This window comes from Buteo buteo, chromosome 28 (genome assembly GCF_964188355.1).
Source record: "Buteo buteo chromosome 28, bButBut1.hap1.1, whole genome shotgun sequence".
Taxonomy (NCBI): Eukaryota; Metazoa; Chordata; class Aves; order Accipitriformes; family Accipitridae; genus Buteo; species Buteo buteo.
This window is the reverse complement of record NC_134198.1, coordinates 2,807,196-2,911,946: the sequence shown is the minus strand read 5'-3', so window position 1 is coordinate 2,911,946 and position 104,751 is coordinate 2,807,196. Positions and strand designations below refer to the sequence as shown.

The 104,751-nt window shown below is 42.9% G+C and overlaps 1 protein-coding gene and 1 long non-coding RNA gene across 3 annotated transcripts; one reads left to right on the top strand and one right to left on the bottom strand.

Moving 5' to 3' along the window:
* Positions 1-20,542: 20,542 nt before the first annotated feature.
* Positions 20,543-37,242, bottom strand: SLC38A2 (solute carrier family 38 member 2). Of its 2 annotated transcripts, XM_075059145.1 has the most exons (16): positions 36,933-37,237; positions 36,142-36,344; positions 35,797-35,878; positions 35,565-35,680; positions 32,375-32,448; positions 32,185-32,277; positions 31,905-31,986; positions 28,720-28,802; positions 27,648-27,706; positions 27,369-27,518; positions 26,505-26,584; positions 26,302-26,402; positions 25,804-25,928; positions 24,907-25,051; positions 24,692-24,789; positions 20,543-23,949 (listed from the first exon to the last, which is right to left on the bottom strand). In XM_075059145.1, the coding sequence occupies exons 2-16, from the start codon at positions 36,258-36,260 to the stop codon at positions 23,851-23,853; spliced, it is 1,506 nt and encodes a 501-aa protein (XP_074915246.1). In that variant the 5' UTR covers positions 36,261-36,344; positions 36,933-37,237; the 3' UTR covers positions 20,543-23,850. The 2 variants fall into 2 exon arrangements, with proteins under 2 accessions (XP_074915246.1, XP_074915245.1); XM_075059144.1 differs by having other exon boundaries at positions 24,692-25,051; positions 36,933-37,242.
* A 1,283-nt stretch (positions 37,243-38,525) lies between these two features.
* On the top strand, positions 38,526-71,233 carry LOC142045502 (uncharacterized). Its single transcript, XR_012654621.1, has 8 exons — positions 38,526-38,638; positions 39,018-40,745; positions 56,792-56,935; positions 57,070-57,238; positions 58,854-58,959; positions 60,261-60,460; positions 61,355-61,385; positions 69,151-71,233. It is a non-coding gene; the product is annotated as an uncharacterized LOC142045502 (long non-coding RNA).
* The last annotated feature ends 33,518 nt before the right edge of the window (positions 71,234-104,751 follow it).

Below are 104,751 nucleotides of genomic sequence, written 5' to 3'. Positions count from 1 at the left end.
TTCTCAGAAATGAAAACTATTTCACTTTGCACTTTTAGTATTTCAAATTTCTCCACTCTCCCTCTCAATATCTTTCTGATTTTTTAGCACTGTTGGTTCTGTTTGCCTTGATCTGCTGTGAAACCCTGATGCTTGTGACGAGCTTCTTCTAGTTCTAGCTTTTATGATTTCTTGTAAGCTTTTTTTCAATAGCTTTTCATGGCATTCACTCCTTATTGACCTTATTCACTCCTCCTGGGCCTTTCTCTTTATCCTTTTAGCTCATATTCTCATTCCTATATCTGGTTTCAGATATACCAAAGATTCAGGAATTTGCTTTTATATTTCAGGCCCATTATTTTTCTTCCTCTTGTCCGTCTAGGACTGGCAGTTCTCTTCTTGGATGCTTTTCAGTGCACTTTTATCTAGTCAAAATGGATCCTCCTCTCTTTCCTCTGAAATAGCCCTGAGCCTTTCTCTGTCTGCGATAACACCATTCCCATCTTTCTTTTGTTCAGACCTGCAACTTCCAAATCTTCTTTAGATTATATTTTGGCTGCCTAAAATGCATCAACAGCCATGTTCATTTTCAGAACTACACTCTGAAGTGCAATGTTCTTCCAGAGTCTGGAAAATTTCCTTCTGAACCGTCCTTCAAAGATTTCTGCTTATTGACTAACTTAAACTGTCTAATGGAAACTGCAGGTATGCAACAAAAAATATGCCTATATAATGAAAGTGAACTTAAATCAAAAGATACCAGGTACTGCTTTGGTTGACTACGTTATCACACGTGTGAGCATTTGGCAAGCTTCTCCACACACGGTTTCTGAATGCTGTTTGATTTGGGGTGTATTTTACTGAAAATGGGGCTTGGTTGGCTTCTTTGCTGCCTTTTGCTTCCAAATTGCAGTGAAGCCTACGAGAGATTCCAAGCACAGTTCTTGCACCTGGCGCAAAGCTGATGACAGAGGGTCATTAAATTTGGATGATTACCCGTTCAAACGTTTTACCCTTGGGCAAAAATATGGCTACAGCCCAGGGGAAAGCAGTTGCTGGAGTTGAGGGTAGCAGTGCCTGGGGCGGGGGGGTTCACGGCTGACGTGACAAGCCTGACAGGAGGAGCTGGAGGTGCTTACAGAGTTCTCTCTATTTTAGTACATCCGTCATTGGCACGTTCGGACTTACGTGTTAGTGCTTGTGTGAAAGAGAGGGGAATGAAAGAGTACAGATCAGAAGCAGAAAGCCAGCTGAAGGAGAAAAATCCTGTGTTTTGCAGAGAAGCCGCTTGCTGCCAGAGAGCGACCTTGAACATCTCTGAAGGCTCTGACTGGCCTTCAAGAAGGGCCAAGAGTGATGAGGAAGCACGGGATGTCGGCAATGGCCTTTTTTGCACCTCAGTGCTACATCTACATCTTGTGCTAGGTGAAATAAAAAGCACATAGACTTTTGGGGCTTTTTTTGTTTGGTTTTGTTTTTTTGGAATGAAAACTTTGTGTCCATTTGCTGCAGAGAGCCCACAACTTAGGTTTGATAAGGCAGCATCTGAGCTATGGGGCTGCTCACAGGAGGGGGCAGTACTGGTTCTCTTTTAGGAATTAGGCAGTGAGATCCTCTTCCCACCAAGGCTTCACAGAGACTGTGGCCTCAAAAAGTGTCGCAGATGTGCTGCAAGGAGCAACAAAGTGCTCGTACCCACTTGGGCTGAGGGTGGTTCAAGTCCAAACCTACTGTGAGCCCTACCGAGGTGGATGAACTCTTCCAGGGTTCATCAGAGAGCAATTGCACTGCCCAGTGCAACTTTCTCCTTGGAAATAAAGTAAAATTTTCAGCAAATATCTATGGTTTCTCTAGTCTGCGATGCCAGGATTTGCTATCAGACAAAAATAAAGGTTTCTTGGAAATCTACTGCTGTGTTAAAAGCCTGCTGGTGCTAGCAGGGTCCTGACGTTGATTCTGTGACATTAGCTGAGAAGGATATTTTGCCTAGCAGCTGAGCAAGTAAAAACATCATTGACTACGATGCATAATGTACGATCTGTACATGACTGGTCTTGCACGATACTCTAAAAAGAACTGCCCACACTTGTCACAGATTCCGTGAACACTGATAGCATCAACTGTGTCTAAACATGTGTTCAGCCGCCTCCAACTCTGCATGTTGAGACAATCGGGTTTTGAGGGCTGCAAAATCTTGCATGCATGTCTGTGACTCTGTGATCATGGGATGTTATCATTTGTTCATTTCCTGGCCAAAGTGTGGTATACAAGTAGGATGACTAATCCTGGTTTAATAGGATGACTTCTCCTCTGCTCGTCGTCTTCAGATTCAGGAATTCATGCAACGAACCTGGTAGCTGTGCTTTTTCTCCTTACCTTCTGATCATCTGCTCTAACTCTTTTCTTTGGTCAGAACAAGTGTTTTACTGGAATACAAAGGTTTCAAGCTTCTTGTACGAGGCTAAGGAAATAGCAGTGACTAAAACAAAGAGATTTGCAAGTGTGATAGATGCCTGTAGTGATAGTAAAAGCTTCATTTAAACACACTTTGAAAGTATGTGTAACAAAATGCTGTTTTGTTTAATCGCTTTTAAGGTGTTGGTTCTTACCGTCAATTTATAGCGCTCTAGACCAATTTATATGGTCTGAGTAGATGAGAAAACTTTGATCTTTCTGAAATGAGTAAATTCAGACATTGACGTAATCATGATGCCGAGTTGTATTACAACGCAAAGAGGAGATCCTCTCTCCTTTTCCCCAGAAAAGGATATTTTTTGCCATTCCATTTGTATAGAGTAATTTTAAAGGCTTGCTCAGAATTTGAGGGATAGTACCTGCTATATTGGGTTGCCAGAAATGGTCCTGGCAACTTGCAGCTCCTAGTCGCAGCATAAGGCATAGCTATGGAAGATGGGATGTGTCTAGAAACATGAAATAATTGATAACTGTTGTGAATTAAATTATACTAAAGACAATTTCTTTAATCTGGGACTGGCCTGCTAGTGCACAGCCCATTAATTGAATTCTCCTCTGTTAAAAAAAGATAGATTAAAAGATACATATATAAAAGAAAAGAATATGAAAGTTTAATTCAGAGTTTGGGTGCCAAATACTTTATATCTAAATCCTTATCATTAATTAGAAGCATTCAAAGTTGCTGAGCGTCTCTCACTGCTGCTTAAATCCATGGCAGTCAAGGGAACTCAGTATCTCCAGAAATCAGAGTGCTCATTTACCTGACTATATAAGAAATTAGATGCTAACCTGTAAGCATCCAGGTTGCACATACTGACCTTATTGTAATCCAACAATAATGTATCCTGGAGAAGTTATGGGATCGTGAAACACCATTAAATGAGTGAATTAAAAACAAAAAGGAGTGAATTCTTGTTTTTGACAACTCCCATCTAGTAAGATGACATAAGCTTTTCAGGAGGGTAGTAAAATGATGAGCTCTTTAAATCAGCACAGGAAACAACCCACCAGTAAAGATTAGCTTTACACAGAAGAAATTCATCCTCAAGAAGTAGAGGACTAGGTTAAAATCCTTTAAGAACACCTTGACGGCTATTATTTTTTAAAAGAATAAACCAAAACAAAGCTATTGACGTGCTCAAGGGCTGAAATACAGTGGGAATAGTAAGCTTACGTAAAAGCTGAGGTTGTTAACACATCTGTAAGACCGGGCAGGTGCCTCATGTGGTGGCTGGTACCCATCCCATTGTTCCCCTGGTATTTACATTAGCTTTTGCAATTCTTCAAAATGCAAACAAATTCCGTTATCATTAGAGCTAAATGAAATTGGTGAAAGCAAAATTTAATCCATAATTTACAAGGCTTTGGGTATTGTGTATTCCGTGAAAGTCCTTCCCTAGATGCCGTGATAGTGCTGTGGGGCAAAGCAGTGCTCTGTGCGTGCGTGTTTGGTGGTTGTTAAATGTGCGTGCATTTAATAATGTGTTTATGAAGGAGTCAAGTTCTGTAGGAAAAACATTAAACTGATAAAATTAAGCTAACTGGAACTTCATGTTATAAATATAGCAAAACTTCCTGATCTGCTCGAGACAGGGAAGTCTCCAGCACTGCTGGTGTGGCTGCTTGCCCTTGCAGCAAGGAGCTGGTCAATGCCAGTTGCACCTCCCTGACATGCTATCGAGCTCAAGCTGCAAATCAGGAAAAAAGGCAAATAGCAGACAAAAAATGTCAAAGTATACAGCTCTACTGGAAGTTGTGCTTAAAAAACTTCTGAGGTACCTGTGCAGTAACCTCTTCTCTCTCTGGTTTTGGACTTCATAGAGCAGCTGTCATTACAGTAATGAAGTGATTAGATCTGCTCTGTTGCCTAATTACAGGACTAGAAATGGCATGCATTCCTGCAATCTAGTTAAGTACTCCATATCTGAATCCTCTGATTTCAAGGATAGTCTTTGGGAAATTATCTTTAGAGCACATAATTTTTTTTTTTTTAAAGTGCACTTGATTGAAGTGAGGAGTCTATCATATTGTAGAATTATTGATTATGGTAAGTACTTTGAACTTACACAGTGTTTTTTCATCTCAGAATCTCCTAGTATTTTGCTACAAGGGACAAGTATTATTAGTCCCATTGCAGATTAAAATCTTGGAGGAAAAACCAGAGAACATGTTATTTATTTAGGATTCCTGTCAAATGGTGGAGCAAGACTAGCTAGTTCAAGACTAGGTACCCTTTCCTTTAATGTCCTTGAGGGGATCCTACAAGCAAAAGACCTTTTGTTGCATTTCTTTAGGATGGAGGAGTCTTCCATGCAGGTCCTGGTGCTACAGATTTTGGGTACAAAATGAGACTGGTCGCAGCCTCCGGTTGGATACAGCACCTGCAAGTTTTCTTTCCCAGAGCAGCTCCCCTCTCTTTGTACAATGACCAGGAAGTTCTGTGTGGCCGTATTAATGATAGGAGCATAGTATTACAAGAGAAGAGACATCTTAAAAGACTATGTGTCTGCCTTAATTATTGGTATATGCCTCTACAGAGGTAGGCCTGCCTTCATGCCAGCTCCTGACATTTTTGGAGATGGAAAGCTGAACCTGCTTCCTACCAGCACCTGTTTTATTGTCTTCCAGCAGCTGTATATTTGCCTACCTAAAATGCATTGCAGAGCTGTGAGCTTCCATCCCTCTCCTATCTGGGTTTACATCCCTCTAGTGTCCTATCTGGGACACTTGGTGTGACTAGAGGTTGAACATCCCAGTGAACACCACCTGCCTTGTCCTACGGCCTCTTCTGCTAAATGGCGGTTAGTAGAAGATGCTGTTCGCTTAGCAATGCATACAACTAATTGTGTACATTCTTACAGCAAACAAGATCATGATTATCAGTGGAACAAACACAACTCAAACATTGGTAGAGGCTCTTCACACTGGAAAAGGGATTCGGTAGTTTTGATTCCTACTGCTTTATCTCATCTACAAGTCCATCCCGTTTTTCCATCTGTTTCACATTGCTTAGTCAGAAGATGAAGAAGACAGGTAACATTTTAACAAGGCTGGGTCAGAGGAAAAGTGCAATAACATTTCTAAGACCCATGTAAAGGCCTAAAAGTTGGTTTAAGAGAAATTATCCTGAGATAAGGGATAGCAGAAAAAATTCTTATAAGATCAGAATGCAGCACATGCTTTACCAGTAGACCTGGTGTATAAAGCTCTGGGTAACCAGAAGGCAGAAGATATTTTACAATATGTAGTAAATATAAATTTACATATACTACTATTTTATAGCTAAAATTTACAGATATATATATTGTATATTATGTATTAGCAGATGTCTACTGTATCTCTTATAATAAATAAACGTAAAAAACCCCTGCAGATGGGTTCAGAACTTGTATTTGATGCATGAACTTGACTGTAGTTTGTTAGAGCATTATTAGTCCAAAATGGCCATTAGAAAATGCTGTCTTCCTAAAGCCTAGCCTTGGCAGCAATTCATAGCCTGATCCTGCAAATTTTGTGCACTCAGGTACTGAAGTTGCATTGGAAATGTTGTTATGGACTAGCATACACAAAGCTGCCTGACTCAATAGGTTTTTACTATTACCATCATGGCCTAATGCAGTCGTAAAAGGGAAGAGTAAGTGCATTTTGTAAATGTGTTCTGGAATATTCATGTTCATCACAAATGCTACCTGGTTCAGGTTGCGGATGCTTTTCTAAAAGATTGTCATCTAAAAATGCTTTTTTTCAGTCATGGTGCTGGTTTCGCAGAGTCCATCACCCTGCTTCACTCCCTGTGCATGGGGGGCTGGGGGAAGTCGTGTCTTCGGCAATCTCAGGCACCGTCAGGGCTGACTGGAAGATCGTTGAAGTCAATGAAGACAGACAGGTACATAAAACATAGCTCGTGCTGAAACACTTTCCCAAACTTGGTCCGTAATGGGGAGTCTGGGATGTAATGATGTAAATAATTGCTCAGAAGTTACAAGGGTCCAGGGGAAAGGAGCAGTCCGGGGAGGAGCACAGCCGTCTCTTTGGCTTTGTGCCAGGCTGGGACATACATGCAGGTGAAGAACAACACCCTCCCAAGCCTTGAGCTCAGATCAGTTCACAGAAGGACCAGAGCAGGGGCAGAAACAGGCAGGTGGTGCACAGGTGGCTTTGCTTCTCTGAAGCCTGAGCTAGCAATTTTAACCCATGTGAGTTGTACACAAGAACTTGTCTGGGACCTGACTTCCTACTGCTGGACAAGAAACTTTTTCTCCCCCCCTTTCATGTCCCCTTCCCAGACTGGGTGCTCAAGAGTCCCCACTGCGCTGCCGTCTCCCTTCACCAGAGCAGGTCCCTTACTGGGATCCAGGCAGCCTCAGTGGGGGCACGCCGATACGAGGTGGCAGGGACAGGACCGGGGTGATTGGGACCAGAGCAGGGTCACAGAATTGTCAGACCTGGCAAGGGCAGCCTGAAAATACGGGGGAAGGGGCTGGTGATGCAAACCTCCGGTAAGACTGAGAGAGGATGCTCCATATGTCCGCCCGGAGGGAGCGCCGGGGCTCGTTCCAGCTCCCCGCAGCAGGGAGCACAGCCTTACAGGAGATGCACAGCTCTCTGGGTTACAAAACTGCATTTATTCTTACATCCCAGGTAAATGGAACAGTTCTGCAATTTTCCTCGGGTTTTGCCCTTTTTTTGGCTTTTGCACTAAAGCCTGTGTTTTAGCGCAAAGGTGAGAGGTGTGAAAAACCTGGGCGTTGAGTGGCAGATCTGCTGGCGGCGACAGCCAAAAGTAGCCGAGCTCAGCCACAGACTCCCCTCCTGTCTTTTTGGCTGAGATGGGACAAATCCAGCCCCACAATTCCCCGCAAACCACCTAATGCTTGGAGAATGCCTGGCATGGGAAATGTCAAGATTTTGACTGTGGTTTTAAGAAACCCAACTCAGGACCTTAAATGAAAGAGCAATCAGACTTTGGGGCATGCCCAATGCCTGCAGTGAGAAAAACCCAACCCCAACCAGCAGCCTATGCTACAGGGAACTAGGAAACTGAAAATGTGGTATATCAGAGCTTCCTTCACTTGTATAATTCTGTTTGAAAATGTTCTGGGTTTAACCAGGGGAGTGACTGAGAGAGGCAGCGTCCCTAAACGATCAAGAAGCTCTCAAAGTTTACAGCACTATGCAATTATTACAATCTGAGCATTTTTTAAGCAGAGCAAATATTTGCTCTCAATTTCACGGCTAGCTGTTGCCGGTGACGTACGCAGCCTCTATGGGCAGAAGCATTCACTTGCTCCTTGTTTGCCTTTTGGTTTTCACACAGGAGGAGGGTTTGGTGCCAGCGTGTAGTATTACATGTATAAAGCTATTTGCTTTTCTCTGATGTTCAGCTAGTTTGAAATGGCTACTGATGCTTTTCATTTAATTTCTCATGTGGATTAAACAAACATGTGCCACTCACAACAAACACTGCTACTCATGACTCATTAAGTTGTGTTTCCTAACCAGGTAATCAATTGCCTGAAAATGCTGTGACAACAGAGTTGATGAGCTGTGTAATGCGAAGAGGACAGAAATGCAACCAGAGGCTGCCTTCTTCAGGCCTTTTGCATGCAACGGTGCTGCATTGGGACTTCTAAAAATGGAGGGATTTTTCCTCATCATTTTAATCTCATGTTTGGACAATTTCCGGATGAAAATTCATGTTTTTTCCCCTGCCTTTTTCCTTACATTTTTTCCCTTTATTAAGGCTAGGTTATACCATAGATAACATTATATCATGTTACACCATGGAAAGGGTGGAGCACCACTGTCAGTAGTTAAGGACAGACAAAACTTCCTCTTTCCACTACCTTCAGGGCATAACACTTTGCTAATTAAAATACTCCACGGCCAGTTCACCTGCGTGGCCCAGTGCACTGGGTCTGCAGAGCTGATCCAGACCTTACCCCGGTATGCGCGATGGGACGGAGGGACAGCAAATGCACACTGCACCCTTCCTCATCTTGGTGATGATACGCAAAACCTAGGTGGTCCATTTGGGGCTGTTTGAGTGCTCCCAAATATTTATTCGCGTGCTCTCTTAGAGCTTTGGAGTCCGTGCTGAATATTTGGAGAGTGAAATAAAACTTTTAAAAATAACTTTTCAATCTAGTGTTGAAGTGCTTGCTCTTGGAAAATATTCAGCTGCTAACAAAAATAACCAACTCCCCCCCTGCATTTGTCCAGTTTAAAAATACTGTGCCATACAGAATTCACTCATATTTCACTCACAAGCCTATCATTTTCCCTGAGAAATTATTTCTTACAGTGAAAGTGTTTATTTTCTCCTATGCCAGTGACACGAGGCTATTAACGTCATGAGGCTAATGCTCGAACTGTTCATATCGTTACGCTGCTGCAGTAACACTTGCCCTCTGGTTTCTTCTTCAGGTAAGATGTAGAAGCAAACGTCAAAGCTCGGCAGAAGTGGAGGGAAGCTGCTCTAAGCCAGGTTAGGGGTGTGTAAGTTAGGCCACCTGACAGAAAAGGTAGCTGGTACTTGCGCAGCAAAGTGGAGAGGTTTGGTAAATTTATCGCCTGAAGTGTGGGGAGGGGTGATGCAGCACTCGCCTGACGTGAGGGTGGGAAAGTTTCATAGCAAAACTTAGGTTTGCTGCTTCTATTTCAGGCTGCACAAGAGCTCCTGCAAGCTTTTCTTTGCAATTTTTTTTTTGTTTAAATTAGACCAGTTCATCTAATAAAAGATATAATCTCTACCTACAAAACTTGTCTTTGGTTTATGTCTTTATGTCTTTTTGGCTACAATAATACTATGTCTTTTGATACAAATATGCACTGAATAAAACTTACTTCGATATATATAATAGCATATTCTCATTTTTCATTTTACAGCATGTTCTTGCGACAAAGTTCATGGAAGGAAGTAACAAAATCAAATCATGATTTTTATGGGACACTCCAGGTTTTATAATGGACTTTCCTGAGAATATGAGTTCCTCTGCTACACTGCAGTTATTCTGCAGTCCTGTTTCAGATGTATAGGAAGATTTCAGTGTTAGTCCTTTGATGTCCAAATTGAAAATTCTTTAGTTTATTTCTGTTTTCCACATCAGTTTTGATATGCATTTGGTTTGGGATATATAGTTTTGTCTCTTTTCCTTTTTGATGTTCTGGGAGATAGGTGTACACCTTTCAGACGAGCAGGAAGTGCTTTATCTTTAATCGAAATATGTTATGACACATAATGGTCTTATTGATCTATCGTGGTGGTGTCCTCAGATACACTTTCCTTGCAGAGCTTTTTTCAGGGCCCAGAATTAAAGAAATGAGCAGCTGAAGTTCTGATAATCCCAAGCTAATTCTAAATCACACTCGTAAGTCTAAATATAAAGCTAATAGCAAGATGTGATCAGGGTTTGCATATGTCAGCTTCATTTGCAAAATCAAATTCTGACAGGAAATGGAAAACAAGAAAAGCATTCTCAAGAGGATCCTAATAACTCCAAAATTTGAATATTTTTATCTTTTTTCATTTGATCCTCTGTAAGGATTAATACAATGTGCCAGGACGATGCTCCCTACACAGGAAACCTAACAGACAGAAAATAATGTTAAAAGGTCGTATATCACAGCAGAATGAAAAAATGTTTGCCACAAGAGGAGAATGAAAAGTGAATTTAAAGGAAATGATTGCTTTTTCATAACTTGACTATTTAACAGCAGCAGGCAGGGATTGTCCTAATTTTCTCTGAGGTATCAGATTGGCCACTAATTAGTCATTGGGAAGGAAACACAGCAATATTGTTCTGCGCGCTGTCGTATGACCTCACCCAACGGATAACGGTGGCTTCGCCAGCCCGCACAGGGAAGGCCCGGCGCACGCAGCATGGCGGCTGCCCTCCGCCTTGGCGGCCATTTTGTGCACGGGCACCCCCACAGCGCGGCAGCGGTGGCAGGGTGGCACCGGCATTTAAATAAGTTGTTCACCCAGCAGCCACGTGGAGGTGGTCCTCTTCCAAATTCCCCTCTGAGAAGCCTCCTTCCAAAAGCGGCCGTGTCTTCCCTGAAATACCTTCAGGTCCGTTATCTGAGAAGTTCCTCGAAACGTTTACCGTGAAAGGGCGTCTGTGAGAAATTCCTTGACTGGTACAGCTGGAGCAACGTCTGGGAGTATTTGTAAGAGCCCATAAAACTGAAAAGACGGTTCGTTCAAAGGCCAAAGACCTGGTAAATGCATCCCAGAAGCACAGCTTGTTTTACCACCATTGGCCTGCCCGGCCGCGCCGATGCCGTGCCCTCTCGTCCGGGTGCTGTGCCCAATCCTGTGAAACACATGCAGGCGTTTCGGCCTTGAAATGGAAAATATCATGAGAACAGTTTTGGTAACGATCCAGGCACGATCTGTAATAGGATTAGGTATCAGCAGCAGGCCCGGGAGTTGGGGTAACTCTTCTCATGCCGCAGGGCCTTTCCCTGTCGTCTTTCTCAGCATGTGCCCGAGTTACTTGCTTGTTTCAGTGCAAAGTTTGGGCTCCGTTTTCTTTTTTTGGTTTCCAAATTAATTCTGTATAGGAGGACTTGAGTGCGAAAATAACTTATTTTAGGCTCGAGTCCAAAGTTACTTTAAAATAAGCGTTAAAGTTAGTGGGACCATTCAAACTGCTGAAAGCATATACTTCATTTGGACCCCCAGAGCCCCAGGCACAGTGCAGTGAATGCAAACTTTGCCTTTAAGTTCTGGTTCTCTCTCAAGTGCTGCTGGTCTCCTTGCTCCGTCATTGTGCGTGGAGTACAAATGCTGTAATTCCAGCAAAAAACCCAACCCTGGGACTGTAATAACGATGCTGTCAGATTTGGAGATGTTTTTAACAAGCCCCAGCCCCTCTTCTGCGTAGAAAAGTTTATTAGATGATGAGTGAGCACCTTCACTGGATTTTGGAGGGGATTTGCATCTCTGTTTCTGTTATTGCCTCTATTAATCTTTGTTAACTTTGTGGTAGGTTTAAAAAAGTGAGCTGGGGTAAAAGTGTGACAGCTAGTACCAACATTACATGAGATCGCCACTGTTAAGACTGAAATCTCTTCAGAGCAAAGAATTTATCCATTTTTGTGTCTTCTAGATAAGCGAACAGCTTGACAACAGCAACATAACCCAAATTAATTATTCAAAATCTAACCATCTTTCAATTTCTGTGTTGCTGTGCTCTTTAAAATAATTCACCACTGTCTCCTGCCTTTGGTGCAGCCAGCTATAAAGAAAAATGAAAACGCCCTCACATTCCATTAAAATACTTCTTCACCTTCTTGTTCTTCTCAATAGGCAAAGTTATCCTTCCTCGAAACACAGGCATAGTTCAGGCCATCTATTTTGTTCCACAAAGGCTGTTTTTAAATCCCGGAGAACAAAGATATTTCCTATGAGTCAAGGCAAATTCCTCCCTTCAGATGTGAATATCACCATCAATCTCTGGGCCAGAAGAAAATACTTACCCTCTTTTCCTTCCTGGCTGGTTCCTGGAAAATTGCGTCAAACCTACCTTTTTCTGTTGATTTATTTTCAGGAAGTGAAGTTACTAACTCAAGGTCAGAATCTTGTTTGTGACTTTGCAATTTTTGCGTGATCCTCGTGATTCAGAATGTTGTAATTGACCGCGAGTAGAAAAGTGTACAGCATCACTGGTATGGTTTGGTATATGGGGTCCCTCAAGGCTATGGCCCAGCCCAATCACGTCCCTAGGGAATAAGTAAGTTTTACGTCTTATATTTGTCACACCAAAACTCGTCACTGCAAAAGCTTTCCATAACAAGAGAGAACATTTTTCTGGAGATAGGAACACACACATATGCTTGTGTATTTGATCTGTGACTGTTTAGAAGAAGGAGGAATGACCTGCCAACTGTTTGCCTGTAAAGGCTGTTGCAGGGCTGCGCCGGCTGCTGCATGGCCCACGGCTGCCGCACCAGCCGTTGCTGCCCACCAGTTCTCGGCTTTCCTGGGATGCTTCGCCGTGCCAGAAGCCAGCGGTCCTTTGTTTTCCAGGATGAGTTTGCTCATTGTCAGCTTGAAAACAAGAACAGGGAAAGGGTTATGTACCTTTGGCTAAGAGTCAGAAACAAGTGGAGTCTGAAAAAAATTATTCGTTCCTTTTTGGTTTATTTCTAATGGTTATTCACTCTAAAAATCCGTGTTCAGATGGTGATCTGGACCTCCATACTACCCAGATGAGTTATCTCCTTGATTTCACCGAGCTTATAAATGCTAGTAATTGCTCACAGTCAGCAGGAAAGTGTTCTGGCTTACAGTGATTTATTTTATTCCTTATGTTAATGTGCCAGTGGGATAGCTTTGTGGGCACTAAGTAACAAGACTGAAGTAATGACTCAGGTTTCCCTTGGAGACTGTCAACACGTACGGTTTTCTCCAACCTTTTTTCACATGATTTCAAAATAATTTCAAATTATTATGAATATTTATTAATTGAGCTGCTTTATGGGCTGGGCTGGCTGGCGTTCAGTTCTTCACACATTCAGTTATATGTACCTTGTCCAGGATTATTTCCACAAATTCCTTCCTCCCCTCCTGTTCAGGGAAAAACAAGGAGGCAAACAAAAAATGATGAAATCACTTTGGGATTTCTGATGTTTTGCACAGACGTTCTTCTCATCTCCCTTCTCATTTATCAGTGGGTCTACCTTTTCCCTTCTTCACAAGCATGAAATCATTCTCTTTTTCTGTTCCTCTCCTGGCCTTTTTTTCCTTCTGTGTCTTTTCTGGCTTGCTTCCCCCCTCCATGGCTTGTGGCTTCAGCGAGCCCCATTGCCACGTGACGGCTCCTTTCCTTGTGCAGGATAACTGGCTGCTGGCAGCTCTCACTCCCACCCTTCAGGTACCACCAGGCAGGCACCTTTGTTCAAGCATCCCTTTCGTTAGCGCACACTCGAGTTTTTGTCTTGGACGCCCTTCTCTTTTGGGCAGCTCAGCCAGTTCAGTGACCTGCCCATTCCTTCACCTCTGCAGCATCTTTCCGCATTCACCATCTCCCTGCGAGGCTGCAGGGTGAGTGGGCTCACGGACATAACACCGGCTAAAGGAAAAAAGCACAAATCCCGAAGATTTGCAAGCCAGGTCAGTGTGCAGGGTAGCAGGTAAGCATGGCTGAGCTGCAGCGGGAAGATGCAGAGAAAACTTTGTGCAGTTACATTTTCAGCTACGCTCTCCAGTGTTGAAGGCAAACCATAGTTTAGTAACATTAACGCATCAGTTGGCTGTCATACTCACTGCCAAGATATCGTAATATTTCTCACTGTTTTTCTATTACTGAGTCTTTAAAAAATTCCCCCTCTCTTATAGTTTCATAAAATATGGTAGTCAATTTGCTAGACTGGGTGAAAAGGACCTGGGTACTTCTTTGGAATCAGTTCATCTTTACAGTCTATGAGAAGATCATATGGGAAATTCTACAAAGCAAATGAAAAGCAAAGACATTTCTTTGTGGGAAAAATTAAGTGCTAAGAAGTTTGCAAAACCCTGTGAGAATTTGAAAAGTGAATGTTTCTGGGTGCCTGTGGTGGGAGGGAGAAGGGAAAGCTACAATGCAATGTCTGAAGAAGAGCGAAAGAAGTGAAAGCAGAAAAGATTTTGCATAGGAACTTCTGTAGTTTCAGTTCTGTGTTATTGGACTATTTTCCCTGTGCGCAGACAGGGAAAGCACCATGTCTAGTCACTTCAGCAAGGCAAAAGTCTGAATCACGGGCAACTCGACTCAGATAACAGCAGCACTGACAGAAACAAAATAATCTGTGAAAGTACTTTAGGCTGCATGTGCTTAAATCTTCTCAGTATTTATAAAAATAAGAAGGCAATCAAAGTAGTTACTCCAAGTAGTTGCTGATGCCTTTTTCAGAAGGATTTCATGGTTCTCCAAAGTTTCTGGATGACAGCGATAGGATCTGATTCTTTCCCACACTTATCCATATGCAAGTAAGAACGGAAATACTTCAGAGGTTTAGTTTTGGTCAAGTTGCTGCTACAAAATGCAGAAGAGGGCTGCTGTGCCCTGCCAAACTAAAATTTGCAGGGGAGGACAGATGGATATTTTAGCAGTTAGCCATGCTCAGACATAATAACCGTCACAGGACTTCTCCACTGGGACTCAGAGATAAGCAGTGTGTTGATCCAAGATATGGATTGTCTAAATGGCTTGAGAAATTTAACCACAAGATGGAAACTGGCTCTGTTAAGTGCAGGAGCAGTGCAGTGCTGCGTTTGACCTACCACAATGGCTGGAAATCTGTGGCAGCAAAAAACCTGAACCATTTGTTTTATGTCAAACTATTGACTTGGTTTTGAAACACAGCTCATACGTTAGTGTGACCCGGTTGGTGACATGGCCTGTATTTTCTCTGGTAGTTTAGGGAAGCTCACTGCAGAGCTTGGGGCTTGGTCCTGGGAAAGGAAAGTCTGCTCCATTTTTGCCTTATAATCCATTTGGGGTTGAAGTTGACTGTTTAAGGTCTGAAGGAGCCATGTATGTGAAATATGGCATACCTGAAATGAATGCTCTTGCAGAAGAAACAGAGATTAAAGGCCAGCTTGCTGCAGCTACCAGAGTGAGTATAGGCTTCAAAAGTACAATATGCAAGAGGAATTTGGAAAATCCTGGACCTTTCTGGGATCAAGAAAGATAAAGTAGGTGTGGGAGCCAATATTGGTTCTTGTCTGCTTTACTGGAAGAAGGACTTGTGGGCTTCACTTCCCCATTTGACCTTTTATTGTCTTTCCAGGTAAGTCCAAGTAGATTGAAGAGCTCTTGTGCCCTCTGTATTGGGTTTGCGTGACAAGGTTTTGGTAGCGGGGGGGCTACAGGGGTGGCTTCTGTGAGAAGCTGCTGGAAGCTTCCCCATGTCTGACAGAGCCAATGCCAGCCGGCTCCAAGAAGGACCCGCTGCTGGCCAAGGCCAAGCCCATCTGCGATCGTGGTAGCGCCACTGGGAGAACAGATTTAAGGGGGGGAAAAAGTTGCAGCAGGCACAGAAACTGCAGCTAGAGAGAAGAGTGAGAACATGTAAGAGGAACAGCCCTGCAGACCCCCAGGTCAGTGCAGAAGGAGGGGGAGGAGATGCTCCAGGTGCCGGAGCAGAGATTCCCCTGCAGCCCGTGGGGAAGACCCTGGTGAGGCAGGCTGTCCCCCTGCAGCCCAGGGAGGTCCACGGGGGAGCAGATCTCCACCTGCAGCCCGGGGAGGACCCCACGCCGGAGCAGGTGGATTCCCGAAGGAGGCTGGGACCCCGTGGGAAGCCCACGCTGGAGCAGACTCCTGGCAGGACCTGCGGATCTGTGGAGAGAGGAGCCCACGCTGGAGCAGGTTTTCTGGCAGGACTTGTGACCTCGTGGGGGACCCACGCTGGAGCAGTCTGTGCCTGAAGGACTGCAGCCCAGGGAAGGGACCCACACTGGAGCAGTTCGTGATGAACTGCAGCCTGTGGGAAGGACCTACATTGGAGAAGTTCATGAAGGACTGTCTCCTGTGGGAGGGACCCCATGGTGGAGCAGGGGACAAGTGAGGAGTCCTCCCCCTGAGGAGGAAGGAGCAGCAGAGACAACGTGTGATGAGCTGACCCCAACCCCCATTCCCTGTCCCCCTGCGCTGCTGGGGGGGCTAGGTAGAGAATCTGGGAGTGAAGTTGTGCCTGGGAAAGAAGGGAGAGGTGGGGGGGAAGATGTTTTGAGATTTGGTTTTATTTCTCATTACCCTACTCTGGTTGATTGGCAATAAGTTAATTTTCCCCAGGTTGAGTCTGTTTTGCCTGTGACAGTAATTGGTTGAGTGATCTCTCCTGTCCTTATCTCGACCCACAAGCCTTTTGTTATATTTTCTCTCCCCTGTCCAGCTGTGGAGCGGGAGTGATCGAGCGGCTTTGGTGGGCACCTGGTGTCCAGCCAGGGTCAACCCACTGCACCCACAGTTCCCAGTGTGCGCACACAGACACAGACATACGCAGTCCCGTCCCCCCCCCCCCGAGTCATCCCAAACCGTGATCTGACACCAAGCATGACTCATTTACTTCAAAAGGCTTCCTGGGACACCTGTGATTTTAATAATCTGATTAGAAGAACTTAAGTCTTATTTGTGCTCAGAAATGTCATCTTTGCAGCTAGGCAAGAGACCCGCCTGATCTTTGGGAAGAGGGCAAGAGCCAAAATCCTGCACAAGCGGGAAGCCCCTCCGAGCTGGGCGACGGCAGGAGGCTACGGATGGTCTCCCACGGGCGGTCGATCGGCGTTGGTGCAGATTTCATCATTTCCTGCAGTCTCGATCTCTGCCGGTGGGCCGGCACAAGCAGCGGGCTCGCTGCTTCTGGTGCTGCTCCCCAGCAGGAAATACCTGCACCCGGTGCCGGTCTCTGGTGACTCTTCGGCAGCTTCTCGTGACAGCTCCGTTTCCGGCGGCTGAGTATTCTTAGGGACTTCCTCACTCCTCCCCCAGAAAAACTCATCGGAAACCCCTCATGTGCCATTTTCATTTGGAGTCCAGCAACCCTTGCGGAGCGACGGTTTCACAGCTGATGCTTCCCTGATGGTGGCAAAAGCACCATGCAAATATTTTAGCAGCGGCTATTTTCAGACCTGAAGGTCTCTCTTCTGGTGGCTGCCGTTTGCTGACAGACACGGCACGAAACTTTCTTCATGCTTCGTGGCCGCTCTCCGTGTTTCCGCAAAGTCGTGGCTCTGCCATGGCTTTTTTGACCTCGGTTCCGTTTTCCTCGGCCGTTACGCTGGGACGTGCTCCCCATGTCCTGCCCGCGGTGGAAGCGCCTGCCCGTCACCGGTTTTATCCATCACCCAAGTCCTCAGCAGGGATTCGAGCCGGGCCACCAGGTCACCCCACCGCAGGCAGGTTGAGGTGCCCCCAGCTCCCAGCCCACGTGAGACTTGTCTGTTTGTCCGTCCTGTGTAGCAACCTGGGCCCCAGCCCCGAGATAATGCTCTACCAGCACATTAAATCATTTTGCCGAGGCGGGCAGGAAGGAGCAATATCGGCTGTTTGCAAACTGGTATTTATTTTAACAAAATGTAGACGCGTGGTTGACCACGTCAGCCCCGGCCCAGTAACTCCTGAGCATTTGGGAATACTCGCAGCACCTCACTTGGCTCCATTTAATTTCGCTGCAATCTGAGCTGTTTGGAGATGATGCGAAGAAGATTTTTAAAGATCACCAAAAAGCTAGTTATGTAAGCTACACTTCCTTTCCAAGACCCATACTGAATTTCTACATTATTGTTAGTAACTGTCCAACACATATTACCTATCAATTTATGTTCTCCAATTGGAAAACCTTTTTTTTCCCCTTTTAATATATCTAAATAATAATGAAAATAAAAAATAGCACTTTTTTCAATTTAGATAACATTTTCAAACATGGTTGATGATGCCACCTGTTACTGGGATCACCTGACTGTTCTCTTACTGGCATACATTTCTGTTCTTTTAAACGTTACCGAGCTTCAGATGTTTCTCCTGACACTTTCCATTACGAGTAATTGCAGCAGGGTGGTCTTTTTGTGCATCCCTGTGGAAAAACAATCAGCAGCCTAAATGATTTGGCCCATTGGAGAGTAAAATCAGGGAAAAGAGGATGTTTTCCCGTAGTAAAATAATGAATCATTTTTCCTGGGAAAAGTTGCGCCTCCCGTTCTCTACAGCAGGGCTTCCCACTCGGCCAAAGGCTGGAAGGGCAAGAGGTGCCTGAGTGTGGAAGTGGGTTTCTCTGGGCTGCCGAAGGAGTCCACGTGGGACTGCTGGAATGCTGGGACGGGAAGGATGGCCAAAGAACAAGAAAATACGCCTTGTAGTTAGAGGGAAGGCTGTGAGGAGACCGGCTGGGCAGAGACTAGGGAAATCAAAGGAAGATATTTCTAGCTGTGCTGGGGTAAAGTGACTGCGGAAGGGTGGGAGCTGGACTCGGGCAGGCGTGGGGTTGCGAAGGTAGTAGATGAGGGGAGAAGGTGGCTCGCAAGAGGAGCTGGGAGAGGTGGTGTTGCTGGGGAGCTGGCAAACTGGGACCGGGGTCAGAGCAAGAGCGGCGGAGCTGACGAGGAGTCGCCTTATGACGGCTGAAAGTGAGAAGACAGAAGGAAATGCGCGCGAAGGCAGGTGGGGTTCAGACCGTCACGCTCACGAGACTGAAACCAGAAAGGTGGAGGAAGCGGGCGCTGGGCACATCTGTGCTGGAGATGGGGTGGCACGTCCACATTCCCAGAAGGACGGGACCCGGGGCTTCCTCGCAGCATCTCAGCTCCTGGCGCAGAAACTCGGGCATACGCCAAGCCGCCCCTCTGCTCTGTTTCTGCAAGAAAGGAAACCTGGGCACACAGACCAAATGGGAGCTGCGCTGTCCTGCAAACAGGTACACGAGCTAAGCCTTGGGGCATGGCCTGATGCGATCCAGCTGCTGCGTGAACACTTGGGGGTGAGGTGCCTAGGCACGACCGCGGGACAGAGCAGACTTGGCAAGGCCGGGAGGGAAGAAAGAGGTGAAAACTTCAGGGGAACCAGAAGAAAAAAAATAAAGAAGTCATCTCTCCCTTGCAGAGGCCTCACGAGATTCCTAAATCTCAGCATTGTGAATGAACCCTAAGTGACAGCTGATCCCTCTTCTGGAGAAAAGGCCTTGGGGTGGGTGAAGAGGTTCCAAGCACAGGATTTTAGACACTGTCACACAACGTGATTTCTGTTTCTTTTTTTTTTTTTTATCATTGCACCGTCTCATTCATCACAGCAGATGAGCCAGCTCTTGGGAGGAATCAGTAGTGTGTAGAAAAGACTACTTCACATATTATTTAGGTCGATGGCAATGCCTGATTGCAGAGAGGTGCGCTTAATTGTTCAACTAGTCAAGCAGTGTTCTAGGTCAAGGGCTTCTCTATTGCTATGAAATTCCTGTGTGATGGTAGGCAAATTGTAAGAATGAGCATTTCCAGACACGCTCACCCTTTCCAAGTGGCTACCTTGATGCCTAGGGTTCTTGTTTCAAGAATGATGATCACCCAAAACCTGTTTGCAGTTATGCTTCAGATGCATGTAAGCAAATGGTGAAATACAAAATAAGCAAGCGCAGGACATTAAATTGCAGACTCAAATGTATGGCTGCTTCACAGTGCTGCCTCTCCACACTTCAAGTCCCCAGAGGCACAGACAGATTAACACCTTCTTACAGGCCTGCAACATTGTGCAACTGAATAATCATTTGTGTTTCGCAAAGATGATGTTAAAATGAGAACCAGAGAGAAATGGGGACATTCATACCTCATCAGGATGGGCTTTGGACTTTGAGCAAATACATCAACACCGTGAACACACAGAAAATGTGATTAAAAAAAAAAAAAAACAGCTGCTCAGTGGGGGTTCCAATGAAAAATACTATGCAATCGTGTAATTAAAGCAACCTTAATTGAGGCATTTCCTAATTTCAGGGTACTTAACTATGCCTCTTTAATATTCCTTTCATATAGTGTTTTGTTGTATACATCACACACATAGTTACACCTCCACTGTCTCTCACACCCAATTCTTAGTATTTGGGAAAAGACACAGATTCATATGAATTGACACAGATTTCTGGAGCACAAAGAACAGATATGCTGCACTTGGTTTGTATCCAATTGCTAAAATACAGGTGAAACAGACACATTGGTTTTGAAAATTTTTAAGAAGCAGTTATTCTTCTCCTGGAGATTCAGTTGCAGGAAAATGGCACAGGATTTTGGCAAGACTCACTCATTTATTACACTTACACAAGATCTAACACATTGTGTCTTGTCTCCAGGTATGCCCGTACTGCAAAAAAATGACATAATACAGGTTCCTCGCAGAATTTAATCTCTCATTTTCTTTAGTGTCCAGACTTGTTCTGTTTACTCTTGTGGTGTCATAAATTGTGGACTTAGTCGTATGCCATTTTTCCTTTTTTTCCTCCCCTTCCTGAAAAGTGCTTATAAGTAAGTTAAACATGCATGAAATTAAAGATACACTTTTAATATCGTCTTTAAAGAAAACCCTTCAAATGCCTCCTCCCAAAAAAACACCACAACTTTTCTTAGGATTATCTATTTATTTATTTCAGTTAAAACATACAATGTTTCATTGAAACTGTGTTGCACTCCCTGCCAACAACTGGAGCTAGAGTGTTGGCCTCTAACCATACAGTGGATATTTACATATGTACACAGATGTACCGTAGGATGCCTGAATTTGGTGGCCTAACAAATATGTTAGACCGTAGAAGTTGTTAAGTTGCTGCATTCAGGAAATTGTAACATCCATGGTAAATTTGAGGAAAAGTATACATGAACCTGAACGATGCTTTTTATGGACCCAAGTGACTCCTGTGTTTACTGCAACATATACATTTGTAATAAATACAATCTTAGTGTTTTCTTACACATCTTAGGTGTGACACATTTCTTCCATTCTTGTAAGCATTATCTTTTGTTGTAAAAGAATCTTTCCTTTGACGGTTGTTAATACAGATGTACAACATGGACAACTCCTTGAAATGATGTAACAATCAGTAATGAGAGAGGAATATATACATAAGTCCCGGTTTCCAAACCTACATTATATACATTATACTTACAGTATATACACACATACAATTTATGTACATAGACTATCATAAATATTGAAAAATAGGTTTAGTTTTAATGGATTAATGTTTTATAAATAACATGTTACATTTATGACTGAAATATCATGGAAGACAGTAATGTCTAACTGAGGTGACAAAAGAGTGGTTTAATACTGAAGCTGCTCTTTTGGGTGGTTTGTCATGTAGGTAGCTTTAAGCAGACAGGTTTTTTTAAAAAAACCAACAACCCATAATTAAATAAATCGTATGTTGGAAATCAACCCAGCCAAGTGGAACTCAACTGTTGCAGGTGGAGAGCCAGTCACCAAATAATGTAACACATAATGTAAAATCTTGAAACTGCTACATTCAGAGAATTAAGTGACATGTATGATACATTATGAGGTGTCATCACAAAAACTTTCCTCCTCTCTGGCTGCTGAGAAGGACTGTGTAGTCACTTCTCATTTACACCTCCTTCCACTTCTCCGGTTACTGAGAGAAAGGAGGCTATTTCTCACTTTCTTTCTTTCTTTTTAAATGCTGGCAAGGGAAGCGCTTCATCCCTTATGTGCTACAAATGGCTCAAAGGTAGACAACATTTTAATCCTCTTCCACCTTTCTACGTTTGTGGAGAGGAAGAAGAAAAGCTGCCAAAGTACTGAGGAGGCACACGCTCAGCACTTCTGTGGAGATCAGGTAACATGGGGTAGTTAGCCATGGATGTACAGTACCTGAGGCAGAGAAGTACCTAAGGAGCGTTCGTCAGTGCTGACTCCAGGATCGTTAATTGCCAGTTGAGTACCACCAAACTAATAATACAAACAACAAAAGAGGAATCTAACTTCTCATTACAGTTTTACACTACAGACTTAGTGACCAGTACTTACAGTCATGCAGAAGTATCGATACAAAATACCTGCAATTTTTTTCATAGATTTTAAATGGCTGGGCAGAGACTGACATTATCTGCCAAACAGTGACTATCCTTTAGATTTGTTCCTGATTAATTCTACAAGAGCAAAAAAGTCTCAGGCACTGTTTAATCAACGGATTACAGGCCCTTACTCGTTCCCTCTGACACAACGACTGAGTGGAACTTTGTAAATCAGATTTTAAAAGCGCCATGTCAGATGAAGACAATTGACCACATTGCCATGATTATTTCATTAATAATCTCTGTCTAGGCTTTTGTACCCAATAATTGGGGTGTTTGAGAACCTCTTATAAGCCAAGTACGCTGTTATACAAGTGTTATTTCTCTTCAACCTGGGATAAGAATGAAAGAGTAAACATGCACTAGAAACAAAACAGCTAATCACAACCATACAGCACCTGTTTCATAGCTAGCTAGCTAGGGCTCATAAGAAACTTACCTATTTCTGAAGCAAACAAGTATGAGATGACTATCCAGCCTATGAGGTTATCTTTAATACTACTATACAGTATAAATTGGAAGAGGAATCCCAGTTGCGTATGCGAAGAGAGTTTGTACCAAGCATGAAATACTGGTGCAGTTATTTTGTGGATTTGACTCAGAAACAGAATAGTCAAGTAATTCAAAATCCAATAACGGATGAGTAATTTGAGAAATACTGTACAGTTTTTGAATATTATACAACTAGTAAACTACATTAGGACCTTTTTGTTTTCCTACAGCCTGTTTCAAGATAGATTGGACAGAAAAAAAAAACCCAACAAACATTGCTACAACTGACAATGGACCTTATTAATAAAGAGAACTCCAGGAGGGAGTTTTATATTAATGGCCTCATATGCTCCCATGCCATTCAGTTTATATCTACAACAGGAAAAAACACAAAAAGCAAAAACCCCCAAACCCTGTTTTACTCAATTGCACTATTGAGTACCTCAAGAAGGGAAATGTCAACGCCATCTTTACGATTTCTATATTAACTACATTTTTCTCAAACGTACCCGTTCTAAAGGGTGTGGTTTTTTTAAAGCTTGAAATTTTGAGTTTCCACACCATTTTTGGGAACTAAGGTAACTGTAGTTACTTAAATAAGCTGACAACTGATTTTCAGGATTATTTTCACTCTACTTCGAACTAAGTGAATTTCATGGGAAGAATTTGTAATTAGAGAATTTTGACTTGAATTGGTTCATTTTCTGTTTTGGTCATTAGAAGTATTTTTTAAAATAAAATTTCTTCTAATTATGCCTCTACTGAAAGGCAAACTAGATTTAATTTAGGACACCGATTAAATATTTTTTTGAGCTCTTCTACATTATTCTTTCATTCTTTTTAGAAAAACTTTTCTTAAAGTCAAAATAGTGCTTTTGAGGTCCATAAGAATTTTTGGTACAAAAAATAATAGTGTTTCTCTCTCTCTCTCTCTCTCTCTCTCTCATTGGTTATTTAAACACTTTGCTGTAAATTAAAGAGTTATTTCTCACATCAAATGGTTCCATTAGGCACATTCAAGTAAAATAACAAAATATCCAAGTAACAATGATGAAAGCCAAACATGGCTTGATAAAAGTCTACAGAGAGTTCTGTCCATTCTCTGGAATGGAATAAAGTTGTCACTTCCTTCAGCCAGACACTCAGGTGGTTTGATGTTAATATCCACTTCCATCATGCAGAATAGTTTCTTAAAGACAGAGTTCAGGTATTCTACAATCAGAAGAACCATCAGCAAAGAATCTGCATTTTAAAGGAAGCTGAATAGCTCATTTTCGTTCTCAGTAGGTATCTGAGTGAACACTGGCATTTGAAGTGGAGTATTAGAGATTAAACCAGGACAGTTAATGGCCATCAGATGCAACATTCTGGGTCCAGTCTAGAATAATCAGTGTCATACACCCAGTCATCACAAGTATACCGCTTAGAAAGAAGAACGCAGCCTGAAAAAGAGAAAACATAAAAGAAGTATTTCAGACTCTGCTATTACAGCCATAGTCATGCCCACTTATGGCACAAATGCTGTTGCTCATGGAGGACAAAGGAAAAGAGACAAGAGATCACAGTAAACAGTAAGGAGCTAGGCATCTTTCTCATACCTGGGATCCCTTTTCAAATAAAAAAGTACATTTATTTTCAGTATAGCAGACCTCACCCTCACCTGAGGGAAGTTAATGTAGCTGCTGATACCAGTCAGGCTCTGCCACTGTACTGACTTGATTCTGACTCAGTATGTCTCAGATTTGATTCAGGGTCAGTACATCTAAGATCAGTAAGAGCACCAACATCAGTCGGGATGTCCCAAATGATCGGTGGAGGTCAGCTTTTATGGGCTAAATTATGTAAGTAGGTCTTGAAAGAAAATTTAAAGGAGAACGACAAGACGTTTTTAGTATAGCTCTAAAGGGTAATCTGTTGAAATCTGGTTCTTATCAGCAACAGAATGACTCAGCTATTGTTGAGATTGGGGGCTGGGGGGGTGAGAGAAGTCACCGAAGTGAACTGAGCCTTGTGATGGTTATCTCCTCAGTTTTGAGTACCTGTGCAACTCCCACAACATTAAATGCCAGTTCACTGACTACCTTCCCCAGGCATTCGGAATTCCTAAATTCTGAAGAAGGAAACTAAAGTTCTTGCTCTGAATTAGTAAGCAAGCGTAACTATTACATATCTGTCTACACATACCCCAATCTTTTGCACTGACTTCATTGGCTCCTTTTTGACTAATTTGATATAGAAGGCAGAAGGAAGTATAAAGATCAGCATGGCAGCCGCAGATGCACCTGTATTGAAAAAGCACAGAAATAAATATTCATAAACAGGTAAACATAATTTAATCAGATCAGAACTGCATTTTCTGAGATTTGAAAGACTACTTGAACTGATGTGAAAATGCTTACCAATGAAGCCAAAGATGTCTCGAATAGTAGGGACAAAGATAACAAGCACATTGGTAAATGCCAGAAGAGCAACTGTAATGGAACAGTGACGCCACCATCTAAACTCCTTCCCTGCCCACAACAGCTGGGTAATGGAACTGCGGATCTTTTGAAGAGTAGGAGAAAAAAAAAAAAAACAAAACCAAAAAGACAGTTTAGCCTTCATTATGGAAGTCAGTGACTGTCACCTGAATCAGACCTTCCTTCTGAAAGTATTTTAACTTAATTTTCCCGAACACTTCAGATTTTAATAGAAGTTGAAGACAGGCATGAAAGTAGGTTTTTTGTTGTTTTTTTTTTTTAATATTTACTCCCTACACTTGAGAGGCAGCTCTGTGTTTCTGTTTTGTTTCTCTTTTCAGTGATTTAGATTCTCAAAGCACAGCCAGTAGTGGAGAAAAAACAAGGAAAAACATCTGTACTGAGGAAAAATAAATCCCAGGGGTTTCTGTAACATCTAAGGATGTTGCTGAACAACATACACCTAAATGGCCAGAATTCGTGTTCACAATGTACTTACAAAAACACACCGAGTTTTGTAAGCTTATAATACAATAGTGCAAGTACTTTTATAAAGGGGCAATCTGTTCCACCTCCCCAATCAAACCATACCAGCAAAACAATATAAATGAACGTATTTGTATCTACTGCTTTATAAATGTTGCCTATTTCTTTAATTTATTTTAATTCACAGTATAGAGATATTTCATCAAGCTTATTAGAACAAATATCCTTTTTTGGTTAAGAGAAAGATTATATAAACTAATAAAGGGGAGTTGCCAAATCAGTAAATGACTGCAGCAGGACAGGTGATGAAAATAAAAAATGGTAGTAAGGTTAAAAAAATTAATTACTTACTGGGAAAATAACGACAGGTACAGTAAGGGTTACAGCCATAAGTACAGCGAGACGCACAATAAGAAGAAGAACATCAGCACCCAGATAAGCAGAGTAGGTATGAAGCAGTTCTGGTTCAACCCTTCCTATAAAGAAAACAGTATTTTAATTAGATGTAGTTGACATACTTCTCAAACAGCCACTTCTGCTCTAAATCCTTAACGAATTTTACTGTTATAGCAATACGAATTGAAAGCCTCAACAGCTCCTGTAAGCACATCTACAGAGGGGTAACTTGAAGGCACTGAATCTGTTTTAATCCAGCTTTAATCCTGTGCCTTGGGCCTAATTCTACTACTGATCTCCTTTTGGGTGTGCACTTATAAAAGCATTAACAAAACCCCCAGCAAACAGTGTATATTTAGAACCCATAGTAAATGCTTGCTTGTTCTATCTTAAAAGTAATAACGTGAATTTTGCAGAATTCATTTAAAAGAAAGCAGAGAAGGCAATATTCACCATAAAATGTCAGGTATCCAAAGAGAGCAGCCAATAAATACATGAGGAACATGGCAAAAAAAGATACATAGGACACATTCATCATTCTTTTACGGCTTCGGCTGTAAGAAAGAGAAAAAGAAACATTTTTAGCAATGAGAACCTACTGTTTTATACTACTTCTGTTTCTTTAGTGAAATTACAGACGCACATCTAACATTTACCTCTTCAGTTCTTCATAGATAGGAAGAATTGCAGGATGGCAGACAAAAGAAAATGTTAAGATTGGGACAGCATAGACGGTCTGAAAAACAAAAGTATCTTTCTTAAGTATCTCAACAGACATTAGAAATTTAGTTTTAAAAAACTCATCAGTAGATTTTTGAGTTTTGACTTAGCTATCAGTTTAGTTTTTGATAAAGACTAGCTATTCTTTACAACTGAAACTTTGGCAAAAATTAAAACAAGTTCGTATTTTCTTAGACCCAGTCCCTGAGGTACCAGATACTGTCAAATCCCACTGAAGTCCTTGCTGAGCTGAATGTATTTCCATTCAGAATTATGTTCTGCATCTCATAGTCTTAAAGCCATTATAGCCTGATCTTGGTATTGGCTGTTACATACTTCTTCCCCACGAGCAGGCATTCACCACTGTAATTGGGAGCATTCATGAGAGTGAAGACTTTGTGATGGGGAACTTAATGTATGCTAGGGTTTGGCATAGACATTTCCCATTCGTGTGCTTTTACTATTTCCTTCATCTTCTTCTGCAATCTACTTTTTAAAATGCTTTACTAACTTACTTGAGAAAGCTTGAGAAATGCTGTGCTGAAGAATGAGAGATGCGTTTATTGCCATTCATCTCAGGCAGGCACCTCAAGCTCCTCTAATTTCTGTGTATTTGGAGTGTGGAAACACGCAGTCTACAGGAGGTAAATAGTGCCTAACTCTCCTGGAACAGAAAGTCTTAGCACATCCCAAGTTTACACCTGGGCAATTACTTGAAGGAAAAATGACCTAATTTATCTGCTACGTACTTAGTCTCTCTTAGTTATTTTCAACAGCAAGTCTGATTTTCAGTCAGTTACCTGTGAATTGAAGATGAAATATTTTGGCTTGCACACATCATCACTTGTTATGTTTTCTTTTACCAAAGATGCCAGTGTCACATTTATTAATGTTGCGTTCATGATGTCACTGTCCATAGGACAAGGAATCTGAAACATCTTCCAAATTACCTAGAAACAAAGCCGTGTATTTATTGTTACTTTGACTAGTGCAATATGCGAAACTTTTCAGAAACTGTGTTTAATTTCACTTTGAAATGCAGTTTTACAAGCACTGGAAATCTACAAGATTATACTTACAACAATCAGAAAGAAGACCATGCAAAGTAAGGAAAAGCCACTGGTATAGCCCAAATATCCTGTGTTCAAGAAAGACAAAAAAATCTAAGGTACAGTAAACAGAAACACCATTCAAGTCATAACATTATGACAAAATACATTCTGTCAGTGATCTCTTTAGATTGCCATTTTCTTAGTGTTACATAGAACAAGTTAATTATTCATTGACTCTCCGCTAATCTCAACCCAGATCTGAAAGTTCTCAAACACATATTAGGGTCTGTACAGTGAGTCTGTAACATTAAATTTTATAACTTACAAAAAAACCCCAACCCACAACAAAAAACACCCATCAACAACTATGTGAATTGCTTACTATATACTAAGAACGACTCTAGGATTAATTCTAATAGAATGCACTATGAGATAACAGCCTTTTCCTTCTGTTTTTATTGATTCACTTAATTTGTAGAAAGTAGTAACTTGAGAAAGTAATTCACATTGAGACTCTCAGTTAGTAAGGTTCCGCTACAGGATTCTCTGAACAAATAGTGTGCAAACTGAATTGTTGACGTATATCACTGAATTATAGCCATTTCAGATAAAGCATCTGGTATGAATATTCTGCTACTGCTTGGGATCTAAAATGAAAAAGGTGAATTCTATTTACATTGCAAAGACAATTTAACTGTCCAGGTCTAGCATCCCTATTCTTTTGAGACTGTTATACAATATTATACTACTTCACTACTGACCAAAGTAGGTCAAACTTTGTGATAAGAACACAAACAGAAAGTTACCATTGAGCCTTGTTCTAAAGCTACCCTATCTATTGTCCTTTCATTTCCCACAAACACATCTGTTACTTAAGATGCTTGGATGTCTGGATCTTTTTCTTGTCCTTTTAAAATTTTTTTTATTTTTATTTTTTAAGTAGACTGACAGCAATTACCTAAACAGTGATTAATCCCAAGAGACAAGTTTGGAGACAGTTGTTAATTCACATAGTACTTCAAGACTCAAACATTGTATCAACCTATTTCCCCACAATATTTTCAATGCATTTTTATTTTGATTGTACTCCATTGCTTACCTAAATTTTTCAGTAAGGACAGGGGAAGAATGAGGATGACAGACACCAGCAGCACTAAATAGTCGCCGTTAAGATACCATTCTCTGAAGAAAAAAGTTAATATTTGTAAGTAATCAAAGTATTTAAAAATTATGACATTTGCAGTTTAGCCTTCACTCTTATCTTCTCCTACAACATATGGCTTCTTCAAAAAGTGTAGTACCTGATGTCACAAAGGATTAGCAACTCACTATATGGACCTAAAGCCCTACAACACCTTCTTATCTCACCCCAAACCTGCATTGTGCCTTTCCTTTAGTGTCCTTTTCTAAAATTAATATGCATCTGGAAGTCAGAAGACAGGAAAGTAAATGACTGGTCGGAAAAGACGTCAACTGGGATCAATCATGGAAAAAATAGTAATTTGCTTAAATGCTGGTTCCCAACTCTCCAGATGTATTAGAATACTGCAGGGCCCCAGCAGGGTGGTGATCCACTTTTAATGGAAATAAAATTCTGTTGGGTGCCCTGCGGGAGTTAAAGAAAAACAGGTGAGGGCTGGAGTTAAGGCAGTAGCTCAAGCCCACTGGCTGAGAAAACTCCAACAAGCACTGGGAGTCTCTTGGAGGCACGTTTAGTCCCTTTCAGTAGGGAATCTATGACAAGAACCTTAGAATTTTTTTTCCTTCAGATCATTTTTTCCATTTCTTCCATAAGAAGCAGCAGCTATTTTTTGACAAAACATTTGGAGTGTTAGAAGATTAACATCTTCCTTTGAAACACAGAAAAACGAAGTTAGCTCTGTGTAAACAGAATATAATTTCACTGAACTAATAGAAAAACTGACCTTGAGTATTTAATCGTGGCAGGGTAACTGCTTTCTTCATCTGTCCTACAGGATCATCCTATATGCTTTAAGCAATTAAAGTAACACTGAGCATTTATTCACAAATATTAATACTTCATATCCCATTATGGTATCATCTAACAGTATTTATTTTAAAATGGACTGTATACTATTTAGGTAAACAAATTAAAACTAATGACCTAATTGGAAATTTGTACACTCACACTCAATTGCTGAATTGCAAGCCTAAATATGGTAGTGGAAATATGAAATAACTTTAACAGACTTGCTCTGGATTTATGTAGTAAATGCAAAAACAATTTGTTCATCTCTTTCCCCAGTTTTATCTGGGATAACTAAATGTAAAAAAACATATTTCAAAAAGTTCAGATGTGTACGACATTAACGTCATGTACCTTTTGTTGTCTTTTTTTTTTTTTTTTGAATGTAGTAGTCTTGTGGTATATTTAAAAGAAATCACAGCACAGGGATTCTTTGCATTTGATACAGTTATAAGAATGCATACCATTATTGTGTATGCCCCACGTGGAGGCCATCAGGACTTTCACACCAAGGACTTGAAAGTTTTTCTGTGCTGAAGAGTAAAGAATGGGATTGCACAGCTTTAAAATACAGCCGAGTATTTTAAAAATTGCTAAATGAATTTTAATAATGGAGCTAGTATTTGTAATATTGTCGCAGAATTTCAGAATATCTCCTACAGTAAGCATTATTTTGGGACATTTAAACAGGTAAGTGCTTACATTTTAGACACCAGGCTGCCAGAGTGGAATCCATGCCAATGGTAGCCACCCAGACTCCCCTAAGCAATGCATGGAGAGAGTCAGTTAAATGGGGTCCACAATTGCCGGAGCACTGAGAAAAGATTTACTTTAAATCAGTGTAGAGCTACCTAGTACCAGCCAACAAGAAAACATTTAAGATACAAATCTCAATTTCTTAATTTTGTCTGCTAGTTTTGCAGAGCAGCAGCTGAATCCAGTGAGATTCACAGCCTTTAACTTTCCCTCTTGAACTGCAGTCGATTTTGAATTCTTTTCTGAAGACGGGACAGTTAAAAATACTTGCCTCCAAGCCCCCTCGTAAGTCCCTGGAGCAGCCAGTACTTTCTTAAGAAGTAGAAAACAGGGACTTGAATTCAGCCAAAGGAGGGAAATGAACCTTCCCAGCAAAGGATTTGTAAACATTACACTAGTAAGTAAATGGGGTGGGTACATTCTTTGAGTACATTAAAAAAAAAAAAAAGAGAGAAGAAAAAAAAAAAAAAAGATGGCTAGCACTGTTGTCATGACAATATCTATCAGCAAGCTGTATGAACACCACCACATGGCTTGAACCCCTTGGGGAACACAGGCAGAAAAATGCCTACCTTCTGAACTCAGGCTTAGGTGCAAGTTGGAGTCTTGAGCTGCTCAGCCCTCTCAAGACTGGGACACTTCAGGACAAGGCACAGAAGTACAACTCTGAAGAGTGAGATTTATAGCACTTAACTCTATCCATCTGAAGTCAGGCATCTTGTTTAGATAGCTGTTTTTACACACCCTCTCAATACAGAGTGATATGATAAATTGTTCTTTGGAGATGCCCAAAACAGGTGTCTAAGCCAGGTGCACTGAACTGACCACTACAGGGGACCACCTTTCTCCACTGATTTATACAAAGACCAAAGTAATGATAAGCTCAAAATCTAACTTTCAGACGGTATGGTTAGATGAAATGAACCCTACCCAAGGCACCCACTTTCAAAGCCAAGCAGGAAAGCCACTATGGAGTCAAGATGTCTCCAGGGCTAAATGGCAATGTGCCCACCATTTTAGTCTTGGGCATATAAACTCTGTCTTATCTCAATGTTTAGTCCCCATGTCTTTTTGAGAACCGTTCCTTAAGACATTCATTACATAACTGCACCTTAGTCTTATATTTAATTACTTCCCACAATATTAACACTAAAAAACCAAAATATTTAGTCCAAACCAGTTGGAATGCAGTAAGAAAAAAAAGAAAAAACAAAAACCAAAACCAAACCAACCATAACCACATTTACCTTTCCTTATCAAGAGTATGTACTGACTGGTACATACATTAACACTTACCTGATGTTCTTTAGAGAACTGCTTTCTGTAATATGATGCGATACCTGTATTTTTCTACCCTTTTTCCAGGACAGGCTGGATCTAAATGAAGTGGAGCACTCAGGGGAAGGGCAAACTTACTGTATCTCTGTCTGAGTAAGAAGCTACCCTATGGTGTACCGAACGTGGTCTTCATATAAAAATATATACAGTCTCCGTATTTGTTTCTCCTAATAGTTTCTCTGATGAGGAGTTCTAACACCTACCCTGTGGTCTCTTCGATGTTCATAAATGTCTTGATGACCAATGGTAACTCATATTTCACTATGAAGAGGTAGCTTGACATAGCTGTAGGTGAATAACATCATAGATCATTACAAATATAGAATATGCCACAAGATGCAAGAATCACATAACATGTTTCATAACTTCACTTGAACACAAGCAGTTAATGAACACATGTTGTGTGAAAAAAAAAAAGTCTCCAAGAATAAGTAGGGAACAATTACTATTGACAGCGCAGACATTTTAAGATCTTGTCCTCACCTCCAATGTTCTGCATTGTAATTGATCCAGACGCAGCAAGTTTTCCAGCCATACCAAATGCCTTCATTCCTAACTGTTCATACAATAAAGATCCTAAAAAAACCCAAAAGAATCCATTGGAAGGGTGTGTTTCACAAAGATACCATATGAAACAAATACCATATATTTGTAAAATAGTAATTTGCCATACCTCCTTCATTGGCAGTCTTCAAAAGCAGATGCACTGAATACAAAGAAAATATTGAGACAAACAGCAGGAGTATCCTGGGGGGGGAAAACATGCAAATTTTTAATAGCCATAAATGACTTATTGTAACCTTATTAAACAAAGGCGGCTCAAACGTAAAAATTAATCATATTAAAATATTATCTGGGAAAAACCTGTAGATTCTAAGGCCAGCTAAAAGCATTCTGAAAACCCAATTAATGCCTAGTTTAGAAAGGATTTTATACTAAAATGCATTTCAGAGGCACAGAGAGACATTCTAGTGTAGGATTAAACAACACTTCTATTCACTGGAAAGTGGCGTAAGCACTGACAAGTGTCAGTCCATTATAACTGGCTACATTTGATATGAATAGCTCAACAAAGTATCAATAGGAATGGTTTTGTATCCTTGCAAGAAACTATTTCTCCTGCCTTCCTATCCTTGTTCAACAGTGTGTCATGCATCTATTGAACATCCAGTTGTGACTAACTGTAGCTAAAGTGAAGATTATCTCTTGGTCTTAAACAAATCAGCTTTTCAGCTTAAACCTGTGTCATGTCTTTTTTTATGTGAAGATGAAACTGCAAAAGCCTTAAAAAATTGACTGAATGAACAGACGTATCGAGAGCTGTGTCTTCAAACAGAAATATGTATTTATTGTCATTAAAAAAAAAAAAGATGACAACTTTCTTTGTTCAAAAGTTACTCTTCATGTGTGCTTACATGGGAATTACTAGTGGCTTGTTTATCTTCCCCACAGGTTTTACACGCAAGATATATGTTATTTCCAGAAGCACATTTGCAACATCTAAAATTCGGATCTCTCAACTGCAATTCTCTCCCACAGCAAATGCACTTCCTGGAGTGGCACGCTAGGGGGGACTTCCCAGACTGCTGAAGAACACAGTGGAAAATTACAGTACATTAAAAAAAAAAAAAGCCCTGTCCTTTCTTATACCCATACAAGCATTCTGCTTTACAGGAAAGCTAAGAATCAGCACATCTGCTCAAAAATGGCAAGCTCCATTTAGAGTTCCCAGAGCACTCTTTACAATTCCTTTTGTGCCATTTTTAATGTTGGCAAAATTGGAAAACACAGCACAAAGAACTGGAAACAAGAACATCTGAGAAAAGCTTCGCAGATCCATACAAGGAATGCAGGAAACGTGTTACGGTGCCAATTCGACACCAACACATGCACACAAGCAGACCTCTTATTTCTGACAGGTAGAGAGGAATTAACCAGGATTTAATTTAGCCATCAACTTAGAAACAGCACAGCGAGACGTGCAAGGGTTACATTTCATTAAGACAGCACAGATCCTGGACCCCTCAGTCCTAACCTTGAATGGCTGCTTACAGTGTTGACAAGATCAGTCAGCAAACTCATCTCGAAGCTCAGTTTCTGGCTTCCAGACCGTATCATTCATTTATTTAGTGCTGACACAAGTGACAAGTCACAGCACTGACACAAGTGACTCCACACAGTCTTCGAAGAATTTAGTGCCTTAATCGACTGCATCTGGAACCTAGTTATTAAAGCATGTCTGTAATGCCCTCAGTGTCATCATAAATCCTCAGTATCATCAGCAATTGACTGCTTTCCTGCCTTGGAACTATACAAACTACACTAAGTTTCGAAAGGTAGCAAGCTAGTTTATCTTTGGATCAGTATGAAGGCAAATAGATCTGAATGCAGTATCTGGAAATGAAAGGTGACTAAACGGTCTCAGCACCCAACTGTTAAATTGACAGTTTTGAACATTTTTTTCTTCAGAAAAAAAGGACCCCCATTATATGCAAATCTCTTCAAATATATAACCTTAAATTCTTTTTTTCCCCTCTCCTCAGAGACGTTCCAATGTGCATGACGCTGATTATCTTATGGGTGCTGCAGAACATCTTTAGAGCATGAGTGGTGTGTAGAGAGAGAGGAAGCATCTCTCTCTCTTCCGAATTCATGCTGCTAAGTTGTTCATTCAGTTTAGCATCATCTAAGTAAGTGGAAGTCTTAACAAATCACCATATATTTAAAATAAAATGCTTTAGATCAAATCTTTACACATTGGTAATTTCCTCAGGAAACGGACAGCACCTTGATATACTGTCAAGTGTCTGGAAGTAAATCTGACCTACAACCTTCTGGCAATCTGGCAACAGAGCAAGGCAAATTTCAAACTAAACGTTACTCTCCACTTGCTCTTGAACATTCAGCATGTTTATCCATTTCCAGGATAAAAATGCAAAGTTCCTTTAAACACATCCGTGGCTTCCCATTGGCACTCAGTCACTGATACTACATGTTGTGTGAGCTGAACTGCCTCCAATATATGAAAAATGTACTTTCCCAAGACACTTAGGAGCACCGTACACAATTGTTTCCTCATGCCATTTCCAATTACATTACTGGAGTCTTGTCTTATACCTGAAAGATTTTGCCAATATGGACATACCAATGAAGATATGCCGGTTATTCCACATCCCTCCCTTGCAGGGAGACACCGATTTTTGTAGGTGTAGCTGAAACTGGCTCCCTGAATTGAGTAAAAGCATAGCAGTAAAAATGATTTCTTTCTTGGTGTAAGTACATCGCACCTCTATAGGCACAACTATGTCAGCTGAGGAAAAGGAGACTGCGTCCCTGATCGTTAGGACTGGGCCACAGAAATTTTTAAGAGTAGACATGACCAGACTTGCAAGAGACAAATAAACCAATTCCCTTCTGCCTATGTTTTTCTTCTAACTCTCTAGAGCCTGATCCCGTAACTTTTTGCGCAATTAGGACTTCCACTAATTGAAAAGTTTCTCTTGTCACTCTGAAGGAAAAAGCTAATACAGACTTCAGTCTGTTCAGTAGCACCTCTCTCTTTCCCTTGGAAAATGGGAAGTCTATCAGTTATTCATGGAGAAACTGCAGCTAAGTAGAGGAAAATTCACCGTAAAATGTTTTGTGTGTTGCAGCACTTGCAATGAATCTGTTTAATGATTGCAAGTCCTTCTGACTGTATCACAACCTCTTAATTCAAAACAAGCCATGAATCCCAAAATGCAATTCTGCACCTACGGCAATGACTACGTACTTTGTAAAGGTCATATTCTGACATCAAGTATTTTTCCATTATTAATTACAGAGCAGAAAGGTTGTTTTTTGATGAACCAAAAGATACTTACACAAAAAGAGCAATTCCAGTGTTAGCCATGGCATAAGAAAGACCAAGGATGCCACTACCCACAATAGCATTGCTCAGATTAAATACTGACATTCCAAAGGAAGTAGTACCCGGATGCTGAGAAAAGGGAGATAGGTAATAATTAATAGAAAGTTATTACTTATTTCAGAATTAAAGCAAACATAAATTTGGCATTTTTTTTGGTTTTTGAAAGGTCATTGCTATGTACTTACATACTGAGTCTCATATTTCTTCTTTCCAAGATTGGAGTCGAGCAAGAAATTTTGGTTTTCTGGATCGATATCCGCATAGTGGCTGGAAAAAAAAAAAAAAATCGCATCATCAGTGACTATCGCGGGCGGCTCGCCTATTCGCCTCCCAACCCGCTTCGAGGGGAAGCGAACGAGAAAAACCACCCGAGTGCCCCCCAAAAGAAGAACGCCGCGCCCCCGCCACCCTCCCCAGCGCACACAGCTGACGCCCGCAGTCACCTCCGCGCTTCTCCTTGACGCCTGTCAACACCGGACCCGAGGCGGCGGCGTTTTCGACACCCCCCTCCCCAACTCTCTGCGCCTCACCTCTTCATGGCAGCCGGCTTGGTGGGGTAGGGGTAGCTGAAGTCGTTGCTGTTGGAGCTGTAGCTGCTGCTGTCCTCGTCGGGGGAGATGTTGAACTTGCCCATCTCGGCGCTGCTCATGGTGTCGACGAGGAGGAGGAGGAGGAGGAAGCCGGGGGCTCGGCGGACCCGCTCTTTTGTCCTTGGCGGCGGGGCTGGCCGCGCCTGCGGAGGTGGGAGGCGACGTCAGTTGCCGCAGCGGGCGCCGCGGCCCGTCACGTGGCCCACCCGCCCGCGGGGCTCGGCGGCCCCCGCCCGAGTGGAAAAGTACCAGGCGCGGCGGGGCGGGGGGCGCGCGGGCAGACAAAGGTGACAGACCCCGCGGCGGGGGGGGGGGGGGCGGGCGACGGTACCGGCGGCGGCGGCCACCGGGCTGAGGTAACGGCACCGCCCCCCCCCCCCCCCCCCGATAGCGGAGACTGATGCAACACCGATGGGCGATTGTCACATTGGCCACCTCTCTGTTTACCTTGCCCCCCCCCCCCCTTCCCCCAATCCCGCCGGTGACATCCCGGCGGCGTTTCCAATGGGAAAATGGAAATCGGTCGCGGGACCGCACCGCACCCGCTTGGGTTTTGGGTTTTTTTTTTTTTCCACCTTTTTGGGATGCTGCCGGCAAACCGAGGTGGCGGCGGTGGTGGTGGTGGGAGGGGGGCCGCCGCCAGACAAAGGCGCGGAGGAGCGGAGCCCCGCTGCTGCGCCCCAAAACTCGCCCCGTGGCCGCCGGCGGCCGCGTGAAGAGCCGCGCCGTACCTTCTCCGCGGGAGCCTGGACGCGAGGTGTCCTCCCGAAGCCTCGGAACGGGGAGACGCTCCTCTCCGCTGCTGCTTCTCGCAAGGGGAATAAAACCCTGAGCTACAAAACGCCGGGGAAAACAACCACCCTGAATAAATAAAGGTAGGGAAAAAAAAAACAAAAAAACACCCCAAAACACAAAAACAAACAAACAAACAAAAATCACTGAAGAAAAGCCAGCGGTGTAAAAGGGGAAGAAAATATCGCCTCGGCGCTGGTCGCTCCCGCTCTGACGGCCCCCTCGGGGCGCCGCCGCTCTTCAGGCAGGAATGCGGGCGCGTCATCGCGGAGGGGCGCGGCGCTCGCCCGCCGCCGCGCCGCCCCCCGCCCTGCCCGGCTGACCCCCTGCCGCCGCCGGGGCGGGAGGAGCCGGGGGGGTGTGTGTGTGTGTGGAGTGTGGGGGGGGGTGTCAGTCGGGGTTTCGCTGCCGGGGCTTGTCAGGAGCGCTCCCTGAAGGTGCCAGCATCCGCAGCCCGGACCGCAGCAGCGGGTAACAACCCCAGCGAGGTTTCCAGTTCCCGCCTCGTTTGCCAGCCTGCGGCGCGGTGCCGGGGCTCCCGCTCCGGCGTTTCCCGGTAGCTGGGTGAACGACGGGGTGTTTGTGTGGTGTTGGCGTGAGGTGCCGGCGACCCACAGCTCCGCGCTGGAGTCGTTTGGTGTTTTTAGTACGGGAGCGGAGCCGCGGTAACACGTGCAAGACCCGGGGGGGCAGACGAAAAGGATCCCTGAGCCTTCCCTGAGGGGAAGCGATGCGGAATGACGGCCTCCCCCTAGTGATGCGACGCAGGATAAACCCCACTTCAGGGAAAAGAGGGAGCGGGGGGGTGTGGTGGTGTGTGGGGAATTAACAACCTGCTTCCTTTTCCTCAGAATCTTAATTTTTGAGGGCTTTGGTGCTCGATCCCCTGTGGAAGGGGGCAGCGGGGCTTTGGGGTTCGCCCCAAGCCCCTCACACACACGCAGCGAGTTGGCGGCTCAGCGAGGCACCGTTCGCCCGCTGTTTCTTGAGGGAGGGTGGGTGGGTGATCGGTCGAAGCTCGACCCCGGCCGCGCTTCTCCCCGCGGCAGCAGCCTCGAGTATGGCGGAGGTGAGACGGCAGCGACTCGGCACCCTTCGAGGGGCAGCGAAGCCCCTCACCCGCCACCGGACCCCGGCTTAAGCGGGGCGGGGGACGACACACAGCGAGCTTCCCCTGAGGCGAAGACGGCGCGGGCAGGCGGCGGCAGCCCTAACGGTTAACGCCGCAGAACGTTCTCGAAGGCGCCGCCGCCATTGCGGGGTTGGGGAAAAGGAGGGGGGAGCGAGTGGGGGAGGGGGAAAGGGAGAAGGGGCGGAGCCCGGCGAGGGCACGCGCAGGAGGTGCGGAGCCGAAAATTTTCCATCACTGCAGTTCTCCCCCCGCCCCCAACCGCCGCGGTGACGTCACGCCCTCCCCCCCCCCCGCTCCTTCTTCCCGCCTAGTTCTCCGCAGCCCGGGCCGGCGTGTGAGGCGGCGGGACGCGCTGCGGCGCCTTAAGGCGCCGCAGCGCGTCCCGCCGCCTCACACGCCGGCCCGGGCTGTGGAGAGCGAGCAAGGGGAAGGGGGAGACCGGATCGGTGGTGGCCACGGCCTCGCACCTGCTTCCACGGCGGGTCGGTGCCGCGGGGTGCGTGGCCCTGACCGGTCCGTGGTCGGTGAGGTGGCTGAGGTGTTTTCCCGCCTCTGTGAGGGGCCGGGATACCGGGGCTAGCTTGTGTGTGTGTGGGGAAACAGGTCATCCACCTTTTTGGTTAGGAACAGCGAACGCGTTTTTCAGTCAGTCCCGTTCTTCGGGGGTTAGGAGTTATGTGAAATCACCGTTTGCGCCAGAGAGGTCAAGGTGACCTGTTTTATTGTGGGGTTTGCGAGTGTGGCAACGAGCGTGACGTAGCCCTAACGTTTTTAGGAGCGTGGCTGTTGGGAGGCACTGGTGGCAGCGTCCTTTTCAAGGCCAGCACACGCAGATTGGGTGTGCCAAAAGCACCCTACAAGTGCTCGAATTTCTATTTCTTTTTTTTACTAGAACTGCCCTCATTCTATGTGGAAAAAGATGATGGGGCTTCGTTGCTCGTTTACGAGAAGAAAAATCGGTAAAATACATCCAGGAACAGAAATTGCTATTTATCTAATGGCCCCATTATTGGAAGGTTCACTGTGCAACAGGCGAGTGCAGTCTGCGCTGCTCCAGAATACTGAGTCTTTAAAATCTTTCCCCATGCAGCCTGTTTGATGGTTCAAATGGTCTGCTTTTTCAAGTGGTTTTAAGTAATGCCTTGCTGATTGAATTATAATTTTCCTGACTTTGTAATTGCCAAGAATGTCCTTGGCAAAACATACATACAACGTGTTTCATCCAAGTTTGAAACGTATTTTGTAATCAGAATAATAAAAGTTAATATTCATCAGTTCCTCCCACCATAGTTTCAACGATTCGTTTGTTTTCATTATCTTGCTTTTCTTTCTCCCTCTTTTTTAGTGTTATGTTCTTTTTTCCTTCCCTTTCTTTTCATCTTCCTTATCCCTCAGTCACCCTCATCTTTGTACCTTCCATTTATTTCCTTTTATTTTGTTCTTTCGTGTGTGTCTACTCGTTGCAAGCTTCCTTACAAACTTTGAGCCTTTAGGATAGTTAAGAATGAACTTTTTTTTTCTTTTTTTTTTTTTTTTTATCTGGGGATTCTGTTTCTACTTTATGTATTCATAAGATAACCCAGCACAATTCTGGAGACTAAAGACTGCTAAAGGTTTTTTTTAAATATTGAAAAGCAGGTTTCTGTATTTAATGTGGAACTGTGGGTGACAGGTCTTGTTCTTAGTCAGGTTTCCCTTGCTGAAAGACCTTAAAATCATTTAGAGGGTGATGCTTTACACTTCCAAAACAAAGTAAAACCAGACAAACAAAAATAAGATCTGTTGTAAGGATGCTGTGAAAGAAACTGTAAGTTAGTCATTAGTTAGGAGTTGTAAAAGTTGGGTTGTCATCAGTTATACAGGTAGAAATGAACCGGAGTTTTCCATTTCTTATGCAGGAAGGTAACGGTTTTTTTGTAGCTGAAGAGCTATCTGCTATGCCCTTCTAAATGTCAGTCTGCAGCTGAGACTACGCTGTAGATTCACCCCTCACTGTAGCACGGCTTACCAGTTCTCAACCTGCGAACGGTTTCTTTTAAAGTGGGATTAGTTGGTTTTATGTTTAGAAAAAGAAGAAGTAGCTGGCAAGTGCCTATGTTTTTTTCTTGGCTCGTGTTTTAGCAAATAAAAGGCCTTTATAATATGGGATGTTCTTGTTTCATGCTATTTCTTCCTACACATATAAACAAACCTTGTGGAATACTGTAAAACTATCTGTAGCACATGCCCAGTATGTTTATGGTATGCATCGAAAAGCTATGTGTACAGTAATACTGTAGAAGTCAAGTCCATCCACATGGTTTTCAGATGATACTTCCTAAATTGCCCAAAGGATATCTAATGAAATATGTAATATGTTATGTCAAAGCAATCTGTACTAATAGCTACATAATGTTCATTTTGCCTGTGCCTAGTATGAATAATATAAAAATCCCCAAAGAGTGAGGATCTGCATCGGGTGAAACCCTCGGTACTGCCGAGAGCCTGGGGATAGATGGTAATGCAGAGTAGTGACAGAGACCCGAGAGCTACGTTGCGTCCCGAGTGAAGCATCTGCATGGCGATCCGTCTCCTCTACATGACCGACGCGGTCTGTCACGGGGAAGAGCTGGAACTGTGGGTGAGTGGGAAAAACAAGGATTCATGGTTTTGCTGCGTGGACTCAGTGGTCCACGAAGATGCAGGCGGGGCTGAGGGTTCCACCGTCCTTCCCACCAGTTTGGTTCATTATTCTTACCTCACATGGACTGCCTGTGGCGTGCAATTAATGAAATTATAGGTTCTGATTATATGCTTTCTCAAACAAAACTTCCACTGAAGCCAAGAGGTATTACGAGTGCGTAAGGAATGCAGGATTGCATATCCTGCCTCTTGGGCTTTGTGATGGTGAGTTGGAGTTACATATTAAACTCGGTTTAAGCCTTAATTTTTTCCCTCTGTGTTTATCCTAGTCTAGTTTCAGTTTTGCAATATGAAAACAACAAAATCACTATGTTAAGAACATAAGCAGCAGCATTCTTTTAAAAAATAGTACATTTACTATAATTATAACTTGGATTTAAGCCAAAAATAAAGAGGGATTCTGAGTCTGAGTCTTAAAGCCATCTGATTATGCTGTTATACTGCAATAAACTCCAAACAGTGGGTGCTGCATGAGATACATAGTACTAGTCATCCACAAGAAATTGTCAGCCTTAAATGGACATTGCCAGCTGCTATAAAAATAATTTTTACTTTATATTTTTAACTCTGTAACATTTTGAGGGGTTTTAAAAATAGCATTTCTCCATTAATCTTGATTCATCTTTTCCACTCAGCAAACACTGATTTTTTTTTTTAAATTTCCTATGTGAAATTAACATAAGTTTTTAAGTATCTTTTTTTTTTTTTTTTTGGTGTAGTACAAATCTGGAAAAGCTTTGAGAATGGTATTTGTTAATTAACTGAAACTCTGTCATTTTCTATAAGCCATCCCACATATTTTTGTTTAGATCCTTACGGGAATAAGAGCTACTATTTTTATCTCTTTACCATTTGCTGGTGGCAGAGTACAATTTAAGCTATACATTTGGATTCCCAGAGATGTTATTGCCATAATTACAGCAGTCTGTACATCAGCATCACTTATTATGTCAGCAGATCTTTGAGGATATTGTTCGTCAACTAAATAATGCTTCACATCTTGGAAAAGTCACTTGCATTTTTGTGGCTCTCTTAAAAATAGTGTAAGTTTAAGAAATTAGACAGAGTTCTCCAAGCAAGGCTCTGTGCAAGAGCAGTATTCAGAAGGGAAGAAAACTGGAATAATTGCTTTGTTACCAAGACGTTTCTGTGCTTTACCAGTCAGAGTAAGCGTGGATGCACTGGTGGGGCAAAAAAGGGCAAACTAGGGCAGGAGATCAGCAAGCACTATACTTTGATGAAAAACAAAGCCTCAGTGAACCAGCAAGGTCAGCTCCTCACGTTGTATTTCTTGCCAAAAAATACAGTGAAAACAGGTAGCAATAAAAACCTTTTATAATTGGTTCTCCATTCTGTAAGCGTGTGTGTGTAAATATGTATGCATTATCCTGTTTTTTGGTAAAATTGCTGGTATTCCTAAATACTTTGAGGACTAGATGACTTGAGGACTGGATCCTTGGATACTTTATGGACGACAACCATTATCTACTGACCTTAAAATTCCGCTTTTCATCTCTAGTACATAAAGCACAAGAATGGCTGTTTACAGGATCACAAAAGGTCCCTAAAGCCTGACACTTTGTCTCTGACAGTGGCCAGCAGAGGATTCCTCTGTGACAAAGGGTGGGAAAGAGCGTAGGACCATGCAGTTGGTATGTTCTAGCAGTCTGATATTTAGATTTACTGAGCCAAAGGTTGTATCCACATGTTTGTATTTAATAGTTTCTGGTACTCATCTGCATGAAATTGTTGAATCCCTTTTGAACCTGTGTTTAATTTGTTATTTATCATGAGCGGTGGGAAAGCTGATGTAGGCATTTACAAAAACTTCTTCCATTTGTTAATATATTTCCCCAGACTTCTTCCTGATCAGTTCATTTGAGGTCCCCATGTTCTGCGTAGTAAGAATTAGGGTTTATGTACCTTTATTATACTTTGCATGGTTGTCTTCCTTGAAGCCGAGGAGTCCTAGTCAATCTGATAGGCAGAAACTGTTCAGTTCCTCTGGATTCTGGTACTAGGGGAAAATGAAGATTGTTCAAGATGTCATAGGTGTCTTCTCATTTGTTAGAGAATAAAATGGAGACCTGGAGTCTCCTATAAAGTGGCAGTGAGCAGATTTTACCCTGATGTTTTTCACCGTTGCTCTGTGTTCAGGCTGGTGTATGTGCATCTGCATGTTCTGAGGAAGGACCTTTCCCCCAGCTTTTTAGATTGAGTGTTTGCTGTAGGTCTGCATATTCTAAGTTGGCCGGTGTCCACGTATAGAATACTTGTAGCCATTTATTTTTTATTTCGGACAGATGGTTTTTAGTTGTAAATAATTATGAGCAACATTTTTAAGCTTTTTGCTTGTGGGAAGAAAAATAACTCTCCTACCTGAGTGTGTACGGTTTTTCAGTGAGTGAAATAGACATCTTTAATTTAGTCAGAGAAATCTGCATGGATCAATGTCTGGCAAAAATGAGGAATGGTTAAATAAACCAGTTTACACAGTCTCCCTTATATGCAATGAGAAGATTTGAAATGAATTAGTGAAAAAATTATTACAGAAATTCAGTAGGGTGGGAAGGACATTCTTGTTTATATATGTACCAGCCAATTTCTTTGCCTGTAAAGACATTGTCCCTCCTGTTTTATCTCCTGTGTGCAGAGTACTTTTGCAGAATAAGCAGCTGCTGAGTCACGCTTTCACTGAATGACTGACAACCCTTGTTTCTACTAAGAATTGGTAGACTTTCTCTCCTGTCTATCAGGCGAGCAGTGTTAACGCCCCTTACTTCGGAAATGAAAACATGACACAGCGTTATAGCTGACTTCATTGAAAATGCTATGAGCAGGAGAATGGAAATGTGTTTAGGCAGCCATGTAAAGCAAATCAGAATGTATCCCCATTAAATTATTTACTGGCAGTAATGATTTGTTATTAGAGAAAATAATAATATAATAGTGTTCATTTCAACGTGCTGAACTAGCAGTTTTGCAGTGCAGTTATTCAGAGGGAATTTGCCTGAATATATGAGTAGTAATAGATCTGAGAGAGACATGGTGCTCTCTGCTGGCAATGTTTTCTGAACAAAGAAAAATATGTACATAACTAGAGTGGTTAAGTCTAAACCTAGATAATCTACACTTTATGGTACCAATATATAACCTATATTGAATAGTTTGTGAGGCCAAAATAAATTACAAGAAGCTGTAAACATTGCCTTCCTCTTCATAAATGTAGGAAGGTTTTATTATGGAACCATAAATATGTCCAATACATTTATTTCCCCTTCCTATATGATGTTTTAAATCCTCTTTTCCTTGAATGTGTAAGTACACGTTTGGATTGTGACAAGCAGAATCCAGTTTACCTTTACGGAAATATCTGCAGCTATTACTTACTTTAAAATCCTTTAAGTAGTTAGGTTATGTTGCTGCTAGAAGCATAATTATTCCATAAACAGCACAGTACTTCACGTTTCATTTGCTTTTTTTGTTAAATGTATAGGTATACTCTTTTAACAGAGACAGAAATTTACCTTTGACCATTAAAGATTTTACTGTTGTTTGTCATGTAAACACACATCTTTCTGAGATTTATTCTACTCCTGTGGTATTCCATAAAAAGGTTTGTCAGTGCATTCAGCAGGGAAAGAGCGAGCCCATTTATTTGGTTGTTGCTGTGGAAGTGCTTATTACACCATTCTTCTGATGGCCTCATTTGGATCGAAAAAAGGTTATGGTATGAACTTCAGGACATTTGGATTTTCTTATAGCCCATGAGTACCTCAGTTGCCATAATACCGAGACTTCACTGTGTGGGAAACTTAGACATCTGAATAGAGTCATACTGTCTTCAGGTGCATGATTTTGTGCATGTACTAAAAGCTCTTGCAGGACTGGACGTGATGGATTTCATGTTGCAGTATTTGTGATAGAGTATACTTTATTGAATAATGGCACTGGAATTTGATATGGGATTTTGTCATGCCATACTGAGAAATCTTAAGCTTTCATTGTATGACATGAAAAAGCAACTACAAATTATACAAATTATCTGAAGAATTTTAAAACAGCAGACAGTTCCATAAATAACTAACGTGTATAGAATACATAATGGTGTTTTGTAATTTAACTCTTGATCAGCACACATGTGGAACAATCTACATAACTCACAACTACCTCAAATGAAGAAACGCAGAAAGCCTAGGTCACAAACTCTCCTTTTTATTCCACAAACAGTACACTCGCGTGCACGGGTAAGCACACACAGACATACTTAGGAGCAGGTGATCTTGGCCGCTGTTAATGGACAAGGAAGCTACAGGAAGGAATGGAATCCCTTCATGAGAAATTTGACATAATTTAAAATATGATCTTGTAAGATATTGTTAACTAGATTTAGTAACTGATGTCAAAATCGGTAAGATATTTAAAAAGAGAAACATGGTTTTAATAGGACTTTAGAATTAATCATGGCTAGAGAATGCTATTATTAAACACAATTTGTTCCTTTCTGTTCTGATTGCCAAGTTATTTTTAACATCATGTTAGTTTACAGAACTCCTCAAGGTCATGATCTAATTTGATATAATTTTCTGGTAAACAGTCCGAAATGGAAAAGTCTCACAGAGAAATAAAACTGTTGATATAAAAATATAAACGAAAATTTTGCCACAGGATGAAGGGAATGTAGGTTAATTATTATACTGGTGTACTAGACATGCCCATCATTTATTTTTTTTCCCCCAAACTTTACAAATGTTTTTTATTTTACTATTGTTGGGATTGTATGTAACAGATACTGTTTGTTGTCAGATAGAAACTCAGAGACCTTCACTGTTGCCAAAATGGTCTTAGAAAACACACAAATTTAGAAGTTTTTTTCCTCTTACAGAGGGACACTATCACAGTAGAGAGAGTATCTGACCTAGACGAAATCATACAAACATGTAGAAAATGGAACAAATCTAACACTGTTGCTTTTCCACACCTACCCTTCTAGTTCCCCTAAGTGCAGGCAAGACATCTTTTGTTCCATTGATCTTTGTCTGCTTCGCTTCTTACTGTCTACCTCAGGTCCAGGACCTTTACTCCTCAGATCAGATTGTCAACTTGTAAAACCTTAATGACAGAGAAAAACTGCTCTGCAGTTTTTTATTTTATGCAAAGTTTTGAAATGAACCTATAGCAAGGCTTTATGAGAAAAAAATGAGGCTAGAGGCGGAGGACCACTCATTAGGAGGAGTCACAGAGAGGCAAGAAAGTCACCAAGAGAGCAGATCATCGCTTTGTTCACTAAATTTCCATTGAGGTCTTGTCACGACCTTTTACCGCAGTACTCCCTAGGCTGAGTTCGTGCCTGCACGTGTATAATTTTGTTGCCAGTCACTGGCACAAAATGGTCACACCCCATCTTCCCAAATATTGAAGGACCGCCGAGTGTAAGGCTATCTACGACTAGCACAAAGCCCCTTTGGTAACTCATTCTTCATGTATTCCCGATGTCCCTGAAGGTCTGTGACAACCCAGGACGGGCTGTGCCTCTGTAAACCCTCTTGTCCTGGCAACCCGTTGCTGTTGTAACAAAATCCCCCCGAGCAATGGGAGGAAGCACAGGGTAGGACCTGGGTACTGACCGGCTATGAGCCAGTGCCACAGTCAGGATGTCAGCCCTTTGGTTGAGAATCAGGTCCTGTAAGAAAACTCCCTCTGCAGCTCAGTGAACGCTGAAACCTATGTTGTTTTGTACAGGCTCTATCTGCCCTGACCAGCCTCCCCCCCGGACCCCCACCTGCACCCTGCCCGTTCAAGCTCAGGTCTGGACATCCCGTTCTCGCTTGCGCGGTGTTGTAGGTATAGCTGTGTCCGTCTTGCCGTCCGGGTCGGCGGGCTGCCTCCCTGGCTGGACCTTGGACCTACGTTACAGGCAGCCTTGTCTCCAGCCCTCTTTCCTGGCTGGACCTTGAACTCACACGACAGGCAGCCTTGCCCCTGGCTCTGTCCCGCAGGAACACCTGCCTCCGCTTTCCGGATGGACCGCGGACCCAGTTCAGTACCCACGTCTGGGACCGTTGGTGGACTGTGACCCTACCACCACCCTGGCCCTAACTGGGTGCGGGTCTGCCCTGTTGCTGGGGGTGCTGGTGGTCTCTGCCTGCCTGTCCTGGGGTTCCTGTAAGTTCCTAGCTCGTCCTTCCTTGCGGCAAAATGTATCTGTCTCTTTTCTTGATGCCGCCTAACTTCACCGAACAGGTTGGTACATGCACACCCTCCGATGGACCCAGCTTCTGTATAGACCTTCATAACCTGGAAAGATGGTACAGCTTCATGCTACCTACCTGTATCTTTCTCAACGACTTTCAGTATATGCAGCAGAAATAAATGTTTTTCCAAAATGTTACAGCACTTCAAGACACCTTTTACTACTGTAGAGATTGTGTATTTACATAATATTATGTTGCTTGTAGTCGAAGATCTTCAGTAGGGATTTGGCCCCAAATCCTGCAGTTATTAAAAGGAAGGTGTTGCAGTCTCTCTGCGTAGAGTCACAACAAGCTTTCGTGGGTAAACAGAATACTTTCTTACGGAGTGCTTCACTTTTAAAAGAAAATTTAGTTCAAGTCCGAAGCTCCAGCTGCTTATAAATCACAATGAAGACAGATTATGATGATCTATTTTTGAATGCCTACCTCAGTTAATAGGTTTCTATGTAAGCATCTAAACCCAGCATTCAGGGAATAGCCTTTGCATTTTAAAGTATAGCTGTCCTTCCTTCCTAACCAATATAAATCCACAAGCTAAAAGTACTGAAGAACAGTTAGGTCTTACACTAGTTTATAGAGTGCAAAACATGCCAGTATGTTTATTGTAACATCTTCTCTCAAGGTTTTATATTCCTTATTATTGAATGAATTAAACAAGGAGAATTTTACTTCTATAAATCAACAGGACTATGCAAATAGTTGTATTTTTTAACACATAGGATTGTAGAACTTTACAATATTGTCTTATCAGGTTCCATGCTGCTGTACACACAAGTACATGCATGCACACTACCGTATATAGATGATCATTGCTGTATAGGACCACATAATGATTTTAAAAAATATTCCAGCGGTAGAAGTTACAAATATTCTTGTTGTTATGTGCCCGTAAAAGGTATGCAGCTGCAATAACCAATCGGTGATTCTTTTAAACATTATCGGAACTTGTGTGACTAATTCAGCCTTTTATCTATCTGTGGATAATCATGTAGAAGCTAGGCACGCAGGAATGCCAAACAGATAATATAATTGGTAGTGTAAATCTGAGTGGGTAGGCAGTTGGATTTTCTTCAGTCAGTTCTTCCTAGCCGCTGCCTTTGAAGCTGTAATCCTTCTGAGCCAAGCATGGTCTCAGGTTCCAAACACACATTAATGCCACGGTAAGAAACTTGCTGCAGAACGGTTGTGCTGCATTGGGGTGTCACTGCTGCCACAGCCAAACCAGCTGTCAAGTTTCCTCATCTGTTTCAGTGCAAAGTCAATAGCTTTCCAGGATAATTTTAAACAACCCAAGCTATTTTGCATGAAATGCGTAAAGAAAGCTCACATGTCTTTCATCAGCTCAGCTCTGGACGTAGTATCTTTCACTGAATTTGTGATCACAAACATCTGGTGACTGGTAACTGTTCTTGCAGCTGGGCTGAGTTGAGATACGTGGTGTGTTCTGGGGTGCAAAGGAAGGGAGGAGGAGAAGAGACACAGGATGGTGTGATCTGCTCTACTTTTGTTAATGGTTTTACTTCACTCGGCGAGGCATGTACATCCTGGAAGTCAGCGGAGTCAGCAGGTCCCTCACAGGCACGCAGACATTAGGGTTGGGACCCAAGTTTGTAGTCTCTCATGCCCAGTGCTGGGTAGAACATTTAAACCTGTTCTTTCTGTTTAAATACTCAAATACAAATATTACCTCCTTTAAAACTAGTGAAGCTGCAAAAGAGTGAAGGCTAATAAACCTCTTAGCTTTCTTCTGATATTTGAACAAGTGCTGCTTATGCTAGATAAGTTAAAGAGGTACAGGAAATATCAAACTTAAAAATGTTTGTTTATACTTCTCATTTTCATTGATTTCTACAACCAGATATCTTTAATACCATGCCTAAATATACAGGCAAAACAATCTCAAAATTTCCTGAGATGAGCTGACACAGAGTTTCATAATGACATGTGTATTCTTTAGTATTTCACCATTCTCCAGGTCTATAAATAAAAAATTATGTGAGTAGTAAGTGATATTCTTGCCTTTCTATTTTTATAAATGTCCCATTTCCAATGGAAATGAAACACAAAATAACTAAACTTTGGTCTTCCTGTGCTGCTTCTGATCTTTATGGTAATATATTATTGAGGAAGATATTCCATATTTTGAATTTCACTTACTGTGAAATTTTAAATTTATTTACATGCCTAAAATTGCACAGAGGCTTGTTCAACCAATTAGTTGTATATTCACTTTTGATTGCTGTATAAGCAAAATCTGAAATTCTAATTGGTAACTCTGGTTTGGTTGTTCGTTCATTCTTCCTACTTTCCTTCTTTCCTTCCTTCCTTCCTTCCTTGCTTCCTTCCTTCCTTTATGTCTTTATGTCATTCTGCCTGTCTCTCAAATGTAATATTCTTCACTGTATGTCTTACAGACTTTTGTTTCAATGCCCAGCGATCTTACTTTGGCACAAAGCTAGCTACACTTGAATGTTTAGCAAAATGATATTGTAAAATATATCCTCTCGCAGCTGTAGAGCATGAAATTACTCTGATGGTATTGTACTCTTGTAGGTGTAAGATAACAATCGCATAAAGGAGGTGCAGGTGTTGACTAACATCAAATACTACCGTACAAGCAGTGCAAGGCAGAGTCTATATTGAGGCAGATTCTCTGCTAATATAATATTATTGCCTGTAGCTGATCAGAGAATTTATTCCAGACTATCTGTGCAATCCTCCCTCTAAGTTTAAAAATCGAGGTTATGCCTTTCTGTGCACATGCACTTGTGAACAAAATCAATGACAAGAGACATGCTCCTTTCCGTACAGGAGAAGTATTTGACACAAAGCATTACCTTCTTTTCTCCTGCCAACTTAGACGATACCAGGAAATATGTTCCCAAGCAAAGGGATAATTCAATTAAAACCCCAGCTAGAATTTATCTAGATTAAAAAAAAAAAAAAAAAAGAGAACACTGAGCCCACCCTGGAGTCCAAAGAGCAGGTTCTGGTTAATTGGAAGCCTAAGGAGCCAGTCTCCTTCCTTTTGTGGGTGGTGGTAAAATGGTTACAATAATTAATCTGTTCTAACTCTGTAGCTAAAATTCTCCTGTAGGAAAAAACATTCCAAAAAAAAAAAAAAAGACTTTGAAGAATAAGGTGAATACTTTATTCTAAAATGTTGTGTCTACACAAGAAATAGTAATTTTGCTAAAGCTTGTTGATTCATTTTGTCATGAAGCAAGTTCTTTTAAAAGTCCTCAGCGTTCATATACAGTCATTGGGCACTAACACAGTCATGAATGTTTTCAGCAATCATGTTTTTGCTGTGTTTTCTTTTTTGGAAAATAATTCTATTCATTCCCAAGAAACCATTTCTCTACTTTCTACCTTTTCTCACAGTTGATGTAGAGATGTTGGTCTTTGACTTTTTCTTAAATTTAGAAGTAGTAATTTTTAGTTGGGGAGTACTAGATTAACTTAAACATACACTGAAAAAGGAGTCTCCAAAGCTGCTGGCATATTTGTATTTCGCTTCTGGAGCGATTCAAAGGTTTTATTGAATGTTGCATTAAAGAAGTCATAGAAAACAGATGAAGAAAGTAGCCCTTGAAAGTCAGCTAGTCCATCCTCTGTTCTCAAGGCATACCTAAGGATGCCTACATCATTCTTGGTAGAGATTTGTCCAATTCTCCCTTGTTGCGATTTAAGTCCACTACCATCTGGTCTCTCTGCAGTAGCCTTTTATAAGTCTGAAGACCATTATCATGTCTCCCCACAGTCTTCTCATTTGTAGATGGTGAAGAGCCTGGTCCTTTCAAGGTTTCCCAGGCTCAGAGGGCTCTACCTGCTTTCCTCTCTACTTTCCCCGTTTGATTCGTGGCATTCCTGGAAATGACGCTTCAGACCAAAGATAGTACTCCATCTGAACAAAGCCTTCCTATTGACGCTTTTCCAGGATGATATTTGCTTTTCTTGCAACCTTGTGGCATTGCTGACGCATGTTCAGTCTGTGATCCACTGTGACCTCTGATCCCATTTGTGGCCCTGCTGCCCGATCATCCCCATCTTATATTTGTTCAGTCGATTATTCCCAAGTGCTGTGCTTTGGATTTGTCCTTAGTGAAACGCGTTCCATTTGTCTACTGACCTCATGCATCTTATTTTGGTAATGCATCCTCTCTATTTCCTCCGTTCATCCTTCTGAATTCAAATCCTGCTGTCTGTATAGGGCTTACAGCTTTTCCAAGGATTGCATCCTTTGCACAGCTGATACGAGTGCTATTGATTTCATTGTACAAATCGTTAATGAAAATACTGAAAAGTGTCAGATCTGGGATAAGTGTTGTACAATGTAATGGGTATGCAATGTCCTTGTCAGTGACTCTTCACTACTGAAGCTAACAGGACAGGCATGGTGCAAAGAGAGAATTATTCTACTGGTATGCCATGACTTGAGAGAGTTGAAGCAAAGTTGCGTCAAACTGTCCAGGCCTGGGAAGCGCTGAGCGTCTTTAGCGCTGATGAGGGTCCTCATGAGGTCTCAAGCTGAAAAGACAATAGCCTGAAGCACCAGTGCCTCTTCAACACAACCAGGGGAGTTATATTTGCTATGGTCCTCTATGGTATTCTTTGGTTTTTGTGGATGTAAATATCAGCCCTACATAATTGTACTAGAACCTTGTTTTAATATTTTCATAATTTAAACTGTGTTGTGAAAAATTAAATTGAATTTAGCCTAGTTTCTCTAAAAAAAGGGCATTCTTAAGTAGGGGGAGAAAGAAAGAGTTAGGAATATGAGCAGGAACTAGAAGTATTGTTGGAAGGGAACAAACATTGAGGAGCTAGAGCTGTTGTAGTGCTCTGACTTAAAAAACGTACATTTTTGTAAGGGTTCTTCAGGAGTACTTGCTTATTTAATGCAAGTAAAGTTACTGAATACCACACCTGCTATGCATTGCATGGTTTCTAAAGTATAGCCCTGCTTTTCCTTTGAAAGGAGTAAGACATGCAAAAATTACATTGAAGAATGGTGTGTCAGACAGGTAATTTTCCCTTAAGACATAAATGATTCAGAGAGGCTGCTTCTTGCTGCTGTGTTACTCAGTGAACAACAATACAGCCTGATATAAAGCAATGTTTTGCTCTATATTGCTTTGTATTGCTCTTGACTGAGTGACACTGCATTGTATCATGATAATAAAAACAGAATTACATCCATAGTACCTCAGATATTAGAATAATTAATAAGTGATTTTTGCCATCAAAAAAGTCCGGTTCTGGCACCACCAAATTTTGAATGAACTGACCTGGATTTAACTCAAGGTTTGCTCAATACGAGATTAGTCTGAGAGAGAGCAAATGTAGTTACCAAATTAATGACATATGACCACAACTGAAACATATTTGGTGGAAAAAGGAACTTGAGAAATCCAAGACAATAAGATAAGGCAGTAGTGTCTCCATGGTTTATTAAAGTTTGGAAACGCGCATCCTAAGAGACTAACTTGCCCCATAATTTTGCAACTCTCATTCAAAGCTGGTATTTTGCGTTTAAAGGAGTATTGTTACTTGAAATGAAAAGCTGAAACTTAAATGGATATTTTCAATTTTTTATACTTTATGATATGTAAACAAAAGCTCAAACTTCATATTTTTTAAATTGGGGGGGATTTATTATTACTTTTTCATCTTTTACCCCTAAATCCAGATACTGTCTGAGCTAGGGCACTCTTGAGTTGTCTTGTCTGCTTGTTCTTGAGTAACAGATGCTGCCGACTGACTGAAAAGCATCAGAGAGTTAGGAGTGACTGAAGGGCTAGGTCTGGCTTTGTTAGTCAGTATGAGACTCGCTTGCGTATGGCGGCTGCCAACGGGGTGAAGGGGCTGACTTACGCAGGCTGTTGTCACCCGCCTGCCACTTTTTTCCAACTGGAAATTTTTGTCCCCCTCCCTACCCCCAGCCTCCAGCAGGATCGAATGTCTGGTTACTCATTAACATTATTCTGTCAGAATGATTTGAGTGAGTTTAAGTACCTCATAGTGAGGGATTTAAGAAAAAACCAAAAAACTGGATCAATTTTGACAGAACTGGGTTAGAGGAGACTGTGCACGCCGTGACGCCAGCAGATGGGAAGGTGCAGCCATCTCGCCCAGGATGGGTGGTGAGGCCTGAATAAGCAGCTTGGGGAAGTCTGCGTGGGTAACCACTGACACTGGATCTGCCACAACCAGAGAAGTTTTTCTGGCTGGGCTTTCTTTAAACCTAGCCTCACCTTCAGTGCATTTTTCAGTGAAGAAAAATGCGTAAGGTGACGGCAGCGGCACTGAGATAGCAACATCACAACATCTGAAGGAACAAGCAATCCCAAGAAAGGGAGGAATTTTTTAGCTGTAGTTTGTAGACTTTGGGGTGAGGGGATGAGTTTGTAACCTCTTTAATACCTGTGAATAACTCGCCTTTGGAAATCACAGCTGCTGCTAAAGACTCGGTGCCTTCTCCCCTTCGCTGAAGGCGTTAGAAACTTGCAGCAGAGTTCTTCACACCTCCCCGTAGCTGCTCCCCAGCCGCAGGAGGGTATTTCTCAGGATGTCAGTCTGTGTTACAAAGATAATGTCAGTTCAAGGAGTCCTGCTCCTCGCACGTGCCTCTTCTGCTGGTCTCTCATTCCTACCCCTACCCCACAATGTATCAGCCTCTCCAGGGTTGCTTGTAACCTAGATCCTTTCAGCAATCCACCTTCTCGCAGAGCCCCACCAGCAGCTCCGTGAGAATTGCTGGGGAGGCAGCAAACTGGTGTGGTGAAAGAGGAGAAGCCCAGGCTTCTTCAACGGGTTTTGCTGCTGAAGCCAGTGACACGTGAAGCAACCACTGAGACAATAATTTCTCAAATTATTCTAGGATAAATATGTTAAAATGTCCTATAAATTATTTGGAAGACTATGCAGATGACTGGGCACAGATAGGCCATTATGTCCAACCTTTTTAGGACAAAGAGTCTGAAAATATGTATATTTATTAGGCTTTTCACCAGGACAAAAGAAGAGCATCCAAATTTTGTCTTTGGCTTTAAGATCCAGAGTACCTTGCAGTACGCTGTATTAAATCTAATTGTTGTAGCCACTTGCATTTGAAATTTTCTACTTAGAAACATAAGGACTAAAGCATTAACTTAACATTTTAGCTTCTGTAAAAAACCTGCTCTTAAAAACCAGCTGTTTTGACCCTAGCCAAGAGTGTGAGAACTATTACGACATTGCTCATTGATGAAAGTCATGTGTCATTTTGGTTAAAGAGTTTTAAAACCTGTATCATCTGGGCAACAGTGAGTTCTTTTGTACTGTTTCTTCCTGTATTTGTGAAGCTTGTGTTGCAACAGAATCCCAGTCATTTGAGAATGGCAACATCTGAGAACACCGATAACATAAGCAACAATCATAGTTCAACTGGCCGAACATTGGTTTACAGTAACCTTTGTAGGGAGATTACTAACAGGCAACAGTCCAAAATACTTCAACGGCCTTAAAAATGTTTCCAGGAAAATGCTACTGATTTTAATAATGGCTATGCAATACATAGTAAACATGAATGCAAGAGGTCAATAGATCAGCAAGGAGTTCTCAGCAGCACAGATTTAACACAGGAAGCAATGGGGAAAGTCTAAGGTTAAACTATTCAGTTAAAGCCAGAAAAGAAACTGGGGAAAGAAAAAGAAAACATGGTGTCATAAACATGATGACATCTCTGTGCTAGGAAGATGACTCACAATACAGTTGTAAAACCTAAGTACAGAAAGTTCTTCTAGATTCCAGAAAGTTAGGCAGAGTTGGTAATTGTGTCATGTTTTCACCACAGATAAATCTATTTCCCCTTTTGATTAAAAGGTCAGGCAGATCAAATGCAATCAGATAAAGCACATGGTAAATCACATATTCAAAGTACTCACTTTAATTAGTTATGAAATATAATAATGTGTCAATGAGTTCTTTTCAGGTTAGGCAGAGGAGGAGTTTTCTTAAAAGTATTTCATCACACAGGAAAAAATGCACAGTTTTAAGTGAAAAGGAAAGCATGTTGTTCTAACTTGCTTACACCTAGAATACATCAGCTAATAAAAACAGCTGAGGAAAGTGTCAGGATCATCTTTGTAGTTTCAAATGAGGAGAAATACAAATGCCGCGGGAAGTTCAGTTCTCTGGCTTTGACTCAGCAAAGCTCTTAAGCACGTTCTTAACTTTAAGCACAAACATTCCCATGGAAATCATCGGTGGTGACTCAACAACTTGCAAGATCAGGTCCTTAAAAATGTTTGTTTTCTTTCATTATTTTGCATATGTGTTGCATGTTCTCCTACAGCAAAGCTGCAAGCTGCTACATGTCCCTTTTAACTGTGGGTACAGAGGAATTTACAATGTAAGCAGCTTCTAATATATTTTGTGAAATCTGTGCCATCACCTCAAGTCTTTTCTGTAGATTCATTGTAGCACAGAAATGCTGCAGAACTAACACATATTCATTCAAGGGGGATGGGAGATACTGCTTCTTTGTCATCAAAAGACATTTATTTGTGGGAGAATTGATGGAGCAAGAGCAACGTATCACAAGGTTTATTACTTTGCATGTGAGGTTGGGTAACTAGTTAATAAAATGGTATTGTTTGCTGACTGGAGTTGTGGCATTTTGTAAAGGAAAGGAACCTCGTATGAAGTAATACAGAAGTATTCTGGCTGTCGTATTTGTAAAGGAAATAATCTGTGTTATTTCTCAATAATAAAGTGTTTTGAGATTATGCAAGTACACCAATGCAAGATGGTCATTAACTACTTAAGAGACAGAGTCTAACAACTCCATGGTGTCTTTTTTTTTAGATCTTCCTGTATTGTTCATACTAGTTTTATCATTTGTTTGCACTTACAGCCTCCTCTGCTTCTAGAGAAAAAGAAAGGACCTTTCAGATGTAGGCAGTTTACTGCCTGCAATATATAAAACTGCAGTTTCCTTACATTTCGGTGCAGGCTCTGTCCTTATTCTGTGTTCAGTTAATACTTTGTGAAGTAGAATAACATCCTCTTCTCCTTCATTGTTTCTGTTGATTCTGTGTCTTGGGATTTTGACAGGAAAAGGGGCTCCGGTTTAAAGCCAGTCAGAGTTAGAAACTAAGGGTTTCAAGAATGCAGACTAAGCAATTACCACAGAAGTGGCCAGAGCAGCTAGTTTGAATGTGCGTCCAAGATTTTCCAAAATTTTCCTTTGAGCAGCGGTTCTGGTTACAGCTAACTCTAATGATCACAGTTAATATTGACCTTCTTCACGAAGTCCCATTTGCAGCATCTAGACAGGCAGAATCATGATTTCTGCCAAGGACTTTCAGGCAACACAGTAATAAGCAAATGCTAATGCTAACGCTGCTGTTGGTCATAGGGAGTTTATCACTGTGCTTTAAAAGACTGTAAGCTGAGAATAGATTGACCTGTGTTGTTGGTCTTTTCCTTAAAAATGCAACAAAAAGATAAATTCAGATCCAAAATCTGCTTACTTGGTTTCTGGCAGTAGCTTGGATGCAATAAATGTTTCTAACTGTATACATGTGTGAAATAAAGTATGCCCAAAATGAAAGCACACCTCCTTTTTACCTGGATATTTAAGCCAGTGCAGAGCGGCCAGCACTGCATCCCTTCTGACCTTCTGCTCATCAGGTAGGCATGAGGGCTCTGTACTGGGTTGCAAGAAAAGGATTTTATTTTACAGACTGAAGAAGCAGTTGCAGTCTTTCAAAATATGGAAATTTGAATTACTGTGGCCTGTGAACTACTCTACATTTTGTGACACAAGAAAGAACCAATAAACTGCATCCTCTGTGCAAACCAGGCTCAGGAACAACAGCATCTGATGGTATGAGAATGCACCTTCTGTTTACCTTTTGCGTAAAAAATGTGACTTGTGAAACCTGTGCCTCTGATAGCACATTATTTACTATTCTTTGGAAGTTACCTTGCTTTATAAACATTCAAGTTTTCTTTCTTCAGCTTGGAAGGTGCTGTTGGACTTTTTGAATTATCTAAGGAAGGAAGCCGGTTAGAAACCAGTGGCTCTTGCTCCATTCTTCCCACAATATTACGATGTTACTCCAGTGTCCCAGGATGAATAATATCAAATAAACCTCCTAGACTTTAAGATGCTTTTGCGGGAGGACGGGTAAGGTTTGAGGTGTGTGCCACTACTGATGATGTGCATGATGATGTGCCACAATAATAGAAACTGGGTTTAGTTTTAAAGTTCCTCCTGGTGCCGGTGGTTGGTGGCCCTGGAGACTGGGCTGTTGCTTTGAAGTAGCTGACTGAATCATTAATTCAACTCTGTCTCTGATAAAGAGAATGTTCAATATTTGTGCTGAGTATTTTACTGATATATACCTGTGTAAATGTTTAGATTTTTTTTTTCTTAAAGAAATCTCCATTAACTGTTTACAGTGATCTCTAATCTGTTAAAAAACTTTCTGATCTCTGGGTCCTTCCCAACTGTTGAATTTTAGTTAAAATTATCTTCTTACTCTGATCAGTTCTGTCATCATTTCATGTATTGACATAATCATAATGAGTCTGTGCAAAAGGGAGCATGAAGACTCCCAAACAAATTCAAAGTTTAATGTGAGTGAATACTTTTTGAAGATTTGGCCTGGTGCAATTCAAAATGCCGTGCTCCTGAATCAGAAGCGATAAACTCACAAGAGAGAGCGCTGGAAATAATCCATGGACATCCTGTTCTTATTAGACGTGGGCTAAAACATTCTGACAGATTTCAAACCTGCTGAACTATTATTCATTAAAAATTTTGATGTTGACTCCAGTGTTACTGGGAGCACATCTTACTTATCCCTTTAAGGGTGACTATGAAAAAGGGAGAAGACAGAAGTATAGATGGTGAAAAACAGGGTGAGAAAAGAAGCAGAGCATGCACTGTGCAAAAGAGACACCCTGGGAAAGCAGCAGAGAAAAGGGAAGGAAAAAAAAAAATCCCAATTTTTGTAAGTATGTCTCTTTAGGACTGAGACTGTGCCAAACCTTGGACTTGGAGGCTGTTCTGTCCTTAATACATTGCACATGATTGTCTGTAGCTAGAAAAACATTTTTTGTGGTTTTAAAAAATTGAATTATCCTTATATGAAATAAAACAAACTGTGAGTTTAAATGACAGAGTAAAAAGAGACTAAATTCATTTTGCAAGCCCTCGGAGAGTTTAAAAATCCCTTAGGTTCACAAAAACTCAAACTCCATAAGGTTCATATATTCCCAGAGTGGGATGTACAATGGAGTTACTTCCATCTACTTTAATTAAGTTTTCATCAGACTCTTTCTATGTAACTAACTGATTCTCCTCTCAAGACATGTTTGTATTAAGGGCAAGATTCAAAATACCCTGCTGACACTTCCTGTGCAATCTAGACAGAAGTTAGGTAAGGAGAGAGGTTAGGTTATAAAACCTGTGTAACTTCCAAATCTACAAAACCATAGGCAGTTGAGTATGATGATGAAGATTTATTTCAGCACCTATGCCTTGTTCCAGATAGGCTCATTCACCTTTTAAGATCTGCATCTTGACCCATTGGAAGTATTTAGTTTGTCTGAACCCCAGAGAGGGTGGCCCTTAGTGTATTCCTTAAAAAAAAAGTATTTCCTATTGGCTGCCTCTAGGTAACTCCCCACTCCACAGGGGTTTTTAGCTTGTTCCTCAGGAACACCATCCCCCACTCTGTATGTTGTCTACGCTGCCAGCTTACCGTCCTAACAGACTAACAGGGTCCATTTTTCAGATGTTGGAGTGCCTTTTAAGCAATGTGAAGCTGGCTTTAAGTGTTAGCTCCAAATAGGAGCAAAGGCTCGCGGCACCCAGAGCTGCAATGCCGATGTATCTTCATGGTAAGTAATACCTACCGAGGGGATGCCAAAGCAGGGGTGTGTGCGGAGTTAGATACCGAAACAAGTTAATACTGATAGTCAATCAGTAGATTCTGATAATCAACAGAGATACCGTGGGGCTGGGTGAACCTAAGAATGGCTGTGCTGGGTCAGGACAAGGATTCACCCAGCCCAGCAGCTGTCTAGGATACTTATCTGACGGGCAGGCATTCTGATCGTGAACGTGGTTTTCAAGAGCGAGCCTCATAACTAGCAGGCCAGGTAGGCAGGCTCCTGCAATTTCCCCAGATCCAGGGAACTTGACTGTAAATTTTGTGATGTGGGAGACTGGGTTTTTTTTCCTTTTCCTGAATTAAAACATATTCCTGCCTCCAAACTACCAGTAATCTTAAGCAGATGCCTAGGGAAGAACATAGGAAAAGGCGATCTGATTGACTGATGTTCCTAGTGAGGAATTCCACCCATTTCATGAGAACTACCCCTTTTAGTTCAGTTTGAATTCTTATTTGGAGCTTTATTTGATATCCCTCACTCTTGAATTGGTAGCTGCAGTACAGAATTGGTGCCAGACTACCCGCTCCATGATGCTTAGGATTTTACACACTTCTGCCACATCCCTCAGTCATCTGTTTCCCAGACTGTGCAGTCCTGAATTATTTGATTGTGTCCTGAATTATTTGATCATTTCCTGACATGGAAGCTGTTGCAGACCTCTGACCATCTGTCCTTGCTCTTTCCCAGTTTTTCTTTATTATGAAGTATGTTCTTAGCCCCATTTCTTTACTCAGCTTTGGAGCTAACTCTACCTTGTAAGTGGAGCCTTCCTCCAATCAGGAGTCTTCCTTAGAGTTAGATACCTTCACTATTAGTCTAAAAAATGATCTGTAGTGACTCATTTCTCTTAGGACACATTTATATACATGCATATGTGTGAGTACTTGAGATTTGTTTCACCTGCTCTTCCACCATGGATGACACAAAGCTGTTTATGTGTTATTGTACCTGGAGCAGGTTTGGGAACTCAGGTGTTCTGCCTTCCTGGCCAGGACGTGACCCCTCGACCGGAGAGTCACACAGGGTCTTTCTCGCACTCAAATTATAGCATCATCACTTACGCCACGTGCAGTGTGACTGCTTCAGGGACACCCTTACTACGGTGTGGCCTCAGATCCCACTTCAGGCCATCGCTGAGAGGTGGCAGAAGTGGGTTTGCACTCACCTGGGATCAAAGGGCAGGTTTTCCTTATCTTCTGTAATCGCCAAGCTATTGTGTAACCGGACTTTTCTCTTCCTCCTCTAAGTAAAACAACAGCTGCTGCAATACTTCCTCCAGTACTTGCTCCTAGAGGTGTAGGAGCGTGTTCACGTGCCACGCAGCACTAGGAAGCATGCACAGTGGCACCGGAGATATCAGAGGGCATGGGGCACACAGCAGCTGCTGGTGACGCTGGGTCATGTGCAGACACCAGAGAGTGTACTGAAGAACTCTGCTGACAAAGACGTAGGTGCATACAGGATTAGGCAACAGGAAAGATCGAATCATAGCATCACAGAATAGTTTGGGTTGGAAGGGACCTTTAGAGGTCATCATACTGGGTTTATGTGGCAGGGTTTTGGTACTGGGGCAGGTGCCGCAGGGCCGGCTCCTGCGAGAAGCTGCTCGAAGCTTCCCTGGCTCCGAGTCGGACCCACCTCTGGCCCAGGCTGAGCCCATCAGTGATGGTGGTAACACCTGGGGGAGAACAGATTTAAGAGGGGAAACCTGCAGCAGGGGAGGAGATTGGAATCGGAGAGGAAGCCCTGTGCAGATACTGAGGTCAGTGGGGGAGGAGGGGATGCCCCCGCAGCCCGTGGTGAGACGGCAGGCTGTCCCCCCCAGCCCATGGAGGGGAGCGGGGGAGCAGACCCCCACCTGCAGCCCAGGGAGAGAGGAGCCCACGCTGGAGCAGGGGGATGGATGCCCCCCAAGATGGCCGGGACTCCATGGGGAAGCCCACGTTGGAGCAGTCTGTGCCTGAAGGACTGCAGCCCATGGAAAGTACCCTCACTGGAGCGGTTTGTGAAGAACTGCAGCCTGTAGGAAGGACTCTCCTTGGAGAAGTTCGTGGAGGACTGTCTCCTGTGGGAGGGACCCCACACTGGAGCAGAGGAGGAGTGAGGAGTCCTTCCCCTGAGGAGGAAGGAGTGGCAGAGACATGTGGGGAGCTGACCCTAAACCCCATTCCCCATCACTCTGCGCTGCTGAGGGGGAGGAGGTAGAGAAAATCAAGAGTAAAGTTAAGCCTGAGAAGGAGGGAGGGGTAGGGGGAAGGTGTTTTAAGATTTGGTTTTATTTCTCATTATCCTGTTTTGATTTGATTGGTAACAAATTAAATTGATTTTGTTTTTTCCCCAGATTGAGTCTGTTTTGCCTGTGACCATAAGTGGTGAGTAATCCCTCCCTGTCCTTGTCTTGACAGATGAGCCTTTCGTTATATTTTCTCTTCTGGGGAGGAGTGAGTGAGTGAGTGGCTGCGTGGTGCTTTGTTGCTGGTCAGGCTTAAACCATGACAGTCATCTTGTCCAACCCCCCTGCAATGAGCAGGGACATCTTCAACTCGATCAGGTTGCTCAGAGCCTCGTCCAGCCTGACCTTGGATGTTTCCAGGGATGGGGCATCTACAGCCTCTCTGGGCAGTGTTTCACCACCCTCATCGTAAAAAATTTCTCCTTGTATCTAATCTGAATCTACTCTCTTTTAGTTTAAAACCATTACCCCTTGTCCTATTGCAACAGGCCCTACTAAAAAGCCTGTCCCCATCTTTCCTCTAAACCCCCTCTAAGTATTGAAAGGCAGCAATAAGGTCTCCCCAGAGCCTTCTCTCCTCAAGACTGAACAACCCCAACTCTTTCAGCCTGTCCTCACAGGAGAGGTGCTCCAGCCCTCTGACGATCTTCGTGGCCTCCTCTGGACTTGCTGGAACAGGTCCATGTCCTTCTTATGCTGGGGGCCCAGAGCTGGATGCAGTACTGCAGGTGGGGTCTCTCAAGAATGGAGTAGAGGGGCAGAATCCCCTCCCTCGACCTGCTGGTCACTCTTCTTTTGATGCAGCCCAGGATACAGTTGGCTTTCTGGGCTGCGAGCACACATTGTCATCTTGTGTCCAGCTTTTCATCCACCAGTACCCCCAAGTCCTTCTCTGCAGGGCTGCTCTCAATCCCTTCATCCCCCAGCCTGTATTGATACTGGAGGTTGCCCTGACCCAGATGCAGGACCTTGCACTTGGCCTTGTTGAGCCTCATGAGGTTCACATGGGCCCACTTCTTGAGCTTGTCTAGGTCCCTCTGGATGGCATCTTGTCCCTCAGGCGTGTCAACCGCACCACTCAGCTAGGTGTCATCTGCAGACTTGCTGCTGATGCACTCGATCCCGCTATCTGTGTCATTGACGAAGATCTTAAACAGTACTGGTCCCAGTACAGACCCCTGAGGGACACCACTCATCACCAATGGTGTTTCAAGACTTGCAGTTTGGGCTTAGGTGTTTAGTAACTCTGACATCTAACTTAGATGCCTAAGATCTCATGAGAAACTATTTCTTAGCCTCCTCATACATCAGTATTTCTTCCAGAAGCAGTTGCCCACCTGAAGTGGGTACATGAACACAGGCAGGTTAGATGTGCCTAGACACTATTTTATTTGGGACTGAATAAGTGCACAAGGCTAACTGGATCTGCATTAGGTGTTATGATATCGCACAGAAAGTTGTTGAGCAGCTATTGCATCATCATAGTTGCCTACATCATACAGCAGTGCCAACCTGGATAAGAGGTCAATAATGTCCTAGGTGCCTGATGTGGACTTACTAGGAGACAGCTATTACACTAAGGAACTATCTCTACAGGTTCACAAAGGTGGTGTTACTGTTATTCCTGCTTAACGGATGGACTTGGGGCCCAGAGGGATTTTGACTTATCTAAGCCAAGGTCACTCAGAAAGTCTTTGACAGACCCCAGAAGTGACATCTGTTGTCTAGCATCCCAGTATCATAACTTGCCACCAAAACTTTTTTTTTCTTTTCATTATTCAAATCTTTTGGAAAAGTTGTGATCCCTGTTCTTATGCTTTCTACTCTCCTCCTGAGAAAAAAACCAAAACAAATCCATTTTAGGGAACCCAGAGGAAGGTATTGATGGTTCATGGAGCTAGTGAGAATAATCTTTCTTTCAGTGACTTTTCTTTCCTTCTAAGCATCTCCAAATCTTCCTGCTTTCCATAGAGTAGTTTTACAAAATAGTGGGTCACTCATTATTTCTCTGTGACCAGAAAGGGTTGTCTGGTTTTCATTTGAAGAGGAAGTAAGTCAGCTTTCACATCCCTACTTGGGCACAGCTGCTTTAAAATCTAGATAATTAAAATTGGAAATTAAGTGGAATAGAGGTATCCAGTTTAGAGATGTATTAACAGAGCACTAAGGTTGGGATTTATACCCACAGCTAACAGAAGATTCAGCTGTGTGTTTGTTATGAAATTTCTACTCATTGTTATCTAGTGAGGCAAGACAAGTTTCTGGACAAGTATTGGTAATGTAACTATGAGCTAATTAGGGTAAGATAGCTTACTGAAGTGATGTTAGTGAAAGGATGTGTCAGGTTTTCTTGGTCTGAGGCTTTGCTCACCTGTTGTTGTGGGTAAAAGCAAGGAAGGGATGGAGAGAGAATTCACCTTCATCTTTTTCAGAAGCGGAGATGTAATGGTTTAATGTGATTAATGATTAAATGGTTCCATGATCCAAAGCTGTCCCAGCCAGAGCAAGTCACTCTGACTCCTGGCTAGGAGGGTCAAGACAGAGGCTGGAGCTGCATGGGTCTTGGTCCCCTCGCCCACTGAGGTCCCACGTGGTGGCTGTCAAAGGACCCATCCAACGGGTCCATTTCAGATGGGACCCATCTCTAGCTCTGCATAATCGAGTGCGTTACATTAATGTACTGTTGCTAATTTCTCCGAGGAGGCTGCAGGATGTGTGGAAGGATACTGTGTCCCTTCACTGGTGTGTCACTTCTCTGCCCAGTCGGGATCAGGAGAGAGGGTGGCAATGGTGATGGCACGGAGACAGTTCAAAGCGTGTAATCCCACATGGGAGCTCTCCCTTCTGTGTAGGCAAAGGAATAGGGGCTAAAAGTCCGGGCAAGACGGAAAAGAAGGGGCTCATTTCTCACTGGGGTAAACCAAGAAGGGGGGAGCCTGAGAGTTTGTCTCTGAATTTGCCTATTCCAGTCTGTAAACATAATGAGTTGCAAACAAGAGTGTTCGGAGGAGATTTTCTTTACAAATGAAGAAAGACTCTTCTGCAACCTTGCACCATTCCCTGTACAATAACAACACCTGGTTCGGTACAGCTGTTTGAAATGAGTAGAACTGATGTTGAAAAAATGAAATAAAAGCATTGCTAAATTAACTGCATAACATCCAGATCAATATACCTTTCTATGAGCAGAATAGCAGGTGCTACTCTGGTTCATGGCAACCAGTTGATCAATTGCTACCGATAAGTTATAGCACCAGATAAAGCTGTGAAAATGCCAAGGAAAGATTTTCGTTTTTTGAAATATCACCATGAAATTCCATCTAGAATGGATTCCCCACAGGGGATCTTAAGCTAGAAATACAGAGATACCTAGAAATAGCTTTAAACAATGAGCAAAAAATGATAATAATAAAAAGCTGTTTGTATTTCATGTAGGGGGAAATAAGTGTTTTTTCAAAGACACTTCATTTCCAGTAACATCCATTTCAGGAAGGTAAATACTGTAACCGCTTCACTGTGTGAAAGTTCTTGTTTATTATGGTCTGTGTGAGCCTTTTTTTGGCCATGCATACAGAATAAGGAATTCTGCTCTCAAAGCCTTAAAAGCTCTGGTGCTAGTGAATACATGAGGGTAATGCTGCTAAGAAAAATCACTTCCTTTTTTTGACCCATTGCCTCTCTATCCCCTTTTGAGTGACTAGTGTTAACATCGTTGTCCACATGTATTCATGCACAGGAGCTTTTAGGAGCTGAGTAGCTGTGCATATGTGAACACACGGTTGCTGTCATGTTAGAAGATGGTGAAGTGACTTCTGCCCCAACTATTCTCCTGCCATTTACTCTTTTCTGGAGTGTATTCACATAAATGTTCTTTCCAGCTTTGTTTATTTGGTAATGTATAAGCAGTTACATCCTGCTATTGAAATTATTTTTTGCTTAATATTGAATGAATATAATATACATTATACACATGAATATAGTATGCATTATACATAGGTACTAATGCTTGTTGTTAGCTACTGTTTTAGAAACAGCAAAAAATGAATAGGGGCTTATCAAGTTATATAATTCTTGATGTCTGCCTTGAGCATTGTAACCCGATAGTGTCAAAATAGAAACCTGCATGGTTATTCTTGCAAAATAAGGGTAAAGGAGTAGAACTACCAAAAATGCATTGGAACACAAGGAAAGATATATAATCAAAACATATTCTCAGCTATATTAAAAGAAAATTTTTACTGGATTGAACTTAATGGTATGCTTGTATATGAAGTGAGAAATATATTAGTTCTGAAGAAATGTAGCAAATTCTGTTTTATAGAACAGAGTTTTCAGAACATAAATTGTACAGTTCATTGGTCAGATTGATTTCTTTGCATTACGGTCAAAACTATCTTTGGCATGGTTTGTGAGTAACATCCTGCTGAATATATTTTTCATTCTTGCGTCTGCAAAATAAGAGTTGTTTTTTATTTATGCAAGAAGCCTATCAAAATAGTGTATAATGTAGCTCTGAACCAGATAAGGATGTAATATTTTTGGAAGCAATTGTATGTTTATTAAACAACAATGATTTGCCTTAAGTTTTGTGTCTAAGCATTTCTTATTTTCATCTTGTTTTCCAGAGACACTTCATTACGATGCTGTTTATTTTATTGCTACTGGAGCATCACCCACCCCCCCCCCCCCCTTACTTATAAATAGAAACTTAATGTGGGTTACAGTTCTGACCAAAATTGAAAATAAACTCTCATTAGATTACAGCGTCTCGTATAAGAAATTATTAAGATCACTTATGATCTTATGAATGAACTACCTTTTCGTCTGAGAGAACTGGGAAAGGGCAAAGGCAACACAGCTTGTTTTTCTACTGCACCCCATTTGCAGGCAACAGTACTGCAGACGAATATGCAGTAAAAAGAAACAAAGTCTGAAAGTTAATACCCCAGGCGCCAAACACATGTCTGCGAAAGAGGAATGCAAGCAGACATTTCTACGTGCAGTACATTAATTCCTAATGGGCTCTTTCTTTTTTACAAAGGTCAGATTATTGGACGGAACAGAATCCAGTCTCATGCAATGTGTTACCTGCCTTGGTGCGCGTAGAGTAACGGCGTAGCTGTGTTTCCTTGCTGTGGGGTTAACACCTCCCAGTAAGCGATTAATACTTCCACTGGTAAGACATGGACAACTCAACAGGTCAATCCCATCAGAGTTGGCTGCGTACAAATCTGGTTTTTTATACTGCCAAAATATTCTCAGGTGCAAAGTGCCGGGTCTCCCCGTAACGCCAGAGAGATGGGATGCCGAGGAGGATGCGTGCACGGAGGATCACACCCCGCCTGGCGTTTTGTTCCATATGGAACTTCATTTTTTTCAGTCTCCTGCTTCCCTTTTTAATTGCTGATGATATGATGGAAAACATCGGGTTGATAATTCTAGTGTCTGAAGCCAGGGTGTGACATAGTCACAGGGTATGAAATCAGTGCCAGCCTTGCTGTAGCCTCCAGGAATTCAGGCTCGTGCCCTCGAGGTTTTGCCGTGGGAGAAGCCGAACCTCGGGAGGGTCGCTGGTGTGTACCCGGGCCTCGGGGGAGAACAAAGTCACTTTGTAGATGCCCCCCCACTCCTGAACAAGTGCAGAAATCGCTGCCAGGTGCAGGGGCAGTTTCTGGTTGTGGCCAGCTGTCGAGCAGGGACCACCAACCGGCATCACCTACAGCCACCGAACGCCCGAGAAAATGCAGCAGCTTTTCTCTGTTGTCACCCACAGCTGAACTTAGAGAAGAATCTGAGAGGTTAAAAATAATGAGCCAGTCTTTGAGTCTTTGACTCTTTTGGGACACGTTTTCTTTCTAAATTGGTGCTCTTAATTTAGATTTTGGACTAATTTATACTGCCGTTTTCATATACAAACAAACAACTGCGCACCTTGTAACTGTGCGGGACTGCAGTTTGCAGTTCTGATTTGTCAACATTCCTCTTGGTTTCAAAAGTAATTTTTTTCAGCTAACAACTACAAAATTTGGTTATAAAACCAAGCTTACGCAGGATTTAAACTATAGTTAACAGGTAGTGTAATAGTATTCGATTAACTTTTGTCAAGAGAAGCTATGTGGAAGAAGAGTAATTGAGCTTGGAATTTCTCACTGCTTTTGTTATACAAATATTTGACAAAAATACAAATTGTTCTTTAGATAAGTAAGTAATTTTTTCTGAGGAGGAAACTGGTAGCATCCAGTGTGAATTTGTGCTTCAAAGATCCTTTATGACTAGATTTGTGTACAAATATGTAATCAGTATATACAGCTTGTGATTAGCATGGTTTGAATACGATAGATTTCACATAACTGTGATTATCTTTTTCTTCAAATTTCCCCCCTCACCTTTTCAGAACTAACTGAGAATCCTAAATGATGCATGTAATATTTTACGCAGGTGATTTTTTGTTGAAAATGCAGTGGTTTGTACCGTGTAGTGAGAATAAAAGTTGTGAAGAGTGTCTGATAAAAATATGATGATACTGGACAGCTTGAGTCAGCTGAGTCTTGTTGACTCAGGCTATACAATCAACTGTGAAAATTTTAAGGGAGGAGGAGAAAAGCAGGTTCTGGAATTCACACCTGATAGCTTTTTCTCACCCATCATCCCACTGGGAAAGACTGAAGTTTGTGCTTTACAAATGTGCAGGATGTGAAATCTCCAGATGCTCCGAAAGATGTATTTCAGTGTTGCATAATGAAATCCGATGGGTGGGAATGCTCTTCAAAGGCTATTTCCTTCCCTTGAACAACAAATGCTGTCATCAGCTATTTTTGATTAGCCTGTGAATTATGAGCCTGTCAAGGCAATGGGGCTCTGGTTACAAATGTGCCTTCGAGCCTAGCAACAGCCAGGTAATCACCAGCAAAACTTGGCCACCTGCAATGGCGTAGGGTTGTTGGCATGGTCCACGGTGAAATGCTGGGTCAAGGCTTGTCTTGGCAGGACTTGCCTGTGTCTGAAGCACCACGACGCTGGCTGTGGTCGTAATGCTTTTGTTGCTGAGAGGAAACATGGTCACTTCTAGAACACACAGTTTGGAAGCGTGGGGAAAGTGGAAATGACAGATGCTCCATCAGCAGTAAAAAAAATTCCACTCTTGTTTCTTGGCTACCCTATATGTACATTTACAGAGAGAGAGAAAATCTTTTGTGGAAGCAATTCAGTACACCATGGTGATGTTATTCTGGAGAAAAAAATTACACTAGTGTGTAAAAAAAATGGAAAACAAACATAGCAACAACAGATTTGAAGCAAATTCACTTCCTAATTTCCACCTCCAAATGAGACTACTCAGTACGTGATGTTTATATTTCTTTAGTAATACAATGGGTAGGATAAGTTACCATTCTTACTTCCACTATTCTTACTTCTTAGTGTAGCAATCTAAACAGTTTAATTCCTCACTGTTCACACTTTTCAAATATTTTGTAAGAGTTACCATTTTTTTCTTTTACCCTCAGGCTATGCGTTAACCTCTTTACTCTCTCAACCTACGTTAGTCTCTGTAGCTTTTATCTCCACTGTTGCTCTTTGCTGAATTCCTTCCAATTTGTGGCTGTCATTCCGGTATTGAGGTATCCAGATCTGTATATAGAGTCATACAAGAAAGATCAGCATATCCTCGTTCTGTACCAACAGTACTGAATTATAAATTTTTAGGCGTATAAACATTTTGACATTTGGTATCAACTCAGTCTTTTCTAGTAAGGCTGCTCTTTCTCAAAGGCTTTAAGCTTATTATTTCCTATATGCATTTTTTTCCAAACTGACTCTCACTTGTTTCCCGTCAGAATTTTTTATCTCATGGTTTTATTTGTGAACACTGATCCAGTTTTGATGTTTATCTTGTGTCTCACTAGAAAAGCAGCCGCCTTTGATGAACACGATTGCAAGATCTAGACTTCGCACCTTTTCCAAAGAGAAATCCTGTGCTGCTTACTACTTTCTTCCGTGCATTAGGAAACAAATGAGCTTTCCACTGATCCGTGGGACAGTGACACCTCCAAATTCTGTATACAACTTTGTAATGCTTCCTGGTCTTTCAGGAGCTTTGCTGCCTGCAGTCCAACCAAAGCAAAGGCCAGTACACAAGGTAGAAAAGAAAGAAAAGGGACAACCCCTCTCAACTCTGCTCGGGCTCCTCTTCGAGGAGCCGGAGTTGGCAGACCCTGCTAGTAGTCAGAGCCACCGCCTCCAGACTGACCCTGCCCTTCCAAACTGATGGAAACCAACCCCAAAATCCCACCTGGGACACGTGCTAGCAGTTGTGCCAGCACTGCCTTTGATGGAGCACTCCTCTGCCGTCAGTCTCCCTGCAAGAAGAAAGCTGTTAACCGGCACGGGGAAGCCACGAGCACGGGAGACAGCTTTCCCCGGAGTTACAGCTGCGCAATGCAAGACGCATGGACGGCCGTGAACCTCCTGACTCTCAGGGCTGAAAGCAAAACGCCTGCCTTTGATTTAGTACTTGCCTAAGACTCTCTCCTATGCAACAAACAAGTTATTTATTCCAATAGCTGGAAGGGGAGAGAGGATTTGTGTTTGTTTAAGTATTTTGGTTGTACTTTGTTATTATGGTCGTGTGGGTTTCATGCTTACCTAAACAACCAAAAATATTCCCAAATACCCTGGTTAACCAAGTAATTTAGTTAACACTTCAATGAAGGTTTAATATAACTTGCCCTTTTTGAGCAAATGTCTTTTTCTACAAATTAAATGACCCAGTTGAGGTCCTCAGCTGACAGGAAAGAGAACGCAGGGCCTAAATCTCAGGACTGCCTGAACCACATGGAAGCATGGAGCATGGGGCTGCCGGGTTAATTATCCATCACGTCCCTGCCATGTCGGTGCCCACTGGGGACTTCGCCCTGGGTGGAGGTTAGGGCACACACCCAGACGTGGAGGGCTCCAGCCTCACGTGGGGAGAGGGGAGAGCAGATGTAAGGGCAGAGTTTGACTTTGTTGTCAGGAGTAAGAATGATGCAACCGCTGAAAAATGTTGAAGCAAAAACCCCCTGTCTTTAAAAGTAATTGCTTCCTCCCTTTGTAAACTGTCTGCTCTTTAAGCGCTACGAATCATTGTAATTAATCCTTAATTCAAGCTGCTGTATCTATGTTACATTGTTATGTTTACTTAGATGTAAAATGCATTATTCTTTACAAGATAATGGCATCAGTCCGCACAGTCTCGGTGACAGGCACAGGCAGCTCTAAACTAAAACATTAGGCGGAGTGTTAAAAAGCTAGTTAGGTGCCAATATGTTAATTAATTAATCACAGGCATGTTTCAAAGCATTCTTCATACCTCAGGTGGGGCTCCTGGGCTATTATGAAATGCCAAACTTCCCTTGGGGCTTTGAGGATTGCACTTCTAAATTCCTCAGAAGTTCAGGGAAGTAAAAGGGTATGTTTTTGGTGTGAGTCACTGAAGTGAGGTTGGAGATAAAGATTTCTTATTTTGTTTTATATTGGGAGAGGAGGGCAGTAATCAACCAGCAAGCAAGTGTTTCAGGAAGGAACTAGGTGGAGGGCAAAGATGTATTTTTCTAGCCCCATGAGCCTATTTTTCTAAATGCATTTAAATTTAAATTTTTTAGCTTAGTTTTTCTGAACTTACTTCATTTTAAGTCTCTGATATATATCAGCCAGCCTTCTCTCAAGTTCTGGGGAGAAACCAATGGTTACCCTTTGTGCCAACTCCTTGTGCAGTAAAGGGTAAGCGAATATAAGCAACTTCTACTGTTCAGTACCAAGAGCTTGAAAAAATGCATTTTCTCCCCTGTTTTTGCAAACAAAACATTCTTGTTTTCTCTCAGCTTTCTGTACCTGTGAGGCACCTGCAAAGCTGTATCTGTAGATCCCCCCCAGCTCCTTTTTTTTTTTGTAGTAAAAGAGGAGATGCCTATCAATAACTTAATTCCGTTTCAGTGGAGCTCTGAGGCGAGCAGGAAATATCATGAAACTTGGGGGGGGGGGCGGGGGGAAGAGAGAAGGAAAAAAGAAAGTAGACTTGATGATTATAGGGAATTCCTATTATTTTGTAAGCCGCACAGCTCTAGCATGGGTATTTGTTGGAGAAGTGTAACCCACCAAGGGAAGCTCCTGAGCTCTGGAGCTGTCTGCTCAGCCCTGTGCCATGAGCGCAACGCACAGCGTGGCACCTGAAAGGCATCCTTGGTGAGACCGACACCTGGGAAGGACCGTGCCGACCAGAGGCTGGAGTGTGCCAGAGACCTGAAAAGAGCTCTCGGCAGGACTGAGCTGGGAAAAGGTGTCTGGTGCTGTCTGCGTGCAGATAGCGATCCGCGCCGTCACCCACTGTCTTATCCCAGCCTCTCACGCCAGAGGAAAAAAAGTTACCCAGTTGTGGGCCACCTGATCTGCCTAAAACTTTCACTTGAACTGGCAGGACGAGTAAGTGTAATGGAATTTTTTAAAGGGTTGGGCAACTCTGTTTATATCTGACTCACGTTGCATGTAGATTCATGAAATGTAAAGTGATTCCTGGATTAGATACAGAAGAGAAGTGCCTCACATGTCAGGACAAAGCTAGTACTATGTGGCATGTTAGCACTGAGGGAAGGTCACTCAGTTTCGAATTTTTTCTAATTACCGTTCCCACTCGGTATCTCATGCTTTACCTGCGGCAAAGTTGTGTAACGCCCTGGGAACGCGTTTATGCTTTCCCAGCGAAGGTGCAGAGGAGAGACGGTGTTCAGAGAACCCCTCCTAAGTCCTGCACAGCTCAGCCTGGAATATGTTCAGGCAGGACTTTGGGAGTGCATCCAGTACTGCACAGATATCACTGATGAAGCGAAAAGATAGCCAAATAGTTGGTCTCTTTACTCTGATTCAAAGAGTTCTCAGTCCACTGGAGAAAGGAGAAAAGGAGGAAAAGTTTTTTCCTCCTTTGGAAACTTCACAAAAGCTCCTTAGAACGAGGTCTTTGAGACCCACTGTGCAGTTAAAGTGCTTTGTGAAAGGTGCCTTGTTTCTGAAGAAAAAAAAAACCCAACCCCTTCAACTGAACTTCAAATATTTTGCTTGAATTCTTCTAAGATTTCAGTTGATGGTTTAAAAATACATCATCAGGAAAGGGGGAGAAATTCAGACGAATGTTGGTGTGAAACAAGAACAACCTTTCACCTGGATTTGTTCTGCAATAATCATGGGAATATGGGCATAAACTCAAACAAATATGGAAAGGGAGTGGCTTACTCAAAGCCTTATAAATAAAGTACAAAGGTATCGCAATGGGATCTTTAAACTTGGTAGAGCGTTTGGTAACCAGGAAAGATTTGGCAATGATCTCTTATTTACATTCTACCGGATTCAGCTGTTTTTAGCTATTAGTTGGTTGCTTTCAGCTGAAATGGCTAAATGCAAGCCCACAAGACAATTCTTTTTTTATCGATTTTAAAATTGATGGGTATTACTGTCTATTCTTCTTGAGTGTGGTAGGAGGGTATCCTGGATTAAAATGTTAAACAAATAGTCTAATAAAGACATTGACTTTTTTTTTGTTCCTGGGTTTGTTTTTTTTTCTCTCTCTGTTACGGTGGTTGCAAAAGAAGTGTACAACAAATACAGATCTGTCAAAAACTCAGGAGTTAAATAATGTAGAAGGAAGGGATGAAAGAAAAAAAAGCTGCTCTATGTAGGCAAGTTTTGACTTTTAATAATGTATTTTATTTAACTTTTCTAGAACTGTGCTGCCAAGTGGCCCTTAATTTACAGAGCTCTCATGCACTTGAATGCAGTGGAACAGCTTGTTTTGAAAGAAACTACAGAACAAAAATCGGTTTTATGTTACTGGAAAGATATGTGCTTTCTTTCAGCATCAGCAGGCAATCAGGGTTTCTATGGACCCGGTGTTAACAGAGTTATAACAGCACGAAACTCGAATAATATGGTGATGAATGAGCCTGCAGGTTGGGGGGAAAAAAATATAAAAAAATTATGTGCTTTGGAACAGAATGGTGTTTGGTAGCCAAGGAGGATCCTGCCACTATATATGGTCCCTAATTTGTTCGTGTTCGTTCAGGAAGAGCCACACCTTAGACGCTTCATGGGTTGACACTGCAGGGTGATAACTGACTGTCACTTTGCCGTGTATGTGGGACGAGCACTGTAATGCAATACTTTGAGTGGGACATGCCTGTTTGCGTGTTGCAGCTTGTGTTATTTTTGTTTCAAGCTTGCGATCACAAATACGAACTGAATTTCTACACCTCTGCCCATTGGCATTGATTGAGTGGGGTTTCTCAGAAGCCGTCTCTGAATAATTCTGGAAGGATTCGTATCTGCAGCACAACAAATTATTTACATTAGTAAATAGTGTGGCTTTATGACTAATTCATATCTTTACCCATTACTTAAAACTTTATGCTTTCTTTCCATTGATAAAGACAGGCAGATCACAAGTACCATGAAAGCCAATGGGAAATACCCATTGATATAGTGGGGTCGAGTATTAACCTATTGTCACTAAGCACAGGCAGAAAAGCAGATAGACGAATTAAGCGTGAAAGGGGAACGGAGGCTACATCCCTTTCAGGAAATGAATTATTATGTAGTAATTTACTCTTAAAGCTTAATTATATTAATTAGATATTACATAGATATCTACGTTGCTCTTCAGAAGTGGCCTTGAGGACATAAGTTGCTGCCATTCTGGTCTCTCTTGAGCATTTGCCTGTGCCTGACTCTGAGCCTGGCAGACACGCGGGGTCCTGCAAGCCCCAGCAGGCACGCTCGGGCTGCTCCTGAGCTGGGGCTTCGCTCTTCACGGGGGCCATGAGGGTGGCATTGATGAGGGCCTCCAAAGACAACCTATATTCACCTGCCCTACTTCCCACGTTGATTACAGAATGAGCGCAGGGAGGAAGCAGGTGGCGTATCTTCCATTTTGCAGCTCCCTCCTTACTGTCTGATATTCCCACTTGCCCTTGGTCTTACAGAAACCCAGCAGTGGTGTTCTGCCACTGAGATGGACCCTGGCTCCATCTCCCCAGTGTGTGACAAAGGGCCACAGCAGAGCAAGCCTTGGAAACAGCAAGCTTCTGCCTCCAAGGTTGGGGACAGAAAATCCATGTTTCAAAAGATGGGTGAAACATTCCAGCGAAACTTGATTTTACTGCGGTGCCAGCCCTGCAGAGAGCAGCATAAGAAGATGGACTACTTCTCTGGGTAATATTTCAAGTGTCTTCTTGCATTAGTTTAACTGACAAGACACAGAATCAGCTCAGTGATTTTTCTCCTGCCTGAATGGGTATTTCTGGGGAAATGTGACAACTACATGTCTCCCAGGTTGGGTCAGAGCCTGTATCCAATGCATCTCAAGAGCATACAGAAAAGCTGTTTGGTGCTAAGACTTAGTCCTAGAATCTTACGTAGTCCCTGCACTGAAGACTTGCACCTTTATTTGGGTTGTAAGAGCATCTAAAGAGCTGTGATAGAAGGTCTGTGAGACGAAAGCAAAAACATTATGTATGGAGCCATGGTAACCTGCAGAAGTTCCCTCGCATCAAGAGAGTCTGGGGGTATAGGAACAGTGAGAGGATGGGCTGCATACCTAATGGTGGGACATGGCCTGGCAGGGTTGTTCTTCTGCTGCTGGTTGGTAGGAGAGGATGGAAACCTGCCCTTCCCCTGGTCTCAGTTGTGTAGTATGGTTGATTCGAATAAACCGCTATTTGTTCTGAATTGATTGCATGGTCTGCACAAGTTCCACATTTATACCTGTATGGAGTTCAAAGCCCTCTTCCCTGTTCAAAATTCCAGCAGAGCTCTTTTTGATCAGTTACCCTGCCTCGGCAATGTCACGTCTCCCAAGGTGTGTCCACCCAGCTTGGATCAGGAATGCTTTCTGAAGAAAACCTTCCCCTCATCACCGCTTGCTGTGCTTTGAATTGAGCTGCAAGTCTTGGAGTAAACAGCTTGACCGAATTCCTTTTGTGTGAAGTTAATCCTGTCGATGTTCTCCAGGAGCACACCTAATGGGACACGGGGTCAGGCTAGAGCTCGTCCAAAGTAAACCTTGAAGAGCACGTGGTGTGGTCGCTGGGTCCTCAAGCAGCGACGCTCTCGCTCTACAAACCTGCCTCTGTTGGGACACGGGGCTTGCAGGCAGACATCTTCCCGCTGTTGTCTCTCTTCACACTTTCTGCAGCTCCCTTCCAGTCATTCCAGTTCACTCCTTGCGTTCTTCAAATCCTTCTTCAAAATCCAACTTCTTTACAGTTTTCTTCCACTATCGCTTTCCAGTCATAAGCAGGCTAGCTCTGAACGTAGGGGAAACACAAAGCAGACCGTAGAGTGGCCAAAAAGCCACAGGCCTGGTGTCTGCGTTGTCTGGGAAGAATTAACGAGCAAGACAAAGATGAAGGTTGGGCTCTTAAGAATTTTCCTGTCTATCTCCTGTTCCCGATTCTCACCAGCCATGAGGACTGCTCTCTCAGCTGGATGGATGTTTTCATAATTTTTTTTCAAATATGTGTATTTTATTAAATTTAAAAGGAGTTAGTTTAAAAATAGCATACAGCATTCTGGGCTGAGGTCTCTGTTAGCCAATATACACATAGAAGGGCGTGTATGCGATTCCCACTGTCCTGCATGACCAAAGTGTACATATTTTTACTGATGGAAAAGCAGCCAATCTAGTGATGTTGAAGGTGGTTGGGACTCAGTTTCTGCTCCTGAAAACACCGGGGTATATTTAACCTTGTGCATGGGAGTGGTGTGGGTATATGTTGCTTACATATATGCTTCAGGACTTTCAGGGGAACAAGGTGCTTAGCTAGTTAAGGACAAGCATGTACACATAAAGCAAGAATGATTAAACTTGGCTGCGCAAAGGCCTCCTCCCTCCCCTGGTCCTTCTCCCCCCACCATCTTCTCTCCAAAAGTGCATTAAACAGCTTCCAAACTGACTAACGTGCTCTGGGGATTATAATTATTTGAGATCTCTATACTTCCCAAGTTCTGGAGGCAATTATCATTTGGCCTTATCCTTCAAAGTGTGCTTGCTGAGTGTGGAGCTCTTATAACTGCGTGCCTCTGAGATATTCCTTACATAACTCCCAAGTTATGAAAATACAGTGCTTAATTTTTACAGGCGATGAGATTGTTTGGTCTATTGTTTCCTGTTAAATTCACCGCACCGAATTCCATCCCATGGGAACTGAAGCCAGTCAGTAACTGAGATGAGGATTTAGCCCATTCTTTTCTGACAAAATTGGGATATTTGACATATTTGATAGTGCATCTGTTAAAGCGGCAAATTCCTGTGCAGTGTGTCCTTCTATATTAAAATCTTACCTTAGAAGTGTTAGGATTCCCATTTAAATTTGTCAAGTGATTTAACTTATCAAAAAAAAAAAAAAAAGAAATATATGTTTTTTCTGTACTCATTGATCTTGTCTTTTGATGCCATGCCCATTGTGCTACAATGCATCTGGAAAATAGCCTGTGATTTTTCTTAAGGCAGGAAATAGTATTTATGGCTGTACAATAATGTTCTACAGTGTATATGATCAAAAGATTACCAACTTCATTTTCAGATCAAGTCCAAACAATAACAGAAGCTATCAAGGTACTGTGCTTTGTTTCACAGTTTCTCAGGAACATGCCTGAAATTCTGCCTTCATTAGATATACTTTCCACACTGCACCCTTCGGGGTCTGAACAGATATGTTACAGCCTGAGAAAGTAGCAACCAAAGTGTAAAATGAAAGAAATACAGCAGTGAAATATATCTGTAATGAACAGCTTTAATTGATGGAATTCTGCCTGTATGTTGCCCTAAAAGAAGCAATATGTCGAGCAAGGGTGAGCAGGAATACCTTCCTTCCTTTAATCGTGAGTATATAGTTTCCAGGTAGCTGAATTCAGGATGGATAGTCAAGCAGCAACTTTTTCTTACAATATGTGATTAAAGAGTGGGGCTCATTGCCACTGTGTGCTTTAGAAAATAATGGCTGGCAAGATCCAACAATTCACGCGAAAGTTCAGGTAGGCAGCTGCCATATAGTGGTATCTGCGGAATGGTAGCAACGAGTGCTAAAAAACCCTCAGACTGTGAAGTAACCTGCAGTTCTTAATGATTAGAATAACTTCAGTGGGAAGCAGAATCTTTACATCAGTCTTCTGTATCTTTTTTCCTTAACATATTTATTGGTGGTACTACTTGGGGATAACGAACTAGCTGAAGTAGAGATCTGGTTGTGTATTGACAAATCCAGTGTTTTCTTTTCATTGTCTTTTCCCTCGCATCTACAAAAATGTGTCAGCTTGATTCTGCTGAGAGGAGGGTTTTGTGCAGGCTTCATAAGAAGCATAGTTTATTGCTGTAGTTTCTGAGGGGTGAAGTTGAATAAATATCTCTCTTCAGGATGCAAGAAAACCAGCATTAACTCTCACCTCTCAGACTTTCTTACCGGCAGTAAAGATCTACGACTAAACTGCATGCCATATGGGTTCAATTAAAGCCCCTTGAAACACGGTCTAGCTGTTCTAAAAGGAATTTGGTTTCTTATCCCTTATTTTCTTGATAATGTAGTCTTTGCAGCCTTGGAGCAGTCTTAAAGTAAGATATCGATATTGTCTAATATCAGTAGCTGGCTGATGATGCCATGGAGAGGCCATTCCAGCCATGGGGCTTTTGGGAAGCCAAGGGACCGAAACACCCACGAGTCCCCTTCCTCCACGGTGCTGCAGGGGCAGGAGCACGCTCTGCAACTGCTGCGGCTTCTCTTTTCCCCTCGTAGTAGGAGGGAAGATGAAACCGCACAGAAACGAGGAGTCGTACTGTCTGTCCCCGGCTTCAGCTGGCCACAGCCACCACTCGTATTGTGTGCGGGCACTAGGTGGGAGCTTCTCTCTGCGAAGTGATACCTGGCAGAAGGGAATGGGCAACCACACAGCTTTTTCCTTCGCTCCTTCTGTGCCTTATTTACACCTCCGGGAATTGGGCTTTAGAGTAAAAATGGTAGAAATGGATGTTTTCCATATGGGACTACGGGGCTTACCAGTTGCACTGTGCGGGAAGACTGACTTGGTCTGCCTGTTGCAGTGAGCTTGGGTGTCCAGAGTACTCCAGAGTCCTTGCACAAATGAGCATATCATGGGGGTGGAAGCTGTCTGAAGTCTCCTGGAAGCTGATGATTGTAAAAGCCACCTTTGCCTTAGAACAAATGTAAAAAACCTGAAATGGTAGGCTGATGGCCATCACGCAACACATGGAAGGTCATCTGGGACACGAGCTGTGTCACTGCAGGGGTTTCAGAAGGGTCTAGAAGTGAGGAATAGGGTATGTCTGGGTGTGGGCTGGATAAAACAGTGTGTAGGCAGTGCAGCCGGGTTACCACAAAAGCAGGCAGAGACCACTGGAGAAAGCCAAGAATGGTCAAATGAGCTTCAGTAATGGGGCCCTGAGAGGGGAAAAAAAAACCCCAAGAAAAAGGTCATGCTTTTCAGGTGAAGTGCTGGCTGGTGAATAAAAGGCTTGGAATAAAGAGCAAAGAAATTCCTTCTTACTGTTTGATGATTGTATTAAGAGAAATACAATTTAATGCCCATTTTCAGTAAATAAACAGGGTTGCTGCCCTGTTTATACACAATTCAATCTTCAGTTTCCTCAACAAAAACAATCTGAACATTAGCTAAAGACTCTGGCCCAAAGGGGTAATGGTAGTCTCTAACGGGAATAAATAGAGGGTAGGCAGTGCTCTTTCAACCTGCTCTTTGAAGAGCGTGCTGAATACAGCCTTTAAAAAAGGTACAGGTACACAAATATTTACCTGTTAGGTCTCTATTCACGATGGGTTCAACCCTATTGTACTCGGCTGTTGCTTTCACTCCTCCAGAGGTTTGTGTGCTGACATGTGACCTGCATTCGCAAGCAGTAATTAGTGAACCGGGTGGCCGTGCACCCTCAACCGGGCGTTTTGAATGAGTGGCAATGGCAAGTTGTGCGCGCCGCGCTGGCAAAATCCCAGGTATTGTCTCCAGCTTTGGGGGCAGCTCAGAATTCAGCCCTGGATCAACCCTGGGCTCCTCTTATTGAGTCGCATCCCGGGAGCCGGTGGTAATGGTAATGGAGGATTAGGGCCTCGTTACAGTAATTGCTGGATAGAAAGTGTCATCTTTTGGAAAAGCCCGTTGGCAGAGCTGCCTTTCTCATTTACCTGCCCTGTAATTAAGATACAACTGGGAGAGGTCTTAAGAAATAACTGTCACTTTCACATTGTGCCTGTCATGGTAGTTTGATCGTGGAAAACCGTTTTATGGGATTAATTCGGTGTAATCTTGGATTTGCAGTTTCGTGAGATTACCTGAAATGGAATATTTTTTTAGCAGGAGTGGGCAGATGGTCTAGGATTAAAATGAAGAACAGGAATTCTGCTCCAGCCGGACTGGCCTGAAGGAACGAGCCACGTTGTTCTGGAGGATTAATTTCCTTCTGGGAACGGGCAAGACCGCAGCAAAACCACACCGTAGGTGAAGAAAGGAGACGGGGCTTTGCTTCGCTGGCCTTGCGCGACGTCTCGTGTTTTGCTTTTCCTATCGCCAAGGGCCCTGTGTGGAGCGGATTGGGGCTGATGGCTCTCGGAGGAGGACCCCGGGGAGGCAGGCAGGGGGGTCTGCAGGCAAGAGCTGCTCCCCGGTGCCACCGTTGACCCCCACGTGGCAGCCGACAAAAGCTCTATTAAGAGGGGACAGGGAGGCAGGGCTGCGGCCGGGGCGGAGGAACACGATAGCAGCCTCTTGAGGCCAGGGAATCTGTAAAGTAAACTGCCGGGCAGCGCGAACGTGGAGGCGAGGAATGTGAAACCGGAGTCATCTGGGAGCAGTGCCGGTCCAGCGCCGTGCGAGACTTTACTGGCCAACAGAAGCGGCGTAGTTGGTTATAAAACGTAGCGTTGATGAGACAAACTCTTTGTTGGTATAAGTAACTTGCTTAAACTCTACTGAGATCGACTGCCCGCTTTTACCTGGCAATGTGGGCAGCGTATCTGGCTTGCTGGCCATTGCCTGGCCACCTTCCCCACCCTGGACCCAGCTGGGCTGATGGTCTGGCAGCCGGAGCCAGCGCGGTCTCTGCAACCCGCTTACGGAGGCACGCGGCAAAATGACTGCTGCGTCCCGGCCAAGGCTGTGCTCTCTCCTGCTTGTGGTTATGTCCCAGACGCATTCTTGGGCTCTTCCACCCGAGGATGAGGTTTTAAGGCAGAATCAAGGCTGCGCTTGCTGAGAGCCGTGGTCCTGCATTCCCCCCTCACTCTCCGTTTTCAGCCTTTCTGTGCCAACCAGAGTTATGTCTCTTGGGTTTTCCTTCTGCCGGGCCAGGTCTGGCCCACCATGGGTACTGGTGCTGGCAAAAAGGGAGCTTATGGGTCCAGACAGGCAGCGGGGAGAACGGCAGGAGAAGGGCATGGGGAAGGGTGTCCCCAAACTGCTCCTTCAGGGGTGGCAGTGTCCTGGCCCCTCTAACCCTCTTTCTGGCTATACCCTGCAGATGTCCTCAAGAAAGGGAACGTACCAATAGTTTGCGCAGAAAAAAGCTGCTGATCAGAAGGCAGGAATAAGGTTAAAATCCAGAAATGGCTTTGCAAGTGCTTTCCTGAGGAGCCGGTGGCGGGTCCGGTCTCCTCACGCTCCTCATTTCTGCTCTTTCTCTGCTAGATTAGCTGCTGACAGGACAGCCCAAACCAGCTGAAAATAGTGACTGGTGCATTTCAGCTGTGGATGATTAGAGAAAGAAATGAAAATTAGACTTGAATTGGACAGTCAGTCTTCCCATCAATCCCTATGTTGTGCTATTTCACCCTTAAAAATCTTGCAATGCTAAGTGTTAAGGAATGTTACAGTTCAGCAAAAAGAAAATAACCAAAAAGAACCGATTCCTTTTGATGCAAACAAGCAAAGCATAAGGTAGGCAAAGCCTGTTGTAACAACCAAGTCTTCCTATCTGACAAATTTTGTATAACATCGACTTTGTTTATAGTTCATAACATTACTAAGAAGAGTGCTCTGAACTAAGACTCATGTGTTTACTATCATAGCAAAGGAACAAACAAACAGAAAATGGAATAAGATCTGTTTTAAAAGGAAAAAGCCTGATTAATACTAAGACAACTGAGCTATTGTTTGAACAGTGGTTTTAAACTTGATTTAGCTTGTAACAAAATGTAACAGTACCCACCACAACATGTATTATGTCTAATGCTTTTCCTAATGGGCTGGAATGGAGGAATAGTTCATTCTTCTAACTTGTTCCAGGTATAAAAATAATGGTGGTTTTTTATTACTTTAAAAATATCCCCAGAAGCTGATGGCATTATTAATAAGTGTCAGTGTTCTGTGCCGTGTCCCTGAAGAACCTCCATACCTCTGTGGAACACGACCAACAGTTCATTAAACCGGAGGGATGAAGAATATAGCAATAAAAATCTGTTGTGTGTGACTTCTGATTATCTCATTTAGTTTACATGTTACTTACCTGTATGCATTTCATCAACCTAAATTCTAATTAAAACTGGACAATAAACTCCAACTTTTTGGTCATAATGTTCCTGCATCCTCTTTAACAGAAATATTTTAAGGACCCTGAAAAATATTTGTAACTTCTCCTCCAAGCTCTGGATCCGTTTTCCTTGTTTAAGAATTGGAATGGAACTGACTAAATATTTGTAACCAATAAAGAGTATTTGGCTTATTTGCGGAGTAATTTTATTCATTCTTTGTATATATTGGGATGACTTAATTTATACTGAGGTTCTTGAACAGATTTTTTCACATTTCAGAAATCGCCTGCATTTTTAGTTCAAATAATCATTCCTAAAATGGAAACAATGGCTTGCTCTTGGCTGATGTTAACTCTTTACTATTCTTGCTGTTCCTAAGTTTGGGGCTGCCTGGACTTTAGAGGCATGCTGTCTGGCTTCGATTACCTGGATGCTATTATTAGATTGTGTTCTTTGCCTAATCTCTGAGATTTAAAGATAATCTAGCAACCTAGTGGTCTTTTAATGAATGTTTAAAAAAAATGTAAGTGGAAAAAAGGAAAAGGAGATTATAATATGGAGCATCTCATTCCTCCATAGACTTTTCTCATTTGTAGGATTCATGGTATTAGCTCTCAGTGAGATCCGTTGCTTTTAGTTGTGTATCACCGTATCCTCATATACGTGGGTGCATTTCTTCATTGTCAGGGAAGCCTGAAAGTGTTCATCCGCATTCCCAGGAAAGAGGCTCTCTTAAGAAGCACTTATTAATTCTGACTTGCTCGAGGAGTATCTGTCTTCCCCAGCATGTCACTTGTGTTTTGTTCTTGCCTGTAGCTCGCTGGCCTAGCAATGAAAGTTGAAACCTGGCTCTCACCTAAGTTGTGGCTATTTATGGTAAAGCCTAGACTTAGAGAGCAAAATCTTCCTTTCCCCCTTTAAATGTAAATCAGTGCCATGATATGTGATGACAGTCCTGATGAAGTGTCTGAAAGCCTGTCTTCTTGTGAAACAACATGTGCACGTAAATAGAATAATTTCTGGCTTCCTTCTAATATAGGAAAGCTATTTATTATGTAACTTTCAAATCCTTTTCTAAAGATAGATTTGCTGTAAAAAACACTTAAAGCATGGGAGACTGAAATTCCCAGTAAAGTGCTGCTGTCATTCCTGTGGTGTTTTGCCTGTCAATTTCTGGTGGGGCCACTAAGGATCAAGAGATGGGGCAGTGCTAGGCTTCTCTCAGAGAGGCTGGAAGGTTTCTGGCTGTATATATTTCCTGGTGCTTCCCCTGCCACTTCTCTTCCTCACCTCTCCTCTGTCCCAATTTATCTGTGTGTCCAGAAAAAGCTGGATTGAGATCAGCTCGTTTGTCTACCAGCAGATGTCTGCTGCTAATGACTTTTTTGTTCTATGATCACTTGGACTGTATGTAAAAGAGTAAACTAGAGATGAAATGACCCATATTATGTTTGTAATCTCCTGTGCCATCTGATCTCCATTTAGGAATTTAGATTTAATTGTTCTTGTGTAGGCTGGTAGATACTCATCTGTGATGTGGGATAGGCAGTCCTTAATATTGTTTTGGATTGGGTATTTCAATTTTTGCACTCTTGTGCTCAGAGCATAGGATGTACATCAAATGCTAGCTCTGACTTCCATTGAAGTCAAAGCAGCAAGGGCAGGATTTGCCTCTTAAGTAAGATTTTATAAATCTAAAGAAATAATTGTTCATCCTTGTTCTGTTTTGCCAGCTTTTAATATTATCTCATTAAAAAAAAAAAAGACAGACAGACAAAGAAATACCTCATACAGAAATGCTTGTATTGAAGCTGTATCACAAATTGAAATTAAGTGTTGCCTTTTGGAGTATCATTCTTGCTGGGACTCTTTGTTCCCAAACATTTATGATTTAAACCAGAATATCAACACATTGTATAATAATATGAACTTTCTTTTGACGTACAAGCTGAAGAGATGAGGGTAAAGGGGAAAATGGTGTGTGTGTGTGTGTGTTTTTTTTTTAAAGCAGGGTACTATATTGTGAGAAAACTACTGTACTCTCTTCATTCAGCTGGAAAAGATTCACAAGTCTTTCATGTCAAAACAAAGTGCTTTTCCAACTCAACTATTATTCTTCAGAGTTGCTGCCCAGGAAACTGAATAGAAGATTAACAAAATATCCGGCTAAAAGGATGTCATTTAAAAAACGTACCGCTGTGTTTACAGTTGTGCAATATCTGCCAATAGATCACTTGAAAGTGCAGAAATTGGAAAATGACACTCTACAGTTGTGGAAAATCCCATTGCTCAGAATTCAGATGTTTTGTAAAGGAGAGAATTTTCTTCAGCAGATTTGGCTGAATTTTTGACATTCTTGTGTTATCTCATTCTGCTGGAGGAATGTAAACAGTGCTCATCTGTCAGTATAGCTGTTGCAGCTGGATGGCCTTTGGGACTGGGATTTTTTTTAAAATGAAGATGTATCCTGAATGTGGTGCTTACAAACTGGCAGCTCTAAACAATAAAATTTCCACTGTGATGGGTGAGGTATGACAGACAATTTGCTTTGTGTTGCCCCTTTGGTCTGTCTGTTGTGACTTGCAAAGGAATTATTTCCAGGCTGGATATGTAATCAGATTTGATGCCTGACTTCCTGCTCCACTAAAGTGACCAATAAAGATGCCATTAATCATAGCGAGCAAGTGTGAAAGCCAAAACTAAAGTCCCCTTTTTGTCAGTTTCTAGTACTATTTTTTAGAAGTTTCAAAAGTTTTGCCTGCAATGGTTAGAAAACATTTGCTTTTCCTTGTCAGCATTGTCTACAAAACAGTTCAATTAATTGTAATCCTGCACCACCCTGCATCTCTGGCTACCTTGCAGAATACAATTTTCTCAAGAGCTGTGAACTTCAGACTGGGAATTGTGTCGAAGTTAGCCACTCTTCTGTTTTCTTCCGTCTGCTTCATCAGAGCTACCCTTAGCCACGCACTCCTAATCGTTTCTTTCCGAAATGTTATGGTGGTGCTGCAAGCAGAAGTTGGTGTAGATACCTGCACTCAGCTTAAAAAAGCCAGCTCTGGAGAGCAGACCAGAGCAGTGTAGCTACCTGTTCATCTCAGATACAACTTCTTAAGTTTATCATTTATATGTCTTGTATTAACCAGAACAGGACGCAGAAGCATGAACCCAGGACTCGGTACCGGACTGCAGTCCTCTTCTTTGGCTTTACACTTGCTCTGAATTTTGTATTCCTCCTTTCTGTATGCCAGCCCAGCTCCAAAGTGAGAATTCATCTCTGGCTTTCTCTCCCCAGTAGTGCAATTTTTAAGGCAGGAGGCGATAGGTGAGAGGGCTGGGTCTGTACCTGGCAAGAATGGGGAAGGTGGTTGAACTTGGTGTCCCGTTCTGGGCCCACAGTTGCTGTGTTTTGGACTAGGCTTAACCCAGTACGCAGGCAGAGTTTGGAGGCACTCAGAAAATGCTCAAGAGCCTGAACCTCATTTGACTGATGAGAACTTGGACAGCCCACAGCTTAGGCAGCTGGGTGGAGATCTTATGGATCACTTGCTCGAACTTGCACACCCAAATTTCTCCTAAATTGCTCTAAGTGCCTATTTATTTATTTATTCATTCAGATTAGGCCTTTTCTTTTGCTCTGCTTCAGTCTCCATCCAGAAAAGAATAATAAAAACAATTGCTGCCTCTCCAGGATGTTGTGTAATGAATATTCAAAGGCTTGGAAAACACCCATCTGTGATGACAGCAGGGTTAGTATGTATGGAGTACAACTAAGTTACCTAGTCACTGTAGCTTCTGATCCAGGAGAAGCAAACTGAAGGAATAGTTATTTCTGCCCCCTTCTCTACATGTATCTTTGTATTGATGAGAATTTATGGAAGGATACTTTTTCTTCATGCATCTCCCTCTTGGTTTTCTCTCTCATATGCACACAGTATAAGCCACTCTCTGCAAATTTGCCCAGTCCAGCCATGATAGATGAAATTCTTTTTTCAATACTTGCTGTCATTTCCAAGTAAAGTAGGGTTTTCACCTCCTGTAAACATAGACCCTTACACAAAAGTAGAAATACACTTACCTGTCAAAAGCTAAAATGCGTGTATACATGCACCCCCTGTATGCAAGAGTGAGGGTCATCGTTGCGGATAGATTTAACGCTTATGTGCAACATCAACTCAGTCATATATTTGTAAGTTAAAAGGCCTGTACATAGAGCATTTTAAAAAAGCATAATCCATTGTATGTTTCATTAACAAAATGACTAATCTCACTAAATATTATGACAAAAGTGCTGACGGAACTTAAGCTCTAATCTGTGAATGCAGCATTATAATTTTACAAGAGTAGCTGTTCTTAATAAACATCAAAGTGCATGTAATTATTATGTGACTTTAGCCCTTTTTTCCCACGATACTACAGTTAATCTTGACAACAGCTAGCATTTGTGTTTTAACTCCCCTGATGATAAAGTTTAAAAATACCTTCGGTTCAGATTGTTCCACTCTGCCATTATCCTTCAGCTGGCTCAGGGGGGTGACCTTCACTCTCTTGTCTGGAGGCAGGGCTTGGACGTGCTGGACACTGTCCTTTGGAGGCTGTTTGGTGTGCATTTTGGGAAATGGAGCCGGGACAGGGGACAGCATGAAACGTCCCATTTTCTTGTGGGAGAGCACCCCCATTTTGAATATAAGCTTAGGCTGTGTTAGTATTGGGAGGTTCATTGATCTTGAAAGCAAAGCAAAATAAAACCAGAGCAATCTTAAGATTTGGAGTGGAGCTATGGAAGTGTTGCAGTTGGGGCTGAGTGATGTTTTTGGCCTGCTGATGGGGAACTTGCCGCATGGCCGCGAAGCCTGCAGCCTGCAAGAAGCCCTGCGGCTGGGCTTCTGCAAAGGCATTATTATTCTTTTGTCTGAGTATTCTCGATGGAGGTTTTGATAATAACTTGGGAGAGTGTGGAGAATTTAACTTAAATCTCCCACAGTTGAAAAGTGCGATACACAAGGGTCTGCTTTAGGGGGTTTGAGGGACAGTTGTGTTTCTGCTTTAGGGGGTTTGAGGGACAGTTGTGTTTCAGGCAAAGGAAACAGAATCAAAGTTCCCTAAACAGGATTGGGGCTCATCATTTACCTCTGCAGATCTTAGCTATGTTTTATCTCCTCCTTTCCACCAATGGTATCATCTGCCAAGCCCAAAGCTGAAATATTTCTTTGAGAAATTCCCCTGAAATACAGACAAGTAGGTTGAGTACACAAGATTCCAGCACATTTGCTGGCACTTGTAGTCTTTCCTCCTGTGCTCTTTTTCACTCTATCCTTGACTTCTTGAGCTGGGCTGAACAGGTCATTTTCTGATAAAACCTATAACACTGTGAGCCCTAGTAAGTTATGTTCTAGGGAGAAGAAAATACAGAGCGGAATCATGAATCTAATGAAAGAAATACTTATAGTCTACAGACAAATAGAAATACATTAACAGCAACAGCACTGTTGCATTTACTGGCATCTTTAGTTTATTTCTGTCTTAATGGACCGATGCATTTGCTCTTTGTGCAAACAAAAGAGTATGCAAAATGCCCTACTAAGAAACAAATGAACACACATTGTACCTGTATTTCTTGAACTGAGAACAGAACAAAATCAAATGTTTTTGTCAGGCATGCTTTATAGCTGTGCATTCCTGCACATAAAGGCCCAAGCAGGATCCTTCTCGAATGACACAGATGATTATTATTTTGTTCCCAAGGGAAAGTCGTATTACAGCATCAGTATTATCCACTGGTAATGAGGTGCTCACAGATGAAAAGAGGAGGGGTAAGGCAGATATAACATGAGTGACTACCCTGTGGCAAATATTGCTTTAAAAATGTTTTCATAACAATTCAAAGAGTCTGAGTGAGGGGATCATGTGGTAATACTGTCTAACTCTCGCTTTAAACAACAGGGACTTCCACCCCCAATCCTGGATAACCCTGTTAATATTGCTGGTAGTTCCTTTGCTTGATGCCAAGTACATGATTAAGACTCTGATTCAACAAATCAAAGGTGATCACTTAACCAGAAAGTATCATATGATAGATGAAAGGCTTCTGAGAGGGAGCTCTCCTCACTTCTGCAGATCTGCTTTGTGTTTCTTCCTCACCACAGTCTTCACCACCACTGCTAATGTCTGTAAAGGGCTCTGGAAATAAAAACTCCGTGACAGTGGCTAAGCGTTTTAACAGTGATTGTTAGATGAAAGGATGGGGGAATACTGTCAGTGAAATATATTTGCTTTTGGTTCTCAAGTGTTACGTGGTGAGGTTACCTTTTTGCCGTGGCTCAGATAATGGGTGCAGCAGAGACCCAGACCTTAACCTTCTCTGCAGGATGGCTTCCTTGGAGGCTTTGCATGTCTGAAGACTGACAAGGTTTACCAATTTGCACAATAGTAGGAGTGGTTCTTTCTTCTGATTTCACTAGAGATCTAATACGGAAAGTATTTCTGAACTGATCCCTTTGCTTCTAACAAAAGCAGAAACACAATTCAACTACTTGTAGAGAGATGTAGTCAAGAGTCATTAACCACTTTTTTGATGGAAACCTTCAACGTGGGTAGGAGAATCAGGTCTCTGCACCTAGGTGATACACCAAGTGCTGATAAGCTGTTCCTCCACAACTTCAGGGAGAGTTTCTCAATCTGCCTTGATTATGAAAGTCCTTTTTTCCTTTCCCTTTTTTTCCCCCTGCATTTTTTTTTGTGTGTGGATGGTCATTTAATTTCAGTGACACAGATGCTCCTTACACCGTGCGTGCATGTGAGCAATACTTTCCCTTGGTTAACTGGGCAGCCAAAAGGGATGCAGAAAAGGGAGAACCGCACGGATAAAACCCGGAGAAGCAGGAGATGTACTTGTGGGGCAGGGCTGAGCAACATGGGCTGCCAAGCACTGCTGGCAGCTCAGCATGGGCTCCATATGTGGTGCAGCCCCTGCCTGGAGCAGTTCAGCTAGAATGCCCCATGCTCCAAGGCGAAGGCTGCACCCATAGCATTTTTAAGCAGAAGACCATCAGCCAGTTCCGAATGTGTTGATATCCCCGCTAACTCCGGCACATGCAAATTCCCCGATCAAAGCTTAAAATTTGTCTCCTACACTGGTAGCGCGTGGGGAGTTAGTGGTTTGGCGAATGAGCTACTGCACTGGTAAAACCCTCATATCTCTCCGCTTCTGCTGTAGCGCAGGATGGCCACGACCATTAATCCCTTCTTGGAAGCGGCGATGGGCAGCGGGGGGAGGTGGTGTTTTTCATTGGGAAGGTTCTCCCGTTGGGTGACTTGAAAGCTCTGTGCCCAGCTGCCGGGGGGAAAGCAGCATTGAAAGGGGAGCAGGGCCAAGAAGGGGTCTATGTCAGAGGTGAGATGATCCTTCCCTTGAACTCTCTGCTGGAGCAGCGTGTGCGAAGTTAAACGCTTGAAATAAAGCCATGCAGAGATCAGCTGGAGATCACTGTTTCCTAGGCCACAGGAATGATCAGAGGTATACTTAAAATATGAGGAAAGAAAGAGGCAGAAAGCAAGCTGTTCACTTTTCTCCGAGGAGTGAAGGAAAACGGGGTGATAATGTTCAAACAAATAAAAGGTTACTGCGGAACCAAAGGCAATGTGGTATCGCTATACATCCGCTGTTGTTAGGACAAGAATTAATGGGTTTACGGTTGAAAAAAAAAAGTTTAAGCAAGAAGTTTCAGCGGAAAAAGGTATTAGGAAATACTGTCTCAGGGAAAGGATGGTGAAATGAGGAAAGCGGTTGCCTGAAGATGGTGAAGATTGATGCTGAAGCTTTTAAAAACAAGTTTGAGAATCGTCTGTCAGAAATGATGTGTAGTCAGTCCTTAAAGCACAAGGATGTACTACCTGAGTTCTCAGGCCTCTTCTGGACATTTTTTTATGATTTATATGCTGTATTTTTTTTAGCCTTTCATGTAAAGGCTTTATCCTTCAAATTGATTTTTGTCTCTTCCCCTATTTTTTCTTAAATTCAGCCTTGTTCTTAGTATTGTTATTTTTTTTAATGGCATTTCACTTCTTGTTTATGTCTATAAAATGATAAGCCATTTTCAGAAAGTGTTCTATCAAAAATAATTATCTCCGCTGTGTGAGGATATAAAATAGGTTCTTATTGTGAGGAAAATGCAGATACTATACTGTTCAGCCACCCATGTTAAAGATTTACTTAAGCTGCAGTAAACTGGTCAGAAACATGAAGAATACGAATGGATCCCTCCTGGATTTCTATAGGGTGCTCATTGGAGCAGAGTGGGGCCGTTTCAGGGTACAGTTATCTGGAGGACAGCTTGTGCTGCCTTGCTTATAGTGAGTGGTAACTGCCCTCTACCAGCAGCGAGTATTTACAGACTGATGGTATTACAGGTGTAAGTAATGAAGTCAGCTTTGCAGTTTATTTGGGGGATGATAATGAATTATGGGATCTATCACATTATCCAGATGACTTAGCGTAATCATGTCTCGCATCACCGTTTATTGCTCGTTACTTTTCAGTGTGCCAAGCTGCTTGATGCATTTTTGCATTGGTGATGCTTTTGTAGTTGGATAATCAAATCACACTTTGCCCTTAGTTGCAATGGAAAGGATTTTCTTGTCCCTCTCTTCTTTCCCCAAATTCAGCAAGTAGCCACCATCCCAAAGCTTTTTTCCTTAGAAATGATGAATGCCTGGCTTCTAAGCTTGGCTCTGCCACAGGTTTGGCTTGCAGATCTCAGCAAATTGTTTCTTCCTTCTGCTCAGTGACTCTTTCACCCAAGTGGAACAGATGCTACTCACCTATGCTTCAGCTTTGCCAGGTAACATGTCTGCATGTTATATTTTGCATGCAGCCTAGTACAGCAACTGTAATTAAATCCTGGCAGAAGTCAATGGAAAGGCCAAATGATCCAGGGGTGCTGCTAATAGTAAAGCCAAAATACACTTCTCGGAGAAGTAACCCAACTCCTTCAGTGCACTCTAAACCCAGGGTGACCTCCTTTCTGAAGGCCAGATTTTGCTTCTTTACATTTTCTAGGCATTTCATCACTTGCTTCAGAGACCTCAGCTGAAGCAGTATCTTGAGTGCTCTTTTCTTTTCCCTTTTCCTTTCCACTTTCTTAGATGTTCTTGGAGCTTGTTTCTTACCACTGTCTGCTTCACAGAAGACTGGCACTGCTTGAGGACAGAGACAGCATATTTGTTTAAATAATGCTCTGATATTATTCATCAATGTAGAATTTTCAAGTATATGGAAGGGGAATGCCCAGATAAAGTGAAAAGCACGCTAACTATTAGTGAAAGGATTTTGTGTTACTTTATATTTTTAAATGGTCTCTTCTCTATCAGCCAAGTTTGCTCCATTTATTTATTCGGAAGATCCTCTTTGATCCAATGGAAAGTTTTCACACAACCTGGTGGGATTTGAAGGGGGATCTTTTGAAATATGGCTACACTGCCTGTAATTTTTCTATAGCTTTCATGGTCTCTGCAGTTCCAGAGAAGTCAGGTTCTTTGAAGATGCCAGAAATGTCCCCACAGTGCATCAAAGTGTGTGCTTGAAGAAATCCCCCTGTTGTAATACTATCTGTGAGATTCTCAGAAACTGAGAGTGCTGGCCGAAATAACTCCAGAGGGACCAGAGAGAGGCCAAAACTAACACGGTTTTAAAATCTAGCTCTATAAGCTTACACGCAGCTTTTCTAGGAGCTATTTCTTCAGTGAGTGTGCTGATGGGATTTCTAAAACTGAAATAAAATGAGGGTCTGTCCCTCAAATATTTGTCCATGCCAAAGTCTGAAGTCACTTGCTAAGAGAGAGTGGATAGTAGTGTAAAACATGTATAAATAGCAGCCGGGTCTTCTTCCCTCTAATGAGCAGCTCGTACCAGACTGCTGCATTCCTGGTCTGCGTGTTTGGGATGCAGAGTGAGTTAGATTAGAAGAAATTGCATGGAAACAGTCTGCATAGTTTTGAAAGCATCTACAAATCTGAAAAAATACTCTCACATAACTTTTGGTCACTCGCTGTGATGAAGTCTAGCCTTTTGGTAACTCCCTGGGTTGATTTCCCAGGTGTCTGTCAGGCACTTCTGGACCGTGGGGATAAGTTCCTATCTGATGTTGCCTCCAGCAATATTTGGGAATTGCACTGCCCTCCCTCTTAAATTCCATTTCTTTAGGAGGCTTTTGAGAAGCACAAGCAAACCCTTACAGATACCAAAAGCTTTGCACAGGTAGTTTTTATCCCATGGTTGCTTTGCTCAGGGTTTAAGCAGGCAGAGAGCAAAGCAGAGTTGCTAAAGCTTCTCCTGTCTCTGGAGGCCAGAGTGTCCTCGGGAGTCCCTGGGAGCCTGCCTGAGCTGGATAAGCTATGCTTTTCCCTTTTCCTTCACTGAAACCCTGATTTGGGAGGATACTGAATATCTCTGACAGGAGTAAAAAGGAGTTGCTGCTCATCTCATAGCTTTTTGTTTCCTCTGTTATCTCCTTGGTTTAAACCTAGGACTTTTTTTCTGCCAGTTCATGTTCTATTTCTTGTTACCCAGCCTCTATATATGCATTACCAAACATGACCAACACTGATGTTCTTACAGTTTCTTCAACCAGCCGGAAAATAAGCAGTTGTTCCTCTTTTTTTTTCTTCTCTCCTCTGGCCAGCTAAAAGAGAAATGACACTTTGCAGCTGCTTTAAAGACCTTTATACTATTGACCACAATATTTTTACTTCTGTGAGAAAGTACAAAGTATAGTAAATTGAGTTTTCTAGTAGACTGCCCACTGATTTTATGATGATAGACTCAGGACTGGAGAGCCACTGCTCTGTTACGGATAAACCATCACTCGGTGACAAACAGAAGAGAGGTCCAGAGCTGGGTAGGGGCCCCGGGGAGCTTTCTGTCAGCATCTCTTAGCAAGCAAGTGAAAATACTGACCTGCAAATAACACCTAGTTCTGTTATTGTGTGACAGGCTAGGCTAAATATGGTTAAAAAAAGGAGCAGCCTTTCAAATTTGAAAATAATAAAACGCGGTTGTCTGTCCTGGGAAAGCAAAGACAGAAGATCAGTACCAAATCCATGTGGGAGCAGGGGGAGGGGGAGCTGCTTGGCCCAAATACAGTCTGGTATATTTGGGCAAGGGCGTCTGGGAAGAGAAAGGAGGAAGGAACTTTGATGCAATAGGAAACTTCTGAATTTATCAAGGCAGGTTCTCTGCACAGCCCTGGAGCTGAGGCCTTATATATAGTCTATGCTATTCTTAGAGTGTGCAGCAGAACAATAGTTCCATTCGAAGAAGCTCTTTTATAGCTTGCCAATATAAAGAAGGCTGTGCAAAATGATATGATCATGTAATTGAACACTGTAAATAGATATGCTGACCCAAACGATAATTTTAAATTAGCTCACTTTCCTGCCACATCTAAACTTTGTAGGCTTAACAGAATGAGAAAGGCTGGATTAATTTTTCTAGATCTATAAATGTTCATCTTACTTACATGTGATTTATAAAATCAAGTGATTTGATGGGACGATGTTGGGAGCCTTTCTTCTGTTCATTGAAGTAGAAGCTAGATTAATGTAATCCCTTTGCTGGTTTGACCTTAATGTATAGTTATAAAATTAAGATCTGCGAATTCTGTGACATCCAAACCTCAAATCTGAAGAATACCTTTTACTTTTTATGATGCTGCCACAGCTTCCCCTATTAATTAGGATTAATTGGGATTATTAAAATAGGTTCTGTGCAATGCAATAGAACTGGTGGTACAGGCTTGAGTCAGGCAGGTGTAGTCTGCAATTGCATTTTGAACGGCCACTGCCAAGACAGCAAGCTAATGTGACAGCCATCGCTGGCTGGTGCGAGCCACGAAGTCTCCTGGCTTGCATGGCATCAAGGCAGCTGCTTCATGCCCTGGATACCATGGGGTACGAGCAGTACTGCACTATGGAGGTGGTTTTTTGGTAGTTCCCTTCCTTACAGAGCCAGCTGTGGCCCAGTGCAACAGCCTCTTGACGGTATTCCCAACTGCCTCAGAGCAGACATCTCGCCCGGCTCCATCCTGAGGAACGCAACAAGAGCCTCAATCTGCACTGAATCGCACCCGTGTCGGTGGCTGCGTGGTTATACCGAGGTGCTTGGCTCTTGGTGGCGGACGACGTATGGCAGCGTGCGGCGGGTGCGGAGCGGGAGCTGATGGACGCGGAGGTGGCAGGGCCAGGGGTGGTGGCTGGAGAGGCAGGTTCCTGCTGCGAGGAGTGGCGTGAAGCCTCCTGGTAGTCCAAGTTGTCAAGATGGGACAAACCTGGTATTTTGGGTTGCAGAATGACGGCGGAGCAGGGAGCGGTTGGGCTGGACAAGGGCCCAGCGTTCAGCTGTGTGCCCAGAAAATAAGATATCAGAAGGAAAACCAAAACCAGAGTATGCCACAAGTAGCAAATGGTCTGCAAAGCGGGCATTTTTCCTTGATTGCCTGATGCTGAGATCGTTGTGGGAGCAGAGCAGGGCCTTACACCCACCGCTGGCCTTGGGCAAAGGGCAATCATCACGGGGGTATCCCAGACGCCACGTTCCTCTTTGGGATGCTGCAGTACAAAGTTTTGGATCATCTCCTCAGCACCCTTCTCAGCAGTCCAGCCTGACTTGTGGCACATCATTAACCCATTGGGATCCTCTCTGGAGTGGTTTTGATCGAGCGTTGTGAACTCACACCAGATGACTGTGTTGCGTCATGGGTCCGCGACACTTTTCTTACAGCCTTTAGATATCACATGTCTCAAAAAGAAATCAAGAATGTTGAAGTAAAGAGTTTCTAAAACATTAAGATACTGAATTTTAAGTGCACGGCACCTGGAAAATTATTAGCAGGACTGACCACTTCATCTTGGCTGCTTTTTCCATGTAGTGCCACATACACTTGCTTAGTAGCTGGGACTTCTGCTGAATTACATTTTGTTTCCCTGCTGTGGCCTTAAGCTGTGGGCCACATGGCAGGTTAGTGTTAAACCGGGCTGCATGGTGAAGTTGTCTCTGTGGAAGAGGGGTGTCCCTGTATTTGCTAAGGACCGATAAGTAACTCCTTCCCGAGATGATCACCCTGGGCGGCTTCTGCAGGGAGATCGTTTTTTCCTGTGTTCAGTTTTGCTATGGTGTTGGAATTCATAATAAATGTGGTGGCGGTTTCTCTCCTTTCTCTGGTGATTTAAACCATACATTTTTAACATTGCGGCTAGAAAGAGAAAATGCGAGCGTCGAGGGCTGAGCTGGGAATAGGACTCAGAAGTTGGAGCTGCCCGACTTCTGTGCGTCTGGAGCCTCAGCTGGAAAGCTGCTTTGCGTTTGTTTGATTTGCATTGATATACTGTTACATCATATATGTGATACAATAGATTAAAAAAAGCCATGTGGCTCTTGTCAAAAAAAAGTGAACTATGCACTTCTAGTAATTATTACCATATGGTTCTTGCACTGTTTCTACATATATAGTTAAGTCACTTATATCCCACTGAAATGCTGTTTTTTTTGATCTGAGAGAACAGTTGAAACAACATGTTTATTGCTATAATAATGCCCTTTTTTCATTTCAGTTCCTTACATCTGTTCCGTAGCCACATCCTATGTGCACAGAGAATCTTTAGGCAAGAAAGTAAGCTTCAGATGTGTTTGCTTAATGTAATTTAAACAATTTTTAAGCAAATGGATTAAGCAAATCATTTTCCTTTTAAATGATTTAAAAACCTGGTGGTGATAATGCAAAACAGAGGCAGGAACAGTCTTCCGCGTGCGGTAATTTGACATAGCAAGTTGAACTAGTTGTCGCTTCACACGCAGATCTTACGTACCAAACATTTTCTGAGTGAATTCACATGTCGCCTGAGTGTGAATGGTCATATTTAATCTTGTCAGTGACATTTTAAATGCCGTACAGTTTGAACTAACCTGCTTTAAAGCTCTGCTCCTTTAACTCATGCTGTTATTGTCTGCTGCAGTTGTTGACTCAGTAGATTTTCTGATGTGGTCTGGGAATGAGTTCTTTTGGACTTTCACATTATCATATTACAATATACACCACAGATTATTTATACTGGGGGTTAATTGCATCATCTGAATGGAATTCATTTTCCATTGTATCTACAAGTTTGCATTTTAGAATAGTATTTTCTCTTATGGAAATGCGGAATAAAATGACATTGATTCTTAAGGAAATGAGCTCTACATCATGATTTTTGGTATGTATGTGCTTTAAACAAACACGTTTGATTGTAGTAATTAACTGGGAATTATTATTACAGGATGAAATATATCACTTCTGAACTGTAATGGAATATGGAATCTGTCCAGCTAAATGGAGCAGATAAATAAAATAAATAGTATTAAGCCTTCTCCAAGGGAGAAAGTTGCTAAGTAAAACTTATGCACGCTTAGTATAATCTTAACTCTTCCCTTCTCCCAATTCTCTCCAATGCATTTCTATTTAATTTTAAAATAAAATGTAGAAAAGTTTCCTGGGACCAGCAACTAGAAATATGTAATCTCATTCATGTGAAAAACAAGTGGAAGACAGAACTTCATTGTGTGAATCCTTATTTTTTTTGTTTGGCTGTCAACACATAAATGTGAAAATAAATCGGAGGCATCAACTCAAAAACCCATTTTTTGTCATGGCTTATTGGCGAATTTAAAACCTTGGAAGTTCGTGGCGGGTCAAGCAAACATTTTGTTTCTCCCCTGAAACAAAGCGCCTCATTGAATTGCGCGAGGCCCCACAGGAAGGACGGGCAGATTCACAAGATGGAGGACGCGGGGCCTGCCCCGCCACCCTGCCGCCTTCGCCCGACGGCCCCGGCGGGTTACGGGACTCTGGGGGACGCGGGACCCCTGCTCCGGCTGCCGCCCTTCACTGGGCTGTTTCGGATGGGGTTTGCCCACCGCCGGGAGAGGGCCCTGCCTGAAATTCGGGCGCACCTGACGCCCAGCCTCCACGCTTCCTTTCCTCCCTTTGAAAGTGATGTGCGGCGAACGCGCTTTAGCCACCGAAAATGAGAGAACCCACTTCCTGCCCTTCATCCCGAACGAAAAAAAACCAACACGGGAGCTTTATTTTTTCCTCCCGCCTCATAAATAAAACAATCCCTTCCCTCAGACAGCCTTGCAAGGGGGACTCTCGCCGGGACTCCGTCTGGGCCGCACAATGGCGGCGGGCGGCCTCTGAAGCAGCGCCAGCCCGGCGAGCGGCAGGAAAAGCTGGGCCAGCGTTCCCGGCCGGCACGGCGCCGGGCGGCCGGGATGAGCCCAGCCAGGTCTTATCCCGCGTAGAGGGGCGGTCAGTGCTGGTTCTGCAAGGGGGGGAAAATGGCCGCAACTTCGGTGGGTTGGGGAGCGAGCCTGCCCTCGCGCGGAGATCTTTCCGGAAAACAGCTGTGCACGCGCGCTTGTAAATGCCCGCATTTTGGGCACGTTTTTGCTCGACCATAGCGGTCTTGCGGAAGAAAGATGTTGTTTTCCACGGCTGTTTTGTATTTCCTCACAAAGACCCGGACTGAACTGGAAACGAGTTAAACAGATCTGTTTGATAGGGCCTTGCAAAGCTTTCCTGGTTGACCCCCCGTTGTGCTGTTGAAAACTGGGGCGAGCAGGAGGAAGGATTTTGTCAAGATGAAAAAAGACCGAGTTGCCAGGCGCGCATGCGTGTGAGAGTGTCTGTGCACACAGAGCGAAAGAAAAAGGGGACTTACGAAGCTGTTAATTTGTTAATAACGAATGGAGAGTTGCCAAGGCCCAGTCTGTATCCATGTGCTGTGGTTAGTAGCAAAGTAGAAAGGACCAAGATCAGGGGCTCGGTAAGTCCTTTCCATCTCTGTTTTCTCTGGAGGTATGAAGGCTGGCTTGGCAGTTCCAGCCCCACACGATGCAGCATATCAAACTATCAATAAAAAAACCAAAACAAAAGCAACACCCCAAACCTACTTGCATGCAAGAGCGGATTCAGTATGAGTAACCAGAGGCGTGATGATGCAAGATGCAGGGAGAAACTGAAAACCAAACTGTGCTTTCGGTCAAGTTGAAAGTTGATGAGTGAGACGACTTTAATTTAATACAAAAAGATTGCAGTCAACTCAGTAAGAAACATATTTTTTCCTTGTGCCAGTCTCTCCAGGGGTACTTTCTACCATTCAAACAGCAAATAGTGCAATAGTTTGGGGAGCCCAGAGTGCCTTTCTTTTTCTCTATGCGTGAGACTTTTTTTGACTCCTTATATAGGGGAAGATCAGAAAACACCCTCCTGGGCTGGGGTTAATGTGGGCCAGGAAAGTAAGCGCTCAACATACTCAACTGCAGCAAAAGCTAGCTTTGGGGTCTGTTTTTTATTTTCAATCTAGGCATGAGGGGGATGTTCCTGGAGAGGTACCAAACCATTACAGGTGGTTGAAAATATTTAACTCTTCTTTTTTAATAACAGTCAAACATTTACACTTTTAAAAAATTGGTTCCAAAATCTAGCTGACTCCCTAGAGCTGTTCCATGAGTTAACTGACAAGATCAGTCTGGGATGTGGGATTTACTCCATGAAAACAACCTTTTCCTTTCTTCCCGGGCAGAAATTCCCTGCAGGTGCCAGTCACCACCGTGGCCCCGTGTGTGTCAGCCAAGATTAAGGGGAAGCTTTCTGGCTAAAATTAACACCTACCTTGCCCTTAAGGGGTCTTTTTCCTGATAAGTTATGAGAACTTAAAGACTGCTTTTTAAATTTGGAGGGAAGCCGCGTGTATTGGAGGGCGGCAGTGCTTTGGTGGAAGGTTTCTCTCCTGCCGCCATACCTGTCCAGCCTGCGTTTCATGGCAATCCAGCTCCCAGCCATGTGCTAGTTCTGAGAGCCCGCGTGGGTGTGCAGGGAATGTGCATTTGCGGTTCAGTTGGTGCAATGCTGATGGTTAACGCGGTTAACATCCTCCAAGGTTGCTAATAAAGGATGTCCTGCCCCCCTCCACTTTGACTGGTGCTGTCAAGACCTGCCTGGGCAATTCAGCTGCTCCTCTATTGGTGAGGTGTTCCAGCTTCTTGGTTCAGACTCCTGTAAGCTCTCCAGGCCCAAAACTTGGGTCTAATATGTTTGGCTGGACATAAAGCAAAGCAGAATTAAAAAAAAAAAAAAGAAAAAAAAAGCTGTTTGTGTTTTAGAGATATCATATCATATCTGTCGGACTTCAAAATATGAATTCTGTTTAAAGTCTTTTTCCCTCCCCTGTGGTTTAGATTCATTAGTTGCTAGACTTCCTTAGTCTCAGCTACAGTTTTAGTATAGATTAAGAAGGAAAACAGGATCTTTGTTTGCATTATAAATAAGTCTAGATTGTGCAGTGACTGCCAGTATATTTTTCTTATTCCAGCTGTATGTCAGCTTGGGATGAACACTTCATCGTTGTCAAGCCACCTGCACGACTGCAAAGTACCAGCTGAATCTGTCAGCGGTGCAAAGAGGAAATGAAGAGACTTTGATCCTCTGAACACAGTCCCTTGCCACTTAAAGTTGTTGATTCAGATTAGCTTTTGCTATGACCTTCAATATGAAAAATTTCAAAGCTTTTTTTATCTGCTGCGGTGTTGCTCTTCCAAGGCTATCGTGAGATTGTGTGAAGATGAGCTGCAGTGATTTTACCCTGCTCTCGTGTGCTGCAAAGCTTGCGTGCCACCTGCAACGGCATGCGTGAGTGCCCGGTGGGGTTGTGCCTCCCTGGCCCCTGTGCAGACCATGGGGGTCCCAGCTCAACCTGTGTTTCCATGCCTTGGTTCATCTCTGCCATTTCAGTGGCCACTGACACGTGGAGAGCTGCGTTGTTGGCAGTGCTGGCCGCTCCTGGGTTCCTAAGGGAAGTATTGTAGGGAATAATTCCCCAGTGTAAGCAGGAATAAACATGTTTTTTGTTTTGTTTTCTGCCTTTCTCAAGATGCCTGGATTTCCTCACCTCCTGAGCTACTGACCGAGGTCACCTTAGGGATGGCTATGTGGCTGCATCCTCCTGCTCTGGTGTAAGTGTTATTTTTCCCCAAAGGCTGTGGTTCTGTTCCCTGCTCCCACCCGCAGCTTTCCCAGTCTCCCCTGTACTGGCACTAGTGCTTGTGTGGCCAGCTATATTGGGAACCCTTCCTTTTGCAGAGTTAGGTAACCAACCAACAGAAAACCGATCATGAGACTGCAGTGAGCGGGAGACTTTTCTCCCGGATGTGTGCTCCCACTGCTTCCCTCACTCATTTGGACATCTTCAGGGAGCTGAATGCTCAGAAAACTAGCAGAACCACAACAACGAAACCTAAGCGATTTCAATTTTCTTAGGGTTTAGCTGTCCCATGTTTGTAAGCTGTATGAGTAACTGAGCCAGGGTAAGAGGTAGGACAGGGGCTTTCACTCTTGGCAACCTCTCAGCTCTACTTGGCTTGACTGATGAGAAGCAGAAATCCAGTCTCTAGCAGGCTTTGGCTGCCATTTAATATCTGTTGGTATGTTAGGGATCTGACTCATGTTTGCCTGACAAGCAGCTAAAAAGAGTTAAAGTATGCTTCTCCCTCAGGCACACATCAGCTCCTTTGCAGCTGGGGTCAGGACGCCGCGTTTTGGGCTGGCACGGCTGCAGCGCCCGATCCGCTCTGCCCCTGGGCAACAGCCTGCGGCAACAGGGTTGGAGCAGAGGGCTGGAGGGAAACATCTCTCGGCGTCGTGGCCGGATTGGCGAGAGCTCATCTCCCAAAACCCATCCTGCGTAACGGCGGTCAGGGACTCTGCGTGGTGCACTGGGGAGAGTGGCCTGGGCTGAAAGCACCAGCCTTGCTGCTGGCAGCTGCCTGATGGCAGCTCCAACGGTGCTGGAAAGACCCTGCCCTGGCTTTGAGGAGAGGTGGTTAACTGCTGTGTTTCATCAGGTATAATGCTTTTGCCCAACAGTGTAATGTGAATGGATTGTAAATGATGCACCGCGTCCCTTTCAGGCTCACAATGCAAGAATGATCTCTCTCCTTTTTTTTTTTTTTTGTTTTTTCGTTGCCTCTTCTATCTCCTCCCCAGCAGCCATTTCTTCTCCAAGCAGTAATAACTCAGATCTTTTATTTTCTTATCCTAGCTGAGCGCTTTGATCAATCTAATATCTCTCTGAACTATTTCCAACATGTTTCTAGTCTTTCCACCTTGAATGAGCCTCACGGAAAAATGTAAATCCTTTTTTTTTAGGCAGAATATTTCTCGTTCTTCTGCTCTTCTGTGTTTCTTTTAAAGAATACTCACAATGCTTTACATAAAACCTAGACTGACGTGTTGTAGGAATTTATTGAGTATTTCTGCTTATTCCTGGCATAGGGCCCAACCAAAGGCCCATTGAAGTCTTTGGTGGGTTTAGAGCAATAACTTCTGTATGAAAACTTAGGATGATCCTTAAGTAACTGCTGTATCTCATTTTTTTCTTTCCTTATGACATACAGTCTCCCCTGCTGTTTCTCTTGTCACTTGTGAATGACACTGCATGAGGCCATTTTGCCCCCCTGAGCTCTGGTGCAACACTGTGAGTCTGGGAAGAAAAGTGCCGGTGCTGTAACTGCCGCTCTGTATTTGCCCCTGCCTGTGTCCGCTCGTGATTTGGGCCCCAACGGCTATCATGCTGGTTGATATTAAAGCTACAGTCTGTTCTCAGACCTGGTTCTGTTGCAAAAAACATGTAAGGAGGAACATTCAAGGGAGTTTTAGCTCTGTTAAACCAGACCCGCAATTTCACTGCTAGATTTCTTTTTCTCTCCGCTGCTCTCCTCTCCTTCGTCCTCTTAGTGTGGCATGAATGTGGGTTCATATAGCTGTGCAATACAGAATATACTAGATTTAAAAACAAAGCAAAACAAACCCCCCTGAACTAAAATTGCCCCTTTAAAGCTGCAGCATTAAGTTTGGCTGCGATCCAGCCTGGAGACTTTCCTTGGCAGCGACTATGACGCAGAGATCTCAGTTTGGAATTGCTCTTTCGGACACAGATTCCCGCAAGAATAACAGGAACGTGATAAACTAAGTTATGCCAGGCAGCGAAGCCCACTCCACTCCAGTGAAGACAATCTGTCGGTTCACCTCCTATGGAGTTCTCTGGGGCTGCTCACATGTAAGGGGGAGGGAAGGGGATCAGAGGACAGAAATGTAGCTGTGGTTTTAAATCCTCCTGTTGCTGAAGGATTTAAGTCATGTAGGTGAAATAGTTCAAGCTTCCACTATGGAAAATGATTATCTGTTTCACATGTTCTTTCGGCTGTGCCTCATTAAAAGCTTGTTTCATTGTTGGACTGTGCTGAACTTTTAGTGGGAAAATTACTGCTTTTTGTTTTCTGGCCTGATCCAGCTGCCTTTAAAGCTAAAAGAAACCTGTTAGATTCAGTAGGTAAGTGGGGAGGTAAGAACAAGCGATGCAAAACCAAGTGTGTGCTCTGAGTCACCCTGAATGACAAGAAAGAGATCCAAAGACTGAGGTCCCTTGTCAGAGCAGTGGTATAATTGAGGGCAAAAAGCACGAAAATGTAGCCCATTCATTTCTAATTTGGGCAATGAGGAGTCTACCCATTTCTTACTGTCTGGCTTGGAATGACAAACAGGTGAGCCTGCCCGCTTCACTTTCCACCAGGACGCTGCTGGTTTGCAGGGCCACCTCAAAACCAATGTGTATTTGTGTTGCTCCTCACAGCAAGCACTATGTAGGGGCATATACACGCTGCTGCTATTTAAAGCATCAATACCAAGTGAGTGTCTGGCATAATACCTCTGACCTGCTTGGCAAAACCAATCCAGTGCAGTGTGGATGGATTAACATCGCCTTGCTCTGTGTTGACTCAGGGGCAAAGACTCTAAGGCAAGAGTTAACTCCAGGCAAGATCTTATCCCAAATATCTTGATCCTGCTCTATTTCAAGGAATTTGTCATTACATTTTGCTAACGAGAATGAAGTGGCCTCAAGTGCTAGTGTAATCTCTGCCTTTTTTTTTTTTTTTTTTTAATCTTTTCTGCTGGGAATGAAGTATTCCTTTCTGTTGCTTAGAAAGCCCAGCCAAAGCTCATCCATATTTCTGGTGCTGGATGCCGTCCATGAGCGAATCATGATTTAGTTCTGCATGACATAGAGGGTTTTTCTTTATTTAAAGAATATAGTTTATAGAATTGCATATGCTAGTTCTTTAAAAGCCCATCCACTGAGCTCTTTCTTCATAGTACTCAAATGAGAACACAGTGTTTTCTGTATTGTTTGGAATAGCCTGGGAAACAATGCCTCCCAGTGTGAACAGATCTCCTTCAGTGCCCTGGCAAACTCATCTCAGAGGAATGTGGTTATCGACTAACTCATGATTTCTGATAGCAATAGCTAAAAAGAGTGGAAAAGTACTCAGCTGCCTGCAGTCCAATAGCACAGCAGTTTACCGATGCGCATGATAAAGTTGCTTCTATTTAAAATGGTCATAAATCCTATTGGCCCAAACACAGCATCCTGGCTGCCCAGGAGTGGGGAAACAGCTGTGGACCAAGGCCACTGGTGGTGTAAACTGGTGTGGCTCTGTTGGTTCCAGCGAAGCAGTTTCATCTGCACCAGTTATGTTATCTTACTATATGTTACAACACTATGACTTGTAAAAAGAGTACTTTGACTTAATGCTTGTGCTTGTGGGAAAGCATTTGGATGGAAAATGTAATCATCCATTGTTAACACGAGTGTCTGGATTCAATGACTGAAAGCTGGCATCGGTTCGTAAAATATAAAATAAGGAACACGCAGAACAAATACACTTGCATAGAGACTGATGCTCTTGTTCCCCTGGGGAGAGACTGGAAAGAGAACAGGTTTTGAGCCATTTCTCCAGTGAGCGGAAGGGAGCCAAGGGATTTTAGTTCTTGGAATACTGTAAAGGTCAGCGACATTTGTCCTCGCCTCAACTTGGACGCTGCCCAGATTTTGGGCGTGAGCTCTTCTACTTCCGCCCCGTGTTCTGCGTGGACGGCGTCTCAGCACATTTCCGACCGTAGATGAGCCACGGGCGGCCAGAGGGGAGTTCGCTTCTGTGGCTCGGTTGCCCCTTCTTTGCGGTGGGCCAGGGATTCCTTTCTCCAGCATCCGCTGCGGGCTGAGCTCCCCAGGGTTTGCCAGGCTTTGGGGACTGGATGCAAGAGGGAGTGCGGCAGGGACATGCTGGTAAAGCAGAGCCTGGTCACGCTTTCACTGTTCTTGCTGCGTTTCAGAGCGGTGCCTTGTAAGGAATACCTGAAGGAGAGCAGCGCCTTGCAAAGCTGAAGGAAAGCACTTCCAGACATGGCCTTTGTTAGAGCGGTTGGCCAGGCTGGGGCTGGCAGCTCTCTGCATTGCACAGTTTGAACTAAAGAAATTAGATTGTAATGGTGGCCCACAAGGAACAGAGAGATGGCCCTAAAGCCAAGGAGAGCGAAAGGGAGGATGTGCCTGCACTCCCTGCTCCAGCTGATCCCTCTTCCACCATGCACTTAACAGATGGGCCACTCTTCTTGCTGCTGCTTTTCTACAAGAGCATCCAGAACCCCCCAAGACCCTCGGGTCTGCCCTGTGAAGCCAGGTGACTGTATAAGCGGAGTCATCTGCAGCACTGCCACAGCCATTTCGCTTAGCACTCTCATTTCTTTTGTTTTCACATAAATGTCTTTCTTAAGAAATGTTTTAACTAGCAGGAAAAAAAAAAAAACCAACAAAAGAAAAATCAGCATCAATGCAACAGCTGTGTAGTTCATCAGAAAGATTTCCCAGGTCTGGCACCGCCCTGGGCCCCCTCCTTCCTCCTGTCACTGCCATCCTCGCTAGCTCAGATTTTAACACTTTAACCCCATAGACAGTAGGGGTAGGGAGGGGAAAAATTTGGGCTCCCTCATACCGTCGGGAAGGTGG

Bases quoted from the DNA above. Each gene is read 5' to 3' on its own strand.
- SLC38A2 (XM_075059144.1), bottom strand. From the start codon at position 36,260: ATGAGCAGCGCCGAGATGGGCAAGTTCAACATCTCCCCCGACGAGGAC. The intron at 31,987-32,184 runs GTGAGGACAAGA...ATTCACCTACAG, and splicing joins TACAATGCAGAACATTGGAG to CTATGTCAAGCTACCTCTTC. The intron at 25,929-26,301 runs GTGAATATTGCC...TTTTCTTTATAG, and splicing joins TGGATACCTGACATTTTATG to GAAGGGTTGAACCAGAACTG.